A 144,179-nucleotide genomic window follows, 5' to 3' on the forward strand; every position below is an offset into this window, starting at 1 on the left:
TACATCAAATTATCTGTAACAGACAAAGCAATAGTAACACATGGTAAAAACATTGTTACTCACGCTTGTGTCTTGTGACATTGCTGTCAGATCAAATATAGTCTAACGATAGTCTATATATAGTCTAAATATAGTCTAATTTTCACAACTTGACACTGCAAAACATCTTTGTAAATCTAAGAGGTACCTCTATGTTTTTTTTTTTTGCTTGAGTAATCCTGTGTTTTTACTACAAGACACGTGCAAATTGATGGGATGGGTGGAAAGACGGCATTGATCTTTTTCTGTAGAGATGGTTACATGACACAATAATGTAACAAAATCTGAAACTAGGAAGTTTTGAGTTGAAAAACTTACAGAATATTTTTATAGTATAATGACCTCTTATATGTCAAAAGATCAGGGAAAATTAGATTTCTCAATTCACAACACCTTAAAAAAGTGGGTAAAACTCAAGACTCATCTTGTCTGATGATGGAGATACATTGGCATTTCATATCATAACACACGTTGATACATTTAAAGTCTTGGCCAATAAGTCAACCGAGTAAAATAAAGCCCCAATTAAAATGAATAACAGTCTATAAATGAATGTAAAGGAGAATCTTACAATGCTCTTCTGGTGTTTTTGATCACTGGTAGTAGTCTCATCAGTGCTTCATCAGATCTTCTGTATTTCTGCAGTTCAAACTTTTCCTGAGTCTCTTCAGACATGAGGAGCACAAACACCAGACCAGACCACTGAGCAGAGGAGAGATTCTGTGCTGAAAGTTTTCCTGAGCTCAGATTCTCCTGGATTTCCTTCACAAAGTCATCTTTCAGTTCATTGAGACAGTGGAAGAGATTGATGGTCCTCTCTACTGATTTCTCCTTTTCTATTTTCTTTTTGATATAGTCAGCAGTGTTTTTGATGTTCTCTGTTTTGAGTTTTAGTCCTGGCAGTAGTTCCTTCAGGTCATTCTGACTGGACTCCTGTGACAGACCCAGGAGGAACCGGAGGAAAAGGTCCAGGTGTCCGTTCTCGCTTTGTAAAGCCTTATTGACTGCAGCCGTATGAAGCTTAAACAGTGGCTTTTTGGACAGTTTCCATGCCAGTTTTTCTGTCCACGATTCAGTAAATGGGTTTGTTTTCTTGTCTTTGCCCATCAAAAACACATAAAGAGCTGCCAGGAATTCCTGTACGCTGAGATGTACGAAGCTGTAAACATTTCTTCGTAAAAGTATTTCTTCCTTAAACATTTCAGTGCATAACCCAGAGTACACTGACCCGTCGCTGACATCTAGTCCACATTCCTCAAGATCTTCTTTGTAGAAAATCAGGTTACCTTTCTCCAGCTGTTGAAAGGCCAGTTTCCCAAGCTTCAGAATAATCTCATCAAAAGACCTTGTATTGGCTTTAGGTTCAGGGTCATCACAGTATTTTTTTTCCATCTGTTGCTGCTGAGAAATTAAGAACCTTGTGTACATCCCTGTGAGAGTTGTGGGAGTTTTGTTATTGCTCTCTCGATACAGTAGAGGCTGAAGAACAGTGAGCGAGATCCAGCAGAAGACAGGGATATGACACATGATGTACAGGCTCCTGAATTTCCTGATGTGACTGATAATATTTTCAGAAACCTCAGGACTGCTGTTATTTTTGAAGTATTGCTCTTTCTGCTCATCGTTAAATCCTCGGACCTCTGTCACTTGATCAATGTAGTCACGGGGTATCGGACTGGCTGCTGCTGGTCTGGATGTGATCCAGATGAGGGCAGAGGGAACCAGGTGTGTCTTGATAAGGTTTATTATTATCTTACTCACTGTTGTTTTTTCTTTAACATCTGTACATGTGTCATCCTCTTTAAAGTTCAAAGTGCAGCGACATTCATCCAACCCATCAAAGATGAACATGACCTTACCGTCACCTTCAGGAAGAGAGGGCAATTCTTCAGGACTACTAAAGAAGTATTTGTTAATCAGGTCCATGAGACTGTACTCTTCTTTAATCAAATTCAGTTTACGGAATGGAAATGGAAATATGAAGACTATATCCTGATTTTCTATTCCTTCAGCCCAGTCAAGGATGAATTTATTGACAGAGACAGTTTTTCCCACTCCTGCGATCCCCATTGTCAGCACTTTTCTGTTTCGTCGACTCGTGTCACACTGGACTTTAAACATGTCATTACACTCGATTGGCTTCTCCTTGGCAGTCAGTTGGTTGTGATTTGATTCGATCTGTATCACCTCATGGTCATTGACTCTTCCTCCAGTTTCATTCTCCACCACATATAAATCAGTGTAAATATCATTTAGGTATTGCCGATGACCCATCTGTGAATTACCAACCAAGATCCGCTCGTAGTCCTGTTTTAATTTGTCCTTCAGTTTGTGGCTGGTCTTTACATAGTCATGAACAGTAGCTTGACTTGTCTTTGTATAGTCATGAACGGTAGCTTGACTGTCATCTGCTGTTGAGCCTTTAAGGAAGAAGGGAAAAAACAGCAAAGACTAAGTGATTGTGTTTTTCATAAATTCATTATAAAACCTATTTGTAAATTATAACCTAGTCTGCAGCTCCCATTACAAAAATAACTACAGCACATTGTCAAGAGAAATGGAGTATTCTATTCTAAACAATTAGATAAAGAACTAAATTATAAGAAAAGATTTAATAAAAAAGCAAAGAATTACAGATCTTGGATAATCTGTAGGGGCCATGAAGTTTTCATAAGGTGACAAAAACATGTACTGTGTGTGCACACGTGTAGTCCACATCCTGTAAAGATGACGTATGTTGCATTATGTGTGTGGGTGAACATGGGTTCTGGGTAACAGGAGCATTTTTGTGTGTAACTGCTAAATATAAAGACAGTCCGGCATTAAATGTCTAGAAAGGTAGAAAACTGATCAAATGTACAATAAAAAATGTGTGTATTGCTAATGCCATTGACGCAAACAGGAAAAGCATTTTGTAAAAAAGCAGGTAAAACCAAGCATTGACGCTAATAATGTAAAAATTAAATGCACACAGTAATTATGTTGACACAAGTAGAAGCAACGTGCGCAAATGTAGAGATATTGTGTCATTAGTGATTATAAAATGGGGCCTTTTTGAGCTTTCTCGTGTGTGTGTGTGTGTGTGTGTGTGTGTGTGTGTGTGTGTGTGTGTGTGTGTGTGTGTGTGTGTAAGATCTTCTGGAGAGAGAGAGAGCAAGCAGCAAGCGGAAGCCAGCCACAGACCACAACCTTCAGAAGACGACACCGGATTTTCTTACAGAGCATATATATAGAACGAAGACAGGGTAAGCATTAAAATGTAATTGTGTATTCTGGCCCATGGAACTTCCAGCTTATCCGGCATAGAGTGGTGTATTTTTGCTTTTGCCTTTGCAAGAAATAATAAATTGAGAATGAGGACTGCAATCACTCAAAACTTATTGTCCAAGTCTGTTTATTGCTGAAGAGTAAGAACCCTTTTGGGGTATCATGAAATAACTGTCTGAAAAAGCTATATCCCATGGATTTTACAAAGTCAGTCAAGGTTGACAACCAGTCGCAACAGAGTGGGCCGTGGGAGTGCATGAGCAGGTATAGCTGTTCTCTGGGGCAGAGAGCCAGCTGTGGACTGTGGGTCTGAACGGAAGGGCTAACCCACACCACCCAGGAAGGCTTGGTTGTTATCTGAACTGTAGGCCTAGGGGGAACGGCAGTGATCAGAGTAAACTCTGAGGTAGAGCCCTGCACGGGCCTCAAATCTAGGCCCGAGCCCGGCCCTGGCCCGAGACGCTCAGACCCTAACCCGACCCGTGTCCGACAGCTCATCAGAATTATCACCCGAGGTCGTTTTTTTTTTTTTTTTTTACAGCGGCAGCCATTTTCAGCCATTAAAATATGTCCGTTTTGTTAGTTATGTTTCTTTTCTTTTCATTTCTTTATTAAGTTAATTTAGACAAATGTTTGGAGCATTAAAAAAAAAAAAAAGTAATAAAAACTCAGTGAGTGTTTTAGCGCAATTTTCTGACGTCAAGGGATCACAACACTAAGAGATAGTAAATCTTTTCCTGGATTTTTTTTGTGCGTTCCCGAGATTAGACCTTCCTTAACATAATGCCGAAAACCCGAAGTCTCTAGGTGGTCTGGTTGAGGAGTAGATAGAAGTGCAAGATTGGTGCGCACAGACAGAACAGAAATCATGAGTTAACAATCGCAATTTTGTCCGGTGGAAAATTGCGCTAAAAATTACGACCAAGCAGCCGAGCCAACAGCCAGTAAAACATGTTTGATCAATTTAGCCTCTCAAATCAACGCTAATACTTTACTTGGCTACAATCAAATCCACAGATATAAAACATTTCACAGACAGTTAGTTTAATGTTTATTTATTAAACCACAGTGAGTACATTTTTTTTGAAATACTGAGGCAGGCTCAGGGCAGGCTGCTCGCAACAGCGCACGCAAACGAAATGAGCAATAGAGCAAATTAAAAAAAAAAAAAAAAAAAAAACTTGCAGGTTATCTTACCTCAAAAATGCACCACAGAACATGGCCATTCTTTTTTCCAGTAGTTTCCAACAGTTAAACGAAAATAAAGTCCAATCAAACGAAAAACATCAGTAGCCTAGTTTCCAACAGTTAAACGAAAATAAAGTCCAATCAAACGAAAAGTTAGAACAGTCTCTACAGAGCATCGTGGAGAAAAAGAATAGCATCCACAGTGGGAGATTTTAACCCAGTCCTCTCTTCTATCACTCTGCGATTTTTCTCTTAATATTCTGCATTATTTGCAAGTGAGGTGAATCGTTGGTTGCGCTGACGGGAAACCTTCTGTGTGTGCGCGTGCTTGCGTGCGTGAGACTGTCATGTCAATCATATGTCAGTGTAATTATAAGATTATGAAAGTTATGAGGTTATTAAATGTCTTTCTATGTTTGTTCTTCTATCGTCGACGTCAACTTCTCATATTTTTTTAATTAATGTCTAAAAATATAAAAAGAAGGATAACCCAAAAAAGGCCCGAGGCCCGGCCCGCATGTGAACTATGACGTGAAAATTGGCCCGAAGCCCGGCCCTAGGGGCGTAAAAAAGTCGGGGCCCGTCGGGCTCTGGCTGAAATGCAGGGCTCTACTCTGAGATAATATAATCAAAGAAGAGAATATTATACGCCTACCTGACTCCTCCTGAATCTATAAAGGTAGACCTTTTACAGGAGTTGAGTAATATAAATAGAAGAAGTGGCTTGTGACCAACATAAGAGTTACATGGTCGTGGTAGAAACCACCCAGGAGGTGACGCGGCACAACATGTGTGATAATAACTACTATATTCAAATTAATCACACTCGTACTCCAAGGGTGCTTCTCAATATCCCTCCTCGTTTCCTCGCTTCTCCGTCCTCCATTCTATGACCCGGAAACCGATCAAGCTCAGGCATTTTGTAGGACATCTCAATTCTCTAATTGCACCGGGAGAAGGCGAGGATCGAGGAGTGTGGAGGCTTCCAAAGGAGTCATGAGCGAGGATACACAGGTGTATCCTATGTGGAAGAGTTTTATCGACTAAACATGACGAACGTATAAATTCTCCTCCCCCTTCACATCTTTACCTTTGCAGTTTAAATAAACCACACATCTCACATATGTGACCCTGGACCACAAAACCAGTCTTATGTGTAATTTTTTTTAAATTGAGATTTATACATCATCTGAAAGCTTAATAAATAACCTTTCAATTGATGTATGGTTTGTTAGGATAGGACAATATTTGGCCGAGATACAACTATTGAAAATCTGGAATCTGAGGGTGCAAAAAAATCGAAATATTGAGAAAATCGCCTTTAAAGTTGTCCATTTCTATTGGCGATAGTGCTGCATCCATTCACAAAAATAAATGTTTTATATATTTAAGGTGGGAAATTTACAAAATATCTTCATGGAACATGATCTTTACTTAATATCCTAATGATTTTTGGCATAAAAGAAAAATCTATAATTTTGACCCATACAATGTTTTGTTGGCTATTGCCACAAATATACCCGTGCTACATAAGACTGGTTTTGTGATCCAGGGTCACATATTGGTTTATCATTATTTATTATGAATTTCTTAAATAACCAAACTTCAACAACATTTTTTTCCTACTATCTCTCTATAAATTACAGAAACGTCTGTCTGTCTGTCTGTCTGTGTGTCTGTCTGTCTGTCTGTCTGTGTGTCTGTTAACCGCATATCTCTCGAACCGTTAGTCCGATGGATTTCAAACTTGACAGGTGTCTCGCTACGGTCACGAGTAAGTGCAGTGCCAAGTTTGACGTTGTTTGGATGAGAAATGCTAAAGATATCGTTAAATATATCATTTTTAAAAGGTTGTGGTTTAAAAATAAACAGAGAGTTGTATCGGTCAAAGAAGCCCCAAGAAGGTTGTGGTTTAAAAATAAACATTCTGACAATCTGTCAGCTACACTGTTTACTTATGAATATTAGAGTTTGGTTCCAAAACTTGATAAATCCATTTTGATTCTTTTGAGTAAAAATGTGTTTTCTTTACCAAGAAAGTGACAAGATGAAAACCACTATTTTCTGTTTCAAACTTTCACATAGCATCTTTAGGTTATAATAACATAAAAAATTTCAAATCCAGATTTTGATTTTCAAAGATTTATTATAAAAACGGATTATTTTCCCCAAAAATGCAATAAATTCATGACACTTTTTTTTTTTTCAAAATGCAATTAATCAATTGAATCAATAAAAAAGTTATTTTTTTATCATATTGAAACTGTTGAAATCAGCCATCGCTAAGAAATATCTCCTGAACTTTTTTGATGGCGATCAGCTCACAAAAACTGATTTTGCACGGGCATCAGCCTATTCACAAACTGTTTGCTCAAGCATAAGCGTTTTCTCGGAGTTCACTTTGTGCTTTCTACCATGCACATATAAAAATGTCACTGAACTTTTGCTGTGTAATTGTAACAATGAGCACTAAAACACATCAAACCAACAATTAGGCTACTAAAAACACTCAAAAACTGATTTTGCACGGGCATTTTGCACTAGTAGTATTCAATGGTGAATAGCTCACTGCTGTTTGGTGGTTTGCTACACAATGAAATTACAGGACAAAACAGTATCAGAGTTGGATTTGATACTAGGAGCTCTAGTCCAGGCAAATTAGTGTTTTACGACAGACTAATTGTAAAAAAAAAAAAATTCAGCTTAGATCTTTTCTATGAGGTGTCCAGAACAACATACTAAAAGTCCTAAGAAATCCTAGTTGAGGAAATATGTTCAATTCTCATCAATCCGAGATGTGTGCCAATAAGGCCAGGCAACAATACAGGCAAATTATTTTCCTTTACGCCTATCAAAATGAAACTTTACACAATGAAAGTACCTATGAAAAGTAAAAACAATTGTATTACAAGTTTCTTTGAAAATGAATTTGAATATGCAAATGATCTATACACTAATCAAATATGCCCAAAATACACCCAAATAGGCTTAATTTTTTCCTTTACTCCTACCACAATAAAACTTTACATAGTAAAAGTATACATGAAAAGTAACTTTTTTTTGTATTACAAGTTTCTTTTGAAATGAATTTGAATATGCACATGAGCGCCACACTTATTGAATATGTCCTAATTTGCATAGGCAGAAACACCATTCATATGTATGACAAATACATTGGCCCAATCTTCATCCAATCATCCTACTGCCAATGGGTGATGGCAATGCTGCTTTTAGACTGGCCTCTAACCTGAAAACTGCCTGGCTTGGTAGTACCTGCCAGGGGTATAACCCCTGCCGGTATAGTCTTCAGGGTCACGGAGGCACACAAGCCTCCCCACCACGACAAGGTAGCAACAACAGGTTTTTTTTTTAACTAACCTAGATACTGTTGTTGCTAGCTTCTCATAACACTGCAAAGCTACTTTACAAACCTTGGAAGTCTGATGTGTGGCCCGCCTGGTCTGAAATACTTGCTAACTACAAAAAGAGAAGCAGTTTTGGTGTCTGGCAAAATTATTTTAAAGAGCTGGAATGTCTGGAAAGTGTGTCTATCCGGTTTTTCATCTGTCTTCTGTGTGAGAGTGAATCGTTTAGTTGGTAAGAATGACTTCTGCCTGTAATCTCGTAATCTTACCAACAATACCAATAATTTGTAAATCTACCAGCCCAAAATTTTCTCTCACCACGTTACTAATGACTAAGATGGCTATTCTGACTTTCTTCTGATGTTATCAGTGGGGGAATGTCATTAGGTAAGGCTTGTTCACAAAAAAAAAAGCAACTGGAGGCAAGATTGTGCAATCAATTCTTAAGGTCAATATAAGTCTTTTTGTGGCAAGTGACCCAGGTAAGTGTGGCAAGTGACTTATTTAGTGTTTATACATAAGTTAACTTACTGAAAGGACATGAATGTGTTAGTTATTTGGCCCCTGTTTTTTTTCTACTTGTTACTTTATGGTTTCTTGGCCATAAGTCAATTAGGCCTAGTGTTGAGCTCATTTGCATATTTAAAATAGATTTTTCAAAGAAACTTGTAAAACAAAAATGGTAGTTTTCATGTATACTTTCACTGTGTGAGGTTTGATTATGATAGGAGTAAAGGAAAAAATAAGTCCATTAGGGTGTATTTTGAGCATATTTAAATTCATTTTCAAAGAAACTTGTAATACAAAATGTTTTACTTTTCTTGTAGACTTTCATTGTGTAAAGTTTTATTGTGGTAGGAGTAAAGTAAAAAAATAACCCTATGTGGGTGTATTTTGGGTGGCCTATATTCAATTAGTGTATAGCTCATTTGCATATTCAAATTCATTTTCAAAGAAACTTGTAATACAAAAAAATGTACTTTTCATGGGTACTAACATTGTGTAAAGTTTCATTTTGATAGGAGTTGTAGGATTACAAATTTATTAAATGTTTAATTTAGGTTACTGATTTTAGCTTGTGAGGCATAGATGATGACATTTCAAAGAAGATTAAGTCAAGCAACCCAGGTGTCGGACATTAACCTTTGTATACCCGGAACAGTGTCATGATTGGATCATTTGAATGATAGTGTTATGCTGATTCTTGATTGAATAAAATCATCCCTATCCTTTGTTTTGATTTATCTCCACCTCCAAAAGTCCCTCCTCCTTGTAAATCTATAAAAAACTATACTGTATAGAACTCAGTTAGACTTTGGTGACTGCAGCTACCGACAGCTCGTGTTCTCAAAGAATCCTGCTGAAGAAAGAACCAAGTCTCTTGGTCTTCGATTCTGAGTTTCCAACAGAGTAAAGGAAAAAAATAGCCCCATTGGGGTGTATTGTTGCCTGGCCTTATTGGCACACATCTCGGAGTGATGAGAATTTAACATATTTCCTCAACTAGGATTACTTAGGACTTTTAGTATGTTGTTCTGGACACCTCATAGAAATGATCTATGCTGAAAAAAAATATTTTACTATTTTTGGCTCCAAAATGAGTTACTTTGCCTGGACTACTGAGGTGGATAAGACCCAGCATGTTTTATGTCTGCTTTTATGCGGCGTTGCATCTTTAAACAGAATTTTGTGCCGACATAGAGCAGCCTTACAACTCCGCTGTGTAAAGATGCCTTAAGGTCTGCCGCTGTTATTCTTGGCCCTGTAATTGTTTTTTGCTGTTACATTTAATCTTGTTTCCATGTATAGGGAGTGATTTGTTATTTACCCCATTTCTCTACTGAATGAGCTCCAACAGCAGCAGATGTCTTTATATTGCCTTCAGCCTGACCTGCGTGAGTGTGCGTGAGAGAGAGAGAGAGAGAGAGAAGATCACTCACTGGGAGATATGTTACACAAACACATCAGCAAAGTAAAGAGGAAAGATTTAAGTCATACCATCACACTGGTAAACATTCGATCACATTACAGTCATAGCAAATTAAACATTACCTTGCTTGTGTTTGTTCTCCAGCTGATTAGCCAGTTCATTCTGGTTCATCTTTCTCAGGATCTCCACCGTGATCTTCACAGCTTCTTCTGGTCCAAAACACTCCACCATCTTATCCACAGTTTTTAACCTATCTGCATTCTCCATTTCACAATTTGATATATGCTCATGATTCTTTAAGCGCCACTGAAACTCCTTTAGATCAGCTTCTACCAGTTCCTTTAGTGAATTCAGAAGCTGCTCTTCAACAGATGCCATCGTCCTTCACGGATTCACGGCTGTCTTTAAATGCAAATGAGCTGCTTCTCTCAGCCCCCTTTCCAGAAAAGGGTGGTGCTTTTACAGCTTGTGCCTTAGATACTCTGCCAACAACAAATAAAACAAGAAACGTTTATTTTTTGCATGTGTTTAAATAGCCTTGCCAGTTTAAACTTCAGAAATATGGTTTTCTGAGTGCAAAACGCACTAAGCGCGTGCACAGAAAGCATGTTTTTTGCATCGATTTTGAAATACAAACAGTTCACATACACAGTTGGTTAAATTTATGAACATAATTAGCTGGGAAAGAAATTGGATGTATCTCAGTATAAGATCTGGGAATTGGCATCTCTTGGACATGGCGACACCACGATGTCCTGAAAGTTGACTGAAAGATAACTCAAGACTACAAGGCGTTTCAGGGAGTTCAGAAACAGTGCAAACTGATGTTGTTTTGAATATTGATATTGTTATTGCTTTTTACCTGCTTTGAAGAAATGTTACTTTACTTGCTTTAAAGGTAATGCCATACATGCTGGAATATAAAAACGCTTGAATGCTATGTGATTGGAAAGTACCTGAAATACTTGAAATGATGTTGATGTAGTAAACCCCTAGATTGTTATAAGTAATTAATAAGTGTTCCCTTTTGAGGGAACTCGCACTGTTTCGATGACGTTTTGGAAACGCCCCTGCGTGATTGCGTCTGAAGCACTTATATCAACTAGTCCAATGGCGAGAGTGAACATCGCGGGCGGGTGACGTCCGTCCAGTGTTGGGTAAGTTACCTTAAAAAAAGTAATTCATTACTTTTTGTGAGAAGTAACTATAACTGAGTTAGTAGAGTTACATTATTACAAAAGTAACTAATTACCAGGGAAAGTAACTATTGTGTTACTTCAAAAAAAAAAGTTTAACCCTCTGGGGTCGACAAACGCGCCTGCGCGTTTTGCTGGATTTTCTTCACTTTGTAGCACAATAAACTTAAATTACGCCGTCATTTATGGTCATACAGAAAAAAAGAAAAATGAAAAAAGAATTTGTGATATTTCTACTTTTGTATGTGTCCACTTACAATCAAATCAAAACATTGTGCTTTTGTAAAATAAAGAAAATAAACAGGGTGTGCTTTCTGCCTCTCCGCCTCACTGAACTTTTTTTTCTTGAGCACGTCTATAAACTGAAACCAAACTCAGCGAATACTAGTCACACATTTATGAGCCATATATCTTTATAATCATTTAAGTGTGTACTTTTAAATGATCGGATTCAAACTGAAAACAAATATTCTCTGCTTAAGTAATTTGTATGAAACCAACAAGATGTCCAGCTTCTCAAACGCTTGCTCATTATTTTTAATTTGACCACGCCCACACGCGCAAAAGAGATTGACATGCAAATCGTCCACGCGTCACACGAACGCGCTCGTTACCTCAAAAACAAGGGGGATGGGGGGAATCCTACTCGGATATATGAGTAGATATACGGCTACTCGAATTCTGAGCAACAATACAATGTAAAGATTCCAAATGATAGACCTGGATGCAAAATATTGCCCTTTATTATACAGAAATTTACTGTTGGTGTATTAGCCTAAAACAAGGGTCGGAAACCTTTTTTGACCAAAGAGACATTTTTTTCATTTTTGGTTAATGCATTTTTCCAAAAGAGCCATAGTATATATATATATTCTTATTAAAGACATGCTTTTTTTTTCAATAAAATTTCAACAGTAGCCTAGCCCAGTAATTATTAGGTCCATAGACAACTAAAAAGAAACAAATATTCAGCAAACAATAAATAATTTGCAACATGGAGTTGAGTTACCAACTGATGAGCATAAATCCTGTGAGTGTGAGAGAGAGAGAGAGAGAGAGAGAGAGAGAGAGAGAGCACACAGTACTTGCATCTACAGTGTTTACGTGAATACTCGACTTGGCATTTTGATATATTTCTGTGTTTATTTGACCGTTTAGGCGAGCAACCGAAGACAAAGGCTACTATGCTTGTCCGTGTTGCGCTCGGAGCGCGTGCACAGCATCCTGTCAGTAGAATTAAGTTCTCTTTCACGACTTATCGCGCTTTTAATATTTATTTTCAATATTCTTTTCTTTCTCATTCATTCATGTTTTGTTATTAATAACTTCAAACAGAACGGTCAACTGAAATCTGCGCGGATTATCAACAATAGGACACAATTATAGGACATAAAAGGGTATGTGCGGCAAAAGTGAAAGGAGGCTAGGTGAAATGTTTCGAAATGTCTCTTTGCACAGCAAAGCACCTGTTTCAATAAAAGATTGAAGTCAATAAAAGTTTATATAGCCTACTTTCACATTTTCGCTGCTGTTCTAACAAGCTGCAGCCGCTTGAATCTCAGTGCAGGAGCTCTAGGTTACCACAGAAACGTAAGCGGTTAGTTGATTGCTGTGGTGACTCGTGACACTCGCGAACAGCACTGAACACGCACTTTTGCCGGTACAACTTGAATATTATTATTATGATCATAAACTTTTCATTAACTTCGGTAGGCTGTACAACAAGGGAATGCAGATGACGGGCAGCCTGCCCTTTTTTTTTTACAGGGCCCAGATGCAACTGAGTCCTGCTGACTTCAACATTCACATGAGTCTCTGTATATGAACATGGTAAAGTGAAAATCAAACACCTTGGAAATTAAAGGTATGTACAATGTTTTTAGGAATGGCACAAAGGTCTCTGTCTTTGAATCATTGTTTTCAATAGTGTGCTTTTTGTCATTTGTTGTGTATCTTTGGATTATGTTGTGTTGTAAATAAATCCAAACAATCAAAAAGCCATTCTTTTTTTAATCTCCTCATTCTTTGTGCAAGGTTGCTCAGAATGACAGGGCCTGATAGCTCCTAATAGGGCCATTAGGGGAGTGTCTTTGTCTTTCTCAGGTGTGAAATCCATGCATATTAATGACGTGATCACGCCTCCCGCATAAAGCTTTCTTACACAAAACACGTCTTACAGTTTTTAAATCAATATATTGTCTTATCTGAATGAGCAATCAGGATGATTTTCACATAGTTTTGGAGCAAATATTCTAGGCTATACGTGATACAATTTTCAAAAGTCTTGTGAAGAAATAATCAGTATGGATTTCATGAGCTTATTTCAGTGACAATTGTTTTTTGTATTTTCACAAACCACGCATAAACGTCATTATCTCATAACTACAAACTTTTACACACATGCTGCTGATATATTATTGTAGCAGAGTTTGTGCTAAATACAGTGTAATCAGACTTTAGCCATGAAAATGTCACAAGTAACAGAAATAAGCACAAATGTCAGAGCATGTCAGAACACCTCCAGGCCCAGAAAACACCTCAGACCCCAGAGGGTTAAATATGTGAAATAACTTGGATACCGCGAAATATTAAATATGTTAAATGAATGAAATGGACACTAAATAAAATCAATTATTATTATAAAACATTGTACACTAATCTACACTATTTTAATGTTGCTGTGGGACAATGTGAGAGTTAAATTAAATTAAATTAAATTAAATATTAAAATATTATCATTACTATAGTGGAACAACAAAACACAATAGATAGTCGAGCATGCTCTCGGACACATTCTGTCTCTCTCACGCACTGTCGAGCATGCTCTCGGACACACTTGGTCTCTCTTGCGCGCTGTCGAGTGCGCTCGCGGCATTCGCCTCGCTTTTATCCAGCCCGGCACCTCATAAACACACACACACCAGAGAAAAAACTTTGCAGAGCCTACTCGGACAAAAACTGCTTCAGTGAGCTCAATTATAGTAACGCCGCATTTTATTGTCAGTAATGGTAACGGCGTTGTAATGGAGGAAACAGTAATTCTACCAGAAAGACTCGGGAGACTAAATACTGTGACAATTAACCATTTATTAGCAACCCAGCAAGCAATAAAGTTCTTTGGCATAGGCCCCGTCCGTAGCTCGTAATCTGAGGGTCCGGACTCTGCATATCCTGCCTGAAGATCAAGGCAGGGGCGCAGCCGACCCCCGTGAGGTATGGAAGGGACCATCCTGGTGGTGGTGGTGAGGAGGATGAGGGAAGGATTCAATTTGGAGGAGGTGGGGAGGATGGTGGTGAATTGAAGCGTCAGCATCTGCGAACTCAAACATGAGTAAGTACCGATCTTATATACCACAAGTGTTGGAATGTGATTGGATAGATAAAAAGTAGAGTGACGTAACAATTAAGTCTTCCTGGCAGAACTTAACGCTAGAGCTTTCATTTACACTGAACAAAATTATAAATGCAACACTTTTGTTTTTGCCCCCATTTTTCATGAGCTGAACTCAAAGATCTAAGACTTTTTCTCGTCGCTGCCCCAGGTTCACAGGTGGTCTTATCTAGGTTGTGCTCTCAGTATTCACACAGACAGGCTCTTCTTCGTATGGCGTTCGGGCATTCTTGTTCCCAAAGCACCATTGACGCAGCGCAAGTTCCCTCAAATGGGAACGTCTCAGGTTATGACTGTAACCCTAGTTCCCTGAGAAGGGAACGAGATGCTGCGTCACTTTGCCATACTCCCTGCATCCCTGTGATCGACTTGCTTTGGGTAAATCGAAGCTGACGCCGGTCAGACCGGATGTGCTTTTATCCTTTCCTGGTCATGACGTCACCCGCCCGTGACGTTCACTCTCTCCATTGGACTAGTTGACACAAGTGCTTCAGACACAATCATGCAGGAGCGTTTCCAAAGCGTCATCGACACTGCGCAAGTTCCCTTCTCAGGGAACTAGGGTTACAGTCGTAGGGCCCTATGATTTCCGTGATGCGGAAAACGCGGACGGAATCACGGAATTTACACATGAAAACGGAATTCTCTTATACGCATGGAATTTGCATATATTTTGTTGACATATTAAATAAACGATTTTTTTTTTTAAGTTTAAAGGTCTCTACCTAAACCCAGAGCCATATAGAGAGACATATGTCAATAAAGTTAATATACAGTGATGCAAACAGCACGCTTTTCAGTATGCGCGCACGCGTGAACCACTAGTGTTTCTTCTTGCTGCGTATCTTTTACCGTCTATGGCAAGGGTCTCCGTGGCCTGATTGGAGGTAACTAGCACGTCAAGGGGCCGTTCACATGTCGTGTCTTTTGCGCGCTCACGTTCGTTATTTCAAATGTAGGCGCGCGGCAAGCGCGCTCATAATTTAAGCGACGCGCTAATTTTTTCCAGGCGCAGCGAGATGAAAACACCCCAACTTTTCAGAATGCCGCAAGCGCACCGCAGTTCATGTGACAAGAACCAACGTACAGTATCAACTTCACCCTTTCCATAACAACATTGAAAGCTCAGTCAACATAAAGGATGGGGGTGCACCACAAACACTACAGGTGTTTTTCTCTTCTCCGTAAATAAATCTTGTAGCAGAGCTACAGCAAACGTTTTTCGGTGGTGGAAATCTATTAGCTACTAAAATTTCTTTGTGGTTGTGGAGAGCACAGAGCATGGATGCATAAAAATCGGACAGAATTTTACTAATAATTAAAGATAAGCTAATATGCATTGTGTTTGTAAATGTCAGTAATGTATCTTTTTTGATTCTTTTTATAAAAATGATTTAAAGGCTTAAATATGTGAGGTTTATATTTTTATAAAACATTTTTTGTGAAAAATGATTTAAAGGCTAATTTAATCTTTAATTTAATATTCATCAATCCTACCTTTTAATTGTTACCTTCATGTTACTGTTATTTTTGGCCAGAGATTTGTTAAAGGTTTGGCTGAATTTTGGAGAATTTTTAATGTGCTTTGCTGAATATATTAACAATTAAAAAAAAAAAGCTGAATTGTGAGTTTGTGTAACTGAATTTTTAAAGGTCAATACTACTTAGAAGTGAAAAGAAAACAAGCAAATCCGAAAAATCCGAAAGGGCTAAAAATAAATCCGAAAAAACGGAATTTGAAAAAAAATAAAACGGAATTTGAGAAAAAATAAAACGGATTTCATAGGGCCCTACAGTCGTAACCTGAGACATTTTTATTGTATTTATTAATATTGCCTCCTGTGAGACTTTACTTATAACTACAAACTGAGCTTCAAACAAGAACAGTCTTCTACATCATTACATTCCAGAATAACTTTAACCTGCTGCGGGTGAGTACTTAACCCCCTGGGGTCGACGGTCGCGCCAGCGATACCAGCTCACTTTTTTTCTAATCAGTGCAAAAGAGACTCAAAATACTCTGTTGATTTTGATCTTGCATATAAGTGTTATACATCATTCGATCCTGTTAAGTGTCTATTTTTTTGTGTATACTCACAATAAAGTGTTCTGCTTTTTGCCAAATAAAGAAAAATAAACATGATGCGAGTTCTGCCTTCTCTCTGTCAGTAAAGTCCATTCTGAAACGAGTCCGAAAAAGAGATAAAAAGATGTGACTTTTTTCACATATAAAGTGAAAGATAAAAAGTATTTTTTATCAGACAAAAGGCTGATAAAAAATACAGCCGTTGCATCGGCATTCAACTGCGTGAATAGCAGTTAGTGCTCTGCTTTAAAAATTTTGTTTATTTAAATTACATTTGATCTATTATTCTCTCTTACTGTTATATGAATCAATGACATGACAAAGTTAAACTATTGTAGGTGTTCTTCATTGCATGGTTTTCAATTTAAAAAAATCTTTCCCATATAGTTTCCCAATAGCTCCCATTACGTTTTCAGAATGATTCCAGTACTTCCCTAACCTCTTTACTCTGATATCATGTACCCTGCAGTACGTCCAGTAATCATCCAGCACTGCCACATCCCATATAGTATAAGCGGCACGAAAGACAGATGGATGGATGTCAATGATCAGTAACCTTCAACAAACCACGTCTTGTTTTAATCTGTTGTTTAAAGCAGCACTCAGTAGCTTCGGGATTTCTTCGCTGTATTCTCGCTTTTTGCTCGCAGGTTTCTCTCTAGAGCTCCCCCCACAGCTTCGGAATAGATATTTGACAACACTGTTGTAAAAACTCGTTGGCTATTCTCAGACACCAGAGGCTAGCAGATCAACGACATCAAAGCAGATGGGATATTCTTTAAAACGTCTTCTTCATTCGGGTTCGAACAGCGTGAGGGAGCGCAATTTTGACGGCATTTTAGCAGATTTCTTTTGGCCGTAAAGCAATTGTTTACATCGCGAGACCTGATATCACGCGAGACTTCCTGACGCGGCGGCCGGCGGCCCGCCGCCACAAAGTTGCAAGTGCGTATTTTCCGCTCACGGGCACCAGGGGGGTGCGAAACGACCACCATTCAACCCGAAATAAGTAATATAACCATTCCAATGACTCCGAAGCTGTTCAGTTAAGGTAAAAAAGTTACTTAGTTCACCTTTAATCAATAGAAATGATCCAAGCACATAAATCATTATATGAAGGATTAAATGTGTCCATAAAATTTAAGATTTCTTAGAACTTGGATCCAACCACAATATCCCATATTCTACTTCTTCTTTTTTTTTAGCACCAAATAACAACATGTTGAATAATTTCTTATTTCTTAGGCTTCACTTTTGATTATTCTTGTGTAAGACTGATTTGTGTAACTTCTTCCTGTTATGTTGTGTGCACATCATGGACATACATAGAAAAAAGAAGTACTTGCACACACTGACACTGGCAAGAAACCAGAAGTTGAAGATACGCACACACATTTGCGCACAAACATTTCTTCCTTGTCTTCTATATTTCTTGAAATACGATATATGGTTAGGTTGATCTTTAACCACTATCAATCCAAAAATAAATATACAATATATAGAAAATCAACTTTAAAAGGCTACAATGATAAATGAGACAATATAAACCTACAAACGTGTGCTACATTGAAGTAAAAGAATTGAAAGTGGGGGGTAAATCACATTATAAAATAAATGTTTTTCTCCAAAACACGCTGGCCATAATTGTATTATGGCCATAAGCTTCATTTTGTGCTCAGTTAACCATTTTTGTGTTGATTTTGATGTTTGTTTTGGACCGTTGTCCTGATGGAAGATCCAACTACGGCCCATTACAAGATTTCTAGCAGAGGCTGTCAGGTTTTTTATCTGTTTGTATTTGCTAGAATCCATAATACCATGTATCTGAACAAGATGTCCAGGACCTCCAGCAAATAAATAGGCCCACAACATATAAGATCCAGCAGTATATTTAACCGTAGGCATGGGGTACTCTTCATCCCTGTTTGCACCAAACACATCTGCTGGGTTTGCTGCCAAAAAGCCCTTTTTTTTGTTTTATCTGACCACAGAATCCGGTCCCTTTTGAAGTTCCAGTCGTGTCTGACCACTGAATATGCTGGAGTTTATTTTTGGAGGAGCGAGGAGGATTTTTCGTGAAACCCTCCCAAACAACATGTGGTGATGTAGGGGTTGTTTGATAAAAAATTTTTTGGCTTTCTGACCCCAAGACTCAACTAATCTCTGCAATTCTCCATCTGTGATCCTTGAAGAGTCTTTGGCCACTCAAACTTTCTTCCTCACCATCCATTAAGACAATATAGACACACATCCTCTTCCTGGCAGATTTGTAACATCTTTAGTTGATTATAACTTCTTAATTATTGCCCTGATGGTCAAAATGGGGATTTTCAATTCTTTAGATATTTTCTTACAGCCACTTTCTATTTTGTGACGCTCAACAATCTTTTGCTGCACATCAGAACTATATTCTTTGGTTTTACTCATTGTGATGGATGAGCAAGGGAATTTGGCCTTCTTGTTTCACAGGAGTTTAAATATGAAGAAACACAAAGTCATAGCCGGACAATTTCATGTTCCTAGTCCCCCTGGTGTGCTTAAAAATGTAAATATTAATGGGAATATACTTAAGAGATATTTTTCTCATAAAAAATTCTAGGGATGCCAACAATTATGGCCAGCGTGTTTTGGAGAAAAACATTTATTTCATAATGTGATTTACCCCCCAATTTCAATTATTTTACTTCAATGAAAGGTTTTTGCGCATTTTTTGAATGAAAGATCAAAAGGATAAACGATGCAGATTTATTTTTTACAGCCATTTTTTAATCATATTTATCAGGGGTGCCATCAATTTTGACCACCACTGTATATACACACACACACCACATGTTTTCTTTTCTTACTGGCTGAATGTTTTGTGCCCAAGTTTTAATTAGATTGTTTTAAAGATTTATGAATACATTTCTCTCTGGTTTTGTTTGGCAGCTGTAGTACATTTTTATGGTTATTAGAAGAACATTACAATCTTAAAAAAAATCTTTTTAAAGCAGAAGTTAAATTCACAAAATTAAAAATAATTACAAAAGCACAGACTAATTTTTAACTGGTAAGATGGATCTTAGCTTAGTAATGTAACTACAGTATATTAGCCTTCATTTGATTTACCCCATTACAATAGTCCCTTTACATTTATTGCTATCATTAAAATACACTTACTTGTAGGTTTAAAATTCTAAAGGCCCATCTAATGTCCAACAACTATATATATATATATATTTATTTATTTATTATGTGCTTTATTATGTCTTTCAATTCAAACACATTTAACACAATTATACAAATGGACAGTCTCTTTAAAGACATAATTTTCCCCCAATAATTATTAATTATTTTTCTTTTTGTGATAATACCCACCAACACATAAAAAAACACATAATTAGAACAATAACCAATAAGTATATAGTTTTACATAAAAAAAGACAAATATTTATATAAATAAATATGAATAAAAATTAAACATGCACATTTATATAAAACACTTATAATGACACATACTTCCTAAGAAGTTATTCAAGTAATATTATTTAAATATCAAATAATAACAATATTAATTAACAATTATTAAATTAACAATATTAAATAAGTAAATAAATAAAATAACTAGGATTAAAAGGAAGGGAGGGTTGTATAAAAAATGTATTAATATGTATTCGTTTATTTTATGGAATATCCTTTCATTTTAGAGTTGCCCATATCTTTCCAAAATGTATACTTTTGCTCTTAATCTCATGTTATCCTCTCCATAGTATACTTTAGAAACAAAATCTAACCAATCATTTAAAAAGGGGATTCTTGATTTCTCCCAAAAAGTTTTTATTGCTTTAAAAGCTGTAATTCATAGAATTCTAAATAAGTATAAGTCATCTTTATTAAGTAGCATAGGTCCTATACCCAAAACTATATTTTGTATCTTTATTATATTTGGTTTCTTAAAAATGATTACTTCGGTTAAATAAAAAAATAAAAAATAAAGTATAAAATATAGGCTATGAGTGTAATGACCCATAAGTTCACCGCAACTTATTCAACATCCTAAACATAAATGATTATAGTTTGAAGATATTTCTGGTATTAAAAATATCGCATATAAATTTTTCAAGCAAAATGTATATATTTCAGTCAAAATGATTGCGCTCCTATTTGGTGCGCATGTGCGCAGCAGCGCTTGTTAAATGTGAAGTTTAGCAGCAAAATGGAAACTTTCCAACATTTACAGATGGAGAATATACCTAGGAAATGTAAGTTTTGCACGGAGAAAAAAAAAAAAACATGTATCAAACGCATAAAATAAAAAATATATGCTGTTTGATGGTGGATAGCTAATTGATTTGATCCATGATCGACGTTTAAGAAAGTTTGTGCACACGCAATTATGTAGACTAGATAAACCTGGATCAAATTAGTGGGATTGTGTGAACTTCAATTACTTTTTATGAAACCGCTTTAGCCCCAACTTCAAGGTTGGGGTAAGGTTCATTCAAGTCAGGTGTTGGAATTGAATCCCCCCTTTTCTTAGTGTCTTTTATGAAATAGCCCTCTGGTGATATTAATCCCAACATATTTAAAACTAGACCTACTCAGCCTAAATGGAACATCGGAATTTTTAAGTCGCAGAGCCAATGCATTTACGGTATAACTTAATTTATTGAAATTTTTATTTATTACCAGAAAATGAGCCAAATTTATAATTATATATATTCTTGTTTTTCTTTAAACTTGATGGATTATGTCGATTATGTATAATGTTCTACAGAGAAGAACAACTTTGTTTATACATATCACACACCCTGCAGTTTTCCTGTAATGTTAATTACATTTAAGATTTATACCATATAAAGACACAAAAACATCTCTCAGCCTCTGAGAAAGAAGGAACTGCTTCTAAAAAAAAAGAAGTGTGTGGGGTTCTTACGTAACACCTTTTGTTGCAAAGACACTTTCAGGTTGTTTTAGGTGACGGAAATAGCAGTAATTTTCCACTTAAATCAGTCATGCAAGCATATACATTACATGAAGAAAAATGAATTGCCACAACAGTGATTTCTGAAGTCTAATATTGATCGATGTGCATCCACCATTTTCACTGCATGTTAATGAACTTGGGGTGTTTGCGCACATGATACCAGGAAGCAACGTAATATGCACATGACGAAAGGGAGGTGATGGTGGTGCGTAAATCGAGTTACCCCTCCCACTTCTGCTAGTTTTACTAAGATATCTTATCCCGTGCGAATTGGCCATTATTATTACAGACGTCCTGTGGTAAAATTACATTACCCCACATCTCTGTTTTAAACTAGTCCCGTCAAAATAGGGCTTAACTCAACCAACGAGTCTATATAAGACGGGTTGTCAACCTTTTAGTCATGAAGTGCCATTTTTAAGCTTCCAAGTTAATCACAGTCCCACAACCCATATACTCCTTTCATAATAAGATTAAAAAAAAAAAAAAAATTCTTCAGGTTTAAATTAGACTAACAGATTTCAAAATGGGCCTATTTACACAGTCATTTGTGCTTGTTTTATTGATCGGATAGCTCTTCGTTTTTTTTTTTTTTTACAAAAGTGTTCCAATCTTCAATTCCTGCTCTATAAGCGAATTCACATCATATATTCACGATAAGAAGTTCACGTCAATGAAAGCAAGATATGAGCATGGTTTCATTTATCAGCTCATTTCAAGATCAAAGATGCAATTGTAGAGAGAGCGGCATCAGCACTGGAAAGATAATTTAGTGTCACTACTTTTAATGAAGATGATTGTGTGTTGAGCTTCAAGCTGAGACACCGGACTTTCAGTTTCATTTCAGTAGCTGAGCTACTCCTATGCAGCTATGTGTGTTGCAGTAGTGCTGTCATTTCTGTGTACGAGGAGCCATTATAACACGCCCTCACATGGTTCATTTTTCCAATTTTAGGAGTAAAATTTACATTTGTGGCTTCAACCAGATACATTTTGTCCACTTTCATCTGGAATGTGGAAAAATGCCTTTTCACAATTAGATAGCTATCCTCAAAATGTAGATCTCTATGCAGGTGGGAGGTACTTTATCTGAATGAACTACATCTCTCTCACTTTTTCTCTGCGACAGTACTTTACATATGCTTCTGCCTCATCTGGACGATTGAACTTCTTCTCCAAGCCTCATGGGGTTTAGGTTTTGGCTGCAATGTCCATATTTGCAATATCCACAGCAATATCTTTATGGAGGTGAAGTGCATCCCTGAGTAGCTTGGAGACTACGGTTTCCATAAAGCAGGTTTATGTCTCAGAGAATATGTTTCAGGGTTAGTTTACTTCAGATAAATGTCTCGAAGCCAGTGTTAATTTTGACAGCAAATTTCGATTTAGTTTTAGTCATAGTCTTTTGACTAACATGCCATTTAGTTTTAGTCATATTTTAGTCATCGGAATTGTTTTAGTCGACTGAATATCATAAGATTTTAGTCAACTCAAATCTAATGGGTTTAGTTAAATTATAATGCATTAAGCATTTCTCTAAAATTTCCAAACTCATTTACTCCTGGAGAAAACATCTATTAACCTGCTAATTTGAATGATATTAAGGTTTGAACATGCAATATAGACACATATTTAACTGCTCTGATGTGTTTATTTATCTTAAATAAATAAAACCACTTTTCATAAAGAAACAAGAACATGGTTTTCTTTTTAATTAATGATATGTGCATTCTTTATATCAACTTGCATACAATATTCTTCATTCTCTCAAGCAGACATACTTTTTCAGATTTATCCATTTGCCTGCTCTTCTCTTTCTCCTAGCCATTTCTGTTTACATTTTTTTAACGTTTCATGAGACGTGCAGCAAGTGTATGCCAACTTATGTCCTGCCGGGTACATCAGCATGTTACAATTCAAATGAGTAGTATTAGTTATCAATTGTCCCTCCCCAACATTTTTGTCTCGGTTTTAATTTGTTGACAGAAATTTCAAAAGATAGTTTTAGAGTTTTGTCATAACTGGTTTTTATTTAGTTATCGTCTTGCTTTCGTTGATGAAAATTATGATAAATTATTTGTCAATGAAATAAACACTGCTCTAGCTTCAGAGATTTTCAGCACGTGTGAAAGCACAGATTATGCCAATAAATCAGAAATCATTGTTATTCAGCCCTACTTTTCCAATCTCACATTTCACTCATCTGCAGTCAAAAGTGAACAAATTTTATGTTTTTATGGAAGATTTATTTTTGCAATTGGAGTTTTCTATATTTGAAAAAACATAAAAAGAACTAAAGAAACATGAAACGCTCACCTCAACAATATTTGTAGATCTTTCTTTTTTCTCTTCTGAACTATCGAGTTGAACAGCAGCTCTGAAATTTCTTTCACTTCCGTGAAGGAAGTGAAACTGCTTTTCAAGAAGAGATATATGCACATAATATGTCTGTGCACTACAGGGCGCTCTAGTTCACTCCCTTGTATGTTGTGTTAAGTCATAAAAGACGTTCTCAGTAAACAGAAATGAGTTAACACAACAATCGTCTCAACGTATCATTGTGTTATATAAAAGACAAAGACATAACATATTGGCGACAAGGATCATCTTTGTTGAACCCATGTTTAGTGCGACGTGGAGAGCTGGCTAGTGAATACTGCAGATCTGATGAATGTAGTGGACCACCGACAAAATGGCTGTGTTTATCGGTCATATGGATGCCTTTGAGTCAGCAGAACAGTGGGCTCCCTACATAGAAAGGTTTGAACAATTTGTTGCTGCAAATGACATTGCAGATGAGAAACAAGTCGCGGTGTTACTGAGTATAATGGATGCATCTACATATGGACTGTTGCAAAGTTTAATTGCTCTGGATAAACCGGGTGTGAAGTCATACGAAGACATTGTGCGTGTTTTGAAAGAACATTTCTCACTGAAACCGATCATGCTTGCAGAAAGATTTAGGTTTCATAACCGCAGTCGACAGGAGACAGAAACAGTAGCACAGTATGTCGCAGTTTTGAAAAAGCTGAGTGAACACTGCGAATTTGGGACACATTAGCAAGATGCATTAAGGGCGCTTTCACACTTGGTTCGATTACCTGTTCCGAACCCGAGTTCGATTGCTCCCTCCTCCCCCTGCCCCTGATGGACTGTGTTCACATTATATTATTTGTATCTGAAACGCAGTACGCTTGTGTCATCAAGCTGCAGCTGGCACGTAATCATGTTGCTTGGTAACCACTAGGGATGAGCGAGTACAGCATTATCTGTATCTGTATCTGTATCTGTTAACCATATGAATTATCTGTATCTGTATCTGTACTCGGACTGGGCGGGGCCTAACCCGGAAGTGGGCGGGATTTAACCCGGAAGTGAGTCAGATTGTCTTAAAATGGGCGGGGCTTTAACCGGTATGTTATTTTAAGCATGCAATTGATATGGGTTGATCAGAAATTGTTATATTTATTGCTGATTAAAAAAATATTTACATGACAGCATCAGCATTGAGCTTCAGATCAATGGTTTTGATCACGATAACAAACGAACTACAGAACAAGTTTTGCAACAATGAATACAACACATGCTGTTGCAATTATGAAGTAAAATGTAATGAACAAGAGTTTTCATCTCAACTAGGGCTGGGTGATATGGACCAAAAGTCATATCCCGATATATTTAGGCTGAATTTCAATATACGATATATATATCCCAATATTTTTTATTTTTCATGTTTTATTTTTTTCAAAATTTGTTAACACACACACAAGTACGGTCCCCCTTTACTTAACATAAATTGTAAGAATATGACTAATAGTAAAGACTAGTACTAATAAATAAACATTATGCCAATGCTAAAGGTATTAAATAGCAGTCCCAAACTAGTTTTTGTTAATACAATGTTGGTATGAGCCACCACAGTCATTTAAAAATATAAAAAATAACACAAAGAAAAATAGTGGCATTTTGGGGTTAATATGGAAACGACAGTTACCATGGTGAATAGCCTACACAATACAAGAACTGTTAATGAAACATGGAAACTGCTCCTGGTAAATAGAATGAAAATCATACCTGCATTACTTTTATTTTGTGTAATTTACAACGTAACGGCGTTGCATGCTCGTAGTTTCTTTTGCACTTTATATACAGTGAGGCGATACACAGCGCGCGACGCCGCATTTGCGCGTGCAATTGAGTGTGCGCTACGACTACAGTATAACGGTTGACAGGACAAGAAAGTCCATTTTTCTGAGGTGAAAGACTTTATTTCATGTTATAACATAACATGCTCTAAACACGCACGCAAAGTGGAAAAGGAGGGGCGGGGTGCGGGGAGCAGTGCAGAGAGCTCCGGGTCAGCAGCTTGCTTGGAGCAAGGATCACAGCGCAAATTTGAACTATATCGGTATGCGATATGGTCTAATTCCATATCGCATTAAAAAATAAATAAATAAATATATCGATATATCGCCCAGCCCTAATCTCAACATAACTTTCTTTTTTTTTCAATCCGAGCACAGATATTGACTCGTATTACTCGTATAATACTCGTACTCGACAAAAGTGCTTTATCCGTACCGGATACTCGTTTCAGCCGAGTATCCGGCTCAACTCTAGTAACCACTATGAATGAAAAGGCGTCAAAATGGATAGAATTGCTCGCTTCACATTTGTTCTTCTTTTTTGAACCTTTGGTTTTGTTTTCATAGAAAAGATACAGAAACACACTTGCATCTGTCTGCCGCAAAAGTACTAAAATCGTTCCAAAGACAGCGGGCTGTCTGCCGAAGACAATTTCGCAGACAGCGGAAATTGTCTCTCTGGTTGCAGTGCGTCAATCCCGCTTTTCGTCAAGGTAAGTGTATACACACACACACACACACGCACCACATTATACGTCATCAATAGCGATTCACTTCCGCAATTTGGTACGATTGCGTTCATATCAGCAACGAACCGTACCGCAGTTCACATTAATCGTTCCCCAGACCACCATTTTTAAGCGGACTCGAGTACGGTTCGCGGGTGCGCACCCGAGTTCGGAAGACAGCGTTCACATCATCCAAACGAACCGAACTCTGACGTCATTCGAACCCGGGTGCGCACCAAAAGTGCTAGTGTGAAAGCACCCTAAGAGATCACTTTGTGTGTGGGCTGAAAACGGAGTCTATACAGAAACGGCTACTGACGGAAGCAGCTCTCACATTGCAGTGAGTGTCTATGGAAACGGCCGCGAGGGAATCTCAACAGTTAAGTGGCTCTTTGAAAGTGAATGCAGTCCTTGCAAGAGAAAGGGGGCAGCAAGTGCTACCGTTGTGGAAGAACAAACCACATTTATTTATTTATTTATTTATTGCACAAGTCATACATAAATTCATTCATTCATTCATAACGTGCATGAATGAATAATAAAAAAAAGGAACAGGAAGAAGAAAATCTTATGGTACCTCTCGCTTATTTGTGCACATCAGAAAAAATTAAAAACAGCTGCTTAATGGATCAACCCCAATCCTCACCCCAAACACCAAATATTTTCAGTAATACCTATCTTTACACTTAATTATCATCATTTTAAGCATGTTAGTCATCATTTTTCTTGTAACATTCCTGTATTTTTTTCTTATACAAATTCTTAAATTTACAAACACTTTTGCAGCACTTAAGTTCATAGTCCAAGGTGTTCCACAGTTTAACTCCGTAAATAGACACACACATCTGTTTTTGTGTAGTACGTGCGAAAAAAGTTTTAAAATGATATTGCCTTCTATGGCCATCTTCCTCTGATACAAGGGTAAATAAATTTTGCAAGACCATAGGCAGAACTCTCTGCTTAGCTTTCCACATAAAAATCAAAATCTTCAAATCAACCAAATCTTTGAATTTTAGAAGTCCAGAATTTACAAATAAACTATTAGTGTGTTCTCTGTAGCCTGTCTTGTTGATAATCCTTAATGCTTTTTTCTGTAACAAAAACAGAGATCTTGTGTTACTAGGGTATATATTACCCCAGACTTCTGTGCAGTATCCAAACCACAAACTACAATGAGAAAGATTTCAAAGAGCAGCAGTGCCACAACTGTGGTTAACCCTCTGGGGTCTGAGGGGTTTTCTGGGCCCTGGAGGTGTTTTGACATGCTCTGACATTTGTGCTTTTTTCAGTTATTTATAAACATGATAATGGCAAAGGTGTAAATTCACTCTATATCGCACAAACAGGGCTACCAAAATATGTGATCACCATGCATGTATATTTTTGAATTTTTAAGAGAATAATGTTTATGCGTGGTTATTGAAAAGAATAAAAATGAAAGTTGCTGAAATAAGACCACAAAACACATACTAAATATATGTCAATAAGACTTTTGACTAATGGATGTCTTCGCTTCGAGTTCTGGCTTCAAAATGATGTGAAAATCATTCTGCCTAATCGTTCACAATAACACAATACATTGATTTACACTTTGCAAAACAGTATTTTTGTCAGAAGAGGTTTATGCGTGGGAGTGGTAATTGCCTATCAATATTAATGAGATTCAGACCAGGGGTGTGACAGACACTCCCCCACTGGCTAATGGGCCATCAAGTGAAGGAGCCTGAACAAAGTAGAGGAGATTCAAAGGTTTTGTTTTTCAATCTGTTTTATTGTAATTCCTCTATGTGGAGGAACTAAATGTTCTATATTTGCTCTAAGCAAATCAAATGTGAGCAAAATAAAAAAATAATCAGTCTGCTATAAACAAAGCAATTGTGAGCAAAATAAACAAAAGTAAAGGCAGATCGCTATCCTTCGGAAAGGTCAGCAGAGCACACACATCTGAACACAGTCACACATCTTTATGCCATTCATGAAAACAGTTCCTGTTTAACTGAAGACATAAGTGAACATTGCATGCCTGGCATTTCCATGGTGTTAACTGCTTTTTACCACACACTGCTTTGCACTGAACACATGAGCGGCGACCAACTGTGTCAACATCCCTGTCATCTGATGTCAGCTCAGCTCCTGGAACCGGTACATGGTCACTATTGGTCCGTTTTGGTGCTGTTTTCTCTGACACACCACAGAGCTCTGTTATAAGCTGCTCCATAAACTCTTTATGGGACAAGTTACCATGTAGCTCTTTGTGCACAATGAAAGAGTTGGTGGAAGCAATGTCCAAGAAGTGTAGAAAGATCTTTCTGTACCACTTCATGGTTTTGTGTTGTGCAGTGTAGTACTGTAGCAGCTGATCTGACAGGTCAACACCACCCATGTATTTGTTGTAGGCAGTCACAGGTGCAGGACATGGAAATCTGTAAAAAAAAAAAAAAAAACACACACTGTCTTTGATTGTGTTATCAGTATGCTCACACTGTATTATTATCATTATCGATCACTAATGGCCATGGATAAAAAAAGACAACAGTTTTTGTAATATCACACAAGAATATGTACTTTTATATTATGATGATGTAAACAATTATATTTCATCTGTAAATATTACGTCTGTGGACTTACTCGGGAAGATTCTCCATCACACTGAGAACTGAACTGCGTGCCCCTTTTGCGAGGTGCTGGAGAAGGAGAGCTAGCTGCACATTCCAAAAAAAAAAAAAACTGTTAGCATACATTATCCAAAGTAAACTGATGGGCAATTAATTGTTATGGACGCACAATCTATGTATATATCTGTTGATGGTCCATAGGACAGAGAAATATCACCGCGTCACCGCGAGTATCTGTTGATGAGCCATATAGACCGCACGCATTTAGTGACGCAAGCAATGAACGGATCGTTCGCGAACGACACATCACTACATTTCAAACATTTACACCTGTATTCACAAACATCTGTGCATAAGGCAGTATTGAAGCATGATAAGCAGTGTCATAGTCTAACCAAAACCATACATATATATATATATATATATATATATATATATATATATATATATATATAATGTCTAGTATTTAGCCCTCTGGGGACCAAAAACGCGCCCGTGCGTTTTGCTCGTTTTTTTTTTTTAGCAATGAAAATAAACACTAAATGCTCTGTTAATTTTGATCTTTCATTTTCGTGTAATACATCAATCGATCCTGTTCAGTTTCTATTTTTTTTTCTGTATACTCACAATAAAAATAAAGTGTTTTGCTTTTTGACAAATAAAGAAAAATTAACATGATGCGATTTCTGCCTTCTCTCTGTCAGTAAACTCCCATTTGAAACGCGTTCGAAAATGATCTATAACTCCGCGAAAATTCTGTCAAACAGGCAAACAGACCCACGGGCATAAAGCTTGAGATCGCATCTTTTAAATGAAGTAATTTATATAAAAAACAAATATTATCAGCTTCTGTAATCTGTATAAAAAGAGAGCGACTCCAGTCGAGCTCATTACGAGATGATTCACAGTAATTTGACCACGCCCCGGAGAGCGCGTGCTATTCAAATGCAAATTCTGAGAACCATTTCAGTCTGTGAAACGCCCACATCAGCTGTGTAAACAAAGCGCCGCGAGTGAGGCATAATATAACCTACCTTATGGAGAAAAGTTTCCTCAGAACAGTGCTGATATGAGGAGCAATATCTCCTGATATGAGGAGCAGATCCCGCTGAGGAGTGAGGTAGGCTGTTTTCTTTTCTCAAGTGTTGATGTGGAATAACGTTATGGAATAACGTTAGTGTAGGCGTATGCAAACCGCAAAAAGATGAATCGCATTTCTATAATATGACTCGCCTTTCTGTGAGATGAATGAAGGGTACATATTTGTAAAGACTGTTTATATGAATCGCGCGTCTGTGTGTGAAAGAATAAACTGCTTTGCTATAGCCTACTGAGATGAGTAAAAATCGACTGGAATATGTTGAAATAAAATGTATTTGTATAAGCAACGTATTAAACTGCAAATTAGCATTTATATGCCCTAATATTTCATAAAAACAACGTTACAGTCAGTCACTTGTTGACTAGATTTGGGTACAGTTTTTAGGCTACTGTAGAATATACTGCCACATCAAATAAGCTTTTGTTTAGCAATTTCTGCTCATATCTAACGTTATATATATATATATATATATATATAACTATATATATAACTATATATATATATATAACTATATTATTTATATATATATATATATATATATATATATATATATATATATATATATATATATTTGCTATATTCAAACTAATCAATACATATGATAAAATGTAGGCCTATAATCTTTTTTCTTTTTCTTTTTTACAAAGAAAGAGTACACTTGAAATATTGTTGAAATTGTAATTATTGTTGTAATTGTAACATTTTTAATAAAATAGCAACACATATTTACAAGATAGATGTAAGCGAAATCTTAAATGGTCAATATAAGTCTTCTTCTAAATACATCTTTTGTCCTTGCATTGTGGCTCAGTCAGTGTCACACCTGAATGAATGGCTAATTATGCAGAGTCATTATGCAGAGTGGGTGGGACATTGTAATCTAAGGTGTAAACTACTCCTCCCCCTCGCATATTGGCTTTCCAAGCAAAACCTGTTTTACACCATTTAAATCAATGTATTTTTTTTTGTGAACGATAAAGCAAGACTATTTTCACATAATTTTGAAGCTAGAACACAAAGGGACAACATCCATTAGTCAAAAGTCTTGTGGACACATATTTAATATGTGTTTTGTGGTCTTAATTCAGCAACTTTCATTTAAATTTTTTCCAATAACCACGCATAAACATTATTCTCTTAAAAATACAAACATCTACATACATGTTGCTCGCATATTATGGTAGCCCTGTTTGTGCTATATAGAGTGAATTTACACCTTTGCCATTAACATGTTTATAAATAACTGAAAAAAGCACAAATGTCAGGGCATGTCAGAACATCTCAAGGGCCCCAAAAACAGCTTGGTCCCCAGAGGGTTAAACAGTAGGCCTAGGCTATCACATATTTTACCGGAGGCTGAAATATATTTAGACTAAATCACATTACACTTAAGCAGATATTCACAAATAAGGTACATAATACATACGGCAGTATTTTAACATGATAATCAGTGTTATAAGCTAATCAAAACTGAGTGAAATATATTTAATAAACAAATATGTTTAGAGAGTAATAGCCTATGACATTGAAAAAGTTTACACTTGAGCATATACACGAATGTTAGGGATATTGTAAGGCAATCTTTCCTGTAAGATGCCAAAAGCTAGCCAAAACTAAGCAGATATAGTCTGAAAATTCTATAGAGTTCTATATTATCAGAAAAATAATTATATAACAGTAAAACTTACTCCGAAATTGTGTCCTCGGCGGGATCAATTCGCTCTTCAAAATGCTGCCGTTCGTCGTCCGAGTTACAATCTTCCTCTGAGGAAAAGGTGAATTCTTCCTCGCTGTCCAGAATCATCTGAAGGGCGTCTTTACCGGAGAAGCGTGCCATACTCAAAACGCGATGAACTATCAGTGAGTCTGATGAAGAAACTGTGTTTGTATGGCATTGATCGGGGGGCGTGTGCGCTGTATAGATCACTTAAACTATTTACCATTTGAATAGCGCGGGGCGGCCTCAGCTCATTATAGAGATAATGAGATAATGAAGGGAGAAGGAAAAACGGTACCTCTCCTTGCTTTCAAACGGATTACATGAGTTGAAAACATTTGTTTTTTATATAAATTACTTCATTTAAAAGAAGAGATTTCAAGCTTCATAAAGACATATCTCACGTGTCTGTGTGAGAAGTATTCGCTGAGTTATGGTTCATTTTCGGACGCGTTTCAGAATGGACTTAACACTAGAAGTCCCAGAGTTTTGTAACCCTCCTTTAGCCAAGTGGATGCTAACTGGTTAGTCTTTAGGCTATCATTAGCATCAATTCATGTGTAAATGTGGTCATTACCTGAGCAATCTGCAGGGGGGTTGGGGGTGTGTGTGTGAATGGTTGCTGGTGGCTTGTTTGTATGTGTGGGGGAGGGAGGGCTGCTAAAAGCAGAGAACTTGATTGACCAAGTCTCACATTGGCATGTAGGGTCTTGCCCAGGTGTAAACAGGTATGAATTAGCACATCTAATTGCATGCAGCTTGCTCTCAAATGAGAGGTAATTCCTTTTGTGCTGAGGAGGGTAAAATCTCACTGCACATAGCCTACTACTTCAGTGCCCTCAAGAATTCTGTGGTGTACGAACCTCCTCTCCAAGAAAAGAAAACGCAGACAAGACTCACCACTCGGCAGGCCTTGGAAATGATCCTGAGTGAAGTAAACCCTTGTGACTCAGATGGAGAAGACATAGAACTTCAGCCGGATTCGGACTCAGAGCTGTCTGATCTGTCTTCAGGTTAAGTTTCATTTCATATTATTTCCTATTTCATTTCAAACCAGTAAGTGGAAAACACCAAAAAAGCAGAGTGGAGTGACATAAATATTTACTCTGCCTTTTTTGTATTGTCCACTTTTTTGTTTGTACTACTTAGCAGACATTCACTGCCATCTGAAGTGCAAAACATTATTAGTTGTTTCTTTGCTTTAGTTGTATCTTTTTATTTAGGAAGATATTTCAGACATTATTCCGATACAGAGAAGGAGATACTGGAATTATTATTAGTATCTATGCATGCATTTGTGATATCATTATTGACTTTTCCATTGCTCACAATTTGAATTTGTTCACACTGCAGATGAGGAGACTGCTCCTCAACCAAAAAAGAGAGCCCGTTTGGGGACTGACCTGACAGAGACAGCGAAAGATGGCACAAGGTGGCGTGAAGAACAGGTGGGGACGCGTCTCCCTTTCACCCCAATAAAAGCGTACGCTGCAGATGAAGAGCCAACGGCTAAGGCCAGGAAAAGTATCTCGAGTCGCCTTCAGAGCTTCCAGTGTTTCATCACTCTTGACATGCTTCATAGCATTCAAGAATGGACTATTCAACATGCACAGGAAACGGAGCATGTTCATTGGTTCATGGCCCTCCCTGAACTAATGGCATTTATTGCAATTGTCATCTTGCGGGGGCTTACCAAGGTTCCATCACTATGTGACTGCTGGTCAGCAAACCTGGGAAACCCACATATCATTGGAACAATGCCGCGAAACCGCTTCCAAGACATCATGCGACACCTACGCTTTGATGACAGGTCCACCCGGAGTGATCGAGCAAAGACTGATAAGTTTGCTGCAATTTCCAGTGTGTGGGGATCATTTGTCACCAATTGCATCACGTCCTACAACCCTGGTCTATATATCACCGTTGATGAACAGCTTTTCCCGTCAAAGACTCGCTGCTGTTTCCTGCAGTATATTGCAACTAAACCTGACAAGTTTGGGATCAAGTTTTGGGTGGCTTGCGACCTAAAATCCAAGTACATTTGTAATGTCCTCCCATATCTTGGCAAGGACCCTAGTCGTCCCAGTGGAGAGAGACTGTCTGAAAATGTAGTGATGAGGCTGATGGAACCATTCCTAGACAAGGGCAGAAATGTTACCACGGACAATTTCTTCACATCGCTGTCACTGGCGCATAAACTTCTTAGCCGGAAAACCACCATCCTCGGCACAGTCAACAAGATTCGCCGGGAAATCCCTCAATCCGCTAGACACACAGATCGCAATGAATTCACCACTCAGGTATGTTGCAGGTCTTTTGTGGTTCTATGTTTGTGTTTCTAATTTTTAGAATCAACACCGCCAAGTGTGTCATTGTGTCATTGTGTGTAAAAGTGCTATGAAAATAACAATTTATCTTATTTATTAGGTGTTTTCAACCACTGCTGCTACGCTGACGGCGTATGCGGCCAAATGGAAGAAGACCGTCTACATTCTTAGCAGCGTGCACAGCGTGGTTCAGACTGATAATACCACCAAAAGGAAGCCAAGCACTGTCACCCTTTACAACATCACAAAGTGCGGCGTGGATGTGATGGACCAGATGGTGCGGGAGTACACTGTCCGCACAGGGACACGGCGCTGGCCAGTTGCCGTGTTCTATAACATGATTGACATGGCAGCACTGAATGCACATGTGCTGTATCAAGCATGCACCGGAAGGCAGGAAAGACGGGTGGACTTCCTGATGGAGCTTGCAAGAGAGTTGGCTAACTCTCATATGTGTGCGAAGAAGGCAAGAAAAGAACAATTGCTTCGGACACAACCCTCCACACCTAGCCCTGGAAAAAGAGCCATGTGTCAGGTCAAACACCAATGCAAGAACAATCATGCCACTGTGCGATGTGTTCACTGCTACAGATACACATGTGGTAAATGCAGACGGGAGATACCATGGCAGTGACAGGATTGTGAGTGATTGCTGGAATGTACTCACTCACTTTTTAATATTATTTGTAAATATGTGTACAAATGGTTGGTTTTTATTTTATTTTGTACTGTTTTTATCAATAAATCTCAGCAACAAAGGAAAAAAAAAACATGTGTGTTGATTTCTCCCTAAGATGGCAAAGTGAAACACAAGTTTCCTTGAAGTGGCTCAGCATGGCCCCACATCGTTTACATAACAAAAGCAACCGTTCACAGCTGATTAAGGATATTAGCCTAAAGCCTTCCAGCCCATCGGCTGTCCTGCGGGTTTTATAGGTAGAAAAGCCAAATGGCTGCTCTCTGGGACTTCTAGTGTTAAGGCCAAGCATGCACCCTTAAAATAGCATATGAATAACATGCGCAACGCGCCACTGGACTTTAAACAGTTTTTTTTCGGTCAGTGGTGCAATTGTTTTCTAAACCTGTAAAATAGCATGAGGGAACATTTGCGCCGGAACTCCTCCTCTTTGCGCTGAACCACCCCGGGAGCGCAAGTGTATTTCGTAGTTAACCGACGTGCTTCTGTGGAGGGAAAAGTCCGCTTTGCGCGGGTGCAAAATAGGAATGATACATGCGTCCGTGTACAAAGTCAATTGCGCTGGGTGCAAGATAGGGCCCAATGTATACAGGTTATAACAGGTTATATATAAGTTTTAGAGGGTTTTTATTGTGAAACTCAACATCAGACAGTCCTGACATTGTATGAGTGACACTCTGGGGGTAGTGTACTAAACCAAAGACTATAGATCTTGCAAGCAGTTTTTGAGATTTCTGGATTTTCCCATTCAAGTAGACAGGAGTTGGTCTTGGATGCCCAAAACTGAACAGAAGCAGGAGTATAAATACACAGGGCTGAACAAATAAAAACAGCTGACAATAATCAGAAACAAAGTAATAAAGATTAAGATAAAACTCAACAAAAAACTAAACATAACCCTGACAATAATAATAAAATGATAAAGTGTGTAAATCAAATGACAACTACATACGACTAATGATTATAAATCATTGATTATATTGATCTGAATATAAACTCAAAGAAACTAAAGCACAACACTGATGTAAGGTTAAAGTAACACACACAGGTTTCTATTGAGATCATTTGATCCTTCATTTACACAGGAATTATCAACAAACTGTGCGATTGATTCATTCTCTTGAATCTGTATCTTAATTTCCTTGATTTTGACGTTCAGTTCCTGTTTTTCTTTTGTTGTTGCTTCTAACTCAATGTCTTCCTTAAACTCTGTAAATTCACTCTCCATTTGTCTTTTGAGATGGTCTTTGAATGTCTTAAATTCAGTTTTGAGTTCATTCAGACATGTTTGCAGGGAATCTCATTATGAGACAAGAAGAGAGAGACACAATGAGATTCCCTGCAAACTTCATAATAAAAAATTCTCACTTTTATTATGATTAGCAGGTACATTATATAAACTTAAAGAGAGCTCATCGTTTACTCAACCATACGGCTCTAGCACACGACCAGAAGTTCAGCTGTAGTATTAACCCCCTGGGGTCGGCGGTCGCGCCGGCGATACCACCTCGCTTTTTTTCTTATCAGTGCAAAAGAGACTCAAAATACTCTTACAGTCTTACATATAAGTGTTATACATCATTCGATCCTGTTAAGTCAAATTTTGTGTGTATACTCACAATAAAAACAAAGTTTTGTGCTTTTTGCCAAATCAAGAAAAATAATCATGATGAGAGTTCTGCCTTCTCTCTGTCAGTGAAGACCATTCTGAAACGCGTCCGAAAATGAACTGTAACTCAGCGAATACTCAGTCAAACAGGCATACAGACACACAGGTATGAAGCTTGAATTCTCTTCTTTTAAATGAAATAAAACAAATATTCTCAGTTTATGTAATATGTATGAAAAGAGAGAGATGTCAGTCGTTCTCATCTCAGCTCATTATAGCTCATTAAGTTTTAATGTGACCTCGCCCACGGAGAAGGCGCACTTTTCAAACGCAAATGATCTGAGGCAATCCATGCAAACATGTCGACGCCCACATCAGCTGGATAAAACACACCGAGTTCACAGAGTACATCAGACTCATGTACTTTACGAAGCTGTGAGGAATAATACTATCTTAAAGCAAAAAGACTGTTTAAATATGAATCGTGTTTTTGTGTGTGAATGAATGAACAGCTTTTAGCAAACTCTATTGCTATACTGAGATGAGTAAAAATCGACTAGAAAAACCGGATAGTTTATAAAGTTATTACTGTAAAATACTGCCACATCAAATAAGCTTATAATGTTGTCAATTTCTGCTCATATGTTAAATATATATATTATGTTTTGTCAAAAATAAAGTCATCAACTAAGATGTTATTATAGTGTTTGTTCCAATGTAGGTTATATTCAAACTAATGAATCCTTAACTTTGAAATACGTATGATAAAATGTATACTTTAGTTTTTACAAAGAAAGATTACACTGGAAATATTTTTAAAACTTTAATTGTTGTTGTAATTGTAACCTTTTTAATAAAATATATATATATTGTAATGCTGAGGCTGAGGCAGAGGGATCCATTTGCAAGACTTTATTAACACGGGTTGGAAACACAGGTAGGCAGACATACACTGAGAACAGCAGTAATCAAAGGGACAATCCAATACTCAAGGTCAGACACAGGCAGAGGTCGGGGCGGGCAGCAAAGGTTCACAGAGTCCAGAGTACAGGTAAAGATCAAGGTTCAGAAATACACGGCAAGTAGGTGAGTATGCTTGGTAATGTCCACAGAGCAAAACAAGACTTCGCACAGAACAATGGAAGACACAGTCTAGATAAAGGGGAAGATGATGATGAACAGGTGACGGTGATAATGGTGATCAGAGAAACCAGGCAGGGCTGGAAAGTGATAATGACGGAGGGAGTGCTGGGAAATGCAGTTCTAATATTCAGGGGAGAGGGAGCGAATGAAACCAGAGGGTGGCGTAAGTGAGCATTCCGTGACATATATATACACAAAATCTTAAAAGGCCAATATAAGCCTTCTCTTTAAATTATTTTTATTGTGTTTTATTAGTGACACATTTGGGGAGAGAATATATTCCAAAACTTTCTGAAAATACAGTATGAGAATTAACTGCACAATTACTATAAATGTTTACCTTGGATATTATACAATTTGCAAGCACAAGTTCAGATGCAAAAGCCTCTAAGTGCCATTTGAAATTTTCTTCTAGAATGATAATTTTTATGAAGTTCGTATATTTATTTAAGTTCAGTAATTTCACTTAAATGGCAATGAAAATTACCTATTAATTGCCATTTAAGTGAAATTTCTGAACTGAATTTCATTCTAGAAGAAAATTTCAGATGGCACTTAGAGGTTTTTGCATCTGAAATGTAGTTGCTATAAATGAATTATATTTATTTATTTTGTCTTTGCATTCTTTCTTGTGGCTCATCTGAATGAGCTCATTATGCTGCTCATTGTCTTCTCAGGTGTGAATCACACCCCTACGCATTTTGCCTTTCCAAACAAAAAGTGTCTTACAAAATTTAAATCAATGTATTGTTTTATGTGAATGATTAGGCAGGATGATTTTCAGATCAACATCCATTATTCAGAAGTCTTGTGGACACATATTTAGTATGTGTTTTGTGGCCTTATTTCAGAAACTTTAATTTTTATTTTTTTTCAATAACCATGCATAAACATTATTCTCTCAAAAATACAAACATGTACATACATGTTGCTCACATATTATGGTAGCCCTGTTTGTGCTAAATAGAGTGTAATTACACCTTTGCCATTAATATAAGCAACTGAAAAAAAGCACAAATGTCAGAGCATGTCAAAATATCTCAAGGACCCCAAAAACACCTTAGACCCCAGAGGGTTAATGTAATGTAATGAGGAGAAAGTAAGACTCTATAACATCTCACTGTCAATGTCATGATTACCTGTATGTCTTTATGGACTGTTGTGTCTGGTTTTCAGTTTCTGGTTCCTGTGTTACCATTGCTGTCTTGTTAATTTGCATAGCAGCCATTGTTTGTAACCATGACAACTTATCACCATCACCTGTCCTTGTTATCTAGTATATTTAAACCCTCAGTCATCTTATGTTCATTGTCTTGTGTTGATGTTTTGTGCTAGTGTTTATTAAATATAAGTGTTAATCATCTTTCTGCATCAAGCCTCTTATATTGGATTATCTAGTCAAGCCAGTGTGTGACAGTCACTGATTTATCATGCACCTCAAAGCATTATGGGTAGAATCTCTCTACCGTCTGTTCTGATGCATCAACACAGTTTCACTGATGATCCAGAATAATAAACCCTAAACCCAGAATAGAGCGGTTGAGTGAATGTGGTCTGGACTGTGTGGATGAGGCTCACTGTGTCAGAGACGCTGTAGAAGGACAGAGTTCCTGCACTGTGATCCACATACACTCCTACTCTACTGTTGATGGGCTTTACAGGGAGTTCAGTCACTATATTATTGTGTCTGAATGAGTACCTGGAGGGAGAGCAGTACAAACTCCAGGACTGATCATTATATCCAAACCCACACTCATAACCATCTCCCTTCCTGCTGATGCTCTTATATGACACTGATATATACACACTACCAAACACACTATCACTCCACTCAATCTCCCAGTAACAGCGTCCACACACACTCTCTCTACACAACACCTGACACACATCATCAAATCTGTCTGGATGATCAGGATACGGGTGAACTGTGTAAGTGAAAGTAATCACTCTGTTCCTCTCAGACAGACGGAGGTATTTATTCACTGTGTTCGGATCCAGAGTGAGCTGATGGGAATCTGATGGAGAGAAAACACATCAGAATCAGGAATTATGAATCTGTCTGATCTTTTATTATAGCTGATCTCTTCATGTTCAATATATCAGCAGTGTCTCAGTACAGTTTACCAGATATGTGTGTGAATGCGTTGTACTTAGTTACACTTTATAATAACTTTCATTAATAAATCATTAACAAACATTATACAATGCTTAATGTATCAATAGTTTATATATAAATAAATATATATATATATATATATATATATATAGATAGATAGATAGATAGATAGATATATTCAATTAGCTAGAAATATGAGATAAAGTGCTTGTTCTTGTTTACAAATGAACTTATCACACATTGCATAATGATTAACAGATTAAGTAAATTAAAATGCTTACAAATGTTATTAAATTTTCCATTCATATGATCATGCACAAAATCTACAAATGCCATTAAACTTCATATATTAACTAATGCACTTTTTTACATTTACAAAAGTACAAATGTAAAAAGGTGTTCTTGTAGCTATGAGTGATGTGCTAACGAGTTATTGAATATTATGGTCAAATGAAGAATGTGTGAAGTGCTTTTACTAATTAAGCAAATTTGTTCACAATATTTGTAAATATACAAAAGAGCATTCGGTAATAAAGATATTTAGCATTCAAATATACATTAACAAATAAGCTTTTAATAATTGTATAATTTCTTTTAAAATCATTTGTAGATTTTCAATCTTGATCGTGTGAATTGAAAGTTTAATGGACTTTGTAAACATTTAAATTTACATTAAATAATGATCTGTAAATCATTATATAAAGTTTAATAAGGTCATTAATAAACAATAAGCACATTATCTAATATTTCTAGTCATGTGAATATATATTAACTAGTGATGTATTGAGCATTATATGTTTTTTAATGATTTACTAATGAAAGGTATTACAGTGTTACAATGTGAGTGTGTTTGTGAAAGAGTGGGAGTTTGTGTGTAAATTAATGTGTGTGTGTGTGTGTGTGTGTGTGTGTACATACACTTGTGTAGTCCTGCTGTAATCCTGATCTCTCCTCCATGATCCATACTACAAAACACACACAGTGTCACAGTTAATAAGTAAACACTCACACATAAGCACACACAGATTTGTCTATATTAGTGACTTCCATTGTCTTTATATCAGGTTAGTAATAGACACACAGCAGTGCAGGGCTGTAGGCGATTTATCATGTTATATTTTCAATTATAATTTCAAATTTCATCTGCAAGTTGCAGTTGGTGGTCAGTTTGTGCGTAAATGTATGTTTTTGACTAACTCTTTCACTTTTGATGTGATTTCTAGCAAGAAATGAGTACTGTAATGAAGTATTGTCTTAGTTTATCATCACAGCTCATCACAGTCTGTTTAGTTGTGCATCATTAGACAGTCATAGGCCTTTATCACAGTGGAATTGGTTAGTATTGATTCTTCCGGTTATGTTTATTTTAATTGTGCTTTAATCACCTAGTTGAATTAACCCTGTTAAAATAAGCATCCACAGGATAATTTCAAAATCCGGACATTTTCAGCGACAGGATAAGAGATATCATCGCTGTCGGGCGGAAACCTTGTATGTCCAAATTTTGTCAATTTCATATTTTTTCACAGCATCGACCAATAGCATCGATTTATCTAATATAATACTTGAATTGAATTAAATGTTTTGGATACAAGCATTAAATTATTGTTTCAGTCAGGACCACTACGCCAAGTATGGATAAATAGATTTATTGCGATAATATAGCATACAGTTAGTGTTGGCGGTATGGATCTGTTCTGGGCACGCCTGTCCATGCAGCTATGCCTGGAAAGAGCGGGAGAGCAGCAAGGCAAACCCCCCATGGGGTACAGAACAGAACCAGTATATGCATGATTACAATTCTCAAATATAGCTGCAAGCAGCAATACAGGGGCCAAGCCCTGAAGCAGCAGCAACTCTCCCCTCCCTGCCCCTCTCCTGATCCCTGCCCCTCTCCTGACCCCTGCACCTCTCCTGCCCCCTCTGCCCCTCTCCTGCCCTTCCTTGAATTTTTGAACTGGTGGTGGCGCTATAGAGGTGGTCCTAGAGACTCTAAAATTGGTCCAATTACTATTCATTACAATCACTACAAGTGTGCTAAATTTGAAAAAACAGCTGTTTTAGTAGTACAAGTGAAAATGAACTCAATATGAAGATGTTTTATATAAATTTGCTGCATGTTATATTTATGGAGATCCTTTCTCAGATACACATCATGTGTGGAACTAAAACAACTTTTCCACCACTTAAGGCCACAGTACCTCTTCAGTCTGGACATGTGCCACACAGGAATCGAACCCACGACCGTAATGGTTCGGGATTCATGACACATGGTTTAACAACTTGCGCCACTCAGAGGACGTAAATTTCAAAGCTGCAGAGGAGAGGCTTCAGTGTAAGAATAAGCACACAAAAACATGTTAACGAGATTAGCATGCTAAGCTAGCTTAATGCTAATGTAGCTTATGGTTATCCTGATAGCTGAAGAGCCACATTAGAAAGAATGGCATCTGGTTAGCATGCTAACCAATTATTATGCTAAGGTAACTAGCATAAGGCAACAAACACAGGCTAGGTCAACTTCGGAGATGAATATCTCGGGAACGGTAGCAAATATCAAAAATCTTTTCAGTCATTTCTGTGCGGCTCGGTCCAAAGACATCTGATCAAATTTTGGACAAAATTGAGCAAGATTTGAAGGAGGAGTAGCGAAAAAACTGTTTTTCATTTGTTCCAATATGGCGGATAGTCACATTGTTGGAAAATGACAAATGAGATATCGACGGACTCGGCATAAGCCAAGGAACATAATGACGTAAAGAAATCAAAATTTGAACAATGTTTTCAAAAGTTATAAGCGTTTTTGCAAAAGACCCTATATCTCTGGAACACTAGGTGGCGCTGCGTTCAATCTTCTCATGTACCTTCAGGACATTGTGTCGATGATCCATACTAAATTTTGTGAAGATATGTCAAATAGTTTAAAAGTTATTGCAAATTATGACAAAATTCAAAATGGCGGACACGTGGTACATCCAATCCTGGCAAAATTGGTATTGTATTGGCATTTATGATTTTCTGACAAACTGTTCAAAAGTTATTGACCAAAATAGCTATTTTCCATATCTCATGACCCATAGGTGGCGCTGTTCCCAACTTTGGCATGGACCCTCAGACCTTGCTTCCAAACAAGTGTACCAATTTTCGTTTCGATTGATCAAACTTTGGCCGAGATACAGCCTTTACACCAATTTTGGGTCAACTTCGTTAAGTTTGCGACATCATAACTTTTGAACAAAGATGAATAAAAAAATCTGTTCAGTCATTTCTATGCGGCTCAGTCCAAAGATCATTTGAGCAAATTTTGGACAAAATTGGACAAATTTTGAAGGAGGAGTAGTGAAAAAACTGAATACTGTACTTTACAAAATGGCTACTACTGTAATGGGCGGAGTCTTAATGTAAGCTATTGATTTTGATCAGGATGATGAGCGGAATCAGGTGTACTAAGTTTTATTTCTCTAAATCAAAGGGTTCAAAAGTTATAACAATTTCAATGTTGAATTTTTGAACTGGTGGTGGCGCTATGGAGTTGGTCCTAGAGACTCAAAAATTGGTCCAATAACTATTCATTAGCATCACTAGAAGTGTACCAAATTTCATCATTTTCCTATGTTCCGTTGATAGGGCTGCCATTGACTCCCATTCGGGAAGAATAATAATAATAATAATAATAATTAAGAAAACTAACAGATACAATAGGTGCCTTGCCCCTTCGGGGCTTGGCCCCTAATTATATGAGTTGAAATGAGCAATTACATGCGAAATACAATATATAATAGAACATTTGCCAAGATTACACTGTAAAGAAAACAAGTGATCAGAAAGATGAAGGTTCGGTTAGGAGGAGTTGGGGTTGGAGGAGGGAGTTTAGATGCGAGCAGCAAGCTATGTGGGAAATGCTGAAGGAGTGTGAGATTTATGTGTGCCGCTGAGATAGATGTCTACACCGGATTGGACCACGTCATGAACAGCTGGCTAACAGCTGATGCGGGCTTGGCTGACGTGGCCTGCCTGAACTAACGTGATGCTTGATTTTTGTTATTATTTTACTGACTCGAAGTGTGTCTGCACTGTGCATGTAAAATACCCCAAGTAGCAGGTTTTATTTATGTGATTACGATGGGCACTCGAGTTTGAGACTCGGACTCGAGTGCGACTTAAGTCGAGTCTGAAGTCACTGTGTGTGTGACTTGAGACTCGTCCTCGAAAGACTTCAGACTCGACTCAGACTCGAGCTGCGGGACTTTTAGGAAACGTCGGATGAGCTCGCTGTTATTCCCCTCCCTCCGTTACCTATAACCTGCTTACGTAACACGTGACGTACTACGTATCTGCTGCGTGCGGCCACACATGAGAGGACAACAAACATGTCGACTGCACCGGCTGCTGCTGTGCCATTCATCGTAAGCTTTGGGTTTAAAAACTTTAGATTTAAACTTTAAAACAAGATGACCCAAACAAAAGTAGCGCTCAATGCAAATGTAACGGAGTAAAAAATGCACTTTAATAATTCTTATTTTCAAATTAGCATCTGTGAATTTTATTTATCATTTAATGATTTTATTGAATATCTGTGAATTTTATCTCATTGAGTTTTTTTATTTATCTTTATTTTTGTGAATGTTTCCTGTGGAAATGACCCTACCTGCACACTATCCCTTCTGTACCTCCTAAGCTTCCGTAGTGCTCCGTCTCCCTCAGACTCGTTTTGCACTGCTGAGGGTAAGTTGTGTAGAAATGTGCTGCTGGGCTAATGTACTGTTTTCTTTGGAAATTGAATCACTTAAGTCAGGGGTGTCAAACTCAGTTCCTGGACGGCCACAGCCCTGCAGAGTTTAGCTTCAACCCTAATTAAACACACCTGATCAGCTAATCAAGTCCTTCAGGCTTATTTGAAAACTGCAGGTGTGTGTGTGTGTGTGTGTGTTGAAGCAGGGTTGGAACTAAACTATGTAGGGCTGTGGCCCTCCAGGAATTGAGTTTGACACCTGTGATTTAAGTTATAACTTTCAATGCATATTGTCTGATGTTAATACAATAATGCTACGTAGCAGTCTTGTGTTAGTTTGACCGCTAAAATAAGTTTTAGCAGTGTTTTCATATTCAGTTTCTAGCCACCATTTTACCACGGCAGGTGGGCCGTGTCATGTGAACAATGTAGCTCGTCGGAGATTTCAGCGTCCCTTTTGAGTAAACGCTGTATTTTTGTATGTTTAGGAAGCAGAAGTGCAGTAAGAGGAAGCCAGAAGGCAATTAATTTGCATTGTGTTCTACAGGTATGCGTTTTTCCTTTTGTTTATTAATGTAATTTTCGTTGTCTCTGTTACCACACGCACTTTTTATTCAGCCCACCGGGTGTTGCTGTTATGCTATTTTCTTTAAGGAAACATGTACTGTGTTTATGGATTTGTTGCATTTTATGCTTAATATTTTCTGGACAGTGTTAATGACTTTCTGTGAGTAATGTGCACACTGAGCAAAATCCCTCATGTAATGTTAAAGTAATGTATTTGTAATGTATTTTAAATACATGAAGTTCGCAGTCTCGTTTTGCACTGCTGAGGGAAGCAAAAGTGCAGTAAGAGGAAGCCAGAAGGCAATTAATTTGCATTGTGTTCTACAGGAGCTAATAAACTGTGAAAAAGAAGTCATCTCGTGAGTCGTCCTTCACATAACCTAACCAAGGCGGTTACACAAATTAAGCGGTATCAAGAAAAAAGATTCTGGCTCAACCACATCTAATTTTATCAGGCATCTGAAAACGCACCCTGATAGGTCAGTAAACATGTTTAGCTCAGCATTGACCATCTACCGTTAGCTTGCTTCTTGCTTTAGCTATGACCTAATGTTACGGGAAGTTAACTCTCAGTTTTCCTGTCATTTAAGTGTTGTGTTTTAGTCAAGGTAAGGCCATTTTCGATTCTCTGCTTATTTTCAATTTTTAAACTTCACATAATTCTGTATTTGAGTAGACGCGCTGACTACATTAAACAAAAGCCGCGAGTGAAAATTAATATTGCAGTCTAATTTGCACTTAAGCCTTATTTGCTCTCAGCAGTTTCGATTCGGCACATTGTCACGTTATTTGACTTAATTGCCCGAGCGAAACAGCATCTGTAGGAACAGTTATAAATAGAGAAACTTAAGGTCATTCGTCAGGACCAGCGCTCAGCATAAGAGGCACCCCAACGAACGCGCATGCAAGTGTTTTTCTGGACTACTCAGTTTTCCTGTCATTTAAGTGTTGTGTTTTAGTCAAGGTAAGGCCATTTTCGATTCTCTGCTTATTTTCAATTTTTAAACTTCACATAATTCTGTATTTGAGTAGACGCGCTGACTACATTAAACAAAAGCCGCGAGTGAAAATTAATATTGCAGTCTAATTTGCACTTAAGCCTTATTTGCTCTCAGCAGTTTCGATTCGGCACATTGTCACGTTATTTGACTTAATTGCCCGAGCGAAACAGCATCTGTAGGAACAGTTATAAATAGAGAAACTTAAGGTCATTCGTCAGGACCAGCGCTCAGCATAAGAGGCACCCCAACGAACGCGCATGCAAGTGTTTTTCTGGACTACTCAGTTTTCCTGTCATTTAAGTGTTGTGTTTTAGTCAAGGTAAGGCCATTTTCGATTCTCTGCTTATTTTCAATTTTTAAACTTCACATAATTCTGTATTTGAGTAGACGCGCTGACTACATTAAACAAAAGCCGCGAGTGAAAATTAATATTGCAGTCTAATTTGCACTTAAGCCTTATTTGCTCTCAGCAGTTTCGATTCGGCACATTGTCACGTTATTTGACTTAATTGCCCGAGCGAAACAGCATCTGTAGGAACAGTTATAAATAGAGAAACTTAAGGTCATTCGTCAGGACCAGCGCTCAGCATAAGAGGCACCCCAACGAACGCGCATGCAAGTGTTTTTCTGGACTACTCAGTTTTCCTGTCATTTAAGTGTTGTGTTTTAGTCAAGGTAAGGCCATTTTCGATTCTCTGCTTATTTTCAATTTTTAAACTTCACATAATTCTGTATTTGAGTAGACGCGCTGACTACATTAAACAAAAGCCGCGAGTGAAAATTAATATTGCAGTCTAATTTGCACTTAAGCCTTATTTGCTCTCAGCAGTTTCGATTCGGCACATTGTCACGTTATTTGACTTAATTGCCCGAGCGAAACAGCATCTGTAGGAACAGTTATAAATAGAGAAACTTAAGGTCATTCGTCAGGACCAGCGCTCAGCATAAGAGGCACCCCAACGAACGCGCATGCAAGTGTTTTTCTGGACTACTCAGTTTTCCTGTCATTTAAGTGTTGTGTTTTAGTCAAGGTAAGGCCATTTTCGATTCTCTGCTTATTTTCAATTTTTAAACTTCACATAATTCTGTATTTGAGTAGACGCGCTGACTACATTAAACAAAAGCCGCGAGTGAAAATTAATATTGCAGTCTAATTTGCACTTAAGCCTTATTTGCTCTCAGCAGTTTCGATTCGGCACATTGTCACGTTATTTGACTTAATTGCCCGAGCGAAACAGCTGTACTCACTCAAGCGGTGAAGCATTATCTGTATAACTATGTAATTTGCGCGCTGTCGCGGAAGCGTCAGCGGAAGCGTTCAGCTCTCGTGCTCAGCCTCCTCGTGTGAAGACCGACTCGGGTAAAGACCAGCGACTCTACCTGCGCGACTCCACCGAGCAAGGACACTAGAAAGGCACTTACGTATCTCCTTTTCCCCTCTCCTTCCCTCTCTTATCTTATTGTTGACATTAATCAACATGTGCTTTCAACACATTACTGTGATCTCTCGCCAACGCCCCTTCATCGCGCGCAAAAGACAACGCAATACTGCCAATCTGCGTCCAATTCTCTCATCCTCACACACTCCACTCTCTCTTTCCGTGGGTCTATGGAATTGTCAGTCAGCAGTCAATAAAGCTGACTTCATTCCAGCCTTCGCATCTCATTCTACTCTTAGTATCTTGGGCTTGACTGAGACCTGGATTCGTCCAGAAAACTCAGCAACCCCTGCTGCTCTCTCTAGCAATTTCTCCTTCTCTCACTCCCCTCGCCAGTCTGGGAGAGGTGGGGGAACAGGGCTCCTCGTTTCTAACAATTTCAAATACTCCGCACTCTCTTCTCTATGCAACAACAACTCATTTGAATATCATGCTATTACACTTACAACTCCCATTAAGATCCATATTGTAGTCATTTATCGTCCCCCTGGTCAGCTGGGAAACTTTGTAGATGAGCTGGATGTGCTGCTGTCCACTTTCCCTGAGGACGGCACCCCACTTCTAGTCTTTGGTGACTTCAACATCCATCTCGAAAAGCCGCATGCAACAGACTTCACCTCTCTCCTAGCCTCTTTCGATCTCAAACGACTCATCACCACAGGTACTCACAAATCAGGCAACCAACTGGACCTGGTTTACACACGCAATTGCATCACAGACAACATCCTGGTGAGACCTCTCCATGTTTCAGATCATTTCCTCATTACTTTCAGTCTACATCTCTCTACCCCTTCACCACCAACACCCCCACCAGTCACTTTCAGGCGAAACCTGCGCTCACTTTCTCCCTCCCATCTTTCCTCTGCCGTGTCATCTTCTCTTCCCCCACCCTCACAATTCTCATCTCTGGATGTGAACACAGCAACGGACACCTTATGCTCCACTCTAACCTCTTCTCTAGACATTATCTGCCCTCTCTCCTCCAGGCCAGCACGTGCTACTCCCCCTAACCCCTGGTTATCTGAGGTTCTTCGGGAACACCGGACTGAACTTAGGGCAGCGGAGAGGAAATGGCACAAATCAAAAGACGCATCTGACCTGAGTATGTATCAATCTCTCCTCTCTTCCTTTTCTGCGGATGTTCATGCTGCAAAATCTTCATACTTCCACAACAAGATCAACAGCTCCTCCAACACACGTTCACTCTTCAAGACATTCAACTCTCTCCTCTGATCTGTCTGCAGCCTTCGACACTGTGAATCATCAGATCCTTATGTCCAGCCTCTCATCACTGGGCATCACAGGAACTTCACTCCACTGGTTTGAGTCCTATCTCACAGGTAGGTCCTTCAAGGTCGCATGGAGAGGTGAGGTATCCAGAGCACATCAACTGACCACAGGGGTTCCCCAGGGTTCAGTTCTTGGTCCCCTCCTCTTCTCCATCTACACTACATCACTGGGACACATCATACAGGCACACGGCTTCTCCTACCACTGCTATGCTGATGACACACAGCTCTTCCTCTCGTTTCAACCAGATGATCCCACAGTAGCTGCACGGGTCTCAAGCTGTCTGGCGGACATCTCCACATGGATGAAGGAACATCACCTGCAGCTCAACCTGGCAAAGACTGAGCTTCTCATCCTCCCTGCCAATCCGTCTATACAACACGACTTCACCATCCAGCTAGAGTCATCATCAATCACCCCATCAAGGTCGGTCAGAAATCTCGGAGTAACGCTTGATGACCAGCTGTCCTTCACAGATCACATTTCAAAGACAGCTCGATCATGCAGGTTTGCACTGCACAACATCAGGAAGATCAGGCCTTTCCTAACTGAGCATGCAACACAACTTCTGGTCCAGGCCCTGGTCATTTCTAGGCTTGACTACTGTAATGCTCTTTTGGCCGGACTTCCAGCATGTGCAACAAAACCTCTACAGATGATCCAAAATGCTGCAGCTCGTCTTGTCTTCAACGAGCCCAAGAGGGCCCACGTCACTCCTCTGTTCATCTCTCTGCACTGGCTACCTCTCGCTGCTCGCATCAAATTCAAGGCATTGACGCTTGCTTACAGATCTATCACAGGCTCAGCTCCCTACTATTTTCACTCACTCCTACGAGTCTACATCCCTACCAGACGCCTACGATCGATCAACGAGCGACGTCTCGTGGTTCCATCACAGAGAGCCACAAAATCACTTTCCAGAACATTCTCATTCACAGCTCCATGCTGGTGGAACGCTCTCCCCGGCCTCATCCGGAATGCAGAATCACTGGCAACATTCAAAAAACAGCTGAAAACCCATCTCTTCCGTGAGCACTTAACCTCATAAAAAAAAAAAAAAAAAAAATAAAAAAAAAAATCCTTTGAAACATCACTTATCAGACTTATGCTACTCTGAATAATGCCTGAACTTTGTATTCTGAGCACTTCTTGCGTTGTTGTTGTTTTTGCCTCTTCATGATGACTCGCTTTATTTAGTCCTAATTTGTAAGTCGCTTTGGATAAAAGCGTCTGCTAAATGACTAAATGTAAATGTAAATGTAAATGTAACTCCAACTGTCTTCCTTATGAAATATACATTTTTGTGGATAGTATATTTCACATAATTTGTTTCGTTGCAATAGTGTTTTGCATTTAGCTACAATGTGATGGTTTGCAGTTTTGCACTAAATAGGAGTATGTCAATTTTAGTACTGTAAGGTATAACATTTTCTATATTTGGTCTTATGGCCCCCACAGAGCCAGCACAATAGGAGCCAAGGCCTTTCATTATAATTCAGCGACAGACAAGGGAGTCCTTTTTCTTAAGAACCTCAATTTTTGATCTGTACTGTACTGTATGTTCATGCTACAAGGCAAAAATACAGATATTAACTTAAAAGTAAAGCATTCTTGGTGTTTTTGTCATGTTGCAATAGCCTGTTTACACTGATTATATACCAAAATCAAAACTGATACTGTATGCTAATAGATAAAGGAGTCATAATAACATATTACATGCTTTGAATTCCTTATATATAGCTATGCAGTGTTCTAAACAGCCTGGATGGGTCGCTGTACGTGATGCAACACTTATTATAACCACAAGAGACTTGAGACTTGACTTGGACTCTAGCTCAGAGACTTGAGACTTGACTTGGATTCTAGCTCAGAGACTTGTGAGCATCTCTGCCCAGGAGTGGAGAGGTCTAGATCATGTGGTGAGGACCAGCCCGCCGCATTACAAATATCCTGAAGAGAAACTCCCGAAATTAACGCCTTAGAGGCAGCCATACTCCTTGTATAATGGGCCCAAACAGCCAAGGGTGAAGGCTGTCCGGTCGCTTTATAAGCAAGTGAGACAGCCTCAACTACCCACTTGCTCATTACCTGTTTAGATGCAGGGCAACCTTTCTTAGGTGACCCGAAGCAGACAAATAATTGCTCTGATTTACGCCACAGGGCAGCTCTGTGAATGTATGCTTCCAAAGCCCGAACGGGACATAACAGATTAAGTTTTTCCTGATCTGGGGTATTAAATGGTAGAGGATAAAAGGCCTGCAACACTATTGGGCCCGCAACATTAGTAGGGACCTTAGGGATGTAAGCCAGTCTAGGGTGAAGAAATGCCTTCACCATACCAGGTGCAAATTTCAAACATGAAGGAGCAACCGACAAGGCTTGCAAATCTCCAATTCTCTTGATAGAGGAAATAGCGAGAATAAATAAAGTTTTTAGAGTGAGGAACTTTTCTGAAACCTCTTCAATGGGCTCGAAGTGAGCCAAAGCCAGACCCTCGAGTACAATGGCCAAATCCCAAACCGGTTCTCTAGAGTGCAGTGCAGGTCTCAACCTCAATGTACCATGGAGAAAATGAATAATCAGAGGATCTCTCCCAAGAGAAGTGCCCCCCAGAGGGGTGTGGTAGGCCGATATAGCCGTCACATATACCTTTAAGGTAGAGGGAGATAATCCAGCAGAGAAACGGTCTTGCAAGAAATCAAGAACTGTACAGACAGGGCAGTTAACAGGATCTAGGTGACGTTCACCACACCAGGCAGAGAATAATTTCCATTTCAATGCATATACACTCACCTAAAGGATTATTAGGAACACCATACTAATACTGTGTTTGACCCCCTTTCGCCTTCAGAACTGCCTTAATTCTACGTGGCATTGATTCAACAAGGTGCTGAAAGCATTCTTTAGAAATGTTGGCCCATATTGTTAGGATAGCATCTTGCAGTTGATGGAGATTTATGGGATGCACATCCAGGGCACGAAGCTCCCGTTCCACCACATCCCAAAGATGCTCTATTGGGTTGAGATCTGGTGACTGTGGGGGCCATTTTAGTACAGTGAACTCATTGTCATGTTCAAGAAACCAATTTGAAATGATTCGAGCTTTGTGACATGGTGCATTATCCTGCTGCAAGTGGCCATCAGAGGATGGGTACATGGTGGTCATAAAGGGATGGACATGGTCAGAAACAATGCTCAGGTAGGCCATAGCATTTAAACAATGCCCAATTGGCACTAAGGGGCCTAAGTGTGCCAAGAAAACATCCCCCACACCATTACACCACCACCACCACCACCACCACCAGCCTGCACAGTGGTAACAAGGCATGATGGATCCATGTTCTCATTCTGTTTACGCCAAATTCTGACTCTACAATCTGAATGTCTCAACAGAAATCGAGACTCATCAGACCAGGCAACATTTTTCCAGTCTTCAACTGTCCAATTTTGGTGAGCTCGTGCAAATTGTAGCCTCTTTTTCCTATTTGTAGTGGAGATGAGTGGTACCCGGTGGGGTCTTCTGCTGTTGTAGCCCATCCGCCTCAAGGTTGTACATGTTGTGGCTTTCACAAATGCTTTGCTGCATACCTCGGTTGTAACGAGTGATTATTTCAGTCAAAGTTGCTCTTCTATCAGCTTGAATCAGTCGGCCCATTCTCCTCTGACCTCTAGCATCAACAAGGCATTTTCGCCCACAGGACTGCCGCATACTGGATGTTTTTCCCTTTTCACACCATTCTTTGTAAACCCTAGAAATGGTTGTGCGTGAAAATCCCAGTAACTGAGCAGATTGTGAAATACTCAGACCGGCCCGTCTGGCACCAACAACCATGCCACGCTCAAAATTGCTTAAATCACCTTTCTTTCCCATTCTGACATTCAGTTTGGAGTTCAGGAGATTGCCTTGACCAGGACCACACCCCTAAATGCATTGAAGCAACTGCCATGTGATTGGTTGATTAGATAATTGCATTAATGAGAAATTGAACAGGTGTTCCTAATAATCCTTTAGGTGAGTGTAGTTTTCTCGTAGAAGGTGCTCTGGATTGGAAAATGGTCTCAACGACCTCAGTAGAGAGACCAGATTCTATGAGCCGGGCCCCCTCAGAGGTCAGTCCCACAATTTCCTCAACTCCGGATGAGGGTGAAATATTGTGCCCCCTGCTTGGGACAGTAGGTCCTTCCTCACCAGAATCTCCATGGGAGAGCCGTCTAGAAGGGACACTAGATCTGAGAACCACACTCGGGCCGACCAGTAAGGGGCTACTAATAGCAGACAGGCCCCTTCCCAGCAAACCCTCTCCAGAACACCCGGAAGCATGGATATCGAGGTAAATGCGTACAGGTGTAGCCTCGGCCACACCTGCACCATCACATCCAGTCCGAGAGGAGCTGGGTGCGTAAGGGAAAACCACATGGGACAATGGGTTGTATCTGATGATGCGAAAAGGTCGACTTGAGCTTAACCAAATTTCTCCCAAAGGAGCTCCACCACCTCGGGGTGAAGTCTCCACTCCCCAGGCCTCAGCCCCTGCCTCGACAGGATATCCGCTCCCAGATACTGATGCCCCGGAATATATACAGCCCTGATTGACAGCAATTTTCCCTGGGCCCATAGGAGGATCTGATGGGCCTGCTTGCATAGGTGACGTGACCTCAGACCACCCTGATGGTTGATATAGGAGACCACCAATGTGTTGTCCGTGCAGACAAGCACATGGTGACCTCTCAAGTCTGGCAGGAAATATTTGAGTGCTCAAAAGTTTTATTTGCCAAAAACATTGATGGTCCTGCCAAAGACCTTTCTCAGAGCGGCCACTCATGACCGCCCCCCCATCCTGTGAGGGAAGCATCCGTTGATAGCGTTACGCGTTGACAAGAAGCACCCAGCACTGGGCCCTGGGCGAGGAACCAAGGTTTATTCCACATGACCAAGGCATCGCCGCATGATCTTGATAGTGCGAAACGAATTTCTCCTCGGAGAAAACCCCTTGGTCCTGAGCCACCACTACATATACACGTGATTACGTTGGACGCAGCTGCCATGAGACCCAACAGTCTCTTAAACTGTTTCACAGTGAGTGACTGGCCTAGTTTTACCCCATTTACAGCTGTGAGAAATACGCAGAAATACGTGCAGGAGACAGACGTGCTTGCATTGTTGCCGAATCCCATATTACACCTAGAAAAGTGGTCCTCTGTGCTGGGAGGAGCACACTCTTTTTGGCATTAAGCTGCAACCCCAACATCTATATGTGAGACAGAACGACATCTCGATGCCAAACTGCCATCTGCTCAGACTGAGCTAGAATCAACCAATCGTCAATATAATTTAATACGCGAATGCCCTGGAGTCTCAGAGGAGCCGGAGCTGCATCCACGTATTTTTGTGATACAATCTGTTTGAGTTTAAGAACTTGAGTTTCTGAACTCTGCTGTTTAAATGACGCAGATCTAGAATAGGACGCAACCCTTGCGAACAATGAACAATGTTGTAAATGTTGTCTTTGAACAATGAAGTAATGGCTGTAAAACCTGACTCTCTGCTGGGAGGAGAAACCCTTTCTATAGCCCCTTTTTGTTGAAGCGTCAGTACTTCCTGCTCCATAACCAGAGCCTGCTCGGAGTCCACCACTGTGGGAAAGACCCCTTGAAATCTGGCCGGACGAGAACCGAACTGAATTCTGTAACCTTTTTCCATTATATGCAGGACCCACTGAGAAATATTATTTGGCAGTAGTTTCCACGCTGCCAGAAATTCTGCTAAGGGAACCAGTCTCTCGAGACTGACCTCTGGATTTGGTTGAACAGTCATTTTGGTGCCCTGAAGCGGCGAACTGGCAGGGAACAACAGAACTGATCGTTCTACAACCCTCCTTGGAGGATCGTATGGGGACGCTGACACCTCGATGCCCTGAAACGGCGATCTGGCAGGAAACAACCGAAGTGGGAGCGCTGCGACTCTCCTCAGAGAATCGCCCCCCAGAGGGCACAGAGGAGGAACGATTTCTCGAAACCGTCCCTCCCCGGAGGGGACCACCCTCAGAAGACTGACAACCTTGGTGTCAGGACTTCTTCTTAGAGGTCCTGACTCTCTGTGGTCATTAAAAATCCCAGGATGTCCTTCGAAAAAGAGTAGGGGTGTAACCCTTCATTCTGGCCAAATTTGCCCCTTGGCCTCTGTCCATCATGGCCTCCTAATCATCCCCATATAGACTGATTGGCTTCATCACTGTCTCCTCTCCACCAGTAAGCTGGTGTGTGGTGGGCGTTCTGGCACAATATGGCTGCCGTCGCATCATCCAGGTGGATGCTGCACATTGGTGGTGGTTTGAGGAGATTCCCCCTTCCATGTAAAGCGCTTTGAGTACCTAGAAAAGCGCTATATAAATGTAACTAATTATTAATTATTATTATTATTCTTAGTCCAAGCTCTCTTTGGTGATGACAGTCCTCAGATCCTGTCTACCCTTGACAGGCTTAGACTGTTTCCCAGATTGTGGAGGAGCCCGAGCGGCGACGCTCTGTTTCTGTTGCACTCTGTGCCGCTGTGAGGAGCTCATAGATGGTCGAGACTGCTCAGTTTTTATATTCTGCCCAGCAGTCTCTGGGACATTGAACCGGCGAGGAAGAAACCTCTGGAACACCGCAGATTGTTTTCGTTTCTTGAATCCTATCGACGACACAATTTATAGCTTCGCTATAGCAAACAGACTTGTAGGCGAAAAAAGCACGTCCAGAACAGACCTATCTCTATCTTTAATATCTGACAGATTCAACCATAGATGACGTTCCGTGGCCACCAGGGCTGCCATAGAACGGCCCACAGATTTGGCCGTCTCCTTGATGGCCTGGAGAGATAGATCTGTTGCAATTCTCGAATTCGCAGAACTTCCTCACAATCATCCATGTCCTTCAGCAGGTCAGCCTAGTATGCTTGGAGAATAGACATGGTGTGTAAGCTTGACCTGCTGCCGAATACGCTTTACCCACCAGTGAAGATGTAGATTTTAAAGGCTTGGTGGCTAACGTCGGGGCTTTCAGTGATGACGCTGACTCTGGGGAGAGATAGCTCACAAGCGTCTCTTCCACCCTAGGTATTGTCATATACCCATAGTGTGATATACCCTTAACATTACTATAGTTGGATGATTGTGGGTTATGAACTCTGAAAGATACCGGTTTATTCCACGATCTCGACACCTTGGTGTGGAGATCGGGAAAAAAACGGGAGTTCTCAACGAAGAGGTCGTGATCTAGATGGCAAATATCGTTAGGGAGGGGCCCGTCTCAAACCCTGCTACTAAATCCATCTGTGAACCCCAAGATGAAAGCCACCGCTGTGCCTCGGCAAAGAACGCCCGGCGGGAGCAGAGCATCCTCATGGACAGCTTCTCACAATGCTCACAGTCAGCCCCCTCGAGGACTGACTGGGCATGCTCCACTCCCAAACAAGCAACACAAAGCTGATGTGTGTCCCCACCCGTGATGTAACGGGGGCAGGGAACAACACAATGCTTGAAGTCTTGCTTGCTCGCCATTATAATGATATATATTGAACTTGACAGACAACAATAAATAGGACAAGGACAGATATACAGAGAGCACTTGCTGAAGGCACAGAAGCTGACACGGTATGGTTTCAGGGGTGCTTTATAGTTTCCTGGTCGATGACGTCAGCCGCCTATGATGTCTCGTCTTTCCATTGGACTGATTATACATGTGCTTCACAACGAAATCATGCAGGGCGTTCCCACAGCGTCTCAAACGCAGCTCGAATTCCCTTGAAAGGGAACTGTATTAAACTGTAATTTATTCTCATGCATGCTGAGTATTCAGCATCTCTCCCTCTCATCTGCACCGTGTGAAAGCAGGTTAGTGAGTTATTATAGTTAATAACTAATATGCTGTGTATTTCATGTAGAAATAAGTCAGCATTAGCAATATTATTTGTTTTAAACCTAGTGTCCAGTTACCAAATGTTTTGACAATCACAATACACTTCTTGTGATGCAAGGTCTTTCAGTTTTTTTTGTTTGTTTTTTACAAAACAACCCCAATCCCCCTCATGTTGTTAAAAGGTGTTAATTTACAGTTACTGTACAAATAAAAAATAACAACAATTACATAACCACAGTGAATTAATTTGTATGCCCATACCTTAGAAAGCATAAATCTGTTTTATAGACCAGTGTTTCTCAACCCTCTTCCTGGAGGCACACCAACACTACACATTTTCCAACTCTTCCTAATCAATCACACCTGAATCAACTCATCAGCTCGTTAGTAGACTCCAAGACCAAAAATATATGGGTCAGATAAGGGAGACATCCAAAATGTGTACTGTAGGTGTGCCTCCAGGAGCAGGGTTGGGAAACACTGTTATAGACGACCATAACTTGCCCACACTTTTACTAAGCAGGGAAAACCCCCCCCCCCCCCCAAAAAAAAAACATTTACATGCATAGGACATTTGTAATGTCAGAATGTAGAGGGAGATTTCATATATAAAAACACTGACTCGTTAGGTCATGTTTTCTCAGCAAAATCAGATAATTTCCAATAAATTCAGTAGAATATGTGGCAATGCCAGTATGGCGGCGCAGTGGGCTTCACTTGTTGAGCTCTCCAGTCATTTATTATAGATCAGTGCTGGGTCTACTGTGGGCTCTATTGGACCTAGACCAAACTAATTTTGTTCTTCGCTAGGCACTCTCTAGCCACGTTTCCATTACAGATTTGCTCAAATCTTTTGTGATATTTTTTAAATGTTAATTAAAACTATTGCGAAATGACGGTGTTTCCATTAAACGATGTTATGTGATTGAAACTAACCTCTCGCGATAAGTTATACCGATAATTATGGCAACGGATTTTGTTAGGTTTACATATATCCCAGCCACCGCATTAACCATTATTTTTAATCGAAGGAGATGTAGGCTTGTTATCCAAGCATTAATAGCAAGGAAATACCCTTATACTTGGGAGTGGAACATATGTGACCCGTCACGGAAACCAGGGACACAAGTCGGCAGCACAACTTTCGAGCAAAATGAGAAAGAAGCGTTTTTTTTCAAAATTTGTGATTTTCGTTTTTTTTGCAGAATCTGTTAGTTGAGATCACGAAGAAGCCTCTCCATGTTTGAGACAGCAGTATTGGTATATTTAAAAGCGTACATTTTGATGTTGAAATCGGCTTGTTTTTCGGAGATTCTAGCACGCAGTAGGGGCGTGTCATTGTCGGTGTGTATTTCCATACTGAATAAGCCGGTGTGGCTACTTATTATGCAGCGCTCTGGCCGGCTCTATCTGATTTCAAGATTCAATGAAGATGGACGCCAATAACATTACGATGTCCAGCAATCGATTTAAATAGTAGGTTACATGGGGTTTAATTTGTCGTTTAATGAGATGTAGCCTAATACATGTTGTCAGTGCCAATACATAGATCCACCTATATAATTGACGTGTATATGAATGGTACAGTGATAGAGCTTTCGCCAGCCGTGTCAGAGGTTGAGAGTTCGAATTCGCCCTTGTATAGGTTTTTTTTTTTTTTTTTCTCGTATAGTTTTTTTTCTCTCATCAAAACGATTATGTTCATCAGTGGGGAGCTTTACAGGGGGTATGACTTATCTAAATGAGATGTAAATGAGCCCTATTGTCATTCCCAGAAGAGTGAGAACTTGCCAATCTTTAGAAGCAGATTTCTACCATTTCAGTTTTTTTTGAGTGCCTACCTTCAAATGGCCACAACTTCTCCAAATATTATCAGATTTCCATGTGTTACACATCGTTGGAAAGCTTGAATACTACACTTTCAGAATATGTGAATAACTCAAAATGCCCCAGAACCGACTTGTGTCCCTACTTTCCGTGACTGGTCACATATGAGGTGTTTCTTCCTCATATCTGCTTCAAGGTCTTGATTGTGGCATTTCTTTTTGGTTTAGAATCCATGATTCCCTTAATTATTTTGTCTTTGAGTTTAATAAATAACTTTTTCTCGTCTTCTGTCCAAACATACCGCGCTATCTACATCAGGTGACCTGTAAATGTGCAAAAACTGTTTCCATTGTAGTTTTGCATAATATTCCTTTTTCGAATTGCTTGAAAAACCACCTCAAGTGAGCGTAAAAACCTTTTAGCGATATATGGGATTTTTTTGCTAAATTGATGCGTTTCCATTGACGCATTTCCACGTGGCTACAGAGCATGCTCACATGACATACTGCTGGCCCAGAAACTCTGTCCACACCCAGTGGGCTGCAGATAGGGTTTTGAGATGGGCACACTCAGTTCACACTTTGGTGTGTCCCACATTTCAGGCAGTATCGGGGCCCACAGTGGGCCTAATTTGATTGATCGACTGCTGTTTGGAGGCCAGGATTGTGGTGACTTTCACTTTCATTTTATCAAACTATGCTGTGAGCAACTGTATGATCTGTCTTTCACTGACCATTATATAGTATGTATATTGATTTATCTCTTGTAACACAAGTTGGATTTTCTATTTACTAATTTGTATTTATTTTTTAATAGGTTGATTAATTTTGTTGAGAAGGTTCAGGTTAGGGTTAAGGTAATGCCAGGGTTCCTCAAATCCAGTTCTGGAGGCCCACTGCCCTGCAAAGTAAGCTCAAACCCTGATCAAACTCACCTTCCTGTGATTTTGTAGTGATCCTGACGACCTTGATCAGTTTGCTCAGGTGTGTTTGAACAGGGTTGGAGCTCTGCTCTGCATTGGCCCTACAGGGCTGCATTTCACTTCACTCCACTTTTAGGGGCTGTTTACACCTGGCCACTTCATGCATTTTCTCAGATCGGATAGCTATCTGATTTATCAAAACGATTCCATTTACACCTGGTCACATAAATGTGTTTTTGCGAAATGGATTTAAATCCGATCCTCAATTCCCGCGCTATATGCAGATTTAATGAAGTTCATGTCATCGAACGCAATATGAGAGAGCGGCAACAGCCCTGGTAAGATAATTTTGTTTCTTTACTTTTAACGATGATGATTGTGTGTTAAGCGTCTGCGACTTACTTTCACTTTGATTTGCGATAGTTTGCACGTTGGCTTAATGAAAAGATGCTCAGCTTCTCACCTGCGGTGATGCATGTTACAGTAGCGTCGTCATATCTGGCTATAACATTACATATAGCCTATAACACACTCTCACACGTTTATTTTTTTTTGCATTTTTGGGAGGAGTACAATTTACATAAGTGTAAATGCATCTGGTTGTTGAAACCACATGTCCAGTTTCGCCTGGAATGCGGCCCAGACCACCTCCTGAAGTGGTTTGAGCGATCGGATTCAAATCCGTCTCGAATGCGTTTCGGAGGGCATTTACACCTGGTCTTTTCACGATCGGATCGTTTTCCAATCTGAGAAAACTCATGAAGTGGCCAGGTGTAAACAGCCCCTTAGACATACACTCACGAACTTCCCTAAGCACTTCCCCTTGGGGGAATCCCTGTCTCCATTTTGAAGTGCGTTCCACTTTGTGAAGTGGGTGAGGGAAGTTTATATGGAAAGACCCTTGACCCCTCGATTTTAACCAAGGGAGTGAGTCTACTCTGATGTACACTTCAAGCAGCTCTATATCCCACAATTCAACTTGATTGTGACATCACAACAGATCGCACTTAACTGAAGTGTACAATATCAAGCGTAGCGTTAGTTCTGGCAGATCACGTTAGTCAAGCTTGCATCAGCTGATCCACGTCTACCTATAGGAATATGATGCCCATCACTGTATACATATGTAGTATGACTGTTAATACTAAAGGAACATATAAGTTGCAAAACTATTTTACTGATGAAGACGCTGGGCAGAACTTACAAGTTTCTGTGCACGTGTATGTGTGTCTGTATTGTATGTGTGGGCATTTATATGGGAGAAAGAGCGGGAGAAGGCAAATAAAACGTTTATGTGAAAATCATGAAAATAGTTTGTCATTTTTTGTCTTATCTGATATATTTATTTGTCTGGTCAATGGCTGTAAGGACCTTTGAAATAACTGAAACTCTAATGCAGTCCAGACCTGACTAGAACTACTTTAACTGTACATTTATAATAATTCTCAGCAATTAAATAATTGTGCACATGTATGAAAGAAATAACGTCTAACTGTTTTGCAGTGGCCGGCAAAACTATTGCTCTTGACAAGGCGGGGGCGGGATGGAAGTGGCATTACTAGGTAGAATAAAGGAATGTTCATTTATATTAAGAATAACTAATGGGATGATAACCTGTTGATATAAAAGTAATAATTCCAAACAAATGTCCAACAAATAAATAAATACAATTTTAATTTAATTTAAAATTGCTGTCCTGACTGTGCTGCCACCCTAAACAAGTTCACTTATAGGCACTCGCCAGCCCTGCTGGTTTGTAATAAGTGAATGCTGTTTTAGAGCTGTTTAATCAAACTCTTCCTGCTTTACATACTTGAGTGTATCTAGTCTGTAGTTCGGATGGTTGAGTTTATCAGAGAGCAGCTTGACTCCTGAATCTCCTGGGTGATTGTAGCTCAGATCCAGCTCTCTCAGGTGTGAGGGGTTTGAACTCAGAGCTGAAGACACATAACCACAGCCTTCCTCTGTCACCATACAGCCAGATAATCTACAAAGACACACATCAACAATCCACATGACATTAGTTTGGTATTCAGTTACTATAACACATTGACCTGAGCAGTTTGTATTTGCAGCTGTTGTCTTGTCACAAAAGTAACAAGAGTCTGTGGAAGTGTGAATGATTAAAAGTTCATTTACTTTTCTAAATGTAGTTAAGTCATCAGACACATTTATACTTAAATTCTTTATTCAAAGATAATAATAATAAAGCTTTTTATACTAACAGAAAACCTCAGGGAGGTAATGACAGTAAATTTTACAAGTGACACACCTTAATGTTTCTTAATTGTTAAGTTTCATAAGTTCTTATACAGACTAAATAAGTTCTTAAACTTAAAACTTTTAGAACAAGTTTTTATACAGTTCTCATTACAAATTTGGGAAAATGTTTGGCACGTTGCATTTTCAAATCCATGTTATGAGTGGCCCAAAAACAGAGATCCAGGATTGTTAGGTTCTTCGAAGCTCTTCACGGAGTTGCTGTCATAGCAACAGGTCCATAAACTCAAAACTGCTCAGGACCTACTTATTTCATATAAAAATTATTAGTTTGCATCTTTTTTTTTTAAGCAGTGAGGTGATGCTTAACCTGTTAACCGTTGCCAGTGCGCCCGCGCACTGAAGCGTTTCTTTTTTTTTTTTTTTCAAAGTTACTATCAGATTCAGGGCCGTTTGAAGGAATTTGGGGGCCCCAAGCAAAATGGACATGGAGGCCCCCCCAAACATATGAAACCCTATGAATAGCCTGTGAATAGCCAGTCGTTAGTAACTATAATGCAGACAAAAGAAATGCATATTTAGAGCCATAACCAGGCTGGAGAGGTGTGAATGTGTGCAGGGGGAGACTGACACTGAATGGGGCTCGTTTGTACCACAAGACAAAAGACTGAATGGATGCTTAGATGATGACAATAAACATTAGTAGCATTTTAGAGTCTAATCAAAATAAAGTCATATGACATGATTTTGAAAAACATTTAACTAAATACAGAGTTTTAGACGTACCATCTTCAGATTTTAAATATAAAATGTTTAGACGTGGCTTTAGCTGGAGTGCATTTCTAGATTGCTACAGTGCCAACTTCAATTTTATTTTCATGAGGATGTTTCATAAAAATAAATTTCTAATAACTGTACAAAACTTTGAAGCTATTTATAACATTTTTTTTCATTATGACAATAATTAATTCTACATTTACAATAAACTGCCAGGTGTCAGCTTTCAAATGAGATCATACTTATATGATGGTATGTCATTTCTGGGGATTTTTCAAAAGTGGGGTTGCAGCTTAACAGGTTAAACTAATTTGAAAATAACATAATTTTGTGTAGTCTGTCATAATATAGACACAGCTTTACTCACTGAGATTTATTTGTTAGGTAATAATTACCAAATAATTTTATTGGAGTCTTACACACATGATGTACAGTTAGTGTAGGGATGCATTTATGTTTTTGTCTGTTTCTGACGCATGCCTTTGCCTTGAATAAAATAAATTCATTGTCCATAACTTCGGAATACATGTGTATATGCCAAATCCATGTATTGTCCACTTGGCATTGCAAAGAACAAATAAAACAAAAAAATAAATACTGCAAACTGCTAATTTGACTGCAAATCAAAATATTTAATTCAAAAATTCAAAACTGTTGGGCATGAGCACAGTCTTGCACACTACAACGCTCAACACAGCACGGTCAAAAAGTTTGTTTGACCTTCCCATATGCGCACTTGTAACTCATCACCTTATTTCAATGTAGTCAAAATAATCATACGTCCTCTAGTGTCAAAAAATACAATTCAATATAATGGCTCCAACAGTTAGTCTAAGCCCTGCTGTGCATTAATTTGAATGGTGACAGCTATTATGGGAGTGGCTTGATGCAGCGCATGCAGGAGATGCAGATAAGTTTGTAAAATATACTGTCCGCTGTGCTACTTTAAAGCTGCAGTCGGCAAGTCTGGCAGATTGAGGGGATTTAGCCAAAATGTTTACAACTCTCATGCCCCCTCCCCCACTACCACCGAGCACCCTCCCATCAAGTTTGTGCTCGTCAGTGCGTGTGCACCAGATTTTCTGTGAAGGTGTCCGTCTCTTCAGCATCGATCAACACCATGGAGTACTCGGTGGTAGGCTGCCCTGGCTAATCTACCCATAGATATAAATAACTGAGGAATTGGAAGCTTGTTAGTAGATTGCGAACTTCAGGCGTGTGCATGTGGGGGGAGGAGGGGGATCTGTGGTGTGTGCACGAACTGTGATTGACAGTCAGATCTCACACAGCCCTGCGCTGATTGGACCAGAAGAACCGGGAGCAGTGAATTTTTGCAAAACAAATAACAGGCTCTAGGTGGAGGTAGAAGCACGTTTTTTTTTCTAAAACCAGCTGATTTATGTTGTTCTGTCGGAGCATAGTGTCGGTTTCAGTGAATATGATAAAAAAAATCTTGCCGACTGCAGCTTTAATTAATGCTGTCACATAACAAATCTGCTTCACAGGTAAAATTAAATGAATAATTACAACAAATTACAAAAATGATAAAACCTGTACAAATACTAGAATTAATTATCGTGAAATAATTGGGAATCACGTAGCTGTCACAGGTAGCCGAGGAAGGAAGATGCTCATCACTGAATATAGTCAACATAAGAGTTTTCTGGTGACAAACATGCAGACAAGCATGACATTAAACAATAACTGACAAAGGGTAGAACAGAACAGGGAGTATAAATACACAAAAAAGGTGAATGAGGGAACTAAACAGGCACAGGTGGAGGAAGATGAACTCTAACGAGCTTGGCTGTTTCCTTATAAAGGTCCAGACATTTTTTTTTTTGTCATGTGTGTGATGTTCTCTTTTTAATATGATGTCATTATGTTGCTGTCTTGCCGCCAATGAACAAGAACAAATGGTAATCTCAGACAACTTAATTCAGATATTTTAACACTAGAACTACCAAGGCAGTCATTTTGACCGTTTTTAAATTTTGCAATGTAATAACTTTGTTGAAATAAAACCCATATAGCTATAGTACCCTGACTTTTCTTAAATATGTGCATATTTTATTCTAACATTATTATTTTATTAAAATGCCAAACACAAAATAGTTCTGAGTATTCTACCTTGAAGTGTGTACGGTCAATTTGACCGTTATGACCAAATTCATTTCAGAGTTTACTACTTTTTCCCATCTTTGAAGATGCGCTTCACTGTTTCTTTTCTAGCACATTACCTTTCTTTCTAGTTGTTTTTATATGCTATTGCTAAGCTAAAACTTATCTTTATATGAAGGTAAAATGATGCCATAAAGAATCTCATGCTCAGGGTAAGATTTGTGAAAGTGTACATAAGATATCAAGCGTAAATTAAATTGGCATGTGCAAGCCTCATTTTACTGTTATTCGTAAGTGTATTTATTTAAAAAAAATTATTTTATTGTGCATTATCAGTAATATTAATAAAAGTATAGTTGGGCTGTTCTGGTAAGTAATAATGACTGAAAAAATATAGATAACTTAAAGTAAAAATAATTAAGTATATATGTAACGGAGGCCAGCTGGTAGTTGCTGTGCGAGTAAACCTCACTCCTCTGATCTCAATAGGCGCTCTAGCGACAGACGCTAGAGACTGCAGTCTTTAGCCTCCTTGTTAGAGCGCCTGACTCTCATGCCGGAGACCCGGGTCGAGACCCGCACGGAGCGGGGTGTGAAGGACCCGGTGAGAGGGGTTACATTGGTGCCGTGACCCGGATGGGAGTGAGGTTTGGGGGGTGAGTGTAACGGAGGCCAGCTGGTAGTTGCTGTGCGAGTAAACCAAATTTAAACAAAGCATTTAAACAAAAATACATAAAATACATCAAAGTCAAATACATGTGCATACACACACACAGTTACACTCTAGTCTAACAAATAGGTGCACACATTAGGCTTGTTTGAGTTTACACAGTGTTGCACAGATTGTTTGCCAGCTGACTTCAAGAAGTGCATTGCCACTTAGAAATAGTGTCTGTCTTTAGACAGTGCTGACGTTATGTGCTTGTGACGTATGTTTTAAAATTACTGTGAGAGCAGTTGGCTGTCATTTTGTGCAGATTCTCCAGAGCGACGACACAGTTGTTCCAATGATTGGTTTGGTTAACCACTCGACAACGATCACATGTGTTTGGTATTTTTCCGAGATACGGGACTGGTTTATTCTAAAAGCTTCAGTTCCAGTAATGGTCATAAATCTGTATTTTTATAACAGTAAAGGCTGTTTTCATATAGCCGCAATGTTATAGTATCATGTGTATCAAAATAAAACTGATGGACAAAATATAGATCCCAGTTCCTATTGATGTTAAGTCTAGATATATGTTTAGAAATAATGTTTTTATTTATGTTTGGTTGTTTTTATGTGATATAATGTTTTCTCATATAATTGTTTATATGTTTTCCCTTCTAGGTTAGCACAATAGAGGTTAAAGTATGTGATGTTTAAGTGGCTATAGAGATGGTGGAGATAAGGGGTGCAAACATGGAGACTCAGACATGCTATGTTCAAGATTCACCTGGACATATCAAACTGCAGTTGTGGGCGGGACAGATTGGGCTGGTGCTATGTGGTCATTCATATCAGATACACAATCTGAGCACACAGGAATATCTGGAATGTGTGTTCCCAACCACAATTCACAATACTGAAATTGTGGAAATCAAAGAGATGGCTGGAGCAAGTTCCTTTGGACAGTCTGAAGTTGAGGAAGAGCAGGTAACCACTTACACTGGGAGCATCGTTCGTGCTGAGATTGCCATATCAAAAAAGTGCATAAAATGCCAGACGTGGCAGCTTGATTTCAATACCGCTTTACAGTTCCACAGATGCCAACGGTGTAAATCTTCAGAAAGCAAAAAAAAAAATTACCAGTTTACAGCCAGTGCACGAGTCGCACTCTTACAAGATGGTAACGAAATGGTTCTGAATGTGACAAATTCAGTCATTAGGCGTTACCTGGTGGCATCATTCATTTGCTTATTGAAGGGCAAAATGCCGAGGAGCATCTGCTGTGCGGTGAGGCATGGAAAGTGAAAATCCAACGTGATGTTGTTGGAATTGAAAAAGTGGTGGGACATGCAGTGCAAACAGTGGCAAGTCCACAGATGGTTGTGGTCAACGACATTGGTTTCACCTTCAATGAGTCTCCACAGAGTGCCAAAAGAACAGTGTCTGAGGCTAAAGCCATGGCAGCATGACAGCAGGTAACTATAAAAGGGGTATAATTGCACATTGTCGATGTAAATGCAAAAATATGTGAGGTGTCATGAATTGACGAATAACTGTTGAAGTGGGGGAGGGGACAGAATAGACATTGGGGTATTGGTAAAAGTAGCATGTATTGGTTAGTATGTTCTTTTGACATGTATAGGAAAGAAAAGTTTTGTAAATTGTGTGTGTGTGTGTGTGTGTGCGTGTTTGTGTCAGCAGCAATGTTCCCTCTAAGCTGCGGCCGCGCAGGCCAATCGAAGTGGCCGCGCAATAGATTTTTCAGACCGCGCAAACTATTTTTTTTTTTAGGCGTTAAACATCTGAGCATCAAAGGCGATGCAGGCTAGGTAATAAACATTTAAAATACTGACATGTGACAACCAAGCTGGATGTACATTAGAATGTTTACATACCGTAAAACTTCAAATAATAGCCGAGTCCCAAATAGACGTCTATTTTACACGCCTGGTGTGGATACAGGTTTGGATAAATAAAGGCCGGTCTCTAATAGAGGCCCGGTCTGTTTTTTTAGTTTCGGGTTGTATTTAATCTTCTAAAACCCGTCAGATCGTCGGTTTAAGCCAGTTCTATGGTGCAGATTTGCGCAAGCAAGAGAGCCCTGCGCATCTGGGCAGGAGCTGTAAGCGCAAGCAAGGCAGGCAGAGAGAGTTAGCGCCACGTCACGTCTATGACAACTCGAGGTATTACACACCGGACTAGAAGCGCCGCGTCCATGACTATTCGAGGTATCGCACACCGGACGAGAAGCGCCGCGTCGCGTCCATGACAACTCGAGGTATCGCACACCGCACCAGACGCGCACTTTGTCAGTTTATGGCCAGCAATATAGTTATGTTTAAGGACATTGTGGAATTAAGATCATGTCTGTACTATGTTATGATTGTACTGTACAAATACAATCGTTGCTAAGTCTGCAGTCTGAATTCACTTTACCTCAGAGCGTCCGTTTACTGAATGAATTGAGAATATCACCTGAAAATCCGTTAACATCAGCAGTTTCCATTCAACCAGCTGATTTCTGTAAATGAATGTCAAACTAAATGTATATTGCAGCACAGGGTGAAGTTTCATTAAATTAAAGGCCTGTCTCATATAGACGCCTGTCTCAAATACAAGCCGGTGCAGTTCGGCGATTGGGGAAAATAAAAGCCCGGGCTATTATTTGAAGTTTTACGGTACGCATACATATCCTTTAGGCCAGTGGTTCTCAAACTTTTTACACCAAGTAAGTTACCACCTCAGAAAATATTTGGCTCTCCAAGCTCACATAATGGCCAATATTAAAATACAGTAGCATAGTATTCAGCTACAGTTATGCACAGCTCAAAAACTAGGCAGTTTTATTTATAATAAGAATATTTATTGTTGTCAGACACTTTAAACATTGTTACAACACAGTTTTAAAATCAACACTGTTCTGCTTACATACAGGTACTTTTTTTAATGATTAAATTAAAATGTATTTCATCTAAAAGTGAAATAAAAACTGTAACTTGAACTTAAACTTAAATATCCCCATAAGTTGGGGATATTTTGGGAATATTAATTTATTTTTATCAATCAATAAATTCCACTAGAAACACACTTTGTTGTATTATTTTAATTTAATACTGTGAAGCTGCTTTAATACAATTTGTATTGTGAAAAGCGCTATACAAATATACTTGACTTGACTTGACTTAAACTGACTGGTAAAACACCATCTTTAAAATGTTCCCAAAGTCCAACCATTATAAAGGATATTGAATAAATATCAACCTTGTAGACATATTGATGCATTTGCTGTCATCTCTTTGAATCCCCTATGGCTAACGCAGGCTCGTGGTCATTTTTGGCAGGTCGTGTGGTTGCGAATTGCTCACAGTACTGAAATGTGCGCTCAGAAAAAAAATGTTTTGCTCAGTGCTGAAAAAAATTAGAGGGAACATTGGTCAGCAGGGCAGTCACATCGCGTTTTCTTTTATGTCACGCTTTAATGGTTTAAAAGTATTTGCATGAATACGCGCGTGTTGTTATGATGTAAAAAATACTCTAGTAGATTTTATATTAGTGCTGTCAACATTAATGCATGCAATTAATTTTTGTCCAATAAAGCATTAAAATATTAGTGCAATAACGTAGAATTATTTTTTTCTGTCATCCTTTACCTAGATTTACATTATATGATCACGCTCTAGTGCGACAAGACCACAGAGAATGCGCTGTCTGTGAATGTCGTGTAATGTTACACACATCCACACACACACGATGCAGAGAAATATTAGTCAGTATCATGCACACAGACAGACAGCACGGTGGAGTCCGTCGAGTTCTCTTTTGAACTTGAATGAACTAACACACACACCAAGATCCTGTCTGATCGATTGCTCCTGTCTGCCTTGCTGCTGGTTTGCGTCTGTAAGCTCTGTATAGCTTTCTGTTTTTGAATCTTTATTTACTACCATTCCTTGTTTATATTGCTAAATATAATTTACTCAGGCAATATTAGACTATATCTAATATATGTTGATATCACATTAATCTGACATCGCTAGTTTTTATCTAAATCGTTATCGCTAGCACAACACACTAGTATCTCCCTAGCCATCCGTGCTTGCTGTATTTTTTTTCTTGCGCTTTTTACGAGTCTTATCAATAACTGTGGTAATTAGGATTAGTCAACAAACACGGTGAGTAATGTCTTGTCCTGTTATTGTCACTTGCACTTCATGTCACATGTATAGTATAGCCTTCTCTGTCAGCAATGAGGACTTTACATGTGATAAATGCAAAGGCTGATGGAGAAGATTTCAGAATTAGAGACACGCATCCAAACTTTAATCGAGGATAGTAAGAGTGCAAGGGCTTTAGATACTGCTTTGGATGCAACTAGCTTTGTGAACTCTGAACATTGTTCAGGTTGCCCGGGCAACTGCCCATATGCCCTTTTCGACTCACGTTGCCCTTCCGAGGAAAAAAATTAAATAAAAAATCGGTACAAATGGATGCAGAATTTCACGTAGGCCTAGATAAATAATAATAATAATAATAAAAAAATAAAAAAAATCGAAAAGCCTCATTCACTTCCATTCAGGCACCGAAAGTGAAAGTCAGTAGGGGAAGGGCAAACTCTGTTTACGTGGCTGCAGCGCTGCACGTGACCGGCACCTGAGCTGAGCCTGCATGAGCGGGCGCTCCCTAGAAGAAGATTGTCGCGGTTGTCGGATGAGGCGTCTCAACGTTGTCGGAAAAGTTGAGTTTGTGATGATGATCATTCGTAACTTGTTATACATCAAGTTTTATGAAATGAATTAAAATCTTAATAAATCCAGGCTGCGTTTGCCACGCTTAGCCTAAATAATCAGACGGAAAGCTTGCAGACAAGCAGCCTAGCTAGGCTACTATTTTTTTGGTAGTCATTAGGCAAACTAAGCTACATGTCTGTCTGCTAATAGTTAGTTTCTCACATTTCGTTTTAGCAAGAAGAATGAATGATGGAAGTAATGTATCACATTAAATATTTTATTCAAAATGGTTAAATGCCTAAATCCTATCACTATTTTGGGTATTATTTGAAGCCAAGATGCCCACTGAAAAGAGGCGGATTCAGGAGAGGGAGAGACAATTAAGGGAGGCAGCAAAGGGCACCACATCACTGCAGGGTTGGCTGCGAAAAAGCCAACCAGCAGGTGAGACAGAGACTTTGCACTGTGATAAAGATGACATGACACTGTGTAGACGAATTGTGACCCTGTATCACAAAACCAGTCTTATGTTGCACAGGTATATTTGTGGCAATAGCCAACAAAACATTGTACGGGTCAAAATTATAGATTTTTCTTTTATGCCAAAAATCATTAGGATATTAAGTAAAGATCATGTTCCATGAAGATATTTTGTAAATGTCCCACCTTAAATATATAAAACATTTATTTTTGTGAATGGATGCAGCACTATCGCCAATAGAAATGGACCACTTTAAAGGCGATTTTCTCAATATTTCGATTTTTCTGTACCCTCAGATTCCAGATTTTCAAATAGTTGTATCTCGGCCAAATATTGTCCTATCCTAACAAACCATACATCATCTGAAAGCTGAATACATAATATTTCCATTGATGTATAAATATCAATTCAAAAATTTTGTGGTCCAGGGTCACAATTGATTAATTAACCAGACTATTTTAGCCTACAAATGGCAATGTTTCATAATTACATTACATTTAAGACGAGGAGGAGCAGTCACAAGCCTCCAGACCAGGGATGGGCAACTTCGGTCCTGAAGGGCCACTGTTCTACAGAGTTTAGCTTCAACCCTAATCAAACACACCTGAACAAGCTAATCAAGGTCCTCAGGATTACTAGAAAATTGCAGGCAGGCGATTTTTTTCAGGGTTGGAGCTAAACTCTGTAGGACAGTGGCCCTCCAGGACCGAAGTTGCCCATCCCTGCTCCAGATTATGTGAGGAAAATGTGGACCAGGAGAAGGCACATAGGGCAGGTAGGCCTAAGTGATGATCACCAAATATGAGATGAGAGGACCATGCTAGAAAGTATAGGGTTAAAGAGTTGCATGCTAAATAACTGTAATCTAAAAAAACATAGGCTATTTTAGAGGTCATTTCAAAGATCTTGCCTGAGCTGAACATAAATACCACTAGTGGGCATTAAAATAATAATGATAATGGCAATAACAATAATATGTAATTGGATAAATGATGAGCCCAGTGCATCAGCTGCATTCAGAGAGCCAGAGCCAATCCCAGATGAGATCAGGACAGACTGGCAAAATAGGGAAATGATAGATGAGCAATAGGATGAGATGAGGGAGACGAGAGCATCAGCAAGAGAAGATATTGAGATGACGAGTAGGGCAGAGTCAAAAGATTTAGATTTTTTGCTGAGGTTGGCTAATCCCACAGATCCAGCTCATGTACAAAGCAACAATCTTAAATACGATCAGACCTTCATCACATTTTCCAATTCAGTTGGGCCTTGTCGTCCTATGATAAAGTTCCCTAAAAATCCAGATGGGCGCTCTTTTCAAGCCCAATGGTATAACGATGACCCCTGGATGGAATATTCTCCACTGAATGATGCCATGTATTGCTTTAGCTGCAGGAATTTTATGAATGAGGAAATATTTCAGAGCAGGACAGGATGGAAGTCTGTAGGGATAAACTTGTGGAGACAGGCCAAAGTGAAGATTAAGGAGCACCGCAGCAGTGAATTGCATTATGCTAAGCATGATTAGGTGGAATGCCTTTACAAAAGATACACTGCAGAGGACTTTTGCAGTAGCTGATTCTCAGATGGAAGCAGCCAAAGAAAGAGAGAGGCAGAAAAACAGAGAGATTATGTTCCGTTTAATAGACATCACATTATATCTGGCAAAACAAGCTTTGGCCTTTAGGGGAAATGAAGAAGGCTTGTCAAGTTCAAATAGAGGAAATTTTCTGAACCTGGTGGAATTGCTTGGCCAATATGACAGCGTACTCGGGCTTCATCTTGATGCAGTCAAGGAAAAACAAGCAAAGTCAAACCAAAGGTGCCAGGTGTCTCTCCTGTCCAATAGGACACAAAACGACCTCATAAAAGCACTTAGTCGTTATGTGAAACGAATCATACAGAAGGAGGTGACAGAAGCATCACAATTTTCTATTTTGCTGGACGAGACCCACTGATGTGTCACATATTGAGCAGGTGTCCTTTGTTGTGCGATATGTCCACTACATGACTATAAAGGAACGCTTTGTCCAACTATGTGATGTGGCATCAACAACGGGAGAGGCACTGGAGAATGTAGTGATAAAGCTACTTGAGCAAAACAACTTCAACATTCAAGATGTCTGTGGACAGGGATATGATGGAGCTGCCAATATGAGTGGACGCTACAATGGGCTGCAGTCCCGGATTCAGAGACAAAATGAGAGAGCATTATATGTGCACTGCCATGCACTGTTTAAATCTCTTTTAGTTGAGAGTGCAAAATCCAACAAGCACTTTGTGGATTTCTTCACAGTCGTTGAGAGGCTATACACATTCATTGCCAACTCTACAAAGCGCCATGCTGCATTTGTGGATACTCAAAAAGCGATGAATCCAGACCAACGTGTCCTTGAACTACAGAGGCTTTCAGACACCCGGTGGAGCTGCAGGGAAGATGCTTTAAAGACAATTAGGAAGGTCCTCCCTGCTGCCCTACAGTACTTGAGAGATCTGAGAGTGGGACACCCCCGATCTGGCTGCAGGAGACGCTAAAATGCTTTTGAGCAGCATAGATTTTGAATTTTTGCTGTGTCTTGAAATAGCAACGCCAGTGTTCATGGAGACATCAGTTGCCTCAAAAGTACTCCAGCAGGATGACCTGGACTTGGCTGCTGCTTACTCTGTGTTAGATGGTGTCTTGAAGTGAGTAGTGGAACTGAGGAGAGACAGCAAATTCTCACAAATATACAACACTGCCACAACAATTGCAGAGGAAAATGACATAAGCATTCCCACAAATATTCCAGGTAGACAAAGAAAAGTCCCTGCAAAGCTGAAATACACTTCCAAATCAGCAAGAGAAGATGATGCAGTCCAGACCTTGGAGGAATATTACAGGGGAAGGACATACTATACCTTTCTGGACAGATTGAGACAGGAGCTTGAGAGAAGATTTTACGGGGAAGGGAAGACTCGGGACATTGTGATGTCACTGCAGAGACTCACTGACCCGGAGCAGTGGAAGGATATTGGCCAAGGTGTTGATACAGCACATTTACTATGTGAGTTTCATGGACTTCAGGGGGAAGAGACCAACCTTCAAACAGAGCTGAGAGTCTTCCATGCGTCTTACAAGTGTCCCAAGAGGACAGTCAAGTCTATGCTCGAAGTATTCAAGGAAAACAATGCTAACGTCATATTCCCCACACTATTCAAACTAATCAAAATATATGCCACTCTAGCCGTGTCCACTGCAACGGTAGAACGATCCTTTTCAAAGCTGAAGCTGGTCAAATCAAGGTGCCCTTTTTTCAGGTCAGAGCAACTGCCCCTCAAAATTCCTGTGCACGTCCCTGATTGTTCGGTTCCGGCTATAGAGCCCGTGCAGCAGGGCAACTGGGTGACCGTGAGATGCTGTAGTAGTGGGACAAAACACCGCTCTTCCGTTCGGATTACCATAACAAATAGATTCTCCCCACTCAGTGAAACCCCCCCTGTGAATCCTGTTGAATGTGCCCTAGTTATTGGCGATTCTATTACACGGAACGTGAAAATAGAGACACCAGCCACCATAGTCACATGTTTGCTGGGAGCCAGAGCGTCTGACATCAAAGCGAATTTAAAAGTGCTGGCTAATGCTGATCATAAATTCTCTAAGATTATTATTCACGTTGGCACTAATGATGTTTGATTTCGCCAGTCAGAGATCACTAAAATTAACGTTAAAGAGGTGTGTGAACTCCCAAGTATGATGTCAGGCACTGTAATTTGCTCTGGCCCCCTTCCAGTTCGCAGGAGTGATGAGATACTTAGTAGATTGTCCTCACTCAATGACTGTCTGTCTAAGGGGTGTCCACAAAATAATATAGAATTCATCGACAATTGGGAACGTTTTTGGGGCAAACCTGACCTGTTGAAAAGAGATGGTTTTCATCCCTCCTGGGATGGTGCTGCTCTTCTCTCTAGTAATATGGTGCATAGTCCTAGAGCTCAAACATGACAATCTAAGGGCTCAGGTCAGGAAGCAGATAGACTGGCTAAACCGACTGTCTGCCAGCTGTCTCACGTCACTGAGGTCAGATAAATCCAATCACAGAGACTCTTTCACCTAGATATCATCATATACAGACTGTGTCTATTAACGAATTAGGAAATACAAAAAACTCCCAAACCCATTTAAGGGTAAAAATTGAATTGATGTTCAACAAATAAAAAACAGATATAATACAAATGAACAAATGATAAAGCTTGGGTTGCTGAATAGTTGATCCCTAACAATAAGTTCTTTTGAAGTAAATGATATGATCACAGATCATAACCTAGATGTGCTGTGTTTGACAGAAACCTGGTTGAAACCAAACAATTACATTACTTTTAAATGAGTCCACCCACCAAGATTATTGTTATAAACATAAGCCTCGTCTGAAAGGCAAAGGGGGAGGTGTTGCTGTAATTTATAGTAATATAAATATAATTAAAGACTTTAAAGGTAGGGTAGGCAATCCTGTTCAGAAACACTTTTTTTTATACTGGGTGAAATGGTCCTTCTATCCTGAGAGTAGTCAATACATTATGTGTTCAGAAAAAGGAATGAAAAAAATCAGACCTCTGTAGCAGCTGCAGGACAGTAAAAACTCTGACCAATCACTGCCATTCGGTGCGAATGTAAAGAACCAATCAGATGCCTTCATGTCTCGTGACCGAGCCCCACTGCGCACGCTGCCCTGCGTGCACTCATCACATGTCACCGTTCCCGGTAATATTCAGCTCAAAGCACCTGCATATGCAGTCAGCGAAGGCAAACAAGGCAAAAACTACTTCCTCGGACCCTGCCCGCACTCTTGAACGACCTCCTCTGCTTCGCCCTCATCCCCGGACCTGTCCTCGAACCGACGATGCGGTACTTGTCTCCGGACTCGGAGTGTACGTTAGTCTTCATTAGAGTCAACAATGTTTTCATCATGGAAACTCTTACATGCAAAACACCGTATATGTTATGAATCTTACACGAAATTCACCTTCATCACAGTGTAACTGATGGTAATGGAAAAACGTGTATCAATGCAACCTGTTTTTAGTTTTGCCTTATAAATATAGCTCGTTACCGAATCAAACTTTTATCGATATTATCGATATGCTAGCTTGATAGTGAGTACTAAAAGAAATCTTATTTGTTTATATTCATAGTGATAAAGTTAGGTATTTTATTACATGTGATTCTGACATGATGTCACTGTATGTACTGCGCTCCTTCCTCTCCACTCGTCTCAGGTAATAAATGCGTCTTCCAGCTGAGCCTGAGCGTTTGGCGTCGCGCGTTCATGTGTTTTGGGGGCGTGGCTTTGGAAAGAGCTCAGAAGGGAGGGGGTGGGAGTGAATGGTTGCTGTGTTTATTGCAGATTAAAAGGTCTACAGTCACTCGATTTTTATATTTTCTTTTTCAGAGTACTTACATTTTAATTATGTATTGGTATATAAAGACAGTTTAAACAAATTTGGAATGTTTTTTTTTTAGAAAAATCCTACCTACCCTGCCTTTAATACACTCTAAAAAATGCTGGGTTATTTTTTAAACCCAAATGCTGGGTTGAGCATTTTGACTATGTTGCTGGGTTATTTTCTCAGGAATCAGCTGACAATGACCCAGCATTTGGGTTTGTTTTGGAAATTTTGACCCAGCGCTTACCTCCTCGCGAGTCGCGCGCACCGCTTTTGTCCACACTGTTCAAATCACTATTCACTACGTCAACAGGAGGACGAGAGGTTCAAGCAGGAGCGAGCATAAAGGTGAGCAACCCTGTTTTATTAAAACTATCCTAACGTTAAGTAACGTTAGTCAAAGAAGTCAGAAAGTCAACAAGAAGTTATGTTGAAATGAACTATGAATTTTTGACGACGGACCAAATGCTCTAGTCTAGATTTTGCGTCTGTCGAACTAGCGACCGTTATGCTAACGTTACGTTACACATAACATTCATTATTTTTACACGGTCTGTCATCAATTATTCCAATTATAACACGGTCACAATGTCTAAGTACAGTTGTTGGTGTCTGTTTTATCTCCAGAGATGTTGCGGGTTACTTGACTCGGCGGTGTTGGATGGATGCAGTGTAACGTCACTGGCTAGTGGCTGGATATGCTAAAGAAGCTGTAAGTCTAACGTTACCTATTATTTAACTGTTTTTGTTAGTCATTTTCGAAAGGTAGCTTTACATAAAATATTTTCTTATGCTGCAGTATGTTCTGTGTTTGGGTGCGTGCGCCTTAGTTCAATTTGGCTAAGCATTTCTGCAGAAAACAGTGATGTCATCGTCGAGCTCAGTACAATTCTTATCAAAAACTGTCTTTGTTCATTTGAAGTCAGTTCAGTGTTGCTTCAGTTACGTTCAGAAACTATGTGAAGATAATCAAAGTAGTTACTGAAGTACAATTTGGTCTTAAACCGGCTCTGAAAAAAAAGAGTCATTCAGTTCAGTTCAGTTATCTTCTGATATTGTCAGTGCAATTAAATCAATAATATTGTTGAAAACTAAGTGCCCCTAACTAAGCAAGCCAGAGACAACAGTGGCAAGGAACCCACACTCCATCAGGTGACAGAATGGAGAGGAAAAAAAACCTTAGGAGGAACCAAGCTTATGTATTAAATAGCCTAATACAATTTATTATTTTGGTTTGTCATGCAATTTGGTTCACAATCATTAAAATAACTAACTACTATGATGATCATTGAATCGTGAATGAATAAAAAAAAAAAAAAAACTGTCAGGAAGAATAAACATTAACAACATTTATTTATTATTTTTACTTATCTTGAAACTGCAATCAAATAAGTCAATGGCCGCAAAGCCCTCAGGCGATTGTTATACCGATAGACTAATACATTGGAATGAATAAAAAATATTCTATGAAATATCTACAGGTGATTTTATAAAATATTTTTTTAATTATCCACAAAATTAACATTTCTTCTGTTTACAGTCTTGTGAATTAACAATAGTTAATTAAGCTGTTAAAAATTATTTTTTAAGTAATGATTCAATAAAATGATTTATATATATTTTTTTTTAATTAACTGGAGCCAGCATAAAAATTTATTTTAAAAGCATTGTATAAGACATGCTAACTTTGTAAAGATATTACGAATCAGATGTTTCCTTCTTTTCTTTTACAGCAATGGACATTTTTGTTCAACAAAAACTCCTCAACTGGAATCTTGAGTGCCTCATTGAAAAATTGCTGGTAAATATGTGATGAACAATTTTGCATTTCAAATTCTCTTTCTTTGTAGGTAATCTTTTTTTCACAGTTGCATCCAGTGCCAACCCTAACCCTTAACAAAGTTTGCTACACCATTCACAATAAGCTCAAAAACATGAATGGCCAATTTACATGTACAAGTACCAACGTACAAGCACATGACAAGACTTAATGTCAAACCATGTAGGGTGAATTTAAACCAGTTATATTGTAGGGCTGGCATAGGGTACCACTTCTGTGCTTAGTCGTTGTCAGTGTAATTTCATAGATAGCCTTGCTTGTTTGACCCTTTCTTGGTTTAAGGCAGTGGTTCTCAAATGTCCTGGGACCCCCCATAATTTTGGATGTCTCCCTCATCAGACACACCCAATTTAAATTTTGCAGTCTGTACTAATGAGCTGAATCAGGTGTGTTAAATGAGGGAGAGATACAAAATGTGCAGTGGTATGGGGTCCCCAGGACGGGTTTGAGAAGCACTGCTTTAAGGGATAGCTCACCTGAAAAGGAAAATTCTGTCGTCATTTACTCACCCTCATGTTATTACAAACCTGAATGACTTTCTTCTCCTGAACACAAAAGAAGATATTTGAAAAAATGTTGGTAACAAAACGGTTAACAGTAGCCATTGACTTTTATAGTACTTTTTTCCTATTATGGAAGTCAGTGGCTACCGTCAACTATCTTGTTACTGACATTCTTTAAAAAATCTTTTTGTGTTCAGCAGAAGAAAGAAACTTGAACAGGTCTGGAACAACGTGAGGGTGAGTAAATGAGGCGAGTAAATTTGACATGAGGGTGAGTAAATTTGCATTTTAAGGTGAACTATCCCTTTAATAACACTAAATGTTTTCAGATTACCAGAGTACATATTTAACTGTTATATATTTAAGCTAATTTCACTCATTCTAAGTTGACCTTAGTTAGAAATGCACTTTGCTTAATTTAAAAGCTGATGACCGAACAAATTCTAATTTGCCATTTTTCTATTCTTAGATTCCAAAGGCATACTAGCACTTACAATCCTGCCTGTCATTCCCCCGCCTGTGTACAAGATTGGCCACAAAACCTTTCGGCCAACTATTCAAGAGGCAAGAACCTCATTCATTGATGTACAACCGGTAAGTAAAACAATAGGGGACAAAAAGAGCAGGCTCATTTCTTTACACCTGTTTGTAGGGCTGCACGATAAATCGTTTTAATCGTTTATGGTTATTGCTGCTTGGATCTGACACGCATTTCATTTTCTCACAACTCTTTAAAGCAGTGGTTCTCAACTCCAGTCCTCGGGACCCACTGCTCTGCACATTTTGTATGTCTCCCTTATTTAACACACCTGAATCAGCTCGTCAGGAGAGACTCCATGAACTGATTTGAGTGTGTCAGATAAGAGAGACATACAAAATGTGCAGAGCAGCGGGTCCCGAGGACTGGAGTTGAGAACCACTGCTTTAAAGGATTAGTTCACCCCAAAATGAAAATTTCCTAATAATTTACTCACCCCAATGTCTTCCAAGATATCCATGTCTTTCTTTCTTCAGTGGAAGAGAAATTATGTTTTTTGAGGAAAACATTTGAGGATTATTCTACACAGAATGGACTTTAATGACAACCAACTATCCCAACATTCAAAGAAGGTTCAAATGTCCGTCTCAATGCAGCTTCAGAGTCTCTACCATTTAGGTCCGTTCTGTGTAGAATTGAAATAAAATGTTTTCCTCAAAAAAACTTTATTTATTTTCCACTGAAGAAAGAAAGACATGGATATCTTGGATGGCATTGGGGTGAGTAAATGATGAGGAAATTTATATTTTGGGGTGAACTAATTCTTTAAGTTAATTTAAGACGGTATTTAACTAATTTAAGACTAATCTTATGAAAACCTAAGACACACTTTTAAATAATTATCTGTGTCTGATATTGTCTTTTCCTCATTTAGTCTGGAACCAACATGGTGCTTTACCTGGAAAGGCAAAGAGAAGCAAAGCCCTTCCCCTTTGTCTTGGAGCTTGGAATGGCTGGACAGTTTTTTGGTGAATGGGGAAACTCTGGAACAGTTGACTCAGTTTTTTTATTTTTTTATCTTTTTGTGAAGATAATTTTTAGCTAGGCTATTTTACAGTTTATAGGTATAGAGTTTCATGTTTTTTATTTTGCTACACATGACTAAATGATTGCTTATTTAAAATGAATTGTAATGTATGTACTGTACTTACTGTTTATACGCAGAGTTTTTATGTGCCTCCCATTTTTGCTGCACAGGACTAAATGATTGCTTATTTAAGTGAATTGCAATGTACTATGTACTTATGTGTTTTTTATTGTATTCTTTGTGAAGAGAATCTTTAGCTATAGGCTATTTTACAGTTTATTAGTGTAGAGTTTTGAATTTTGAGAATCTTACCATTTTATAATCTTTTAACATACCAACATTTTAGCACAAATGATTTTTGTGGGCCTCCGTTTATGTTGCAGATGTCTAATTGTTTTTTTAACATGAATGTATTTGATTATATTAATTTCCTGGAATAAACACTTTAATTGAATCAATAAACAGTAGTGTTGTTATTGTTATTAATATATATATATTTTTTTTATTCATTTTTTTATTATTATTATCTAAAATGAATAACCTGTAGCATGGGGGTTGTTTGACCCAGCACTGATTAAAAACAACCCAGCAGATGGGTTAATGTATAAAAACCCAACCTGCTGGGTCAAAATAACCCAGCATGTGTTCTGTCCAATATTTACCCAGCGCTGGGTTGTCAAATAACCCAAATTGGGTTGTTTTTAACCCAGCATTGTTTAGAGTGTATGTATGTAGATGAAGAAAAAGATGCATTGGGATTGGCATTTAAAGACATTCTGAACTCTATTGGAGTTAGAAAACACGTGTCAGGACCTACTCATTGTCGTAATCATACTCTAGATCTAATATTATCAGAATCAATGTCGATGCCGTTGAAATTCTGCAGCAGAGCGATGACATCTCAGATCATTATATAGTCTTGTGTATACTTAATTTAAGCCAAGGCTGCAAAGTCGACTCTGTGTTACAAATATGTTAGACCTATCACTTCTGCCACTAAAGATTGCTTTATTAATAATATTCCTGATCATTTTCATCTCCTCAGCATCCCAGATAGCTTAGAAGAACTGGATATCGCAACAACTATTGACTCTCTCTTTTCCAACAGTTGCTCCTTTGCGCTTAAAGAAGATTAAAGAAAATAGTCCAACGCCGTGGTACAACGAGCACACTAAGGTCCTTAAGAGACCAGCCAGAAAAATGGAGAACAGTGGCTAAATTAATGAAAAATAAATCTTCAAGCCCAGAAGTTTCCAAGCAGCACAGCAGCAATGACTTTATGAACTTCTTTACTTACAAGATTGATAATATCAGGGAGAAAACTATAACTATGCAACCGTCTACTACAGTATCGCATCAGGCAGTGCATTGTAGTCTCCCTGAGGAAAAATTGTATTCATTCATTGCTATAGGAGAGGAAGAATTTTCTAAACTTGTTAAATCATCTAAATCAACAACATGTATGTTAGACCTTATACCGACTAAGCTATTAAAAGAGATGCTTCCAGAGGTGTTAGATCCTCTTCTTAAATTTCAATTCATCTTTGTCATTAGAATTCTTACCAAAAACTTTAAAGCTGGCTATGATTAAACCGCTTGGTAAAAAAAAACGCAACTTGATCCCTACAGAATTTGTCAATTACAGGCCGATCTCGAATCTACCTTTTCTGTCCAAGATACTAGAAAAGGCAGTATCTTCACAACTATGTTCCTTTTTAGAAAGAAATGATATCTGCGAGGATTTCCAGTCAGGATTTAGACCGTACCATAGTACCGAGACGGCTCTCATTAGAGTTACAAATGATTTGCTCTTATCATCCAATCATGATTGTATCTCTCTATTAGTGTTACTCGATCTTAGTGCTGCATTTGATACTATTGACCACAACATTCTTTAAAATAGACTTGAAAATTATGTTGGCATTGGTGGAATTGCATTAGCATGGTTTAAATCATACTTATCTCTTCATTTACTGCTACAAACTGATAACGGTCAGATGACTTATCAATCAAAAGTTCAGTATGGCATACCACAAGGCTCAGTACTAGGACCGTTGCTGTTCATTCTGTACATGCTACCATTAGGAGATATCATTAGGAAGCATGGTATTAGTTTTCACTGTTATGCTGATGATACTCAGCTCTATATTTATTCACGCTCTGACGAAACTTACCAATTAACGGAACACATTGCTGATATAAAAAACTGGATGACTAGTAATTTCCTACTACTTAACTCTGAAAGAACAAAGATTCTAATTATTGGACAAAAACTTCCTAACGTAATAACCTAGAATACTGTCTAACACTTGATGGCTGCTCTGTCAAATCTTCATTGTCGTCGGTTAGGAACCTGGGAGTGCTCTTTCATACCAACCTTTCATTTGAAAGTCAAGTTTCTAGTATATGTAAAACCGCATACTTCCATCTTAAAACAAAAAATATAAATTACAACATATGTTCATGACATCAAGGCTAGATTATTGTAATGCTATTAAGGGTGGTTGACCTGCACGCTTAATAAATAAACTACAGCTGGTCCAAAACGCAGCAGCTCGAGTTCTTACTAGAACCAGGAAGTATAACCATATTAGTCAGGTTCTGTCAACACTGCATTGGCTCCCTATTAAACATCGTATACATTTTGAAATATTGCTGCTCACTTACAAAGCACTAACATTAATAATGCTCACACCACCCCATTTTCGGTAAAATATATGAAAGATTATTATTTCTCTCTAACGAAATTTGAAATAAACATGATAATCCAAATGTTTTTCTCTAGAAGGGAACATTTCAGTACACTACACTAATGATTTATATATGAAGAGTTCAGATGCAAAAGCCTCTAAATGCCATCTGAAATTTTCTTCTATAATGATAATTTTTAGCAAGCTTGTATATTTAAGTTCAATAATTTCACTTAAATGGCAATGAAAATTACTTATTAGTTATCATTTAAGTGAAATTATTGAACTTAAATATACAAGCTTGCTAAAAATTATCATTATAGAAGAAAATTTCAGATGGCATTTAGAGGCTTTTGCATCTGAACTCTTCATATCTTCATGTTAACAGGGCACCCTGCCGTTTTCCCATTCAATAAAAGTTTTCTGTAAAGTCAAATTATGAACTACTATATTATTATATTTATTCTTAAATACAGTATTTTCTATTAAAAATAATAATGAAATAGTGTTATCACAATAGCCATACTTATTTTGGAAGATATTTTTATATATTTATTTACTACTAATAATTATAATAAATATTCAGTTGCTTTTTTTTTTCTTTTTTTTTTTAAGTGACCAGATGCCACTGATGAGTCCTGCTGAGTCAAACTTTCACACAAGTCTCTTCTTTTTTTCTTAGAGCTGTACCAACATCAAGCTGTTCAACAACATTGGACTGATATTCTACATGAACATGGTAAATTAAGCTCCATCACTGAAGAAAAAACTGCCCTGTCATCAGTAGTCAGTGCATGGGAAAAGAAAAAGTAAACACCTTGGAAATGGCAGGTATCTTGAACAGGAACTAAATGTTCAAGTCTCAGTGTGCTCAAAAATGTGCCTTTGACCTTCGTTATGTTTGGATTATGCCTTTTAAATAAAATACAATAAAAAAGCCATTCTTTAAATCTCCTCGCATTCTTTTTTCAAGTTCCCTCACATTCACCTTGATATCCCATTAGGGGAGGGGTCATTGTCTTCCCAGACTTAATATTTTTTAATATATATGTTTTTCACTAACCAAACATAAATGCCATTTTCTCAAAACTACTAACTTTGACAAACATGCTGCTCACATATTATTGTAGCAGGGTTTGTGCTGAATACAGTGTTATAAGACTTTAGCCAAGAGAAAGTTATTTAACGTAAAAGAAATAAGCACAAATGTCAGGGCATGTCAAAACTTCTCTAGGGACCAGAACACACCTCAGATCCCAGAGGGTTAAAGCCATTTCGCAATTTCAATCTTCATCTTACCAAATTTGGTGTCAAAATCATATATTGTGATAGTAGTATTATTATTGCCGGAGTGGACTTAAGTAAATTCCAGGTTCCTTTACTTTTGTAATCCATTTTTGCTGTCTCAACGTTTGGGGTTTATTTGCCGCTTCATAACTGGTCTATAGGATTGTGCAAATTCAATTAGAAAACCTGATGTTATTCTAAAGCCGTATTACCTTTTTTTGGAATACAAAAGAAGAAATAAAAAAATAAATCATGCTTGCACTTGTCCTTTTAAATGGTAAAAAAAAAAAATGGATTCAGACAATAATCCCATGCAATACGCTCTTTATTGTGAAGGCATACTGTATTAATGTAATTTATTATTAAAGCTGCAGTCCATAATTTTTCCTCTTTGTTGCCATCTCTGTTTGAAATCTGCAATTGCAGTTATTCGCAGAATTATCAACTTTACATGCGTTGTGCCTTGGCACGCACAGTACGGATGAATCCAATGTTTTGAGGAGAATGTGCGGCTGTCAGTCGCCGCGCCGGTGTGGATACTGTCATTCGCAATCACAGATTCTACTTTTTGGAAGTATGACCAACATAAGAATTTTCACCAGAAAATGTCATCTGAACAAGTAAATGGTAAAATGGTAAATGGACTGCATTTAGATAGCGCTTTCACAGACCTATGGCCACCAAAGCGCTTTACATCATGCAAGGCACCACCCAGCTCGTCGGGAGCAGCTGGGGTTAGGTGTCTTGCTCATGGACACCTCGACACTTGGTCAGGTGGAACCACCAACCTTACGGTTTGTAGACAACCTACATGAACCATTGTGCCACTGCCGCCCCAAAAGTAACATCCACTTTTGTTCTGACCAACTAAGGGAAAAAAGCATTGCAGTAAATCACGCTGATTAAATCTAACGATCGCTTATCATATCACGTCAAACCATGCAAATTATACTTTGTTCTCAAATTGTTAACGTTAACAATATCAGCATTGCGTGACTACATTTTCTCTCTTTTTTTCTGTAGCCACTCCAAAGTCCAGTTTTTCGCGTTTTACAACGGGTGAATCTCCAGTTGTCACTGGTGATTGTCGTTTTAACCTTTGTGGATCCGCCATCAAATTGAAAAGTTTAATTATATCAAGTGCTGTGAGAAAAGGCTATAAATCTCCACCTCCAACATCCTCACACGCAATATAGCCTACTAGCCGAGACATCTTCTTTATGTGTACAGATGTGACGTAATGACATGCTCGAATTTCCAGAGGAAATCCACCAGTACCATTGGAATTAAAAACATTATTACAAGCATACCATTTTGAATCGAGCTAAGGCAAGCAGATAGTTTTGAAAACTGGCTAGTTATGTACTTGCTCAAATTTATTTTGGATAATTCTTAACCCAAAATGTTACAGACTGCAGCTATAAGGAAAAGTTCCACTCCTGTGTACATTCATTTAAGTGCACAGCAGTTCGCACCAGCATGCACAGGAAAAGCACACAGGCTTTCATTTTGATAAATCAAGATAAATAAAATCATGACATGAACCACAAGGCCTATAAATCTCAAAAGCATGTATACTTTCTTTTCTGAGGTAAGAAATAAATGTCTCTTGTGAGACAGCCTATTGTCTTTGTGTTAATGATTAAAATTTATAATTTACAAGTAATTTAATTTGAAACTAAACATTTAATCATTTTATGGTTTATATTATTCAAATTCTAAATTTGAATATAAGAATCAGATGGGGCCCTGTTTCCTTGGGGCCCTAAGCAGCTGCTTAACTTGCTTATTGGTTAAGTCCATCCCTGATTATAGAATAGTTCATTATTTTAAAACCATTTACCTCATTATCTCCAGCTGACAGTTTGGACTCTTCAGTCCATCAGAAAGAAGCTTCACTCCAGAATCCTGCAGGTCATTGTTACTCAGGTCCAGCTCTCTCAGGACAGAGTTTGAGGATTGAAAAACTGAAGACAAACTCTCACAACACTGAGCAGTGAGATTACAAGTTGAAATTCTGAAGAAGAAAAACACAATGTAATTGCATACAGAATAAATCTTAACAGTGTTTTTTTTTTTTTTTTTTTTTATAATTCAATTATTGCAAAAAAAAAAAAGGAAAAAAAAAAGTATTTGAACTCAAACCCCAGTATCTCCAGCTGACAGTTTGGACTCTTCAGTCCATCAGAAAGAAGCTTCACTCCAGAATCCTGCAGGTCATTGTTACTCAGGTCCAGCTCTCTCAGGAAGGAGTTTGAGGATTGTAGAGCTGAAGACAAACTCTCACAACACTGAGCAGTGAGATTGCATGTGGGAAATCTAAAGAAGAAAAACACAATGTAATTGCATACAGAATAAATCTTAACAGTTTTTTTTTTTTTTTTTTTTTTTATAATTCAATTATTGCAAAAAAAAGAAAGAACAATGAAGTATTTGAACTCAAACCTCAGTATCTCCAGCTGACAGTTTGGACTCTTCAGTCCATCAGAAAGAAGCTGCACTCCAGAATCCTGGAGGTTATTGTTACTCAGGTCCAGCTCTTTTAGGACACAGTTTGTGGATTGTAGAACTGAAGACAAACTCGTGCAACAATGAACAGTGATATTACAGCTACATAGCCTGTGTAAATAACAAAACAAACAGCAATATTTATGATTATCAGGTAGGTTTTATAAGGGTTTATAATCTGGAATATAAATAACTTGAAAAAACCTTTGAATGTAGTGATGTAAGCAAAGTCAAAACAATTTTCTTTTCATAAAACATCAAAACAGTATTTTCAGTTACTTTAATTTATGATAACTTAATTTGACCTCCATTCAAGACTTGGAGGTAAATGTTTAAAATAATTTTCAATGGCTCGGCCATTACACGTGGAATTGTTTTGAAAACTTCTGATGTAAGAATATCTCATTACATAGTTGAAACATTTTTGTTTTTTACATAAAATGAAACATTTTGTTTTGTCATCAGTAAGACATTACAACTTATCTCAAAATAAAACTATTACATAGAATGACTTGGATCAAAACAATAACAAAAGCATCATTCTCTATATGCTTTCTTCCTTCCGATTATCCAATGCATTAACCCCAGGAATTCAGAAGAAAAGAAAAGAACAGCAAATCACAACTTTTACATTTGACTGCGGTGCTCAGTACATCAAATGATCTGCAACAGACAAAGCAATAGTAACACAAGGTAAAAACATTGTTACTAACACTTGTGTGTTGTGACATTGCTGTCAGATCCAGTATAGTCTACCGATAGTCTATATATAGTTTAAATATAGTCTAATTTTCACAACTTGACACTGCAAAACATCTTTGTAAATCTAAGAGGTACCTCTATGGAGTAATTTTTTTTTTGCTGGAGTAAAACCTGTGTATTTACTACAAGACACGTGCGAATTGACGGGATGGGCGAAAAGATGGCATTGATCTTTTGCAGAGATGGTTACATGACACAATAATGTAACAAAATCTGTAACTAGGAAGTTTTGAGTTGAGAATAGGATATTTTTATAGTATAATGACCTCTTATATGTCAAAAGATCAGGGAAAATTTGATTTCTCAATTCACGACACCTTTAAAAGGTAGGTAAAACTCAAGACTCATCTTGTCTGATGATGGAGATACATTGGCAATTAATATCATAACACATATTGATACATTTAAAGTCTCGGCCAATGAGTTAACCGAGTAAAATTAAGCCCCAATTAAAATGACTAATAGTATATAAATGTAAAGGAGACTCTTACAATGCTCTTCTGGTGTTTTTGATCACTGGTAGTAGTCTCATCAGTGCATGATCAGATCTTCTGTATTTCTGCAGTTCAAACTTTTCCTGAGTCTCTTCAGACATGAGGAGCACAAACACCAGACCAGACCACTGAGCAGAGGAGAGATTATGTGCTGAAAGTTTTCCTGAGCTCAGATTCTCCTGGATTTCCTTCACAAAGTCATCTTTCAGTTCATTGAGACAGTGGAAGAGATTGATGGTCCTCTCTACTGATGTCTCCTTTTCTATTTTCTTTTTGATATAGTCAGCAGTGTTTTTCATGTTCTCTGTTTTGAGTTTTAGTCCTGGCAGTAGTTCCTTCAGGTCATTCTGACTGGACTCCTGTGACAGACCCAGGAGGAACCGGAGGAAAAGGTCCAGGTGTCCGTTCTCGCTTTGTAAAGCCTTATTGACTGCTGTCGTATGAAGCTTAAACAGAAGAGGCTTTTTGGACAGTTTCCATGCCAGTTTTTCTGTCCAGGATTCAATAAATGGGTTTGTTTTCTTGTCTTTGCCCATCAAAAACACATAAAGAGCTGCCAGGAATTCCTGTACGCTGAGATGTACGAAGCTGTAAACATTTCTACGTAAAAGTATTTCTTCCTTAAACATTTCAGTGCATAACCCAGAGTACACTGACCCTTCGCTGACATCTAGTCCACATTCCTCAAGATCTTCTTTGTAGAAAATCAGATTTCCTTTCTCCAGCTGTTGAAAGGCCAGTTTTCCAAGCTTCAGAATAATCTCTTCAAAAGACCTTGCATTAGTTTTAGGTTCAGGGTCATCACAGTATTTTTTTTCCATCTGTTGCTGCTGAGAAATTAAGTACCTTGTGTACATCCCTGTGAGAGTTGTGGGAGTTTTGTTATTGCTCTCTCGATACAGTAGAGGCTGAAGAACAGTGAGTGAAATCCAGCAGAAGACAGGGATATGACACATGATGTACAGGCTCCTGAATTTCCTGATGTGACTGATAATGTTTCCAGAAACCTCAGGACTGCTGTTATTTTTGAAGTATTGCTCTTTCTGCTCATCGTTAAATCCTCGCACCTCTGTCACTTGATCAATGTAGTCACGGGGTATCAGACTGGCTGCTGCTGGTCTGGATGTGATCCAGATGAGAGCAGAGGGAACCAGGTGTGTCTTGATAAGGTTTATTATTATCTTACTCAATGTTGTTTTTTCTTTAACATCTGTACATGTGTCATCCTCTTTAAAGTTCAAAGTGCAGCGACATTCATCCAACCCATCAAAGATGAACATGACCTTACCGTCACCTTCAGGAAGAGAGGGCAATTCTTCAGGACTACTAAAGAAGTATTTGTTAAGCAGTCCCATGAGACTGTACTCTTCTTTAATCAAATTCAGTGTACGGAATGGAAGTGGAAATATGAAGACTATATCCTGATTTTCTATTCCTTCAGCCCAGTCAAGGATGAATTTATTGACAGAGACAGTTTTTCCCACTCCTGCGATACCCATTGTCAGCACTTTTCTGTTTCGTCGACTCGTGTCACACTGGACTTTAAACATGTTATTACACTTGATTGCCGTCTCCTTGGCAGTCGATCGGTTGTTATTTGATTCGATCTGTCTCACCTCATGGTCGTTCACTCTTCCTCCAGTTTCATTCTCCACCACATATAAATCAGTGTAAATATCGTTTAGGAATTCCCGATAGCCCTTCTGTGAATTACCAACCAATATCCGCTCGTAGTCCTGTTTTAATTTGTCCTTCAGTTTGCAGCTGGTTTTTGAATAATCATAAACAGTAGCTTGACTGTTGTCTGCAGTTGAGACTTTAAGAAAAAGGGGAAAAGACAGCAAAGACTAAGTGATCATGTATTCATAAATTTATTATTAAACCTATTATGAATTATAATCTGGTCTGAAATTCCCATTACAAAATAACTACAGTACATGTGTGATAAAAACCGTGCTTCTACTATATTCAAATTAATCACACTCATACTGCAATAGTGTTTACATGCACATCTTACAATGATTATGCTGAAGTTGACAACATATATGGTGATGGAAAGACCTTGACTTGAATGCAGTTGGTTTCAATTTTAAAATTTCTGAATAACATCCTTTTTCTAATTCCTTTCAGAGCATTTATTGTATTGTCACTATTGGACTCAGATCAAATTCAGTTCATGCTGACCAAAATTATTAAAATCTTTTTGATCAAACCATTGACAACTAGCACACCAAACAAGACATGAAGCAGAATTATGGTTAGGATAGGGTTATTGAAATTAGCCTGTGCATGTAGACAATCCCTAAATGAAAACTTCTGCAAGGAATAAGTCCCTTGTAAACCCTTTAATCATTTGTAAAATCATGACTAGACACTGTTCTATTAAATGAAGTTGTATTATAGTTGGTATAAGAGCTGCTGCAACAGGCTGCTGCATACACACAGCGCCCTCTAGGGAAATCAAGCTGGGCCACGAACATTGAGATGACATAAAAAATGACAGAGTCATCTCTATTTCTTGAGGAGATTGAGATCTTTTGGATTTCGGGGAGAAATGCTCTGTTCCTTTTATGAATCGGTTGTGGCGACAGTACTTTTCTATGCTGTTGTATGATGGGGAAGTGGAATCAGGATCAGCGATGCAAACAGACTGAATAAATTTATAAAGAAAGCCAGCTCTGTGTTGGGGACTACCCTTGATCCACTGGAGGTGGTGATGGAGAGGAGAATTCTGGCCAACTCTGTCATTTTGTGTGAAACAGCTCACCCTTTAAATGGTATCGTTGGTGCACAGGAGAGTACATTTAGTAGGAGGTTGATTCCATCTCGGTGTAAGAAGGAAAGATATTTTAGGACTTTTATTCCTGCTGTGATTAGGTCAAGTCAAGTCAAGTCAAGTCAAGTCATCTTCATTTATATAGCGCTTTTAACAATGTAGATTGTTCCAAAGCAGCTTTACATTGATAATAGGAAATTAAAGTAAAGTGTTGCAGCTTTATAGCAGCTCTAGAATAAAGTTATTGTCCAGCTAAAGTTAGTTTGATTGATTCGCTTCCGTCGTAACGATCATTAGTTATTAACTTAGGGGCCGCTAACACAACACCGTTTTAACAGAAAACTCTTAAATTCTAAGTTCTTAAACTTCAAAAACGCGAACCAGTGAGAACGCTGATGCCGTGCACATGCGTATTACGAGTTCAGTCTATAGGTATGTGCGTTTGAATATATGTGCGCAGGCGTGTAGTCCTTCCCTACAAATCAACCCTCAACATACTACTTATCTGGCCTTAAATAATGGATACAGCCTGGATCCGGTGGACTGCTGCGGTAAACCTCGGGATAAACAGAGAGACTAATATTAGCGTAGACACCATTCTTCTTTGAACTGACAGAGTGTGTCTGCTTCCCGGACAATGTTAGGAAGACTGTTCCAAAGTTTTGGTGCTAAATAGGAAAAGGATCTACTGCCAGCAGTTAATTTTTATATTCTAGGTATTATCAACTGGCCGGAATTTTGAGATCGCAATAGACGTGAAGGACTATAATGCGTTAAGAGCTCGCTCAAGTATTGCGGAGCTAAACCATTTAGTGCTTTGTAAGTAATCAGCAATATTTAAAATTCTATACGATGTTTAATAGGCAGCCAGTGCAGTGTTGACAGAACTGGGCTAATATGGTCATACTTCCTGGTTCTGGTAAGAACTCGAGCTTCTGTGTTTTGGACCAGCTGTAAATTGTTTAAGCGTGCAGGGCAACCACCCATAATAGCATTACAATAATCTAGCCTTGATGTCATGAACGCATGGACTAATTGTTCTGTATTTGTCAATGAGAGCATATGACGTAATTTAGATATATTTTTAAGATGGAAAAATGCGGTTTTACAGAAACTAGATACATGACTTTCAAATGAAAGATTGGTATCAAAGAGCACACCCAGGTTCCTAACCGACGACGAAGACTTGACAGAGCAGCCATCAAGTGTTAGACAGTATTCTAGATTATTACGTGAGGAAGTTTTTTGTCCAATAATTAGAATCTCTGTTTTTTCAGAATTAAGTAGTAGGGAATAACTAGTCATCCAATTTTTTATATCATCTATACATTCCATTAATTTAGTGAATCGTTAAGTTTCGTCAGGGCGTGAAGAAATATAGAGCTGAGTATCATCAGCATAACAGTGGAAACTAATTCCATGCTTCCTAATGATATCTCCCAAGAGTAGCATGTACAGAGTGAAAAGCAACGGTCCTAGTACTGAGCCTTGTGGTACGCCATACTGAACTTGTGATCGATAAGACATCTCTTCATTTACTGCTACAAACTGATAACGGTTAGATAAGTATGATTTAAACCATGCTAATGCAATTTCACTAATGCCAACATAATTTGAGTCTATTTAAAAGAATGTTGTGGTCAATAGTATCAAATGCAGCACTAAGATCGAGTAACACTAATAGAGAGATACAACCACGATCGGATGATAAGAGCAAATCATTTGTAACTCTAATGAGAGCAGTGTCAGTACTATGGTACGGTCTAAATCCTGACTGAAAATCCTCACAGATATCATTTCTTTCTAAAAAAGGAACATAGTTGTGAGGATATCGCCTTTTCTAGTATCTTTGACAGAAAAGGTAGATTCGAGATCGGCCTGTAATTGACTAATTCTCTATGATCAAGTTGCGGTTTAATCATAGCCAGCTTAAAAGTTTTTGGTACATATCCTAATGACAAAGATGAATTAATGATATTAAGAAGAGGATCTATGACCTCTGGAAGCGTCTCTTTCAGTAGCTTAGTCGGAATAGGGTCTAACATACATGTTGTCGATTTAGAAGATTTAACGAGTTTAACAAATTCTTCCTCTTCTATAGCAATGAATGAATCAAATTTTTCCTTAGGGACACAACAATGCACTGCCTGATGTGATACTGTAGTAGACGGTTGCATAGTTATAATTTTCTTCCTGATATTATCAGTCTTGTAAGTGAAAAAGTTCATAAAGCAGATGCTCTTTTTAAAGATATCTATCAATGTAAGCAAATATCATTTGGGAATTACTTGTCTTTCGAATATCTGGGTATTGTGTTAAAAGGTGCTCCACGCATTTTACTTTTCATTATTTACAGGCCTCCAAAATACTCTCCAGCCTTTGCTGAGGACTTTACAGAACTGTTATCAACAATTACCTCAGAGTTTGACTGTTTTGCCATTACTGGAGATTTTAACATCCATATAGATAATGGAGAAAACAATATGGCAAAAGAAATCAAAACTGTTTTAAAAACTTTTGATCTGACTCAGCATGTACATGGACCCACACACAATCGTGGACACACTTTAGATTTACTTATCAGTAAGGGTCTAAACATTTCATCGATTGTTATTAAGGATGTAGCACTGTCTGATCATTTCTGTATTTTCTTTGATATATTGATCTCTCCTGCCACTGAAGCTAGATCTGTGTCTGTCAAGAAGAGATGCTTAAATGAGAACACTAGTGTCCTATTTATGAAGGCTATATCCTTAACACCAAGCATATCTGCAGACTCTGTTGATTTTCTCCTTGATTCTTTTAACTCAAAAGTTAAAGGTGTAATTGATGATATTGCTCCTGTTAAAGTCAGGAAGAAGAGTGGCAGACAAAAGGCACCTTGGAGAAACTCAACAGCAGTGCAAAATATGAAAAGACAATGCAGAAAAGCAGAGCGCATGTGGCGGAAGACAAAACTTGTAGTCCATTATAACATCTACAAAGACAGCCTTCATGCTTTCAATATGGAACTAGGCAAAGCTAGACAGACTTTCTTCTCAAATATTATAAACAGCAATTTAAACAACACACGCACTCTTTTTGCTACTGTAGAGAGACTGACAAACCCCCCAAGCCAGATTCCCAGTGAAATGCTCTCAGACAGCAAGTGCAGTGAGTTTGCTTCTTTCTTCTCTGAGAAAATCAATAATATCAGAAAGGTGATCAGCACATCCTTGACTTGCGCTGGGGTCAGACAGATCAAACCACCTGAGAAAGTAGTTACTATGTCTGATTTCAAAGAAATTGATGGCAAAATTTTGGAAGCAACCGTACAGCACCTTAAAACATCAACCTGCGCTCTTGACACACTTCCCACATCGTTTTTCAAAAGTGTGTTAAACAGTTTAGAAGCAGATCTTCTAGAAGTGGTAAATGCTTCACTTCTCTCTGGGAGTTTTCCAAACTCCCTGAAAACTGCAGTTGTCAAGCACCTCCTGAAAAAGAGCAATCTGGATAAGACCATATTAAGCAACTATAGACCGATCTCAAAGCTTCCTTTCATAGGTAAGATCATTGAAAAAGTTGTCTTCAATCAGCTGAACAAATTCTTATGCTCGAATGGATACTTTGACAATTTTCAATCTGGTTTCCGACCGCACCACAGCAAAGAGACAGCGCTCATAAAGATAATAAACGATATTCGCTTAAATACTGATTCAGGCAAATTATCAGTGCTGGTACTACTCGACCTCAGTGCTGCATTTGACACTGTCGATCACAACATACTTCTGGACAGGCTGGAAAACTGGGTGGGGCTTTCTGGGATAGTCCTAAAATGGTTCAGGTCATACTTAGATGGGAGAGGTTATTATGTGAGTATAGGAGACCATAAGTCTGAGTGGACATCCATGACATGCGGAGTCCCTCAAGGCTCAATTCTTGCACCACTCATGTTCAACCTGTATATGCTCCCAATGAGCCAAATAATGAGAAAGAACCAAATTGCTTACCACAGCTATGCAGACGACACACAGCTCTACTTAGCCCTATCGCCTAACGATTACAGCCCCATTGACTCCCTGTGCCAATGCATTGATGAAGTTAACAGTTGGATGTGTCAAAACTTTCTTCAGTTAAACAAAGACAAAACTGAAGTCATTGCGTTTGGAAACAAAGATGAAGTTCTCAAGGTGAACGCATACCTTCACTCTAGGGGTCAAACAACTAAACATCAAGTCAGGAATCTTGGTGTGACACTAGAGTCAGACCTTAGTTTCAGTAGTCATGTCAGAGCAATAACTAAATCAGCATACTATCATCTGAAAAATATAGCAAGAATAAGATGCTTTGTTTCCAGACAAGACTTAGAGAAACTTGTTCATGCTTTCATCACCAGCAGGGTGGATTACTGTAATGGACTCCTCACTGGCCTTCCCAAAAAGACCATAAGACAGTTGCAGCTCATACAGAACGCTGCCGCCAGGATTCTGAGCAGAACCAGAAAATATGAACATATCACACCAGTCCTCAGGTCTTTACACTGGCTCCCAGTTAAATTTAGGATTGATTTTAAAGTATTATTACTGGTATATAAATCATTCAATGGCCTAGGACCTCAATACATTGCAGATATGCTCACTGAATATAAACCCAACAGATCACTCAGATCATTAGGATCATATCAGCTTGAAATACCAAGGGTTCACTCTAAGCATGGCGAGTCCGCTTTTAGCTATTATGCCAGCCGCAGCTGGAACCAGCTTCCAGAGGAGATCAGACGTGCTCCTACTGTAGTCACATTCAAATCCAGACTCAAAACACATCTGTTTAACTATGCATTTACTGAATGAGCACTGTGCCAATGTTCGTCCGACTGTTTGTACTGTATTTTATTTTGTATTCTTCTAAACTGTTTTAATTATTCTTATTTCTTTTTATTATTTTAATTTCTTCTATGTAAAGCACTTTGAATTGCCATTGTGTATGAAATGTGCTATATAAATAAACTTGCCTTGCCTATATATATATATATATATATATATATATATATATATATACCTAAACAATTATTACATTTAAATATGCGTACAGTTCTGGTTTATTTTAAACCACTGCTTTACCTTAAATGTAAAGGACTTTATTTCAAGTATTGCCTTAAACAAATTTGGCAACAGGTTCCAGAGTTTGGAGCCCTCAACAGAAAAGGCTCTTTGCCCTTGTGTAGTTCTACAAAAATTAATCCTACAATTCCCACCTGCCGAACTCCTAGTGATTCTACTTGTATCATCCTGTCTCTTTATCAATTTACATAGAACAGATGGTGCCTTATTGTGCAAACATTTAAAAATCAATTTTATATATGACAGATTTTTAAAATTTGTAAAGCTTAGCATATTACATTTTTTTTAAAACATTGCAGTGATGCCATTGATTTGACTTTTTATCCATTATTTTTAGAGCTTGATTATACAACATTTCAATTTTTTTAATTAAGGAATCACTTGTTTGAGTCCAAACTGTAATACTGTATGAAATGCGGGACAAGATCATTGCATGCATAAAAAGATGTGCTGCCTCAATTGAGATATATTTTCTAATAAGTCTGAAACCATTTAGATTAATCCTTACCATTTTTTAGAGCTTTTTTATATGTTTATCAAATTTAAGTTGTGAATCTAAAACAATACCTAAAAAAGAAATAGAGGAGGTAGATGAGTTTAATTTATTATTTACTCAAATTATTACTTTAACTTTTGATAGGTCTAACATATTTGTAACGGCTTTGCAGCCTTGGCTAAGTGAAGTTTACACAAGACCAGATAATGATCTGAGATGTCTTCGCTCTGCTGCAGAATTTCAACGACATCAACATTGATTCCATGAGATAATATTAAATCTAGAGTATTATTACAATGAGTAGGTCCTGACACATGTTGTCTAACTCCAATAGAGTTAAGAATGTCTTTAAATGCCAATCCCAATGCATCTTTTTCGTTATCTACATGTATATTAAAATCACCAACAATTAGGACTTTATCAAATAATTTGCTGACTTTCTATCAGAGTTAGTACTGGCTGCAGATAAAGTCTGTATGGTGGCCTGTATACAGTAGCCAGCACAAATCTCAAACGTGATTTATCATTTACACTATATTATTATATTAAGCACCAACACTTCAAAATAATTATATTTGAAACTAGACTTCTTAGTAATTCTAAAAATATTACCATAAATTACAGCAACACCTCCCACTTTGCCTTTCAGACGAGGTTCATGTTTATAACAGTAATCTTACGGGGTGGTCTCATTTAAAGTAATGTAATCGTTTGGTTTTAGCCAGGTTTCTGTCAAACACTGCACATCTAGATTATAGTCTGTAATCATATAATTAACAATAAGTGCTTCTGAAGTAAGGGATCTAATATTCAGCAACCCAAGCTTTATCATTTGCTCATTTGTATTATAACTGTTTTTTTATTTGTTTAACATCAATTAAATTGTTACCTTTAGATGGGTTTGGAAGTTTTTTGTATGTCCTAATTCGGGGAACAGACACGGTCTCTATGATGATATCTAGGTGATTAGGCTGTACAACCACACCCTGATTTGAAGTATGTGCAGAATAGTGAGGGTATATGTATGTATATGCATTTCTATGGATAGAAGTGTGTATTTGCGTGCATGTATAGGCATATATGCATATGGGTATATTCAGATATGTACGTAAGCATAGGGATGTATACGAGTATGTATGATTTGCGTATTTGTTTATATGTTCTTATGTAGATGCATGAATGGAAGTTATTTAGTATATTTACCATTTTAATATTTTAGTCCATATTACCATAATAACTTGTTTTAAATATATTGAATGTTTTTGCTTGGACTAGGGGTTGAGTGGCATTGTTTTTGGTTATTGAGTGTGTATGTGGGTATTGGAGGTATTTTTGAATTTATGTTAAGTAGGTCGTTGTATGGTATTTTGTAATTAACCCCCTGGGGTCGGCGGTCGCGCCAGCGATACCAGCTCGCTTTTTTCTTATCAGTGCAAAAGAGACTTCAGTGCATCATTCGATCCTGTTAAGTGTCTGTTTTTATTGTGAGTATACACAAAAAAATAAAGTGTTGTGCTTTTTGCCAAATAAAGAAAAATAAACATAATGTGAGTTCTGCCTTCTCTCTGTCAGTGAAGTCCATTCTGAAACGCGTCCGAAAATGAACTGTAAGTCAGCGAATACTCAGTCAAACAGGCAAACAGGCATAAAGCTTGAATTCTCTTCTTTTAAATGAAGTAATTTATATAAAAAACAAATATTCTCAGTTTATGTAATATGTATGAAAAGAGAGAGATGTCAGTCGATCTAATTACAGCTCATTACAACTGATTATCTGCTAATGTGACCACGCCCACAGAGAGCGTGCACTATTCAAAAGCAAATGATCTGAGACAATCCATGCAAACGTGTCAACGCCCACATCAGCTGGATAAAACACACCGTCTCGTGTACTTAACGACGCTGTGAGGAATTCATAGTCTTAATAATAATCCTGGAAAATGTATCTCAAGTGCTGGTAGTTTAATTTCGATGAGCAATGGATCCAGCTGAAGAATAAGTAAGTTCTTTATTCTCAAGTGCTTTGTTCTAATCGCAATATGGAATAGTGTCTGTAAACGCAAAAAGACTGTTTAAATATGAATCGCGTTTCTGTGTGTGAATGAATGAACAGCTTTTACCAAACTATATTACTATACTGAGATGAGTAAAAATCTACTGAAATATTTTGAAATAAAATGTCTCTGTATAAGCAACGTATTAAACTGTAAATTAACATTTAGATGCCCTAATATATCATAAAAACGATATTTTACAGACAAAATATGAAAGACAACATTTCGTTGACTAGTTTTGTAAAGATTATAAAGTTTTTACTGTAGGAGTCATAACCTGCAATTTTCACTTTTCCACGAGAATCAATGTATGTTATGATTGCCTAACGATTATACACTGGCCGGTAAGCCGATATTTAAAAGTGAAGCGTTTGTTTACCCCAGGGTTTGTAAAATAGCCCATGTGCACGCGCACTCAAATACGAGATTTTAATTTCTGCCCCGACTTGACGTCATGATGGGGCAGGATATACCATATATGGACACCGCAGACATATGCTGCAGGAAGCCCGCCCTGCCCCTCTCCACCTCATATTCATTCGAGAAAGATGCAGAAACAAAGTGCACACGTGAGTTGCTCTGTGGTTGACTGCCAGAAACAACATGTAAATGTGTTTTCTCTACCAAAAACGGACCAAACTATCAGGGACCAGTGGATGAAATTCATTTTTAATGACGCTGTCCCAACAACACTTTCAACTGGCTTATCGTTAGGTGTCTGCGTTAAACAACATATCATTGTATTGATTTTTTTATAGAATAGATAAGGATAGATAAATAAAACAAACAGTCAAGTAATAATAAACATAAAGAAAAACATCACATTACATGTCTGTAGAAGAAAAATATTGAATGTCTAAAAAAATCACAACGTGAAACAAGGCAAAAACACCACATGATAGCACATGTTGATCTCAATAACCACTGTAAGCTGATAAAAAAAGTAGACTACATCTCCGTTAATGTAATCTACATTAAATAAAAGGTAAACCTATGTGGGAGAAAAATAGCAACAAATGTTTTAGCTCGTTACTGATGTTAATGTATGTCTCAGTCAAAATGATTGTCTTTGCCATTTAGGCTACGTTCACACTGCAGGGCTTAATGCTCAATTCCGATTTTTTGAAAAAATCAGATTTTTTTGCAAGGCCATTCACATTTCCAATTAAATGCGACCTTTTGTGATCTCCTGTGTGAACGTGAAATGACCCAGAAGTGACCCGCATGCGCAGAAGAGTACTCAACGGTCAACGACGTCACTTGTTGTTTGCAGAAGTAGCTAAACTTCAACTAGCTGTGATTCACTCACACACACACACACACACACGAAACACACGAGCGCGCGCAGCGACCGTTACACAAGAGCCAGACAGCAGCCGCTGACCTATCTAATATCAGCACAAACAAGTTAACATAACGTTAGTCATTGGATATATAATGATGGTGGCCATGGGCTTTTTTTTTTTTTTTTTTTTTACGGGCTCGTCGAGGTCGACCCGTTCGGCAGATTTACCTCAGCTCGACGAATATGCAGTCCGTTTTCAAACCGACGACTACTTCAACGCAGAATTATGACGTTTGTCGCGTATCAATGATGTGCGGGTCGGATACATGCGACCTGGCCGTTCAGACTGAAGTCGCATTTGAAAAGATCGGATACGTATCGGATTTGGGACCACATACCCAAGTGGCCTGGGTCGCATTTGAAAAGATTGGATCTGTGTCGTTCAGACTGTCATGAAAAGATCAGATACAGGTCGCATAGGGGCAAAAAAATCGGAATTGGGTCGTTTCAGCCTGCAGTGTGAACGTAGCCTTAGAGACATCTTGATGTAGACGTCCTTCCATCGACTCTACATCTTCCCTTTTCAGCTCTGGTTCAGAGTCTGGCTCAAACATATACGGTTGAATTCCGTAGGTCGCGGCCAGGTCGGCTTCATTGACAACTTGCGCCATGATGTCAGTTTGTAATGATGCTGAAGTTACCTGCGGTGTCAACCCCCCTCCTTCCTGCCACCAATCAACGCGCCCCTCATTTGCATTATTAAAATGACCGTCCACGACAGCCAAAATATCGCATCAGATCTCGCGAGACAATAATGCCTTCAGAAATAAGGGTCAGAGGAGCTCTGTGTTTATAATGCTCCTCGAAGTGAAACTAAACCAGCACTTCTGAGGTCAATTTTCCAGGATTATTATTGATAGTATTATTCCTCACAGCGTTGCGAGACGACGTAAAGTACATGAATCGGATTAAACTTGATGTGTTTTATCCAGCTGATGTGGGCATATACAAGTTTGCATGGATTGCCTCAGATCATTTGCGTTTGAATAGCGCGCACTCTCCGTGGGCGCGTTCACATTAGCAGATAATGAACTGAAATGAGAACGACTGACATCTCTCTTTTTCATACAGATTATGTAAACAGAGAATATTTGTTTTTCCTTTTGAATTAGATAATTTAATAGTAGACACTTAAATGATTATAAAGATATATTACTCATGCCTGGGTGAATAGTATTCGCTGAGTTTTGTTTAAGTTTAGAGACGTGTTCCAGAAAAAAAGTTCACAGAGACGGAGAGGCAGAAAGCACACCCTATTTATTTTCTTTATTTTACAAAAGCACAATGTTTTGTTTTGCTTCTAAGTGGACATAAAAAAGTAGACATTTTACAGTTTATTTTTTCATATTTCTCAAGTCTGTATGACCATAAATGACGGAGTATTTTAAGTCTATTTTGCTGCTATGTGAAAGAAAAAAAAAAAAGAAAAAAAATCGAGCAAAACACGCAGCACGTTTGCCGACCCCAAAGGGTTAACTGCCGCTGTTCTTCTTGGCCCTGTTCTAGGAACTAGCCACCAGGGTGGTTCCCCGAAAACTAATGGTTCCCTTAGGAAAATATTCTGGTTGCATTCGCACCGCCAGTAGGAACTCTGAAGTGACGTAAGCCACACTTGTTGTTGTGACTTTTATTTTGACAGCACGGCGGACCTTTATTTTGATGGCACTGAGAAAGCTAGAGCTAAGCACACAGTGCTCGCAGTCTCCGTGGTCATTAGTTTATGATCTGTCTAACAGTTCTGTCTAATATGTTATTAGATAAAACTGTTATACATCGAAAAGTAGACCATAATGAAAAGGTATTAGCGTTTGCCATGTGGTTGATGTCCAGTGTTGCTAGCTGAGCAGCTGCGTTGGATTTTCTATCCCATCTATCCCTGTTTTCCATGTCCGTAGAGTTAGTTTGTGGAATAAATATATACGTTAGAATCTGTTTACAACGCTTTTTTTTTAAATGACGGGTGCTGGTGTTTTGCGTGCATTCGGCCAATCAGCGAACAATAACGTCACTGGTAGTTCCTATAGTGCTGAATTAGACCCGACTGTTCTTAGAACTAAAATTATTCCTAGTTCTTGTGGTGCGAATGCGCCAAAATCCGGGTACTTCTGGTGCGAAAGCCCCTATTGTTGCTTGATGTTACATTTTCTCTTGTTTCCATGTACAGGCAGTGATTGTTATTTACCCCATTTATCTTCTGAATGAGCTCCAACAGTGGCAGATGTCTTTATATTACCTTCAGCCTGACCTGTGTGTGTGAGAGAAAGATAGAGAGGAGGATCACTCACTGGGAAATATAAATCACATGAAAACATCAGCAAAGTAAAGAGGAAAGATTTAAGGCCATTGCACACTGAGTCCGAAATATTCGTATGCGTTTTTTCGTGTTCGTCAGCCTTAAAATTCGTCACGCACAGAAACCTTGCACACTGAGTCCGATGCGTATTTATTAAACCTTTGCTGAAAGAAATGTAAATACAAAAGTCAAGCAGTGAGGATGACTGCCCTCTTTCTTCTTAAAAAGAGAAAAAGAAAGAGGAAATATTGGGTCCATCCAATCCTGAGATTGCGCCGAGAGGAAGGAGAGTTTCACCTCCTTATCAAGGAGTTGCGAAATTATCCCGAGTGATTCAAAATTCGACACAATACTGTATACACTTTCATACACCCTTTGTTTCGAAATCAATGCCTACCATCCTGTTTCCCAAGCTGTTCAGCAATGATCTGCCACAATCTGTCTTTATATTCAGTGTCTTTGTAATCCGCATTTTGTTTTTCATACAGTACTTTGTGCTGCGACTGCGAGACGAAGTGTATCAACTTGTCAGACTCCATTCTGGATTTTGTCGTTCGCTTGTACGGTGGCTCTGAATTGTCAAAAAAACTCTTTTTTTATTTTTTTTATTACGGACGAAAGTTTCGTAGACAGTGTGCAAGCATGATTGACATAACGTGAGGTCGAATTTTTTTTGAACGTGCGGAAATTTTGGATGCGAATTTCGGACTCAGTGTGCAATGGCCTTAAGTCAAACATCATACTGGTAATCAGTCGATCATATTACAGTCACAGCGAATTAAACATTACCTTGCTTGTGTTTGTTCTCCAGCTGCTCAGCCAGTTCATTCTGGTTCATCTTTCTCAGGATCTCCACTGTGATCTTCACAGCTTCTTCTGGTCCAAAACACTCCACCGTCTTATCCACAGTTTTTAACCTATCTGCATTCTCCATTACATAATTTGATATACTCTCATGTTTTTTTAAGCGCCACTGAAACTCCTTTAGATCAGCTTCTACCAAATCCTTTAGTGTGTTCAGAAGCTGCTCTTCAACAGATGCCATCGTCTTTCACCGATTCACAGCTATCTCTTTCCAGAAAAGGGTGGTGCTTTTACAGCTTGTGCCTCGGATACTCTGCCAGCAACAAATAAAACACGAAACATTTATTTTTTGCATGTTTAAATAGCCTTGCCAGTTTAAAGTTCTGATATATAGTGAGGAAAATAAGTATTTGAACACCCTGCTATTTTGCAAGTTCTCCCACTTCGAAATCATGGAGGGATCTGAAATTGTCATCGTAGGTGCATGTCCACTGTGAGAGACATAATCTAAAAAAAAAAATCCAGAAATCACAATGTATGATTTTTTAACTATTTATTTGTATGATACAGCTGCAAATAAGTATTTGAACACCTGAGAAAATCAATGTTAATATTTGGTACAGTAGCCTTTGTTTTCAATTACAGAGGTCAAACGTTTCCTGTAGTTTTTCACCAGGTTTGCACACACTGCAGGAGGGATTTTGGCCCACTCCTCCACACAGATCTTCTCTAGATCAGTCAGGTTTCTGGGCTGTCGCTGAGAAACACGGAGTTTGAGCTCCCTCCAACGATTCTCTATTGGGTTTAGGTCTGGAGACTGGCTAGGCCACGCCAGAACCTTGATATTCTTCTTACAGAGCCACTCCTTGGTTATCCTGGCTGTGTGCTTCGGGTCATTGTCATGTTGGAAGACCCAGCCTCGACCCATCTTCAATGGTCTAACTGAGGGAAGGAGGTTGTTCCCCAAAATCTCACAATACATGGCCCCGGTCATCCTCTCCTTAATACAGTGCAGTCGCCCTGTCCCATGTGCAGAAAAACACCCCCAAAGCATGATGCTACCACCCCCATGCTTCACAGTAGGGATGATGTTCTTGGGATAGTACTCATCATTCTTCTTCCTCCAAACACGTTTAGTGGAATTATGACCAAAAAGTTCTATTTTGGTCTCATCTGACCACATGACTTTCTCCCATAACTCCTCTGGATCATCCAAATGGTCATTGGCAAACTTAAGACGGGCCTTGACGTGCTGGTTTAAGCAGGGGAACCTTCCATGCCATGCATGATTTCAAACCATGACGTCTTAGTGTATTTACCAACAGTAACCTTGGAAACGGTGGTCCCAACTCTTTTCAGGTCATTGACCAGCTCCTCCCGTGTAGTTCTGGGCTGATTTCTCACCTTTCTTAGGATCATTGAGACCCCACGAGGTGAGATCTTGCATGGAGCCCCAGTCCGAGGGAGATTGACAGTCATGTTTAGCTTCTTCCATTTTCTAATGATTGTTCCAACAGTGGACCTTTTTTCACCAAGCTGCTTGGCAATTTCCCCGTAGCCCTTTCCAGCCTTGTGGAGGTGTACAATTTTGTCTCTAGTGTCTTTGGACAGCTCTTTGGTCTTGGCCATGTTAGTAGTTGGATTCTTACTGATTGTATGGGGTGGACAGGTGTCTTTATGCAGCTAACGACCTCAAACAGGTGCATCTAATTTAGGATAATAAATGGAGTGGAGGTGGACATTTTAAAGGCAGACTAACAGGTCTTTGAGGGTCAGAATTCTAGCTGATAGACAGGTGTTCAAATACGTATTTGCAACTGTATCATACAAATAAATAGTTAAAAAAGCATATATTGTGATTTCTGGATTTTCTTTTTTAGATTATGTCTCTCACAGTGGACATGCACCTACGATGACAATTTCAGACCCCTCCATGATTTCCAAGTGGGAGAACTTGCAAAATAGCAGGGTGTTCAAACACTTATTTTCCTCACTGTATGGTTTTCTGAGTGTAAAACACAAAGCGTGTGCACAGAAAGCATGCTTTTTGCATCAACTGTCAAATACAAACAGTTCATATAAACACAGTCGGTTATATCTTTGAACATAATCAGCTGGGAAAGAAATTGGATGTATATCAGTATATTAAATCTGTGAAATGTTGTCTCTTGGACATGGCGGCAATACTAATGCAACTCAACCAGACCTCGTCCCTGTATGCCTTGGGCCGGAATTACTTGAGGAATGAGGAATATTGTGAAAGAAATGTTATTTTGCTTGCTTTTAAGGTAATGCCATATATGCTGGAATATAAAGACACTTGAATGCTATGTGATTGAAAAGTACTTGAAATACTTAAAATGATATTGATGAATGGTATAAAAATATTTGACTTATTTTGTTTATGATGTAGAGCAAAAGGTGTGAAATGTAAATGAATTAACTTCATGTTTGTAACTAACTACAAAGGTTAACGAGAGGGCGGACAGGTGTGAAGAGAAATTGTGTAAAAACAAGCAGCGCAGATAAGACTAAAATGTTAAAGGGGAGAAGCGCTAGAAGAAGACAACAGAATAGGCGACAGCGAAAGGACATCCGACTTATTAAACATGATTTACAGAGACTGATACCCCTACAACAGGAAGATTGGATCATACAGGACATAGAGGAGTTGATGAATGCAATAAGATTGGAATTCCCCGAAAAGAAGTATAAAAAGACTGAGGAGTAAAGCACCCCTCAAATGCTGCCTGTATTAAGCGTGAAGGACACCTGATACCAGTAGCGGCTCCTGGCCATAAATTTAGGTAGGGCAGATTCTGGGTCTTAGTGCTAGTTTAAGCTAAACATTATGTAAGCTTTATATTCTTTATATTCTAATCGCTGAACACATCAGAGACACACTTTTGGCAGAATTGTAATGTCCTTGCATTATTCAGCCTGAGGGTGGCACTCTAATGATGATTGACATAGCCTACTTTAGTACACACGTCAAACGCATAGAATGCAATCTTAGAATTGCCTTAATGCATTTATTGCATCACCCAACTAACAATTTTTGGTTCCCAGAACAGATATCCTAGCATTCTTTACGTAAAAAGAATGTTTCCTGTTGGTTTGGAGAACGTTCCCCTTCCCCTAACCCAGTGGTTCTCAAGGTGTGGGAGGTGCACGGATACTGCAGGGTGGGCGTGGGAGATAAGCAGAAAAAAAAAAAAAGTGCGTTCAAGTGCGTGAATATTGGGTAGCACTCTGCTTTTATAAAGAGACATTTCGTAAAACTTCAAATAATAGCCCGGGCTTTTATTTTCCCAAATCGCCGCCAGACACACCAGACGAGGAGCGCATCGCCACGTCTTTAAAAGTGTACATTGTCTCAAATCGTTGTTAATGTATATACTGACTTCACCCTGTGCTGCCATATACATTCAGTTTTACATTCATTTACAGAAATCAGCTGCTTGAATGAAAACTGCTGATGTTATCGGATTTTCAGGTGATATTCTCAATTCATTCAGTTAACGGACGCTCTGAGGTAAAGTGAATTCAGACTGCAGACTAAGCAACGATTGTATTTCATTATACAGTACAATCATAACATAGTACAGACATGATCTTAATTCCATAATATCCTTAAACATAAAGGTAACACTTTACGGTAAGGGTACATGAATTATCATGAATTCATGTATAAATTCATGCATGAAATATGCATTCATTCATGCATTAATATCTCATGAATCATCAGGAACTAACATGAGTTCAACGTTTTTCATTCATGACTTCATGGATGAACAACAGCTTAATTAAAACATTAACTAAGATGAGTACATCATCATGAATTATGATTTATTACGCATGATCATGATGTTTTCTTTGTTCACACAAAAAATTGGTCTTTACCACCCATTGTGGATAAAGCTATGGTTATGGTACATGAATCATCATGAATTCATGCATAAAAAAGTATTAATTCATGCATGCAAGACTACTCTTCCAATTATTAAAGGAATGTACAAAAATCCACATTATCTAATGCATGCATACAGGCTAGAACAGTATATCAATTAATGTGAGAACTTTTTTTCTGAATTATGATCTGAGTTTCCAAGCATGTTCATGTCTTCTCATAGCCTGCAGGTAAATGGACAGAGCCCAAAATTGGCCAATCACAGCACATATTATACGAATTATGTTGGCGTTCAAATACTAGTCATCATTAACTAAGCATTATTTATCAATGACTTCATCATGTGTGTGGCCCCTCAACTAAAGTGGTGACTTGGTGCTTTGAAACACTGATGAACAATGTGTTTTCATTATGATCTGAGTTATCCATCATGTTCATGTCTTCTTCATAGCCTGCAGGTGAATGGACAGACCCCAAAATTGGCCAATCACAGCACATAACATACGAATTCTGTTGGCATTCAAATACAGTAGTCATCATTAACTAAGCATTATTTATCTATGACTTCCTCATGTGTGTGGCCCCTCAACTAAAGTGGTGACTTGGTGCTTTGAAACACTGATGAACAATGTGGCATAACTGTGAAATGACATGAATATGAACATGAAAGTTCAAGTCTTTGCAAACAATGTACTGTGGACACAAATGGACTTTGATCTTAACTGTACTGCTTTATTCTTAAACGGTATAAACCAGTTAAAAACCATAAAGCTGTTTAAAAAATGTTTCACAAACAGCTTGATCTCTTTTTGGGTAAAGAGTCACCTTTTAATGTATGCTACTGATGTGACTCCTCCATATCATGAAATTGTAAAACAGCTTTATGGTTTTGTAAAGAGTTTTCAGATATACAGGCACTTCAAATAAAGTTCATGGTGTATGTACTGAATTCCTTCTCAGCTCTTTCCAGCTGTTGATTTAACTGGTTTATACCGTTCAGAATAAAGCAGTAAAGTTACATAACATTATTACGATTTTACAGCTAAAACATGTACGTTAAACTATTTACGAATATTTCATATTATAAAGATATCTGTATAATTTCCCTTTTACCATTTTATAGATTATAAATATAAGATCCCTTAAACCTACTCCCACACCAAAACATACCCAATTTTATAGACAATATTAAAAGGATAAAACATAATGGACAGATATGTGTAGGGAAATGGCAGTTTTACTAATGTAGCATTAAAAGATGGTTTGAGCAACTAATCCTACCCCTACCCCTAAACCTAACCATTTCTTAAAACTACGTAACTACAATTATAAATTAAAACAACAGACAGACAATCACAATCATTTATTTATTGAGAAAATGTCAAAACCGGTACCAAAAGTCGTTCACGTGACGATGTGTCGCAGTCCTTTCTGGTAGTAACGTTATATAATAGTTTTGTATGAGGTAACGTTACAGAGCAGAATTTAAATTATTAATCCATGAAAATGTTAATCCGGTTCGGTTTGCTGTTCGCTCTGTGAAGGCGCGCGCGCTTCTCCATTTCAAATGTAGTACACAACTTAAAAACGGCACGTTGCAATCTGTGACGAAGCATGCGAGAGCCAATGAGCGTTTGATATCACTGCCGTAAAACATGTCGTAACGCTTCAGGCACAATTTTTGAATTTGAATTCACCACGAGCGCGGGATTTGACGTTGGTCTCTGAGAGAAATAGAGATGAAGATCACTGGATGAAGGGCTGCATTTGGATCTGTTTCTTGCAAACAACGTATGGATTATAAAGATTTGATCACATTAAGCTAATAAAATTGATTTCTTTTGTGAATTTATGTTGTGTTTTAGTGTATTATGAGTCAAAATGTTAATGCCACGATTTGAATAGGCATTTGTTAAATAGGAATACGCCCAAATTTGTACGTCGTTGTTTGTATAAGTTGTTTATAAGTAAATAAATTACGTTTTTGTGCTGTCCACTGTCAGTATTATACGTTTCTGTGTGTATAAAACGTAAATAAATGTACGTATGGTAGAACTACACTTTGCGTAAAAATACACACGTATTCTCATGAGATCACGTTGCAAGTTAAGATCAAAGTCCATTTGTGTCCACAGTACATTGTTTGCAAAGGCTTGAACTTTCATGTTCATATTCATGTCATTTCACAGTTATGCCACATTGTTCATCAGTGTTTCAAAGCACCAAGTCACCACTTTAGTTGAGGGGCCACACACATGAGGAAGTCATAGATAAATAATGCTTAGTTAATGATGACTACTGTATTTGAATGCCAACAGAATTCGTATGTTATGTGCTGTGATTGGCCAATTTTGGGGTCTGTCCATTTACCTGCAGGCTATGAAGAAGACATGAACATGATGGATAACTCAGTTCATAATGAAAACACATTGTTCATCAGTGTTTCAAAGCACCAAGTCACCACTTTAGTTGAGGGGCCACACACATGATGAAGTCACTGATAAATAATGCTTAGTTAATGATGACTAGTATTTGAACGCCAACAGAATTTGTATGTTATGTGCTGTGATTGGCCAATTTTGGGCTCTGTCCATTTACCTGCAGGCTATGAGAAGACATGAACATGCTTGGAAACTCAGATCATAATTCAGAAAAAAAGTTCTCACATTAATTGATATACTGTTCTTGCCTATATGCAAGCATTAGATAATGTGGATTTTTGTACATTCCTTTAATAATTCGAAGAGTAGTCTTGCATGCATGAATTAATACTTTTTTATGCATGAATTCATGATGATTCATGTACCATGACCATAGCTTTATCCACAATGGGTGGTAAAGACCAATTTTTTTGTGTGAACAAAGAAAACATCATGATCATGTGTAATAAATCATAATTCATGATGATGTACTCATCTTAGTTAATGTTTTAATTAAGGTGTTGTTCATCCATGAAGTCATGAATGAAAAACGTTGAACTCGTGTTAGTTCCTGATGATTCATGAGATATTAATGCATGAATGAATGCATATTTCATGCATGAATTCATGATAATTCATGTACCCTTACCGTAAAGTGTTACCAACATAACTATATTGCTGGCCATAAACTGACAAAGTGCGCGTCTGGTTTGCGATACCTCGAGTTGTCAGAGTAGTGCGGCGCTGCGCTTCTCGTACGGTGTGCGAGTGCTACCCCCTTTAGATTATTGGCAGCATAAAAAAATGAAACGATATGACAGCCATGGGCTGAACAATACAAGTTACCGGTAATATCCATCGAGCCTTTGAACTAGTTGCCAGAAACACATCAACAAGAAAGAATGAAAGAATCTACCCTGTAAAACAACTGCAATCATGTGATACAAAAGGACCCTATATTCATTACTATCATCATCACCGCGATCCTCAACTACAAGTTCATTGGCGAATTCCTCCTCCTTGTCGCTCTCCTTCACTTCTCCCTCTCCGGCCTCTGCTAACTCTGCCTGCCTTGCTTGCGCTAACAGCTCCCGCCCAGATGCGCAGGGCTCTCTTGCGTGCGCAATCTGCTCCATAGAACTGGCTTAAACAGACGATCTGACGGGTTTTAGAAGATTAAATACAACCCGAAACTAAAAAACAGACCGGGCCTCTATTTGAGACTGGCCTTTATTTATCCAAACCTGTAGCCACACCAGGCGTGTAAAAGAGACAGGCGTCTATTTGGGACTCGGCTATTATTTGAAATTTTACGGTACACTGAAACGTTGACTTATCACCGTTGGAACAAGCCCAACATAGAAGTTGCTCACCATAGAAAAGCACCTCTTTAGCGGACCGAATCACTAGGGCTGGGTACCGAGTTCGATACTTTTTAGGTACCGACCGAATTGCCTCGATTCTATCGAGTATCGAAAAATGACTTGTTGTTCGGTACCAGATTTCGATACCTAAGCGGTTAACTCGTCAGTGAGCCAATAAGCAATAAAAACAATAGTTTACGTGGTTACGCCCAGAGACGTGGCTCACGTGAAGTGTGTAAGCATCCCAACGCCCATAGATGCACGTGAAGAGTGTAAGCTTCCCAACCCCCTAAAGATGTGGAAAAGTCAATCAAAAGTGTGGCTACATTTCTCCAGGCTTGATGCCAACAGCGCGTGATACAGTATTTGCAGTAAAATAATTGCTGCAAAGACCGGTACCACGAATATGATGAAGCACTTGACAGTGCACGGAGTAAACATAAGAGCAGAAAGTTGCTCCGTCTTTGACTGCAAGAAGACCGACCCTGTGCAGTCATCCCGTCCTCCTGCTACAGAGCCTTCATGTTAACCACACGAGTCCTCCTCCAAAACTACTGATGAAGGCAGCGCTACGAGTGGGACTCTGACAGGTAATATTAGCATTTAACAAACAAAATCGGCTAACTTACTTGTAGTGGTACATGCTTATGTACTATTTAAGTCAACGTTTCTGTGCATGGTGACTTATGCTGTCTTCAGGTGCTCTCAGAATTATCGTAAATACTAGTTTTCAAGTTAACATTTGAATGCAATGAGCTCGTAATCACAACTTCAGAAGTGGGAAGTATGATATTTCTCATAGCACGTGAAGGCAGAAGTCCTAATAACTGCGTTTCTGAAGTTCGAATGAGATAAGAAAACTACAAATTTGACTTGCTTTACGTCAAGCGTTACAATAGTCATTATTTAGTTTTTCTTCGTTTCTGATGTCGCAATACATCATGCTTTCATGAAATCATGCAACATATGTCACGGGGTGACAAACAGCTCCAGATCTGTATGAGTGTTTGTCGTCATGACAACTAAATGGCAGATTGGCGACAGGTGTGGGGACTTCACTCTGAGCGTCTGGTTGAGGCCACTCCCGCTTTTAGAGAGGATAAAACACACGAGGAGGAGAAGGCTGGGTGTTGGTGGTTTCTCTCTCGTGGGGAATTGGGTATGGGCACTGCAGTTGAGGGGTTGTCTTGAAGGAAGAGGAGCGTTGTTTGAGAGGACGCGAGGACGGCCCAGAGGAATGAAACGCGCTGACTGAGCTGGAGAAGAGAGAGATGAGTAGTTAACAAACTGAATCTCATAATTGCATTGTGTTCTCCACTAAATTGGGTATTGGATTGAAGTGTTTGGAGCATGTGTACACCCTTCACCGAGTGAAATACTGATTCTTTGTCGATCTCTCACCTCCTCTCCCCGATTGGAGTTCAGCGAAGCGAAGTCCGTCTGTGACCGCGAGGAAAAATCTCTCGAGTGTTCTGTCCGCCCCTGGCGATCATCAGTGCGGTAGACCAGGACTTGCGGGTGAGTGCTGGCCTTATGCGCACTAGAAGAGTGAAGTTGCAGTGTTTAAATTGACGTTTCCCCTCACGATTGCATGCTTAGAGTTGGATTGCAGTGTGTGTGTGTGGAAGAATATCTTTATTGCTGTGCAACCGCCCATGCGTCCTGGGGGTCTCCTATCTACCGTGAGAGCTGAGTGAGATTGCTTACATCTACGTGCGGTGTCTAGAAAGAAGAACCTCTGCGAGACAACATCACCCCATTTGAGAACTGTGTATTGCTGTTGAAGTTGATTCTGTCTGTCCTAGAGAAGCCCCGCTCTGCTCTGTCTGTGACTTTGAGTCTGCTGCAGCCCTGAAGCCCAACTGCACGGTGTGAAGTTATCTGTCCCCTGCAACCCACGTGAGAGCTGTGTATTGTTGTTGAAGTTGATTCTGTCTGTTCTAGAGAAAGCTCTGCTCTGTCTGTGACTTGGAGTCTGCTGCGGCCCTGAAGCCCAACTGCACGGTGTGAAGTTATCTGTCCCCTGCAACCCACGTGAGAGCTGTGTATTGTTGTTGAAGTTGATTCTGTCTGTTCTAGAGAAAGCTCTGCTCTGTCTGTGACTTGGAGTCTGCTGCAGCCCTGAAGTCCAACTGCATGGTGTGAAGTTATCTGTCCCCTGCAATACACGTGAGAACTGTATACTGCTGTGTGAAGTCTTAATTTCGTCTGCCTTAGAGAAAGCTCTGCTCTGTCTGTGACTTTGAGTCTGCTGCGGCCCTGAAGCCCAACTGCACGGTGTGAAGTTATCTGTCCCCTGCAACCCACGTGAGAGCTGTGCATTGCTGTTGAAGTTGATTCTGTCTGTTCTAGAGAAAGCTCTGCTCTGTCTGTGACCTTGAGTCTGCTGCAGCCTTGAAGCCTACCTGCATGGTGTGAAGTTATCCGTCTCTTGCAACCCATGTGAGAACTATATATTGCTGTTGAAGCCGATTCTGTCACCTGTGACACTCGCCTGTCTAACGCTCTCCCACTGTGAGTCTGGTACCAGTTGGTGAGGAAGTGAGCCGTGATCCCTCTACTCACCTGTGATACTCACCTGTCTACTGCTCTCCCACTGCGAGTCTGGCACCAGTCTGGAAAGGAAGTGTACTTTGAACCCTCTACTCACCTGTGATACTCACCTGTCTACTGCTCTCCCACTGTGAGTCTGGCACCAGTCTGCGGAGGAAGTGAGCCGTGATTTCTCTACTCACCTGTGATACTCACCTGTCTACTGCTCTCCCACTGTGAGTCTGGCACCAGTCTGTGGAGGAAGTGAGCCGTGATCTCTCTACTCACCTGTGATATCTACCTGTCTAATGCTCTCCCACGGTGAGTCTGGCACCAGTTTGTGAGGAAGTGAGCCGTGATCCCTCTACTCACCTGTGATATCCACCTGTCTAACGCTCTCCCACTGTGAGTCTGGCACCAGTTTGTGAGGAAGTGAGCCGTGATCCCTCTACTCACCTGTGACACTTACCTGTCGAACGCCCTTCCACTGTAAGTCTGACACTCACCTGTGAAGGAAGTGATCCCCGTTCTCTCTACTCACTTCTGATACGCACCTGTCCAACGCTTTCCCACTGGGAGTCTGACACCAGTCCGTGAAGGAAGTGAGCCTCGATATCCTTACTCACCTGTGATACTCACCTGAGATTCTCGCCGGTCCATACCCGCGGCGGTGCTGTTCCGGGTTCCTGGGAAGAAGAAGACAAGGAATTTTAGATTAGGATTTCTTAATTGCTTTTTAATAGAAAATAAAGTTGCCATTCCTTTTACTCCTGCCTCTTGCCTCCTCCTTGATACGCTCCTCTGGGTGACAGTGGTTTAGGGGTGGGCGCAGTCTGGCTTGACCCACCCCGACCTGTGACACATACTCTACCTTGTCTGTGGACATCGTTCATTCAAAGCCGGTGCTAGATAAACAGCGAGCGTGCGTGCGACGGTAGGCTGCGGACGGCGAAATTATTTACGACAGCGGTAATGGACAATTCCGCTTCCAACCTGTAGGGGGACCGAAGAGGAAACATTCCTTAGTGTTGCTTTAAAAAGTCTTAAATTAGATCTGTAAAATTTAAGGCCATAAATAGTCTTATTTTAACATATGAAAGGTCTTAAATTTTCGATGGCAATCTGACTTAGTTTTAATTTGGAAAACATTTAGAACTATCTAATTAGCTTACTTTATTTATTCTTTCTTTTTGGATTTGCTTGTTCAAGTGACATTTCGCGTCACATTCGCGGTAGGATTACATCTGTCTCCTGCACGCCAAATAAACAAAGTTGTCAATATTGTTTGTTTTCCCTTTATTTCGCCAACGAGAATTTCAAAATGAAACCGTAGCAGAGTCTCAATGCAACAGACAACGGTGATTTTTTTTTTTTTTTTGACTGAAATCCACGTTTTGAACGAATCAATTTAATGATTCAATGAACAATCACTTGCTTCTTTCCCGAATGAATCAGCCATTTGAACAAATCGGTTGAATGAATGACTCAAAATGAATGAATGAAAGAAATATGAAATCAGTTCATATTTAAATCTTAAATAAAAAAAATCTCATAGCTATATTTATGCAATTGTAAATGCAGTGTAAATATATTAATGCCAGTTCTGATGCCGCTTCTGTGTCTCTGCGCTGCAAAGATGGATTTTGATTTAATTAGACTGGTAACAGTGGTATTGTGTTAGTATTCTAATAGAATTGAATTTGAATGTTAGAATTTGACATAAAAGGTGATGCATACATCTACAAATGTCCATTTATGGGTGAAAATGCCCCGGAAATCAATTTAAAGTGGCAAATATTACCCCTTAATAAAAAATAAAAAAAAATCTGTCACTGCTGTGAACTGACCACTGCATAGAATATGAAAAATATGAATATCTCCATGAGTCTGTTGTCAACAACAAGCCTAACCCATGGCACCAAGCACAAAAACACAATCAGTAAAATATTATCTAATTATTATCAACAAATCTTTGAAAATAGAGACATTTTTGTCAATATTGCACACCCCTAATGCACGGTATTAATTTTGATTTCTTCGGGTCTTAAAAAAAGTCTTCAGAAACAACAAGAAGCTGAGCTCGTAAGGCACTGTCAAAAGCGGTTATATATTGCCACTTTTATATATTGTTCATCCAAAGCTTCACTGAAATATTTTAATGTTTTTGATTATTTAAATTAAAAGTTACGTTCTGTTCTGTTATTCTCTCTTACTGTTATATGATTCAATGACATTACAAAGTGAAACTATTGCAGGTGTTTTTCATTGCACAGTTCTTAATTTAAAAAAATATTTACGTTATTATAATTTTTTGTGAAATTATTTGGTAGTCAGAGGTGCGTGTGTGTGGTTGGGGCGAGATTTGTTTAGGGCGCGACCAAAAAAGTTTGAGAACCACTACCCTAACCTAACCAGTACATTCTCAGAATGTTCCCAGTACATTCCCCTAACCTCTTCACTCTGATATCATTTACCCAGCAGTACGTCAGTAATCATCCAGCACTGCCACATCCCATATAATATAACCGGCATAGAAGACAGATGAATGGACAACAAAGCCTACAACAAATCATGTCTTGTTTTTATCTGTTGTTTAATCAATAGAGATTATCCAAACACATAAATCATTATATGGAGGATGAAATAAGATTCAATTTGTCCATTAAAATGTAAGATTTCTTAGAGCTTGTACCACAATATCCCAGATTGTACATATTTTTTCAGCACCAAATAAGAACTTTCTTAGGCTTCACTTTTGACTATTCTTGTGAAAGGCTGGATTTGTGTAACTTCCCATTGTGTTGTAAGCACATCATGGACATACCTAGACAAAACAAGAAGTAGTTCTTGCACACACTGACACTTCTCAACCAAACCAGCACAAAAAAAGAAGTTGTTGAAGATACGCACACACATTTGCTTACACATTTCTTTCTTGTTTCTATATTTCTTGAAATGCCATATATGGTTAGCTTGATATTCAAGTACTATGATTGGATGGACTGGATATCCTGGATGATTTTGCCTTATCTTGTGTATTACTATGACTGTTCTTCCTTATTAAACTTGAGAATGTTATGGTACTGCATTGTGTCTGCCTGATGACTGAGAACACTGAGGGTACAGATAATCTACCAAAATTTGAATTCTGACACAACTTCAACACAATCTTGTGAAATGTTCTGAAATGTATTCACAGACATTAAAAATGAATAAACAATTATTTGACTTAAACTAGGATAATTTAATTTCTTACCACTGAATTGAGCAGTTTAGTGGGACATACTTCCTTTTCGTCAGTAAAGAAAAAATCAGTTTACATGTTTTATTCAATTAGACGTGTCAAATCTCTCTGAAATCAATATTTAGTAATAAGTAATTATTTAATAAATATATTAGTTTGTCACTCAACTAAATGACCATTCATTTTTAAATTAGGCGAGTCCACGCGGCTTTCTGTGGAAGACTAGAGAAAGCATGTGCAGATCAGAGGCACACAGCCAAGAAACCTAGCATTGGGGATGTGATGCTTTTTCCTGTTGTGCTGAACTTGTATCGAACCATGACCCCAAAAACGATGTACGTACCAAACCATGACTTCTGTGTGCTACATTCCTAGTAGTTAAATATGCATTTATTTTATTACTCTTATGTATGTTATGCCCATTTTTTGAGTATGAAATGTGTTTCACTAGTTCGCCTGGCCGTTCAGCCTTAAAGGTTAATAGTAAACTAACTTGCTTGGCTTGCTGTCCTTGGAGGAGGCTCGAGTTAAAGGTACAATATGCAATAATTTTTTGCCGCTAGAGGGCGCTACATTCCAAACAACAACAACGGCGTAGCTTGATGACGATGTGAAGGAGTGTGGAATGATGGGAACTGTCGTTTTAAACTCCACCGTGGATGTAAATCAGTCAGACGGGAATCGAAAAAGTCGATTATTATTTTATAATGACATGCTTTTTGTGGCGAGACCGCTTATAAGCCGCGCGCTGGAACGAGAGAGAGACTGGAGAGAAAATTGGACGCAGAGAAAGAAAACCGGTGGATCCGAGCTCTCATTTTTGAACTGTTTTGTGCCGTCGCGGTTGCCACGGTGAATGCGCGTTGTGTGCGACTTTTGTTTGTTTTGTTTTATTTTAATAAAGTACGAGTCCCAGTCACGCCGACCCCTGTCTTCTTCCTTCCTGACTCTTGAACCTCATCACACTTTTATTTCATTAAAATGAATTAACCGCAAGAAAAGTAAGGTTTAATACTAAATTGGTTATCATAGATGTTACTGTATGTCGAATTCATTGTTGTGATAACGCGGCGCAGTTTTACGTGTTCTAAACAATTGTTGTAAAAGTACATTTGAACATACCCACATCATTTGCCAAAATACTGATTAATCTTTATGTATAACACATGCTATATTTATTTACATGGCCATAAACACCAGACGTGATAAACAATGTCAATAAACTAAACACAAACCTAAAGCAATAATACTTCCCTTACATAAACATAACTATTACTGAATGCTACATTTGGAAAATATAAAATTAAGCATGCTTTGTCGACAGAACCAGCTGCAATCGGTAAAGAATAATTGTGTTCCATAACGACTGCAAGAAACAAGCTAACGTGTTGCTTGATAGACGCTACAACTACAACTTCTGCAATTGTCCAGGACTCCACGCAGTACGAGCGGAAACCGAGGGTAACGCGGATGTGACGCAATTGACTGGCGACTCCCAGCTCCCCCCTGCTCTAACGCCCCGTTTCCTTGGTTAAAATCGCAATTTTCTTACGATTTAAAAATAGTTGGAAACATTTGGGATATTCTAAGTAATTAACTTAACAAAATATATAACACTGTGCAATTTAACTCGAGGGGTTTAAAGGTACAATATGTAAGAATTTTGAATTAAAATATCCCATAATCAAGGCCAGAGTAAACTATTTAAATTCTGATAAACTATTTCTCAATTAAATAAATACTGCTTTAGCTTCAGAGGTTTTCAGCATGTGTGGAACCCCAGATTATGTCAGTCAATCATAAATCATTGTAATTCAGCCCTACTTTTCCCATCTCACATTTCACTGATCTGCATTCAAAAGTGAACAAATTGTATGTAATGGAAGCTTTATTTTTGCAATTGATGTTTTCTATATTTGAAAATTCATGAAAACAACTAAAGAAACATGAAACGCTCACCTCAACAATATTTGTAGATCTTTCTTTTTTCTCTTCTGAACTATCGAGTTCAACAGCAGATAATTTCTTTCACTTCTTGTGAAGGAACTGAAACTGCTTTTTAGGAAGAGACATACGTGTCAGAAGAATAAAGTCAGATGTCAGCAAACACACTCAATCTGATCTGGTTTATTATTCAGAAAGTTGTATTCTCAGTAAACTGATCTTTTTTTGTATTTTGCTAATACGTGTTGAACATTTTAATATTTTGTTAATACGTTTTGAACATTTTAATGTGTATTACGTGCATCAGTCTATGTTTACGAAACGAAACGAGTAGAAAAAAACTGCCTTCATTCAAATTTTAAAAAAATACAAATAATAAAAGGTAATTAATAGATGAATAAGGCATTATTTTATGTTTTTAGATTATGTGATAGAAAAAAGGATAATCAGCTTGAATATAGTTTATTACATAGGAAACACCCCTTTCCTTTGATTGATCATCCAAAGATGAACCCATGCCGTCATCAGTTGTTCCTCAGTTCTGTGCATCAGAATCAGTCATCCACTGTTACATAATTCTACAGATTAAAGTGCATTTGCAGCTACATATAAGGGATGTGTCCAAAGCCAAATACTATATTTGTAAATATATGGATAACTTAAATATGAAATATAGCTGTGAGCAGCAATTAACAGGTCCTGAGTTGTTTGCCCTGGATTACCTGTTTGTTTAATTTAAGTAGTGCTTGCATGTGGATTTTCTCTCCGCTTCGTCCTTGCCTCATGGTTACAGGAAATATTCAAAATCTATATATAAACATAATTCACCTTCTGTTGCTGGTTTTGAAAGAAGAGATGTATGAGCTGCAGATGATGGTCCATGTCATCTTCCAAAACTGTAATTACTTACTGATCTTAAAATTAATTGAGAGAACTGAGCCCTTTAAAACAGCCAGTTGCTTTGTAGAACATCCACCGTCCTTGAAGTGGGTGAAGTTTGGGGAACTCAAAGTGTAACATGAAAAGCTGAACAAAAGATTTACAACAGGTAATGGTAAGAACTGCAATATTGCATACAAATATACTAAATCATCAGCCATTTTGTAACGGTCACCAGCTGGAGTGCCCTTGAGAACCACCAGAGGGCACTCCACACCAGACTCTCATGTTCACTCACAGACTACATCTCCCATCATTCTCTGCCTGGACTCATCAGCACTCATTATCACATTCACCTGTATCTCATCTTCTTGTTTAATTCACCCCATATAAGCCTGGTTCACCCCACTCACTGTGAAGTTTTGTATGTTGGTGCACTGCATTTCCGAGTGTTTTTCCCTGGTTTCATGTCTCTTGGTTTTTGGATTTCTTGCCTGTTCCGTGGATTATTCTCTTGCTTCTGACCCCTGCCTGTTTTGTTTTGTTTTGTTTTGTTTGTTTGGACTGCCTACCTGTGTTTTGACCCCCATTGCCTGTTTCTTGGATTACGTGTCTGGATTGTCCCCTTCTGATTAAAGCTGCATTTGGATCTAAACTTTCTGGTCTCCGAGCAGTTCGTAACAGAAAACTTCGCCACACCAAGATCCAGCAGCGATGCCAACCATGGATACAGGAGTACAAATCCAGCGTCTCCGTCAGGGGGATCGGCCGATTGAGAAGTATGTCGAAGAGTTTATTGAACTGGCACATTTCACCTCTATGAGCACCGAGTGCTTAATGATCTTTTTCCGCGGAGGATTATCTGAACCGCTCCGGTCATTGATGCCCGACCATGATCCTCACGGGACATTAGAACAATATATAGATCTGGCCCTGTTGTTGAGCGGTTCATCGTTTATTGTGGGCGTGGAGGAGAAGGAGCTCCTTGAACCAGCAGTATCCCCTCAGCCTGATCTTCACGTCACGCCTGCCCAGCCTGAGAATCTTCACGTCACGCCAACCATAAAGCCTGCCACCGGATCGGTCTATGGGCATGTCCAGGACTTATTTCCAACGTGGCAGATCCACCGCTGATGTCAGCACGTACTGCCAAGGGGGCCACCCGAACAGAGTCTCCTTCCGCCGCGACCACCGTTCCAGGGCCATATCCTAAGATGACCACCGTTCCTGAATCTCTTCACGTCAGCCCTGCCGAGCCTGAGCTTCTTCACGTCAGCCCTGCCGAGCCTGAGCTTCTTCACGTCAGCCCTGCCGAGCCTGAGCTTCACGTCAGTCCTGCATTTTAGAAATTTTAGGTTGACCAGTTGGACGCTAACTGTTGGCTTGTTTTTGTCTCTTGACTTCATTCTTCCCATTCAGCTTTGTGTCTCTGCTGCAAATGCTGGAATAAATAAGTGGTGCTGCTTCTATCGGTTTCAACAGACTTTTGGCATATTTTGCACTTGACGAGTCACTTATGACTTTTGACCTTTCAAATTCTGAATAACGTCCAAACCACTGAAGATACGATGCTACCTTTATTTGACACAAGGTCATCTGATGTGAAGAGCCATCCGTCTCCATGATGTTAGATGCTAAGCTACATTCCTTTATAGGGCATTTAATCAGGCGTGCCATCATGCGGTCAGATCTTTTTTTTTTTTTATTCTGTCAGTAGTATATTGACAGTCTCTAATTGTAACATTTGCTAATATTTTTATTCAAAACCACAATGTCAATGTAATGATTTTAGTCAGTTTTGGTTTCCAATGTGTTCTGTGCCTGTTTTGCCTGCCTGAATTCATAATGTTTACACAACACCACTTTCAACTAAAAGCGTAATACCTTTTATGCGTTTTAGTTGTTCATTTACACGACAACTCGTTTTGGGTGCCTGAAATCGCTAGCTTTTGAAAACGGGTTTCAACGTGCAAGTTTTTGAAAACGGTCTCTGTGCAATCAACAAAAAGGCAAATCTCTGATGACGTCATGCACATGTGTATTACATGTTCAGTCTATAGTGTTTCATCACCATCTACTGGCATGGCAGCAGAATACAGCAGTCGTTTTCATGGATCCGTGTGGATGGGTATAGTTTGACAATGTCATCTGCTAAAAACTGAAAACTTTATGCGTTTTGGCTGTTCATTTACATGACGACAGCCTTCTAGGGGCCTGAAAAAAAAAACTTTTGAAAATAGGTTGCTGTTATCTCCATGTAAACTACAAAAACTTGAATTTGTGAAAATGGTGACGTCATGCGCATACATATTAGATGTTCAGTCTATAGGCACATAGTGTCATTGCCAACTACTGGTCTGGCATGAATAATACAGTGTTTAGTCATTTTTGCGGATCTGTGTGAATGCGAAAAACATGAAGGAAAAACTTTTGTGAGCAGCATGTTTCAAAATCAATAACAATACCAAACTGATATCTTAAAATCATGTTGTAAAGTGACTAAAAACTTCATCGGGCCTTTGCAGGAGATGGCAGCATTCTGGCGGACCAAACTAAAACCGAAAGATGAAGCTGCATATTTGTCATCCATGGTCAAAGATAAGGATGGATTTGAAGTAAAATATATAAAATAATTTAAACGTGAGTTACACAGGCCTGCGTTTAAGTATTGTTTTTACTGTCCCTTTTTCCTGACTAATCTGTTTGAGTTTTAAGCTGTTGCCACTTTCAAAAGGGAGATTTTCTGGTTTAATATTGACGAGAAGTCATAACTAAACAAGAATATGAAAGAAGGCACAGAGTATGCCATAGTGTGCTCAAAGTTTATTTGTTTGAATTCCGTTTAATGGAAAACAGTTATATTATGTATACTGCTGTACTTACTTTACAATGTCTTGAAAATTTACAAAGTTGCATGGCACCCAGAGATACAAACTCTGCTATTTTTTGACTCCATGCAAGTAAAAGTAGCAGTAGTGGTAAACTAGGATGAGAAGTCCATCCAAAAACATAAGTATTTAATTATTCAGCGAAACTTGCATTTAGTTATTGTGTGATTCAGTCAGTTTTATTACACTGTCCAGTTGACATTGTGTTCTTGCTGTGTCAGGGTTGATTTTGCTAAAGACGATGGCTGTTAAGGGAGACTTGTGAAAACTTGTGATTTTGCATATCAATATATTTTATGCAATTTTAAGAGATTGTTAATTTGTGTGCTGGTAAAGAGTAGCTAATAATCTAACTATCTCTTCAAAATGCATAAATCAGGCGTGTTAACTAAGATGACTATTTAAATATAATTATGAACTAAATAATTGTTTGTCTAATCAATGAAGATAACCATTTATACATGCTAATTCAACTGGCTCAGTTGTCTGTGCACTGTGGATTCAATTCTTATCAGCTGTGATTTCCATTGATGAGAATGTGGTATTTTATTTATTTTTCAAATATGTTATTTTTTGTAGGTGCATAACTGTTTAAAATATAAATCTGTTTTAATGAATTACTGTTTGTTAAATTAGACTAGCAATGTATTTATATCTATTTATTTTTTTATGTAGAAATGGCAAGTTCAAGTTCAAAGAAAGACCTAAATCAATGTGTGACCGGCTACATCCATAGTATCACTCCATTACGTCAAGGGATGAAGCGACCTTACTTTGAAGGAATACTGCAGGAGCGACACAAAATATCAAAGCTTATGGTATTCAAGCCTGACCTCAAGTCATTTTCAGACTGTGAAAAAAGATAGGTAAAGTCTTTTCTTTATTTATCATCATTAACTCATTTATTCATCATTTTAGCTTTTGAACAGGAATCAAAAACAAGAATTGTCTCGTTCAATCGTCCTGTACAGCTAACTGATGAAGTCTTACAACCAGCCAGGCATAATGGCGAAAAAGCCATTTTGTACGTGTACAAGTCGAAAATCTCGTTTGCCTTCTGGTGACTATTCCTATAACCCCACCATCTTCACCTCCCAGCAGAAGGTGACTGTCACAGGTTCTGGAAATGAAATTGGAGTATCAGAAAGTAAGTACTATTCAAACATTAAAATTAAGGTTATCATATATTTATTTTACCTTGTAACATTGATGCATGTAAAATTCATTGCAAGTAACTTACTTACAATGCATGTCCAGCACTTCTATTTTTACTTTATCTGTTAAGTTGTAGCTCTGATGTGACAATTTAGTCTATAGTGCATTTTTCAATTTTGCAATAAGATCCTTTTACTAAACATTTTTGTTTTCTTAAGGTGACCATCAAAGCAAAAGCAATTGAGTTAAAAAGTGAAGGGCACAATGTCCTTCAAAATGACATCTAATTTCTCCTAGAAAAGAGAACACATGTAATTGCTGATAAAACCGGAGTGATTGAGCTAACCATGTGGGGCCTGCAACAAACAATTGAAATTGGCTCCTGGTATGATTTCACAAGTGTTATATTTAGAACATTCCAGGGAAAATTTCTCTCCACCACAAAGGACACACAAATTTCTATGGCCGTCTGCACTGACACCACATGTACTGTAGAAGAGACCACGTCAGAAAGTATTACAGCCCAAATAATTGGCGCAAAAGTGAAACTCATTCACCTTTGCCTACTAAAACACTGTCTCCCAGATATGCCCCAGATTGATGTGTCATTACAAATCCAATGTAATTTCTGTGCACACATCTTCCAAATTAATCATTTGACCACATGCAACGACATCAAAACAGTCAACATTGAAAACCAAGTAATTCAGTCAGCAGTGCAGATTCCCCACACCGCCACACCAGACACAATCACTGATTCTGTGTTGAACCTGCCAACAATGACCCTTACACTTCACCACAACTATGTCACCCAGCTCACCTATCCATCAGCCTATCCATCCATAAACCAGACAGCCATCCCAATGATCACCGTCTCACCACCCACACCTACTCCAAGTTCTGATCTAGAAGAACTTGAGTGCCTTCTAAAAGAGGACTTTCCCTCTTAAAAGACTCCACAACCAAAACCACACCGCTCTTCACCTCCTCACCCTCTTGATGGAGAAGATAGTATCCCAGCCACTCCACAAAAGTAAATGGAACCCCATTTTCCTTTTAAAAACAATTTCATACTAGGAGCCAATTTCAATAGTATGTTGTTTTAAATACAAATATTTTATTTATTTTACTTCTGTATTTATGCAACAAGTTCTTTTGTGTATGCAATTTAATTTATTGTACAAACCATGTAGCCTATGGATTTTTGTTTTACTGGTGTAAACCAGCTACTTGTATTATGTTAAGCTTATGTTTCAAATAAAGTTCCCTTTCAAAGCATTACTATCCTTACTCTTTAAATGGTCTGCAGCCAAAACATTTAGCGTCATCAGAGGCTTTTTTGGCTAGAGACTACAGCCTGTAGTAGGAGCTAGTTCCGCATGTTTTCAACCCGCCCATAGGGGGTGGGATCTCACTCACAGAATGTACAAATAGTGTTAGACATATTAGTTTTTTTTTAAGCTAAGGTAACAGGCTCTTGCTCTGTGGAGAAAGCTGAGTTGTAGGCTAACCACGATGGCGGAAGGTAGTTTTGAAGATGATATGGCAAGAAGGGGATTTTGAAGATCTGATGCGCGAATCCGATGCTTGCTACTACTCTTGTACGAGCCGCAATACAGTGAGGAACAGTTGCGGATGGAGGAACAATAGACAGCCGGAGCAGCTGCTGAAGCAGAGGAACAAGATCTGGGCAGACTCAAGCTGGGGTGGACTGGTGGTGTCAGTGCTCTCGCTGTGCGCCTATGGACACAGATAGAGAGTCCTATTGCTGTCACGAATTTCAGCAATGCCATTTTCTTCTGGAAGAAAATCGCTGAATCTGCTGAGGAAACGGCACTGCCAGCATGTGTAACAGAACACACTAGCTTTGATCCACACATGGACAGGGGGGTCTTGGAAACCTATTTCAGGATCGCGAAGGTGAATTGGAAATGCCAGCCAAAGCCCACAGGGACAAACGGACGCCTGAGTGTAAAGTGAGTATTTTGTAACCAACACGTCATGTACAGAGTTTGGAGACCCAGCATTATAACAATGTTCTTCCCACGTAGTCTATCGTTGTTATATTTAAATCTATGCTAGCCTACTGTAGGTGCAAATAGCTTGCATCACTAACGTTGTGCTTACTGTTTTGTAGACAATATCGCCTAACAGCCTACCGTCACTTCGTGGAATGGGTCCTGCCAGGCGAGAGACTTGCCTGCCTGTGTTGTTCAGGACATCAGAGATATCCAGCTCCTGACGGGCAATACTGCGGCTATAAAGAAACTGCTGAAGCTCTGGATGAGTTATGAGTGTGAAATTGTTCATATGTTTTGTAATTAAATGTTCAAACTCACATTGGCTGTGGTTCGTGTTATAGTCCTTAGTGTTGGTCCATTAGAGTATGTATTAGCCTAGAGATATAGTGATTTCAATTGGAGGAAAGCACTTCATATGCGGAGCTATTAAGCTACTCTTATTGACATGATCCTGCCTTGCATCATCTTTAATTATCTCTTCTGGCCCTTTCAGCAGTTTGGCCCCGGATTGCTGGATTGCCCCGAACAGACATCGAAACAATCAAACCTCACATCAAGCAATTTGACATACCTAACATCATAATCACACCATCACCTTTGGACTCCTCCACTACACTCTTTCCATCCCACGAATATCTAGAACAAATTATGGTGGACTTCCCAGAAAGCACACCCTCTCCTTCAACATCCACCTCTGCAACAATCCAACTACTCCAACATCCACTATACCATCTTCAGTCATACAACCCACAAAAGACCCCTCAGTCTACAAAAATAACTTCCCATCCCAACAAATAAATGTATACATGCGTTCATACACTTCTACTGACACGTACATAAATGCATATGTCATGGGGTGACGAAGGCGGGAACCTTTTTTTTTGAGAACATGTTTCCCCCGGGGAGTGCTTCCGCGGTGACACCGGGACGGTTCCGGTTTCCCGCGTGAGTGTCATGGCGGCGGGCGAGGCTTGATGAGGAAAACTCGCGGCAGGTGTGAGAGGGGAGGATACAGGATGGTGATTGGGACATGGAGAAGGAAGGTGGCTGATAAAAGGACACTTTGGCAGTGAGGAAGGCGCGCAGGAGGGCTCGAGGAGAGGTGAGGCACGCAGCACGCGAGCGGCCGCGGCGGGAGGCCGCGGGAGAGAGAGAAAGTGAGAGAGAGAAGACTTCGGCTGGATTGCGGGTGTAAGCCTTGGTTGCACCGTGAGTCTGTTGAATTGCAGTTTTATTGTGGAAATGAGCACGAGTGAAACCTTACAGTGTGTGGTGGATATGTGAGTGTGGGAATTATTTCTGCTGTTCACTCGCAGTCACAGCTGTCCAGTGAAGAACCTGCTAACGCTGTGAGTTACACGTATCATTCCTCTCTCTGCCTGAGTCCAGTGAAGAACCTGCTAACGCTGTGAGTTACACGTATCCATTTCTCTCTGCCTGAGTCCAGTGAAGAACCTGCTAACGCTGTGAGTTACATGTATCCGTTCTCTGCCTGAGTCCAGTGAAGAACCTGCTAACGCTGTGAGTTACACGTATCCATTTCTCTCTGCCTGAGTCCAGTGAAGAACCTGCTAACGCTGTGAGTTACATGTATCCATTCTCTGCCTGAGTCCAGTGAAGACCCTGCTAACGCTGTGAGTTACATGTATCCATTCTCTGTCTGAGTCCAGTGAAGAACCTGCAAACGCTGTGAGTTACATGTATCCGTTCTCTGCCTGAGTCCAGTGAAGAACCTGCTAACGCTGTGAGTTACACGTATCCATTTCTCTCTCTGCCTGAGTCCAGTGAAGACCCTGCTAACGCTGTGAGTTACATGTATCCATTCCTCTCTCTGCCTGAGTCCAGTGAAGACCCTGCTAACGCTGTGAGTTACACGTATCCATTCCTTTCTCTGCCTGAGCCCAGTGAAAACTCTGCTAACGCTGTGAGTTACATGTATCCATTCTCTGCTTGAGTCCAGTGAAGAACCTGCTAATGCTGTGAGTTACATGTATCTTCCACTCTCTGCCTGAGGCTAGTGAAGAGCCGGCTAATGCTGGAGGGGCCTGTTGATGCTGAAAGAGCCCGTTAATGCTGGAAGAGCCTGAGGCTAGTGAAGAGCCGGCTAATGCCGGAAGGGCCTGCTAATGCTGGAAGAGCCTGCTGATGCTGGAAGAGCCCGTTAATGCTGGAAGAGCCTGAGGCTAGTGAAGAGCCGGCTAATGCCGGAAGGGCCTGCTAATGCTGGAAGAGCCTGCTGATGCTGGAAGAGCCCGTTAATGCTGGAAGAGCCTGAGGCTAGTGAAGAGCCGGCTAATGCCGGAAGGGCCTGCTAATGCTGGAAGAGCCTGCTGATGCTGGAAGAGCCTGTTAATGCTGGAAGAGCCTGAGGCTAGTGAAGAGCCGGCTAACGCTGGAAGGGCCTGCTGATACTGGAAGAGCCTGCTGATGCTAGAGCCGGCTAATGCCGGAAGGGCCTGCTAATGCTGGAAGAGCCTGTTAATGCTGGAAGAGCCTGAGGCTAGTGAAGAGCCGGCTGATGCTGGAAGAGCCGGCTGATGCTGGAAGAACCTGCTCCCGAAGGAAAGAGGATGCTGAAGGGACTTTATATTGTTTTTATTATTTAATAAAGAATATTTATTTTTAATTCTGTGTCTGCCTCCTTTGTGTCCACGGTCAGCTCCTCAGGGGCGGCACGCGGGCGGAGGGGTGGGCGGCCCGCTGGCGCTCCACCCCGACCTGTGACACATACACACATGAAACTGTGCACATTTATATAAATCCCTACGTACTACATCCACACATACAAATTATTAAAGACACCTTCAGACCTACATAATGTGCACATTCACGTATGGATGTATCTATGTACACATGGACAACATGCATACAAGCACATGAGCACATTTATAAATACCTACATACATGTGTGTAGTACATGCACACATACACAATTCAGACACCTTTAGACATGCATAATGTTCTTGTATGCATGTTAACAAACACCATACATGCATTCATTGTGGGAAGTCCTCCACCATAAATTTCATACATACATGCCTATAGGGAGGGTCTGCGAAGTGGTGTTTCTCACAAAAAAAGTTTAAATGTCTGCACATATTCTAAATATAAAATGTCATGTGTCTTTAAGGACAAAAACCATTGTTTATTTACTATTAGAAACAAAGTTCTATTAGGAGAAATTGTTTCAAGTGCCTGAAAGGTTATCCTCTAAAGCAGGGATGGGCAACTGGCGGCCCGCCTCCTCACTCAGTGCGGCCCGCGGGTCAATTTTCAAATACCATAGAAATGTTGGTTTCACGGGTTTTACCGCATCTGAACCAATTCCAAATGGTAATGATACAGTATACCAATAGAGGGCACCTCCTATGCAAAACACCTAGAGGCCTTAGTCGGACCTGCTTCACTACAGTCAACGATGAAGAGAGAGAACCATGAGCGGTAAAAAAAGAAAACCGAATCAAGAGAATCGTACTTTTCAGACGAGATGGGAAACAGATTATCTGTTTACAGAATTCAAAGGTAGACCTATGTGTTTAGTGTGTTTGGAAACAAGATCAGTATTCAAAGATTTCAACTTAAGTCGCCATTACAATACCACACACAGGGACAAATATGGAAAGTACACCGGAGCTGCTAGGGCCGCTGTTATAGCTGACCTGAAAGTGAAACTCAAATCAACAACAGTATTTTTACCAGAATTACATCCACACAGGAGTCTGCCCCTCAAGGCATCTTACTCTGTGGCACTGGTGCTTGCTAAAGCCAAGAAGCCCTTGTCAGATGGCGAAATGGTGAAGAGGTGTGCAATGGAAATGACCAAATCATTTGGAGATGAGGATATGGCTAAAAACGTTGAAACTGTCTCCTTGTCCCGTCGCACAGTGACATGCAGAATTTTTGACATCCATAATCATGTCGATGGCAAACTGAAACAAGTCATGCACGACTGCAAATACGTCTCATTAGCGTTGGATGAGAGCACAGATGTGATGTAGCCAGCTACTGATTTTCACTAGAACGATTGACAGTTCATTTGTTGTACACAAAGAACTTTTAAAATTGGTGTCGTTGCACAACACCACTCTAAAGGGATGGATATTTTCAACGCCGTTAACAGTATTGTGAATGAGTATGGTGGCTTTGACAAGCTGTCAGCCGTCGTTACTGATGGCGCACCTGCGATGCAAGGAAAACACAATGGTTTCGCCGGGCTCCTCCAACAGAGTGGGGTGGACTGTCCTATACTGCACTGCATCATCCATCAGGTGAGTTGTTTTATCTTCAGCTCACTTTTTATGATTATGAATATGGGCAGCCTTATGAGATTAATATGACAGGATATGTGTAGATTTTAGCGCTGAATCTAATCTTTATTTTAATTCTACAGGAGGCTCTCTGTGCCAAGACACTTAACTTCAGTCACGTTATGGATCTGGTGACTAAAGTTACAAATCTCATCCGAGGAGGGAATAGGTCTCTCAGTCACAGGAGGTTTGTAGCTTTTTTGGATGAAGTGAGCGCGGCGTATGGGGATTTACAAATGCACACCGAGATTAGATGGATGAGCCGAGGAAAGTGTCTGGAGTGTTTTTTTGCGTTACGCACCGAAATTCCTGTGTTTTTGGAGGACAGTGTTCGAGGCGATACAAGTGCCTACACCCTGAAAACTCAGAGACACAGAGTTTCTTTGCGATATGGCCTTCCTTACGGACGTTACCTCACACCTCAATCACCTGAACACACAGTTACAGGGGCGAGGCCAAACTGTATCCGACCTTTAGGCACACATGAATGCATTTCGGTGTAAATTAGAGCTTTTCAAAGAAGGATTTTCATCCAATCGTCAAAATTTGGCACACTTTCCCGCTTGTGAAGAGATGCGGAGAGATGTCCCTGAATGCGAGAACATTTTTCACAAATACAGAGCCGACATCGAAACACTGCAGCAGCAGTTTAAGTGCCGCTTCCATGATTTCCACGCCATGCAGCCACGATATAGCGTTATTCACTGACCCCCTCTCTGCTGCTGTCAGCGAGCAACCCTCCAGTTGCAGCTTGAACTCTGCGGAATTCAGTCAGACACGTTTTTTCAAGCAAAGCGCAGTGAGAAGGGGGAGTTTCATTTTGGAGGTTACTACCAGAGTCCCGCTTTACACTTCTCAGGGATTTTGCACTGTCAGTGGCCAGTATGTTTGGGAGCATGTACATTTGCGAGAGCAGCTTCTCCACAATGAAACAAAGTCGAAAGAGAGAAACAGGATCAGCGATGACGTTCTGTTTCAGCTCATGAGGATTGGCTGCACTAACATTGACATTGACATCCAGTCTATTGTATGCCAGCAGGAGAGACCACAAGTATCTCATTAACTTTAAACTTTTCCCTGTGGTTGTGTTTATTATGCTAGTTAGCTTAGCATGCTAATTGGTTAACAATCAGTAAAACCACGGGCTACAAGCCCCAAACCATTCCACTTGTGGGTTCGAATCCTGTGGCACATGCCCAGTCCGCAAGAGGTACTGTGGCCAGAAGTGGTGCAAAAGTTGCTTCTGTTCAAGACATTGTGTCTTTCTGATAACTTAAATATAACATGCAGTGAATCTTTAGACAAATTCTTCATTTTGAGTTGATTCTCACTTGAACTATTGAATTTCATCAGCTGTGTAAATGCATGTCTGCCAAGTGGCACAATGAGATGAGTGGCTTAGCAACTTGAGTGGGAGTGCCTAAGCACAATGATGGCTTAGGCTGAAACGCATCTGTGTGGACATGGTATAAATAAATAAATATATGAGATTTAATTAGAGAGTGCGGTTTTTCATTTTTATTTGACAGGCACCTGACCAATAGATAGTGGGTTCGAGTCCCGTGTGGGACAACTTTAAAATTGTATATTTCAATTCCTTTATTGTCCGGGTAAGAGCTGTACTAATATTTCTTACTCTTGAAATAAGAGTGTTTTGGATTGGAATTGGATTAGAAATAAGTGAATAAATAATTTTTTCTTCATTCTGTGTTCATTCTCATCAGAACTTCTGTTCATTTTGATTTCATCCTCTCTGTACTATTGAACCTGTTTTTGCTCTTCTGGACCTTTCAGCGGTTTGGCCCCGGATTGCTGCTTGCAACTATATTTTCTCTTTATTTCTGTGTGTACTGTATATCTACAGGGCTTCAACAATTTGGTCTATCCCAAACGGAGGTACAGAAACATTTAAGTTTAAGCTTATTAATGTCTGCCTGCTCGACCAAATGGTTGAGCACATTTTGAGTCACTATATTTTATTGAAAGGAGTACCTAACTTAACTTAAGGTGATTGAGCCATCTCTACCATCTGGTTGAGGTATGTTATGGCAAAAAAATCCACTAGATGTCACAGTGTCAATCAACAGCACTTGTCACAACATGTCTTCTTCAGAAACAAACAAACAAAAAAATTCACTCCTGCCATGTGAACTGTTTTTTGGTGAAATTTTGCAAGGTAAACATTTTTTGAAATATTACACTATAAGAGCCTTACCTTTACAAAATTATGTTACTTGGTGCCATGAAAAAACGTTTTTAATAATTTTCAAAAACATGCTCAACCAAACGGTTGATTTGGTAGTTTATGGTAAAAGTAGAAAAGCTAAGCTAATATTTTCAGATGATCCATTTCTGCAGTCAGAATGTAGCCTGGAAATCCAGACCTAAATCTAAAAGATTAACGGTCTGGCGTCGACTAATGAAAATCGGCTAGCTCGAGGGGCGCCACCAAGCATGCATTTGAAAATCTCACTGCACGCAATTGGATAACACTACGACCAATCACAACAATAAACCCCATACGCTTAGCTACCAGCGGAGCTAACTGGTAGATTAGACTCTTACCGTATCCGATCGGCAAAACAGCAAAAACGTCCTTCTTGATTCGAGCGGCGTCTTTTGTTCCTGTTTTAGATAAAAAGCCAAGTCTAACTCGTTCATCGTAACGACCAAAGCCGTTTCAAACAACTGGTGTTCATCCATAGCCATCTTGCAATGTTTACTAATGACTTCGACGTCACAGTGCTGTCGTCTTCTGTTTAGCTCGCCTCTGGCCCGCCTATATCAGATAACTCAATGTTGGATTACCAGGGTAGTCAGAATGGACTATTTGCTGAGAAATATAAGCTGAGCTTTATTTTGATTATCATTACTTTGCATTTTAAAATAGACTTCTAAATGTGTTCAGTAGTCCCTATGTGACAGAAGACAGTTTTAAAATTGTGGTGCTTCTAATTAAGTGTGTATCTATATTGTGTGTTTTTTGCTTGTAAATCATCTTCATTCTTTTTTTCAGATATCATTGTCAGATGAAGTGGGATGAGATGAAGATTAAGCACCAGAACAGAAAAAGACTGGGGAATAAAATTTCATATTCAAACTTTTCAGTGTATAATGTACTTTTTTTTTTTTTTACCAACTTATTTTCAGTATATTGAAAATGCACTGTTTATGCTAAAGATCTGTTTCAGTAATAAATGTTTTACAGTAATCTTTGAGCTGTAATTCAGCGAGTACGTTTGGTGTGAAACTAAAGGGATTCATTCGAGAAAACGTTAAGTGGAGAAGCTACCAGTTCTCAGACATGGGATGGCGATACAGCAATATTTTAAATATACTGCAAATAATTGCAAGTGGTCTGGGGCCATATTCACAAAACATCTTAAGGCTGGAAATAACTCCTAACTTGGCAATTTAGCAGAAACTTTAAAATAATGGGCATGTCAGTCCTGATTTTTGCTGTAAGAGTATTTCACAAAGCATTTCAGTGCTAAACCCAGCTCCTAAATCTGTGAAACGTTAGTAGTCAAGAGTCACTAAGTCAAAATCACAAACAATGCTACTGGCTGTTGCTGGCAATCTGCCCAAACACACTGAACACCATTGAGACAATAGCAATAGAGCCTTGGGTGCTGAAACTGAACATATGCAATACATATTTTGATTGAGTGAGGAGTCAAGGTGGCGGATGGATGCAGAAAACTGTCGAGTCGGCTGTGTATATACACATATGCCTCCTCTCGAGCTGATAAGATAGACCATTTGAGACCGAACTTTGTTTGTCAAAAGTTATTGTTTTGAATTCACTATTTGAATTCTGCAATCTCTTTGAGATTTTTTCTCTTCAGTGTCAGTCTCTTTGCTGTTCACATGCTAACCAGTTGTCAATGCTTAAACTGTCTGCATAACTATCCCAACAATATAATTAAATAAGTAATTGTGTGCACATCCCACCTTCTGGCAGGTGCAGGACAAAAGGAACTAATAAAGTGAAAATATAATGTCTGCAACACTGCTTTTTGCTCCCATATTTAATAAAAAAAGGCAACGTTTCGACCCTGCTGGGTCTTTTTCAGGCAAATGGTGAACACATTTGATGAAGGGATATATATAGGGCTTACAATCATCTGACCCACCCTGTGATATCAATTAGTTTAATTAGCTAATAGCCCCACACATTACTCAATTAAGAGAACACTTACCGGGCCCTTCAAATCTCAATATTCCCAAAAGAGTACATAACATTGCTATCCACAGAAAAAAAATTATAAATAAAAATAAATAAGTAGAAGAAACAATACCATACAAGTCAAACCCAAATAATTAGAGGACAATTACCCCACTTATTCACAAGACCTACTGAAATGTAGTCAGCATATAAACAAACAATTTCTTACAAAAATATTTTTTTAATACTTTTTTATTTTAATAATAATGGTTTTATATCAAATTCTTCATTAAGACCATGAGGAGACATTGTATTTAAAAAGTAAATCCAAAAAGTTTCCCGTTGGAGAAGTCTTTTATCATAATCACCTCCTCTAGACGGTTTGTTGACCCGTTCCACCCCAATATATCTGAGGGCGCTGCTGACATTATGCCCAGCTAGTTTAAAATGAGCGGCGACTGGACTGCGCTCATCCCCTGTTCTAATGGTACTTCTATGCTCACTAATTTTGGTTCGTAGCGCTCTCGTTGTTTTGCCCACATATGCTAAGCCACATGGGCAACGAATTACATAAATAACATGTGTAGTGCTGCATGTAATGACACCGCGAATGTATAATGTCCTGCCAGTGTGCGGATTATTAAAATTTGTGCATTTATGCGTGTACGAACACTGGGCACAACTACCACATCTATAGTTACCGTCTGGCATACTAAGGAAAGACGTTGTGAGTTGCGGACGTATATCATTTTTTAACTAGATGGTCTTTTAAGTTAGGGGCACGTCTAAAAATAAGCTTAGGTTTTTCTGGAAATACTCTGATTAATTTAGGGTCCGAATCAATAATGTGCCAATGTTTGTGAACAGATTTTCTTCCAAACAGAAGTGGGGAATACTTTACGCAACATATAGGTGACTTGTTTGGATTTTTAGTATGCTTATTTGATCGAAGACACTCATCCTGTGTTATGTGATCAAAACGTTTTTTTTTTGGCCGAATCAACCCAATCTTGTTTATAACCTCTATTGAGGAATCTTTCTGTCAAGTCCGCAGCCTGCGTTGAGTAAGATGTATTATCGCTGCATATTCTACGTACACGATTAAACTGACTGATCGGAAGACTTTTGACCAACGGCCTGGGATGAAAACTGTCCCCATGCAATATAGTATTGCGATCCGTGGGCTTACGAAAGAGATCAGTTTTTATGGTCGTGCCATCTTTATATACCTGAATATCCAGGAAACTGATTCGATGTTTATCATATTCCAAAGTAAATTTCAGATGTTCATTATAAGAGTTAAGATACTCATGGAAGACCATTAATTCATCTGATGTGCAGTCAATAATCAGAAAATATCATCGATAAACCGCTTGTAGAATAAGATCTTAGAATAGAATGGATTTCTCTGATGCAGCACAAATCGGTTTTCAAAGAGACCCATATATAAGCAGGCATAGTTAGGAGCCATTTTAGGACTTCCCATGGTAGTGCCTTTCTTTTGTATATAGAACTCTTAGATCCCTGAACAGGGGCCACAAAAAAAGTATAAAAAAAAATAAAAAAAGATTAGATTTTTTGTTACAGGATTTAATATTTGCATTTGTTCATTTAGAAGTTTTTTTTTTTTTCAAAGTGACTTACAAGCAATTTGTCATTTAGAGCCAACACTAGTAATATTACATATAGTAACATTTATTAAAAAACAATTTAAATAAAATTAGAGTTAGAGTTTAATATCATTAGGTGTATTTACAGTGAAAGTGCATCAATATTTGATATATATTGTTTGCCTTAAAGGAGAACTCCGGTCAATTTTAACATTGAGCTCATTTTTTTGTACATTTGGAGTGCAGTCAGTACAGAGAACAACGACAAAAATCGGTGTTGCCTACACCGTGTTATCCTCTTTTTAAAATTTGCACCCTGTTGACTTCAATGGGGCAAGTTTTAAACCTGCTTTTAGCCTCTTAACATCTTTGATGTGTCATTACAAGTGCACAGGTCATGTGAGTGATTCCTTCTGAGTGAACGCGGGTGAACTCGACAATCGACTACTGTGGACTTCGACCGAAAACAGGATGTAAATACAGGTATGTGCGCTGGCTGAATAAACATCATTTTTATATATATTTCTTTCACATCTACTGCAGTCAGATTCACCCGCGTTCACTCAGAAGGAATCACTCACATGACCTGTGCACTTGTAATGACACATCAAGAATGTTAAGAGGCTAAAAGCAGGCTTACTACTTGCCCCATTGAAGTCAACAGGGTGCAAATTTTAAAAAGAGGATAACACGTTGTAGGCAACACCAATTTTTGTCGTTGTTCTCTGTACTGACAGCACTCCAAATGTACAAAAAAATGAGCTCAATGTTAAAATTGACCGGAGTTCTCCTTTAAGGAATAGATTCTACTCTGACTTTGTTCAGAATAAATACCTTCTATTCTAACATCATTTAAACTCAGATTTTCATTTTATGCCGTTTAAGCATCATTCCACTTCTTTTCCTCCTGTAATATTTTATAGGCATACAACGACATGATTTACTCCTGTGCATCCATAAATACTATTCAATAAGAAATCATTATTAATTACAATGTATAAACACAATTGACATTCCCAGTTTTATATTTCACCTTCTGTTGCTGGTTTTGAAAGAAGAGATACATGACCTGTAGATAATGGTCTATGTCATCTTCCAAAACTCTCATTACTGAATTATCTTAAATCAATAGTGAATATAAGATAAAGCGAAGCAAATGGCCGACAAACAGATCTTTCACACTGAACGAGAAACGAGTGGTTGCCTTCAGCTAATTCACATGTGCATGATAGGAGGCGCTGACCGAAAATACATTTTTCCTCATGTATGCATTTCGTAGGTTTTCCCACTTGGTTTTAAACTCGTACATACAACAATACAACAATTATTTGTCCTTGTATTTTGCGTCCATTCCTTTTTTAACTCGTAATTGAAAAACGAAAAACATGCTTTCTTCTTTATTCATTTTTAGACTGGTGAAAAAATATTCACATACAAACTAATTTTACTTATGTACAATGCTTATTTAATTGAAAATCAAATAATTGACATAACTTTTTTCCGTTTTACAAAAATGCCAAATTTTATTTCTGCATTTTATTTGTGCATTTCATGGTATGGTCGATGTATTGTCCGGAGGGCTCGTCCAATCCGACTTTCTGCGGCTCAAACTCCCTTTGCTGCCAAATAACCGGTCATCTATTTACGACCGCAGGTTGGTCCTGCCTGTAGAGTGGTGAAACAAATAAACTGCAACATAATGGCTTGTTTTCACTTAGACTAAGCCAAGATTAGGCCTTAGTTCAATTAGGACATGTAAGTAGCGTTTATAAACGTGCCTTAGAAAAAAAAAAAAAACCATTACTGGTGTGCATCTTGAGACAAAAGATCTCAAGACTCTATATGACTTAATTTAAGATATCTCAGTGCAAGTTGCTTTCAGTTAAAACAGCTCAAACATGCATTTTAGTCTGGGACTAGCTTAAGCCTCATCTGTGGAACCGGGGGTATATGGACTAGCTACAATAGACAAGCCTATATTTGTTCTCAGCGGAGTTGGTTCAAACAGTGTTTTTAAGTTTTATTAAAATTTAATAAAAATTGCATTTAACTGTCATTGTGAACAAAATAAGATGCGTGATACCAACATCTGCGTGCACTAGGTTACTGTGTAATCAGATCTGTTTAAACCTGCCATCCAGCAGTGTATGTTGTTAAGCCATCTTCCGAGTCAAATACACATCAATTATCATTATTACAGCAGAAACATTAAAATGCATACCCATGGCTACATCATGAGAAAAAGATGTCGCACAGCATCAACTGCTGATATACAGTAATTTTTTACTTCTAGATAATGATTTTATGTAATTAATTAATTAATTTCATGAGATTTGCATTTGGACATGTCACACTCGATAATGACAATGACTACTATCGTGATGCATACAGCTTTGTCGAGATAACACCACAAGTCACATAGCCTATATTATAACGTTAAAATTGCATTACTGTATTTTTTTTACTTGCTTCTTGTACTTCTGTCGATACAGCTATGTCCAGCTGAGAGTCAGAAACTTCCCATCTCCGGCAATGACTGGCACAAAATCGTCTCGCACTCCTCGCCGAGCAACCTCGCCTGACAGAAATCACCTCTCTTTATGGTTCCAGAGACATGGCTCTTGTCATTCAGCACTGCTGGAAAAATATCATTGCTGGGGTTCTAAATTGGCCCTACAAAACCAGTAAAATTAAAAAAAATTCCATATTAATTTGTGAATATTATAAATGTTTAATAAAGGAGCAAAAAGTCATAATATTTATTTTTTTGCACAGTTCAAATTCAAATTTTGGTGTTCAACTTTGCATTTTAAAAATACAACAACCGTTAACCATTCATTTTTCAATAACGGGTTAAAAAAGGAAAAAGGAATGGACGCAAAAGTATTATTTGTAGAGTTTTATATTAAACTGAATGCAACACATGGATAGCATTTCTCATTCTCTGTTATAAAATCCACACACAAAAAAAATCTCACTTTGTCGCGCTGCGATTGATCCCGGTGTGAATCCCGGTGTGAATAGCTTCATAGGGATCTATTGTTTCGATTCAAGAGCGTCATCGCGACGTACATTTGTGTCACTTAATAATGCTGTATTTGCTGTTGAGGTACTGCAGTATATTGCTTTTGATGTTTTGTTAAATCTGTATTATCGTCTTCTGCTTGTAGAATGCTACGATTAAAGAGATGAAGCACTGGTTTGAGGTATGAGATCCTTCACCCAACAATGCTTCAGTCAACTCTTGCAGAGGACTAACAGCTTTATTTACAGACTTCTTGACACTGATGTATTGTCACAAGCTGCAGTTTTAAAAAAGCTCATTTAACTCATAGAGATAATTAGATTCCACAGAATGTGTTTCTTATTCTCTCACAGCGTAGGCCTATAAGCCACAACAATGATATTCAGTTCCAGTCAGAGACGTTAAGGATAATCTGCCCCAAGAAGGTTAATCCTTAGGTTGAATTAATTACATATATTTACAAACGAACTATGTGCATATTTACAAAAAAAAAAAAAAAAGAAACTACACATTTACAAATTATGTGCAGATGTACAAAAACAAAAGCAAACCTGGGCACATTTACAAGCAAACTGTGTTTATATTTACTAAAAAAAAACTGTGCACATTTACAAATCAACTGTGTATTTTTACAAAAAAATCTGGGCACATTTACAAATTATGTGCATATGTACAAACAAACTGGGTGCATATTTGCAACAACAACAACAAAAACTGTGCACATTTACAAACTAACTATGTGCATATTTACAGAAAAATTCTCACAATTCAGTCAATCTAATCTAATTTTATAATCTGATAATTTAACCAAACCACACATTTATATGTGATAATTTGGCAGACACGAGTGCCACAATAATGTACATAGACAATGAAAAAAAATAATAATAATAATTTTTTTCTTCAATTCTTCAATTCAATTCTTGAATTGATTCCAGATCACATCATTAGAATGTTGACACCGAATTATATCTGATGTACAGAATAGAGCTGAGAGTCTGCAGGGACATGCATTTCCTCAGCTTGTTTTTAACGACACTCATTTGACTGAACAGCCTTTCTACCTCAGCGTTTGAGTGTGGGAGGGTGAGGACAGAAACTGCAGCAGAAGCCAAGTCTTCATATGGGTTTATGCCAGCTGAATCAATGTACTTTTTAATTTCAGCCCAGAATGCCAATGTGTTTGTTGCTTCCTCCCATTTCTGAAGATGAATAGACCTCCACTGATTAATAATTGTATCCGGGCAATATCCTAAAAGATTTGCAAATTTGACCATGTCTGTCAGGCTCTTGTTGTGGTTTAGTGTCTCCCCCACATTGAACAAAGACATGTGCTGCAGTATCTCCAAATTATCTGGGAGCCTCGCACTCAGTTCATTTGCTAAGGAGATGGTGTAGCTCACACATCTCCTTCAAACACAGTCCTCCTCCTCTGGAGAGAGGTTTAGCTGTGCTGCCTTGGACTCAAATATATAGCCAAGGTATGGCTTGGGAGAAATGTGGCCATCTATTGACTCTTTTAGGACATCAATTTTTGCCATTGGGTTAATGACCCTGCTGCAAACAGACTTTATTAGCCTCATTAAACAGTCAAGCAGCTTGAGCGGATCTGACTGTTCCCCCTCAAAGGCCTTAACAGCGGACTGCACCTCACTAATAATAGATTTTTTAACAAGTGAGATACAGTGTTAAAAACACAAAGAGTGTTTTTGGAGGCAGAGCTTACAGCTAACTGCAGTGAATGACACACAGCGGATGAGGACAAGATGTTGTAAGCCTTCCTCCTCCCTAAGAATTTTGTGTACACCATTGTACACTCCTGTCATTACAGATGCATTATCTGTGCCAATGCCAAGCAAGTTCTCCGCCTTGAGGCCACACTTCCCAAGAAAAGCTAGAACTGCTCTGGCTATTGATCTAGTATCCCCTCCCTCCAGCTCAACAAGGCCTAGGTAGGTGGCCACCACATTTGCTGTCTCCTCACTAAAATACCGAATCACGATTCCGAGGTATTTTTAGACACTTACATCGGTGCTCTCATCAAGGAGGAGGTTGTATTTGGAGTCACCAATATCAGCCACCAGTCTTTCAATGAAATATGGGGCCAACACCCCATTTATCATTTCCGTACACTTGGTACGGTGCATCGAAAAAAGCAGCTTTGCATGTCTTACAAATGTGGTCACAAGAAATAATGGAACCATGCTCTGCAATCGCCATTGCCATGGTTGCCTCTGCATGTTTGTAAGAGTCTGCATTTTCTGGAGCAAATGTTAACGTTGTTTGCTTGGATTGATTGAAGGGCTTGGACTTTTCATTGTGCCTTTGAGTTGAGGCATGCTTTTAAACATCGGACAACTTGGCACAAAATTCTGTCTTGCAGTACCTTTGTGTCATTGCCCACATAGGGCTTCAGCCACCCCTTAAATTCAGGAATTAACTCCCATTCTTTCCTGTACTTTTGTAAATATACCTTAGAGTGTGACATGTTTGCTATTTTAAATGTTTGTAATGTTCTAGCTGTGTGTATTTGTATTTATATTTGCTTGTGTATATATCCGCCTTTTATATTTATATTATGTGTTCATATGTTTAATAAAGTTGAATTTATATTGTGTGTATATGCGTTGTTGTACGTGTATATGAGTTCGAGGGGAAAAAACGGTCAAATTAAATGGTTTGAATTAAAAACAAAGGAGAAGGCAGCTGATATGTGATCACTGATTGGTCCCTGCTAACACGGCGTGCACATGCGCAGCTCATTCATGTCTATGTCAGCTGGCGTGCAGTCAACGGAATGTGCTGCTCCTCGCAGAGAGATGTGGCTGCAGCGGGGAAGACCTCACGCTTGCAGTACTGGCTATATTTGGAAAGTTGCTAAGGTTTGTCCAAAAAGTCGCTAGATTTGTCGCTAGTCGCTTTTTTGAAAAAATGACGCTAAAGGGGTCTGAAAAGTCGCTAAGTTGGCAACAATGGAAGGTAGGCCAAGCTCATATGTAGATGCAAGATCCCTTCTCTTTTTCCAGCTAAATGAAAATATACTTTTCAACAATGGCGGTTTGAGGGCCTGAAATTTTGAAAATGGGTTTCAAAGTGCAAGTTTGTGAAAACAATAGTGTTATAGTCTATAAACTATACACAAATGTGTATATACAAAAATGCACATTTGTTAAAACGGTGAAGTCATATGCATGTGCAGTACATATTTAGGGGCTATTTACACAACACCATTTTCAACTAAAAAAGTAAAACATTTTATGCTTTTTGGCCTTGATTTTGATGTTTGTATCAAAAATACAAACATGTACATACATGTTGCTCACATATTATGGCAGCCCTGTTTGTGCTAAATAGAGTGCAATTATACCTTTGCCATTAATATGTTTATAAGCAACTGAAAAAAGCACAAATGTCAGGGCATGTCAGAACATCTCAAGGACCCCAAAAACACCTCAGACCCCAGAGGGTTAACAGCTTCATTCAAGCCATCTAACTACTCTCGTCTCAATTTCCTTTCTTTTCTTAGTTTTCTTTTCTTTTCCGTTGTGAGTCTCGGTTCTAAGTTAAGTTTTGCGGCAAAGTTTCGGTCCACGATTCGACTGCTTTCCAGCTTCAAAGACTTTCCATCCATCCGCCAGCACACCACGTGATTGGCCGCCCCAGACCCAGGCACAAGGAGACCAGCCAACAAACTTGGGAATCCCCTTTTTTGCAACAAAAGGGAATCCCCAAAAGGAATGCAAAGACAAGCAAGTAGCCTCCAGACACTTAAGCTGAACTGGTGTATTGATTTAATAACCTGCCTAAGAAACGATAGAAGGGTTAAATTAATGATTGATGGTTCGTTCAGGTCATGTCTTATAAGTGCATAGAATCTTGAGATTTCATCATCTCACTCTTAAAACTCATTCTTTCCTCACTCTTTCTTTCTGCAACTCATATGAATGTGTGTGTGTGTGTGTTAGATATTCTTATGTGTTAGAATAATCAATAAAGTCTTGTTTATATTTTACAGAGAAGTGTGACTTGTGTTATGTGCTTATGAATTTAATGTCTTAAACTGCTGATCTAAGTTACCTTGCTAATAAATAGTGTTTCACTATAGTTTGGATTATTTATATCCGCTGCAGAGCTGATAGTTGCGGCCGGTTCAAATGAACCCTGGACGAGTCATTTGCTCGGTCGTAATAATTGATTCTTTCGAATTCCCTATAAATTAATTAATAATTCCTTTTGAGCTAAATTGACTTGTCGGAATCACGACAAATACGTTACAGTTGCCTAGGTAACCGCCGCTGCTGTAGACTGTGCTAATAAATACAGGGAACAAAGTATAACTATTCCAATGCGATGAAAGGGTAGTTTGATTTTTAACATTATTCTCTCAACATTCATTTACATTGATAGTCTGGTGTTATAATTTATTTGCTTTTGGTGTACTGTGGAGTGGGTAAAACTGTTTTTAACCCCTTGATCGGCAAGGATCCTGGGTTATTGTTTTTCTCGTTAAAACATCGCACACTCTTACTTGATCTGGACAAACTCACCTTCATTAGAAAGGTTTAAGACTCCAGCTTCGATATTTGACCACTGTTTATAATTAAACTGGTTTGCAGTGACATTAATTTCTTAATTTATGCCAGGAGTGCAAAAATAATTAATCTGTAACGTTCGTTATTTTGAATAGAAATCATCACTCATACAGCAGCCATTCATCTCATCTCATCTTTATTTGTGTTCGTATACATACAATATCAACGATCTGTCAGGGATATTAGTCTAATGGTGTGCACATTTGGAGAAATAATGATTAATTATGACATATTTGTAAAATATTTCGTCATACAGAATAACATTTCTATTCATTTTCCACTGAAGTTAGTGAAGTATGCGATCTGAAGAGCTCAAACAGCTGACTCTCCTCTTCCTGATTTGTGTCAGCTATGACATTAGCGCAATATGATTAGTTTATATGATTAGTTTGTAAAGCTGTCAATCATCTCAAATTTTTGAATTTGAAGTGCTAGCGTTAGTGTCACCAGCAGCCTAGTCGTGTTGGCTAGCACCGGTAACGACAGAAGCTAGCTTGTCCTGCTCGAGCGTAGCGGCTGTACCTCTGGATGAGGAGTCAGTTGGAGAAATCTTCTCGCTAGTCCTCGGCCTCGGGTTTTTGGGGTTGGATTGAAAAAAAATCAAAAATTCTCTTTTGAGACATTGCTAACTAGCGCTGATATTGATATAGACTATATCACTAGGAGTTTTTTAGACTAGGGGTTTTTTGTATTTTTTTTTATAGTTGTGCAACTTGTGTGCGGGCCGGGCCGTGAGTGTGCGTGCTGTGTAGGCTGAATCGTAATCGCGTGATTTGCGTCAATGGCTAATACTACACACTGAAGATAAATTAAATAATTTTTAATTAAATAATTACTAAAATTATCCTTCATCCCACACCCCAAACATGACATACAAAATGAAACAACAACCAGATATATATTTATAAGCTATCATTTTATTGTAATCACAGTTTGCCAACAGGGGGTGCTGCAGCACCCCTACTTCCCGCGTCCATGCCTCTCACCCCGACATCTCTGTTTCTCTGGGGTGGTACAGTAAGATTGAGATTATATACATCACAGAAAGACTTTAAACTTCCTTGTAAGGTAGAAAAACATATTGCTTATGTTTAAAAATAGAATGTATACCTCATGCTTACGTACAATCCACTATCCGTCTGTGTATACATTAATGGTATACAAATGGTACATTTGCATCAGTTGAAACCAGAGGTGTAAAATACTTGAGTAATTTTACTTGATTACTGTACCTAAGTATTATTTGGGGTGATTTTACTTGAGTACAATTAAAAATCAGTACTTTTACTTTTACGTAATTACATTTTTTAAGAAAAAAAAAAGTACTTTTTACTCCTTACAATTTTATTTAGTCAAAAAGTACTTCTTTTTTGGAGATCACTTCATTCTATTTCCCCTTGCTATTACCAAACCAATTGAATTGTGCAGATGCCCAGTTTAATTTAAATGTCATTTATTCTGCCAATGAGATTCGTTTTCACATTTCACCAAATTGGTCAGACATGTTCATTGGTCCTTTGGAAGTGACGTCATGTCGCATCTATTACCACAATGCACAGCACCTTGACCTGGAAGTTAGAGCAATTATAACAGTCAATCACAGGGGGACAATCCAGCAGCCGAAAAGCGTACCATCCCCGGGGGCCGCCATTGGCTAACAAGCCATCACCTGCTGTTAGTATTCCATTGACTCCCATTCATTTTGGTGTCACTTTGACAGCGAATAACTTTACATCTGAGGCGTTTGAAGACTCTATTTGTCCACTGTTTATTTCTAAAGAAACACGACAATGTATAAAAGGCTCCATTACCTTGTATCTTACGTTATGGCCCCGTAGAAGCAGTTTTTGTAAAAATAGGCTAACGATTGCGTCATAACCATGCAACTCTCTGGAAATTAC

The 144,179-nt window shown here is 38.9% G+C and overlaps 3 protein-coding genes across 7 annotated transcripts in view; 1 reads left to right on the plus strand and 2 right to left on the minus strand.

The window, feature by feature from the left end:
* The window catches only part of LOC311289694 (protein NLRC3-like), a 58,059-nt gene extending 34,217 nt beyond the window's left edge, over positions 1–23,842 (minus strand). Inside the window, exons 1-4 of one of the 3 annotated variants that reach the window (XM_084407914.1) lie at positions 23,745–23,842; positions 9,912–10,271; positions 9,688–9,750; positions 611–2,459 (exon numbers count right to left, since the gene is read on the minus strand). In XM_084407914.1, coding sequence (XP_084264040.1) covers positions 611–2,459; positions 9,688–9,750; positions 9,912–10,167 — 2,168 coding nt within the window. In that variant the 5' untranslated portion in view covers positions 10,168–10,271; positions 23,745–23,842. Of the gene's footprint in view, positions 1–610; positions 2,460–9,687; positions 9,751–9,911; positions 10,272–23,744 lie in introns of those variants that run through there. The other 2 variants (XM_084407915.1, XM_084407916.1) reach the window with 2 other exon arrangements.
* Positions 23,843–32,504: 8,662 nt separating this feature from the next.
* LOC311289824 (piggyBac transposable element-derived protein 4-like) lies at positions 32,505–34,696 on the plus strand (the record flags this gene model as incomplete). Its single annotated transcript, XM_084408072.1, has 3 exons — positions 32,505–32,748; positions 33,089–34,035; positions 34,163–34,696. The coding sequence occupies 3 exons, from the start codon at positions 32,505–32,507 to the stop codon at positions 34,694–34,696; spliced, it is 1,725 nt and encodes a 574-aa protein (XP_084264198.1).
* Positions 34,697–37,265: 2,569 nt separating this feature from the next.
* LOC311289695 (NLR family CARD domain-containing protein 3-like) lies at positions 37,266–117,782 on the minus strand. 3 transcript variants are annotated; one of them, XM_084407917.1, is made up of 10 exons: positions 117,649–117,782; positions 102,205–102,532; positions 101,305–101,367; positions 87,347–89,165; positions 86,031–86,204; positions 85,731–85,904; positions 85,429–85,602; positions 61,118–61,291; positions 40,546–40,592; positions 37,266–39,526 (listed from the first exon to the last, which is right to left on the minus strand). In XM_084407917.1, exons 2-10 carry the CDS (start codon positions 102,458–102,460, stop codon positions 38,994–38,996), a joined length of 3,414 nt encoding a protein of 1,137 aa, XP_084264043.1. In that variant the 5' UTR covers positions 102,461–102,532; positions 117,649–117,782; the 3' UTR covers positions 37,266–38,993. The 3 variants fall into 3 exon arrangements, with proteins under 3 accessions (XP_084264043.1, XP_084264044.1, XP_084264045.1); XM_084407918.1 differs by lacking the exon at positions 117,649–117,782 and adding an exon at positions 113,317–113,816; XM_084407919.1 differs by lacking the exon at positions 61,118–61,291.
* Between the last annotated feature and the right edge of the window lie 26,397 nt (positions 117,783–144,179).

Source organism: Rutilus rutilus (assembly GCF_951802725.1).
Source record: "Rutilus rutilus genome assembly, chromosome: 4".
Classification (NCBI taxonomy): domain Eukaryota; kingdom Metazoa; phylum Chordata; class Actinopteri; order Cypriniformes; family Leuciscidae; genus Rutilus; species Rutilus rutilus.

Excerpts from the sequence above, each read along its gene's own strand:
- LOC311289695 (XM_084407917.1), bottom strand. The coding sequence starts at position 102,460 with ATGGCATCTGTTGAAGAGCAGCTTCTGAACACACTAAAGGATTTGGTA. Across the intron at positions 85,603-85,730 it reads TGTCAGCTGGAGATACTGGG|AATTTCAACTTGTAATCTCA; the intron begins GTTTGAGTTCAA and ends TTTCTTCTTCAG. Across the intron at positions 39,527-40,545 it reads TACAGCAGGACTACACAAGT|ATTCCCATCAGCTCACTCTG; the intron begins GTATGTACACAC and ends TCTCTCCATCAG.